The sequence below is a fragment of the Dysidea avara genome, chromosome 3, assembly GCF_963678975.1.
Source record: "Dysidea avara chromosome 3, odDysAvar1.4, whole genome shotgun sequence".
NCBI classification, from domain to species: Eukaryota; Metazoa; Porifera; class Demospongiae; order Dictyoceratida; family Dysideidae; genus Dysidea; species Dysidea avara.
Genome location: NC_089274.1, coordinates 24643247 through 24787425, shown reverse-complemented (window position 1 = coordinate 24787425; position 144179 = coordinate 24643247). Strand labels below are relative to the sequence as shown.

At 38.2% G+C, this 144179-nt stretch overlaps 8 protein-coding genes and 1 long non-coding RNA gene across 11 annotated transcripts in view; 4 read left to right on the top strand and 5 right to left on the bottom strand.

Moving 5' to 3' along the window:
• The window catches only part of LOC136250426 (uncharacterized), a 21415-nt gene extending 20883 nt beyond the window's left edge, over positions 1-532 (bottom strand). Inside the window, exon 1 of the mRNA XM_066042637.1 lies at positions 140-532. Within this exon, the coding sequence (XP_065898709.1) occupies positions 140-227 (88 nt within the window). The 5' untranslated portion in view covers positions 228-532. The remainder of the gene's footprint in view (positions 1-139) is intronic.
• Positions 533-8789: 8257 nt separating this feature from the next.
• LOC136250423 (dynein axonemal heavy chain 3-like) lies at positions 8790-45287 on the top strand. The gene is made up of 82 exons (XM_066042629.1): positions 8790-8910; positions 8994-9059; positions 9889-10066; positions 10288-10511; positions 10729-10918; positions 11499-11574; positions 11628-11747; positions 11949-12074; positions 12436-12631; positions 12684-12737; positions 12972-13097; positions 13272-13408; positions 13541-13646; positions 13985-14163; positions 14897-15081; positions 15251-15374; positions 15437-15503; positions 15608-15697; positions 17567-17711; positions 18193-18404; positions 20285-20376; positions 20423-20537; positions 20698-20868; positions 21212-21337; positions 21398-21534; positions 21627-21828; positions 21933-22064; positions 22115-22304; positions 22351-22549; positions 22731-22839; positions 23001-23291; positions 23376-23467; positions 24223-24424; positions 24657-24809; positions 25190-25267; positions 25327-25471; positions 25737-25867; positions 26157-26546; positions 26800-26961; positions 27043-27162; positions 27525-27682; positions 28787-28988; positions 29081-29143; positions 29440-29625; positions 30972-31198; positions 32830-33039; positions 33342-33469; positions 33530-33654; positions 33803-33988; positions 34282-34449; positions 34504-34637; positions 34687-34849; positions 34898-35020; positions 35136-35303; positions 35590-35807; positions 36069-36180; positions 36256-36351; positions 36402-36580; positions 36636-36717; positions 36768-36969; positions 37219-37421; positions 37488-37592; positions 37681-37818; positions 37953-38081; positions 38312-38473; positions 38523-38683; positions 38744-38901; positions 38948-39096; positions 39369-39575; positions 39897-40013; positions 40070-40160; positions 40211-40317; positions 42226-42369; positions 42462-42625; positions 43477-43630; positions 43862-43990; positions 44043-44171; positions 44330-44466; positions 44513-44601; positions 44659-44780; positions 44830-44919; positions 45005-45287. The coding sequence occupies exons 1-82, from the start codon at positions 8896-8898 to the stop codon at positions 45209-45211; spliced, it is 12075 nt and encodes a 4024-aa protein (XP_065898701.1). The 5' UTR covers positions 8790-8895; the 3' UTR covers positions 45212-45287.
• A 17369-nt stretch (positions 45288-62656) lies between these two features.
• On the bottom strand, positions 62657-66946 carry LOC136251861 (glutathione S-transferase GstA-like). The gene is made up of 4 exons (XM_066044261.1): positions 66789-66946; positions 66025-66197; positions 64453-64623; positions 62657-63116 (listed from the first exon to the last, which is right to left on the bottom strand). The coding sequence occupies exons 1-4, from the start codon at positions 66903-66905 to the stop codon at positions 62750-62752; spliced, it is 828 nt and encodes a 275-aa protein (XP_065900333.1). The 5' UTR covers positions 66906-66946; the 3' UTR covers positions 62657-62749.
• Positions 66947-78910: 11964 nt separating this feature from the next.
• Positions 78911-93933, bottom strand: LOC136250420 (dual specificity mitogen-activated protein kinase kinase 6-like). 2 transcript variants are annotated; one of them, XM_066042627.1, is made up of 11 exons: positions 93821-93933; positions 93646-93703; positions 93534-93588; positions 93363-93476; positions 89762-89881; positions 88686-88805; positions 81900-81951; positions 80666-80793; positions 80227-80298; positions 79780-79919; positions 78911-79217 (listed from the first exon to the last, which is right to left on the bottom strand). In XM_066042627.1, exons 1-11 carry the CDS (start codon positions 93828-93830, stop codon positions 79067-79069), a joined length of 1020 nt encoding a protein of 339 aa, XP_065898699.1. In that variant the 5' UTR covers positions 93831-93933; the 3' UTR covers positions 78911-79066. The 2 variants fall into 2 exon arrangements, with proteins under 2 accessions (XP_065898699.1, XP_065898698.1); XM_066042626.1 differs by lacking the exons at positions 78911-79217; positions 79780-79919; positions 80227-80298; positions 80666-80793; positions 81900-81951 and adding exons at positions 82340-82569; positions 82804-82943; positions 83148-83228; positions 86147-86277; positions 86331-86382.
• LOC136250422 (uncharacterized) lies at positions 91008-93119 on the bottom strand. Its single transcript, XR_010698530.1, has 2 exons — positions 91096-93119; positions 91008-91041 (listed from the first exon to the last, which is right to left on the bottom strand). It is a non-coding gene; the product is annotated as an uncharacterized lncRNA (long non-coding RNA).
• Positions 93926-99751, top strand: LOC136250421 (proline rich transmembrane protein 1B-like). The gene is made up of 4 exons (XM_066042628.1): positions 93926-94041; positions 94710-94885; positions 99268-99399; positions 99470-99751. Exons 1-4 carry the CDS (start codon positions 94011-94013, stop codon positions 99617-99619), a joined length of 489 nt encoding a protein of 162 aa, XP_065898700.1. The 5' UTR covers positions 93926-94010; the 3' UTR covers positions 99620-99751.
• Positions 99752-99774: 23 nt separating this feature from the next.
• Positions 99775-104631, bottom strand: LOC136250419 (galactokinase-like). The gene is made up of 5 exons (XM_066042625.1): positions 104436-104631; positions 103926-104383; positions 100786-100970; positions 100523-100673; positions 99775-100168 (listed from the first exon to the last, which is right to left on the bottom strand). The coding sequence occupies exons 1-5, from the start codon at positions 104583-104585 to the stop codon at positions 99922-99924; spliced, it is 1191 nt and encodes a 396-aa protein (XP_065898697.1). The 5' UTR covers positions 104586-104631; the 3' UTR covers positions 99775-99921.
• Positions 104632-104633: 2 nt separating this feature from the next.
• LOC136250418 (inactive rhomboid protein 1-like) lies at positions 104634-135682 on the top strand. Of its 2 annotated transcripts, none has more exons than XM_066042624.1 (21): positions 104634-104726; positions 104775-104860; positions 116680-116783; positions 117055-117116; positions 119865-119936; positions 119985-120055; positions 120105-120177; positions 121376-121427; positions 123990-124036; positions 124609-124857; positions 125636-125673; positions 125726-125872; positions 125923-126034; positions 127032-127106; positions 127245-127409; positions 128314-128387; positions 129676-129739; positions 131062-131235; positions 132764-132864; positions 134295-134448; positions 135087-135682. In XM_066042624.1, the coding sequence occupies exons 1-21, from the start codon at positions 104712-104714 to the stop codon at positions 135546-135548; spliced, it is 2397 nt and encodes a 798-aa protein (XP_065898696.1). In that variant the 5' UTR covers positions 104634-104711; the 3' UTR covers positions 135549-135682. The 2 variants fall into 2 exon arrangements, with proteins under 2 accessions (XP_065898696.1, XP_065898695.1); XM_066042623.1 differs by having other exon boundaries at positions 104772-104860.
• Positions 135683-138360: 2678 nt separating this feature from the next.
• The window catches only part of LOC136250417 (inactive rhomboid protein 1-like), a 19129-nt gene continuing 13310 nt past the window's right edge, over positions 138361-144179 (top strand). The window contains exons 1-2 of the mRNA XM_066042622.1: positions 138361-138595; positions 141668-141891. Coding sequence (XP_065898694.1) covers positions 138477-138595; positions 141668-141891 — 343 coding nt within the window. The 5' untranslated portion in view covers positions 138361-138476. The remainder of the gene's footprint in view (positions 138596-141667; positions 141892-144179) is intronic.

Genomic DNA, 144179 nt, shown 5'->3' with positions numbered 1-144179 from the left:
AAAATATGTTCTAGTCAGTCCTGCCGCCGACTCATGATCACTCATCTGCCATTCATGTGACACGTCCATGACGATGCACAAAAAAAGTGAGGTCACGGTGCGTGTATGCATGTGTAGTGGTTTACAATGACTAGCTCACTTCTTCCAGCTGAAAACACAGTCTTTACAGCAGCCAGACAAAACAGAAACCACACGAGAAAAAGACGAGTAAGTTTCTTCCCTGACATGGCTGAGTTAACAATTAAATACGCCCACTCAAGTTGCGTCCACTTGCTGCACAGCCCACGTGCACGTGCACGTTAGCCCTGCAACCTTAAAGAACCATGCACGTGACCATTTACATTCTACTCACATTGTGCATTGGGATTCAAGCTTTGAGCCATTAACTATTCAAAATAAATTTTTAGATATTGTCACCCTGGAGGAAGCTTGCAATTGTCCTTTGTGGAAGAGATTGATGTTTGGCCTCCCTGAGAAACAACCGTCGTTCTTGCAACGTGCTGGTTGTGATACTCTTCCAAATCCTATGAACCTGTCCAGGTGGAATATAATTACTAATCCAAAGTGTGCTCTTTGTCAAACTCCCCAACCTATACCATGAATTACATCTTGACCAGATGTTCTGTTGCTCTCGTTCAGGATAGGTATACCTGGAGGTAGTCTCTCGTGCCAGACGTTTATTTGCCGCCTCCACACAAACCGTCTGGCACGCGAGACTAACCTGGAGGCATGACTGATTCAGTCTTGCAGGTTTTTGTCCATGGGCTTCAAAAATATTTACCAGAATTTTTTTAACTTTATGCTGATCTTCCAGGTTATCTTGCCAGTGTCAACCCTTCTAGTACTATCCCCACCAAACTTTCTACCTCCCTTAGCAGACCTGACTTGGTCTTGGTTTCAGTCTAAGGATTCCATCTACCTGTTTGAGCTGACCATTCCCACTAACACCCAGCAACACTTATTGGCGACAAGAGCTTGGAAGGAAGATAGATATGGGTCTTTATCGTATGATCTTCAACGTACTGGGTTAGTTGTTGATCTCATTTCTATTGAGATAGGATGTCTGGGTCACTTTATGCCAGAAACACTTGCTCAAGTGGCTACTGCTTGTTGTGTGTCAAAGATAACTGTACGGTCACTGTTTGAGCAGACTGCTCATATTGCCATCTCCTGCTCTTACAGAATTTTCAATTCTAGAGTTTCCCTGGAGTGGGCCTCTTGACCTGAACTTTGTTACTGTGTAATTAATTTTTTACTGTAAGTTAAGTAATGTAAGTCTTGTCAGGGCTCCTGTACTGATCACTCTTTGGCTATCAGTGTATGGTAGCCCTAAGTCTAGGCCCCTGTTTGTATACTGTATATTGTCTTAATAATCAATAAGACGTTTATCATCACTAGTATCCCCAGCGGATAGATTTAAAGTTTGAAAACTTTCAGATTTCCAGACCCCACAAGTACACCATATTGGTATGCAGTCTAACATACAGCAGTTGCTAGTGCTGTAGTTACAGCTATATCTACACCGGTCTGATTTATTATAAATGTTTTTGCTTGTGTTGTTGTAGCTAGTTGTTCTCTATTGTAATAAAGTGTAGCTATATCAGTATTGTTTTTGTATATTGTGGATTGTAAACATGTACGTATGTATTTATACCTCTGGCAGGGAAGAACAGCTATTGCCAACTGTTTGGAGTTTAAATCATAAAAAAGAGACAATTCAGTACATAAAATCAATCATTATATAACTAGTATATCATCATACACATTATTTGCTAATCACAAATATAAACTGATCAGGAGACAGTGAATTTACAACAGTTGTTTCATTGATTTTGGTATGGTGTGAGGGAAGAAGTTCTGGAATATGCTTTTGTAGCAGAGAAATTATTACCGTTAGTTCCTCTTGCCAGAAGTAAACTGGCAAAATAATATTTTGGAGGCATAACTTAAAAGTTTTCGTCAGTAATTTAATATTTTTAATTGCTTGGTCAATGGTATTGCCTGATCGATTTCATCAGTGCTGCTGTGCATGTTTAGTGTATGCGGAGTGGCACTGCTACACTACTTTGCATCAGTGCATATAATCACACAACATTCGCCTCATGGCTACCACAAATTATCAGATTCCTTATGATAGTCAAAGATTTTCCCAGTACCAACCAAGGGCACAGAAAAATTAATTAGCAAATAACTACGTAGCTAGCTTCTATAAGGAAGAATAAATATATTACCTGTTTCTCTTTAAATTTACCCAAATAGCATGAATATCACTTAGTAATGCAATAGCTACATAGTACCCTCCAGCACACAGGTTGCCACCCCACAGGTACTCCAAATTATAGTAATGATGTAATACTGAGGGAAACCATATATTAGATCTTTAAGTATAGCCACTGCATTCAGCTGCATGTATGACCAGACTTAACCACTATCTCTTCATGGTACAGTGCTATCTTCAGGCCCTGATAGCAAACTTATTGGATTAGTGTCTTATTCAAAACAGCAGTACAATTAAGCAGTTTTTTGTAAACAATATATACAGACATTATGGTCTATAGAAAGAACTGTCCAACATCAGGAATCTTCCCAACTTGACTATTTCTTTGATGAACATCAAGTAACAAGAGGGAACCCATACTTTAAAAAGAGTTATAAGTCATTATGTTACATAACAAAAAAAATATGACAAACTTGAACAGTAGATAACCAATATCAGAGGATAATTAACCTCCACTGAGTTCAGAACTATTCAGTTGACAGTTCCACTAAATCGTGGTCTGTAGTCAGTGTAAATATAAAATAGAAAACATACTCTACCTGTTAGGAGTTGAACAAGATGGCTGTAGCTAGTATTTACTACTGGACATTTGTCATCACTAGATGAACTGAAGTTTCTAGCAAGGTATACTAATGGTGCCATTTGGCACCTGCATGCTAGTATACGAGGTTTAGACACCTGAGAGGAAAGAAGACATGATGTATGCAGTCTGTAGCAACATTAACATGTTTAACAAGGCTACTAACAGTTGAATGGTCATACTGGTAGCACAAATACCCACCAGCAAGACAAGCTGTAGTTAGCGTAGCTTACAGCATAATGGATGCCTATCTTTTACTACAGCATGCAGCTATGCTCTTATTGCCAAACATGTCTGTACACACATTCACACATCACAAGATGACATCACTTTCTGTTATCATGACATTATTTCCCATAAGAATATGTGCCCACTGATGATAAAGAGGATGAGGGTCTCTTACTCGAGTGCCTTGAGATTTGTGATACAGAAACAGTGTATAAAAGTGTACTGTGCCAAGTTTGATACTAATGCAATAAATACTTACAGTAGTAAAAGGAAAAATAAGGAATTTTAAGTTTGTGCATACATCATGCATAGCTGACTGCATGGTACGTATCAGTGTACACTGCATGCCCTTGCAAATTTTTTTTGTCATATAGTATAGCATATATACAGTGGTCATGTTGGTTAACACTACTGGTCTTAAATTTTGTTGACTCAAATGGGTTTGCCACCAAACTGTGGTCCACAACAGCTTGAACCTCTCCTGACTGCCTTTTATTATGCTATACACCTATGTATAAATAAACCCACCCATCCTTCATTATAGTACAAACTAATCAAATTAGCTCATCTGATATATAATTATAATTTTATTGTACTCCTTGTTGTATTTTCCTTGCCATGCCTGCTTTAGTTTAGGCCTTATGCAGTTGCATGTGACCAAGGTGTTGTAATTGTTTTGTTTTTATCACTACATCAATGTTGATGGTTTCAAAAAAAAAAGTTAAAACTCAAATTTAGTTTAAAATAGTAATGCCATCAAAAATAAAATTAAAAAGTATAAAGTATACATACGTAGTAATTGCATAAAATTGTAATGTCACACACATATACGCATTCAATTTATAATTATTACTCATATATAATACATACACTAACTACATATCAAAAGTAAGTACAAAATCCATGCACATGCTGTGGTTAATCAAGTCTTTTCACTGACAATAGTTGATTTTGACACTTGAGTGTACGTATGTAGAGAGGATTGCCCATACTCTTGCTTGTAGCAGAATTGTCCCCTGACTTAACAATAGAAACACTGGAAGACTCCAAGGGAGGTGTAGGTAGTTTGTTAACTACTTTCTCGCTATTATTGGTTGCATTGTTATTTCTAAATGTAATACTGGGATAGTCATATTTCACTACATCGGTGTTCTCCACTGATTCTAAACATTACCACATAATTTGGACAACAGCACATACGTATTAAGCTTACAAAATTTAAAACTTAAAATACTAGTTGCTTATAATGGACAGTTGATATAGCCAATATACTCTAGCTCAAGCGTTAGTTAGTATAGGCATACATAAGATCATTAAATTAAACTGGCTCAGAGAGATAAAAAATATATATACTATATATATATATATACACATAGCATATAGTCAACAGAACATACTAAAATTAGTGTATATTGTATGAAAGTACATTAACTTATTACGTATCAGACATACATACATACATACATACAAAAACACACACACCACACACATACATAAAATAGTATGCCATGCAACACTAAAGTTTGATATGAAGCAAAACACTCTCCCAAGCAATTTTAGTACACTTTTTAGAAATAGTATACAAATGACTCTATAATTATATAGAACAATATCTTGTCACTGATGTTTAAATGTAGTTGAGATCTAAAAGTTCTGAACTTCTTGGCTGCATGAAAGCAAAATGAAATACCTATCATACAGTATGGTGGTACAAACCTCCAAAAATTACACATTACCACTATTCTGCCCATAATAACTATCATATAGGCATCTCACATGACAAAAAGCATCTTTACAGAAGAATCTTAGTTTACAGCTGGGTATACAGTATGTAGCATTAAAACCACTAAAACATCTACAAAAGAACAGGTACTGATTTTTTTTTTTTAAAACTGCCCAAACCAGATTTTTAGTCCTTCCATACTACAGTCACAAATCTAGAGGCTAAATGACAACCACCATATTATTATGCCACAACAACAAACTCACCAGTGGCATGCACTTTTTGAGATTCCGATGAGTGTCCACCCTCTGCCTTTCCTTTCATCTTCAATCATGCTGGTCATCATCTTCTCAATGCACATGCTAGCTACCATATAACAGGAATTTTGACAGAAGAAAAAGTTGAAGACAAATCCACACTTCATCAGCTTTGATCAGCTAAATGTCGATGAAAATCAAGGAACCATCTAAAACACATATTTTTAGGGGCATGTATGGACATTTGACCAATTAAAAGTCAACAAATTTAACTTATTCATCAAGTCTGTCAACTTTTTCTGTTGTCAAAACTTTTTGTCTAAACTTCCTGTCGTATGTTAGTAGGCACTGTACTTGTAGCTGTGCATTAGGTTTCAAGCATGCCCCTTTATTTTGGTGCCATCTAGCAGCACCAATGATGTGAGCACCACAGCACACCCCTTAATGATCTAGTTATACGTACTTATTGTCATATCAATCACACCTTCACCAGTGTGTAAGAATATTTGACTCTATTCCTGGGTGAAATCCTTTTAATGAACAAGAATATTGCAATCCATAAGGCTGATTTGCTTTATACACAGTGAAGGGAGACCTCAAGGGAAGCGTAAGTGCTCAAAGAGACATTCATTTTCCTAGCATTTCTTCCTATGTGTAGCTTTGTCGCGTCTTGAGCCTTTCATTTGACCATGTGCGCTTATCAGCCATGGTTAACCGTTAATCACAAGAAATGTGTATGCGTTTAACCCACATACCGATCGTCCATCAACATTGGAATATAGTGACCTCCGGTGTATTCACATAGTAATAAGAATAATCTCTGACCTAGTATATGCTCATCCCTCGTGTTGTGGCATACAGTGGTTCTGTGAATGTCTGGTATCTGTCCCATCAGCACACCACATTTCTCAAACATCTCGCTGGTTGCCAGCTATCGGACCATAATCATTTGAAACTTCTATAATCTGGTAGTAGAGCACGATCATCACCAAGATTGCTAACTACTGGATATTTTGCAATGAAAGATATTACTAACAAACTGTATGAGAAAGGGACTATCTATTACCCACTGTGAAGACACAAAATTGTAGCTATTCTGTAAGCTCAAAATTCACTACCAATAAAAGTTTAATATATTAACATCATAAGTGATGTAAAAGCAGACAAGTAGTAAACACAGCTATATACTGTACAAGCACAAGGAAAAGGTATATATAGGAATTTTAGTGAAACAAGGGAGATCCCATAGGGAATAAATGTTCACTATTATATCTTCAGGTATAGGCGACTTCCCTTGTTTCCCTGCTTTTTGATCAGTTAGACTGAAGTAGGGATTAAGTATATCTGCAGGTATAGACGACCTTCTTGTTCATTATTTTTAAAGGGCTGTGATCCCTAACTAAAATCTTACGTAAAAGTCATAAATCATTGCTGTGTGCTAATTGTCAGAAATGCTGGGTGATCAATTGCTGTAGAAATATCTACTGCACCCAATCAAGTTATATCATGGTGAATTTTACAATAAAACTTTATCACTTAAGAATTAAGTGATGATTTCATTTTCAGATACCTGTGTAATTGTAAGCTGTATTCTTGGTCATTTGTAGCATGCACAGTCAGCTATGGCATCTCCAGTGATACAAGGAGCTTGCCACATTAGTATTGCATAATCATACATACAGTATGATAGTACTGTATAATAGGGACCACAAAGGTTTGGGTGTGGCCAATGAAAAAATCACCCAAAAACCAGCCTCTCCATTGCGAAGCTGAGGTTAGGTAAAACTAAACCCAAATAACCCTTCAAATGCTTTTCAGAAGTTGCTACATTAAATGGAATATTCCACTGACTGACTGAGTAACTGATTGATGCCTTCAGACAAGTGTAATTCGATAACAGCTAAGGCTATGGGCATGATTTTTTCACTTCACTTCAGCCAGACAAGTGCCTTTTGACATACCACAGTATGTACAATGCATTCTTCATAGACTTACTAGTGTCCTCCTTTGTGTCCCATTCATCTTTGCTGACAGTGGAAGGTGTCGATTTGGTGGTAGCGTGTAATGGCTTTCCTTCGTAACAGAAATCGTCCACATTTTTCATAGTGACTACTTTGATTGCAGAGGTGTTTTTCAAGCACTTCTTCATTCATAATGCTGTGTAACGGGTTGAACAAAGCTGACAACAAGCATAATTCACATTCAGACGATAATTGGTAGCTGGGGTACACAGTGCCATTTCTTTCTTTTGATGTGGTATACATGGGTTCACCAGTCATAACAATTTTATTTTTGGAATTTTCAACTAGAGTATATATAGAGACCAACCTTTGCACAAGCAACAGCTAATAAATGGATAATAATCACTATACAACACAATATCTGGAAGTAGAGACTGGAATACAAAACAGTGAGGGTGAAGCTAACTATATATATTATAATAATTATGTATTTTGAAAATGTCTGTACATGACCATATCCATGCTGCCTGCCTTTTCCAACTATCCTGCCAGCTGGACTATGTTAACACATTCTATTATTATATCTGAAGCCTACAAATACATGAGATATATAGCCTACATAGCTGGAACAAACCATTGTGTTCGAATTTTCATCAATGGCATCAAAAAAGCTGCATGTCTGCACCAGCATATTCCACAGCATAAACTGAAAAGTATTTGCCATTGTTACTAGCTCGTACTAGCTGCAATTTCAATTGTCTCTACCACAGTTTCAACACCAAAGTCTATCATCAGCATTGAACCAGAAACACTTTCACCACACATTCACGATAAACTGACTGAGCATCATCCACTATTTGACATCCTAACATCTCATGGTGAGTAGTAGCCTTGTGCTGAGGTATAGTAGCTGTTATCCAATTATCATTGCGTACCAGATTGTAAAAGCCACTGAGAAGCTCTATTCTGTTGACACGTGAACCTTTGGAGTAATAGCTAGCATATAGCCTGCTCAATACATGTACAGCTTGACAATATAATTTAAATTTACTGAATTCAATTTACTGAATTAATACTGAGTAGTTACTCCAGTAGCTCATGATACAGCACTGATAGCTAAAGTTTTGAGTAGAGTTTAACATACACTGCATTCGGGGGCGGATACAGAGTTTGGAAAGGGGGTCGCACTTTGCTGAAAAAAGTTGAAGACAAAAAAAAGGTCACAGCAATAATGGCTGTCCTTTACCAAATGTATATACTATAAAGTATATAAACTGAATCCTTACTCATAACTTCATAGTTAAGCTACACTGCCTCATGAACACCGTGGCTGCTTTATTAGAGTGATTGACTGCTCTATTAGAGCATCTCGATTTTTTTTTAGGAATGAAGGGGTTGGGGGGGGAGGGTAGGCACGTACCGGCCCCCGTGCCCCACCGGATCCGCCACTGGCATTAAACCATATAAAACTTAATTGAATGCATATAGCTATAACTAAATACGACTACAGTCAGCATTGAAGAGCTCGCCACTAATACCTTTCTATTAGCTCGGCATTCTCAGTCTGCACATGGATGCAACTTGCAGGCAGATACGTAGCTACCTGCAACAGCTGATGAAATGCATCCAAAAACGTCCAAATTAAAGGGACTTGATTACACGATGAAGTCTTGCACATCCTTCCAGCCCACTCTTTTTGTTCGTGACAAGGGTGGTGGTAGGCTGATGCGCACGCAACACACTAATTTACGGGATAGTTTACGTTTACAAACACAAATTTTCTTAAATTCTACGGTTACTATGGAAACCTTTCCATTGCCGTGTCAAAAGCATCCGCAGTTGTGCGAGTGTATAAAGTAGACTTACAAATGGACGAATATAAGGTAGGAATAGTAAATGCTGTGTATTTCTGATTCTCTGTACGCTTGTCAGTATTGCTTCTTATTGATGCGCACTGTCACTTTAGAGTACGACTAAACTACCATTACTCACTCAGCGCTCCCCAGTACATGAACCATCCGAGTTGTATCAGGTGAGTAAGTTAGCATTGGTCTTAGCGTGAGTTGTGTAGTGTGTTGTTCATATTGCAAAAATAATCAGTCTGTGGTGTCTCAGCAATTGTGGGTACCTTTTACAGGCCCTGCATATTTACCGTACTGGTAAAGTTAATAACCTTAAAGACCATCACAGTTTTCCAAATGTTTAAGGAGTGGTTTAATGCAATGCGAGTGGCTAACTGGTATAGATATGTAGAATAGTGATGTAGAATAATTAAGTCACAGTCTGTGCATGTTTTCAAGTCCAAAGTTTTATATTCTGTATATATATTCTATATGGCTGTACTAATTATGTTTGTTAACATTTATTCAAGAGCTTATGTTTGCCTTTGACAGGCTTTACAGTATGTATTCCTTTTGAACTTCTCACTTTTTGATGAATTTGGTGATGCTTGCTATAAATGGTCTAGTCCTATGCTAAATAGTCTAGTCCTATGCTAAATAGTCTAGTCCTATGCTGGATGGTCTTGTCACAATTGTGTAGTTGGAATGTTTGGACTTTGTCATGATGGTATCATAGGAATTATGGCTTTGAGTTTCGTGAGCCAACTATAAGAACAAGTTTCTGCACTCACAACAGTGGATTTTATTCTTCTACAAAGCAAACAGCCACCTCTGCTCATCACTGATTTCACTGTAGTGGCAGTGTTTATATGTCAAGTATATGTTTCTGACCAAACCCTTTTACAGTGAGTGTGGCGAAACTAATCAAACAAAATGTCTGTACATCACCAGACTAGTATTAGCCCTTAAAATTTCAGAGTACAGTAGAGGTGCTGTTGATACAGTATTGAATATTGACAGGTGTTTCTGAAGAGTAGCCAGTATCCTCCCCTATTGAAAGCAGGATCATGGACCAGGGCTGCCCCATACAAGGAAGAAAGACATCATCGTTCACCCTCAGAGTCCATAGCTAACAACTACACTCCAACCAGTAATGATCTCAAGATTAAGAACCTGCGAAAAAGGACTAAGTCACTGAGTATCCTCTAATAGTGTATGCTTATCCGATTATAGTATTAGGAAGCTCAATACATTAATGCAGTTTTGGGACTTTTTTCTCTTCAAATACATATACCAATTATAATTATCTTGGTATTTTATATGCTTACTTTATGGTACTATGAAAACCTTTTTTTGTGCATGTATGGTAGTTTATGTGAATTGCAGAATGTATTTTCTTTGACTGTTACACTACAACAGCTGCCACAAGCCTACCGATGTCTCGGCATGCACCACTTCCAAAATCACCAGCCCCACCCCCTCCCCTTCCCCCAGGTTATCACAAGAGGCAGAGGTGTGGTCCATCAGGTGTAGACCCCTCCCCTTCTCGTCCATTGTCCCCCATGGAACAGTTTGACACAACGGTAGAGTACCATGTGTGGGAGAAAGAAGCATCAGGTGAACCAACTAAAGAAGATCTAGAGGTGAGAATAATAGTATTCTGTGTACAGAGCCTTGGTAGTATCTGAAGTATCCTTATTAAAAAAAGAGGTGCCAGAAGCTAATTGCATGTTAAATGGGACCATGGACTAGTGTTATTATTAACATGTCCTTTGATGATGTTCCAATGTGATGTGTTTATTTTTGACATGAATAAAAAGTGTAGATTTATTTATAAATATGTTCTTTCTATATGTCTAGCGTTACTACCACTACATTGCTAAAGAGATATCAGCAGATGCTCTGTGTCCAATGCCTGGTGATTTCATGCCCAATGTTAAGAGGCACATCATGCCTCACTTATTGTCTAACCCTGACTATGAACCTCTAAGAGCTGACCTGTCAGAGGAGGTTGGTGAAGATTATCAATTTAGTATGAGGAAAGCAATTGGTAAGTTGTGTGTATGCTGTATTGTGTGCACGTGCGTGCGTGTGTGTGTGTGTGTGCAGGTTCTTGAGACATCACAGCCAAGTGGTAACTAGAACACCAGCTTAATAATCACAAACTCCAGGCTCAATGCTTAGTGATGTTACTATTGTTGTTTCCTAGTGCAGGAAACTCTACTTGTACTGTTTCAGTCTACCTAGCTATATTATGGGTTCCTGGTACCTGGTATTAACTGGGGAAACAAATGCCAATTGTCCACGTCTTGCTTAGTGGTGTTGGGACCATTGTGGAACTTTAGGTTTTATCTGTAAGGTTTGCCTACAAAGGCTCTAGTAACCTTGACAATGTTTCACATAGCTACCGGAAGCTTTTGCTGTGTTTATTTTGTATATGTGCACACTTGATCAGTTCTTCATTTATAAGTTTCTGTGGTTGCAGTAGAAATCTGTGCAATCATTTCAATAGTGTAAAATTTGGTCAGTGATGACAGATCATTAAACACTCTGCACTCAACTGCATAAATTGATGATACAGTATAATGGTTATGCCATAATTTCATGTGTCACCACTTCCTCTCATGCAGTTGATTATGTACTGAAGGATCCAGCAGAACTAACAAGGCTGAAAATCAACTCAGTACCACAGCCATTTCCTCGAAAGTTAGCCACTGTGATAATACTTGTTAACCACTGTAAGTTGTGTTGTTGTATAGGACCATCAGGGCACCAGTTCCATGGCATGATAGCTTTACTAGTGCTTGGGAGGCACAAAACACACAACTATTCATCACTAATGCTGTAATGAAAGAGCTGAGGAATCTCTGGGACACCAAGTAAGTGATGATATACCTTGGTGGGTATTAATATAGTTGTTAGAATGTGGGTGTGTTATCACATCTACAGTAGTGGTGATTCGTAGAATCGAGTACATGTTTTAGTTGTGTAAATTGAATGAAGGATGGCAGTAATAGTGTTAGTTTCAATAGAAAACATGAATGCTGACATTTATTTATTTTAACTATTCACGCATGTAGGTATTGTCAAGTGCGTATGGTGGACATTGTAAAACTGAGAGAGTCCCAATTGCCAGTGGACCCCAGTGAGTTTGAGAGCTTGGTGAGGAAACATTGTGATGAGGCTAGAGAAGCTCTTGAGAAGAGGTAAGGATCACACAGGCTTTACACATTTGTTGCATACGTATGGCAAACACATAATATGATTTCTTCATGTGTGTCATATACATATTAACACTGACATACCACCTTAAGGAAAATGAAAGTGTATATATCACATTTCAAATAGACATTGTACCATGAGTGTGTGTGTGGGTAGTGCATATCTTACCATAATTGTATACCAGTATGTGGGAGCTGTAACTGCATTGAAAATTGGCTATTACAAGAATTAACCAAATGTGGTTAGCAGTGGTGCCATAGTGGTCACTTTTGACACCTCATATATATGCCTACATACAATTGTGTGTGAAACCTTGATCATGATTCTTATTATTATTATGCTCAGCTGGGTTCACGATTGTGGGGAGCTGTTCCGTATGCACAAGTCATCTTGGGGCCACCTGGTACCCACTAACTCATTCCAGAGTGCATCACTAGTTGAACACTTCTTCAACTGTGCCTGCAGTTTGATGGCTATACAGATCAGGGAGGCTGTCCAGAACTCACTGAGTGACTTTGTGAGGTTCTTCCAGCTATATGAGGTAAGATATATTGCTATTCAAATATACTGTGTAACAAGTTTTGTTACATTAGGAAGGGAGTGATTATGATGGTGAATACAGTGATATGAAATATGTGTACCAACCAGTAAGTTACTACTACCTATTGTTGATAAGTGTGCTTGCAGTGTACCAAGTAGTGTTTTTCGGGGGAAACCCTCCAGACTTTTTTCCTTACTTTAGATGTTGTAACGTAGCCAATCCTATTCATTACCAAACCTAAAGTTGATCCTGCTACACATATATTCACAAGTACTCTAATAGAGCAGTCAGTTGATACACTGTATTCACCTGCCATTGTTTATTCAATGCTGTTTTTTAGGTGTTCCAGTTAGAGGTGGTGTTGAAAGGAACTGATCTGCAGTTTAGTCCACCGATGAGTGAGCTGGAGGCAATCATTAATAGACTAATTGTGTGTATAGTAGAGACCACCCACCAGCTACCAAGGGTATGAGACTGTATGTAGCTACCATGATAGTAATGTATCCTTTACTGTGAAGTGTGAACATACCAAATTCTTACATTGATGTGTTTTTACACCTGTTTAATAGAGTACAAGCATATTCATGTACACATTCTTAGCATAGGATAAAGATTACATAATGTGATACATTGTGTGTAGGTGGAGCATGTACTGTTCCCAGATCTTAAGGGACATGAGATGGTAATCCCAGCTGTTCCTCTGGATGATAACATTGTCTCTGCTGCAAGGGAAGAAGCTCTTGACTTGCTGAGATGTAACTTCCCTGGCCCCAAAAAGTGTGTTATTTCACTGTTGGCATGTACGCGCATGTGTGTTTGTGTATGTGTAGCATGTGATGTACATACATACGTTGCATACACATATACTTATACAGTATACACACATACTATACCACTGTCACACTACAGGTACCTTGCCCTCTACTCCAAATACAATCCATTACTGGATGGGTCAGCCAGTGCTCAAGTTGACAGTTTCTTGGCAGAAGACAATGAACTAGATATAAGTGGGAAGGTGTGGTAGTATGTGCATTACCTCTGTTTGTGCACACATGTAATTTGATGACTTTGTATAGATACACATTTCAGAATTCCAATGTAACTTAATTTAGCTAGATAGTCATACATATGAGTCTGAAACCTCATAGAAAAAAATTAGACCTTAGCAATATGATGGCTATATTATCGAGGCCATGAAGTACACCTTAGCTATGTGCCTATGTTTGGGAAACATGTCCACTCAAGACAATGTGGTCTTATTAAAGAGGTGGCTGCTAATGAAATTTCACTGTAATGAAATTATGCAATGAATGCAACACCACAAACAACAGCTCTATATTTCTCATTATCCAGAGGATTATGAAGTTCCAGGCACAACATGAAGAGTTGCTCACACTACGCAGTACTGTACCCCTCAATATGATACAGTTAAACTGTGCTGAAATTAATGCCCTACTGGCCAAGAGGCCTCTAGCTCTTGCTGACAAGATTGTTATTTCCTTGGTTAACAAGAACAGGGAAATGAACCGAGAGTAAGTGTGTTTGTGTAATACCCAGTTGCTGTTGTTTCCTTGAATAAGAAAACTTTACCATACTTTGACTGGTTAATAGCCATAACTACTATAACTTTAATTTCAACAAGAAAAACAATGCAGCTTCTGTGCGAAGGTAACTACCTGTACTGGCTACTAGCAGTAGTCCACAACATTTACACAAATTCACGAATCACTGATCATCCTTCAATACTATTATTCTGGCTTAAAACAACTCCTTTGCGTGGTTTTTACTTCAAACATGTCTTATCAACACTTGCATCAGTATATTTGGATACAAGCTGTGGCTCTTATGACAATAATTCTAGACTGTGGTGCTGCTACTATCCGAGTGGCGGCTATTATACAAGTCATGGCTATTAACCACTCAAATACGGTACTCACATTGATCCAGACTACCCAGTTTCATAATAATAATCTGATGACCTGGGAAGCAAATATCCCGCTGTCATATGTTGGTATTGGACTTCAAGGTACTGTGACTTCTCTCTGTGAGGCATTGCACAATCCTCCTGTGTGTTACTAGTCCTATCCTGGTAGAATTTGACTCTAGTATCTGAGTGGAGTGGTACACAGGAACCCCATGACCAGTGCTGGCTGGCCTAGTGTTTTCTTTTACTGGGTAGGCATGACTGTGCACATCAGTTCTTGTGCTTACATCTATGCATCACTCCATCAAGTTGATGCTATAGTGGTACTTACACACCCACAGGTTATGTCATCGATACGATGAGGTATCCACTAAGGTGTATGGTTCACCAGCAAACACACAGGAGCTAGTGGAACTAGTAGAATATGTGAAGGAGGTCAGCACAGTGACCTTTTATCAGATGAACGATGAGGTGAAGGCTGCTGCCAAGAGACTGCTAACTTTACTGGACTATGCTAACTTCTCTGGTATGTAATGCACATTATGAGTTAGTTTATCCAGTAATTGCACTTTATACCTGTCAGGCAAGAGAATCATTGCTGCTACTTAATATAAGCAAATGCTGTAGTAGAACGTACTTACCAATGTACTTACCAATACTGTACGTGTAGTACTAACTGATTCATTTGTATACAGATGAGGACCTCAGGCTGAACAATGAATTGTTTGGATGGCCAGCTAAGATAGAGCCGATGTTTGAAGTCAGCCAGTTGAAGTTGGCAAGCAAAAGGGAAGAAGCTGAATTAGCACTGAAGAACAGGTAGACCTTCTGTCTAGTATGATGATGATATATACTGTCATATGTATGTATGTGTGTCCTAGGACTAAAGAGTTTATGGATTTGCTACAAGTTTATCAAGAAGAGATTGATACATTTAGAGAGAAAGAGGTCCGATTATATAGTTAATAACTGTTCATATGTTTATAAAAAATTTCTCAAATACATATGTCTTGTATTTATGCAGATTTTTGAATCTGTGTCTGTTACCATAGATACCCCGAGGTGTTGATGACATCAGGAAAGTGGTAGAGCAAATAAATGACCTCACTCAAAGGATTGAGGGAGCCAAGGAAGTTGCAATGGTATGACTAACAACAGTGGTGGATCTAGCATTTTTTCTGAAAGTTGTTATAGCTGAAAAAATAAGGCATCTGAAAACATTTCTTTAGAAATTTTTGAGACTTTAGAAGCTCTGGGATCAGATTTTAGGCTACTTTTAGTAAACAATTACAATAAATTCAATGTTTTAAATGCTATGTAAAGTTAACTATAGGGCAAAAGTTATGACTAAGCTGTATAATGTGATTGCTCTATTAGAGTAGTTACTACTCTATTAGAGTATCTCTATCGTTTTTAATGCAGTGGGAGGTGAAAAGTGAAGTGTTGCTGACGGTTTAATAGCTGTAAATGGTGTTAGTTAAGTGCAATTGCATGCATGCTACTGAAATACAGTGGTATATAGTTGTTTGCTTATTGTTGTATTGACAATTTGTCATAGCAAAGTTTGCAATGACAAATTGTCAACAAAACAATAATGAAGCTAATTAGACTGCTACTGAGCTAAATTTAAATGGAGTTTCTGTCAGAACCACAGAAACCCATCTAGATCCGCCACTGAACAATCAAACTGTATGCATGCATTCATAAGACTATGAAGCTATCCAGTGCTATTTTTGTGACCATGTGCCTGTAAGAAAAAGGGTATCCATTTGATGTCACACTAAGCAGTTTCTGGATAAAAGTTATCTTCGTTGACACATGAGAACAAAGAACTAGCTGCCCTATCCAATGACCAGTAATTTTTGTGGTTTAGCAATATCACATTACAGTTGAAAAATGAACAGGGCCATTACGCTCAAACCCAATTTTTATTCTGCCTGCCTGACTGTCTGACCACAGTTGCAAAGCTAGAGGGTAAATAACACATAGTATGACCACCAAATAACAAACTCACCAGTGGCATGTACCATTTGGGGTTCCGACAAGTGTCTGCTTTTTGTTCCTTTTATCTTCAATGATGTTGGTCGTCATCTTCATGTAACAAAATCATATCAATTAAAGCATTAATTTTCTGTAATCCATATTGACACTTTCTGTATTTGCTATAAGTGGTGTTACTAGCTAGTAGACACTGTACTCATAGCTACATGTTAGGATTGATCATGCCCCTTTTACTATATAGCAACACCAGTAATGATTACTGTGTTACACCTCTTAATGATCTGGCTGTACTTATTGTGATTGATCATATTAACCATGCCTCTTAGCACGGTGAAAAGGAGGCATGGAAAGACCACATGCCTTGAAAAAATTACATGCGTAAGCCAGTTGTCTGAGGCCCACTTGAGAAATACAATGTTCTTTATTCTAATAAATCTGTCACATGTGTGTATCATAGCTATGTGCTATAACTAAAAAAGCTAATTTTAAAATGAAGTAGAGATCCAAGGAGTAATAAAAACCAGTGGAACAAGAGATGAATGATGGTATTACAACATCACTCTGTGGGAAAATCCCTATTTTGGCTTAATTGTTGACATGGAATTTTTCCACAGGACTATGTGTAATACTATCATTCACATCTCTGGTTTCACTAGTTTTTATCACTTGGATCCTGATTTATTACTACACTAATATAAGTAACTCACTCAATCTTTCTTGCAATTACATAGTCACATGGGAGCCATTGAGTTTGCCTCAAAAATATGGAATCTAGTAACTGTTACTGGCTTAGAATGATGTAAACAGATACTCTTATAGTGTCTAGTAATACTAAATTTTAGTATCTAAATCTGAATGCTTTATTAGAGTACATTTGTAGTGGTTGATTTGTATATTAAAGTTGCTTAGTTCTTCAATTATACACCATTAGTCTCTTGGAATTTGAGATCAATTATTGAAACCTTCAGTTAATTGTGTGTGTTTATATGTGTGGTTGTGTCTATTAATAGTCAATCAATAATGAGGAGGAACTGTTTGAATGGGAGGTAACCCCATTCCCTCAAGTACAAGTGCTCACATCAAGCAAGGAGCCATTTGAGAGACTGTGGAATACAGCATTGGAGTTTCATGAGAAACATGATATATGGATGAATGGTAATGTCTAAATTACATGTAGTAGATATGGTCTTGTAAAACTGTACATGTGGTGCACACACATGCATGCACATGCACTCAAGTGATCGCATGACCCATTGTTAGCTCACGTGGTGTACATATTTGTCATCACACTAGAGAGTACTCGAATACTAAATGTCCATGATTGTTTTATCCCTACCTGACATACAATAGGAAGTTTCTATGAAAAAATTCAAGAAACAATAATTTGTTCATCAGCTCTAATGAATTAAGTGTTGATAAAGTTGTGTATAGATAAATGCTATTCCACTTCACTTGACACCAGATTTAAAGTTGTTTATTCCAATTTGATGAATTGGGAGAATTCACAATAATTTGTCAAAATTTATTAACACCTTCTGTCAAAGTTTCCTGTTGTACAGTATTTGCACAGATGTACATTCTCTTAATCAATATAAACACATTCAATACCCTAAATGAGAAATCCATAATTCCACAGGTCCATTCCTGAAGTTGGATGCAGAGAAAGTTGAGGAGGAACAGGACAACATGTGGAGGACAATGCACAAACTGTCCAAAGGATTTGGTGACCTACCCAACCCCAAGAGGTCAGCGGAAAGCATCAAGATGAGACTGCAGAAGTTCAAGGAGAACTTGCCACTCATCCAAGTCTTCTGCAACCCTGGAATAAGGGACAGGCACTGGCAAAGTGTAAGTCACTGTGGCTATTACATATGTAGTGTGCGTGCATGTGTGCGTAAAACTTTTAACATCTGCATCAAAGGATAGATAGAATGGTGCCAGACATATGAGGCTATAATTGTACAACACACGTGTCTTTATACTAAACAATGTAGACATTTTGCACAGTTTTTGATTATGTTCTGCCTGTTACACTGCCCGTTACACTGCCCAACACAGAGAGAACAAACCAGTCTGCTTGCTTCAACTATTTGAGACATGATGTTGTATTCTTATGTGATAGGACACACATGAAGTTATGATTGAATTGGCACCTTGCACTGTCAGTGAAACTAAGTGGGACACATGATACGTACATTATATGTACTGCAGATGCCAAAAGGCACCTGTCAGGCTGAAACAATGTCTAACAGCAAAAAATTATACCCGTAGCCATAGCCATTAGTAAGTTACACTAGTCTAAGGCATCAGCAAGTAAGTCAGTTAGTAGACAATAGGGTTGGGTGATGATGAATTTGTGACATGTGATTATTGCAATATTGCACGTGAAAACTGAAACACAACCAGATAGTTTGAAAAGTCCAATGTTAACTATGTCATTTGGTTAACAAGTTAACCAATTGACATAGTTAGCAATAATATGCACAAACTGTATCAAATATGAGGTCTAGATTATGAGGTCTAGAATAGACACAAAATAGATGATAAATGCGATATTTATTGCATAAATATTGTGTATGTAATAATATTGTGAAGGCATGCGATAATGGTATAGTGAAAACTTGCTTAGGTAATATTGGCGATTTATTGAAATATTTTTCAGCCCTAGTAGACAATTGCACTAATGTTAAAGTTGTAAACTGTCATGGCTAGGTCATGGCTAGGTCATGGCTAGGTCATGGCTAGGTCACATGAAGGCACTTTTGGGCCTAACCGATACTTGTTTCTGGTCACATGAGAAAGTGCAAACTTTCATGATCCCTACTATGCAGTACTACCATACTGGGTAGTATTGTTACACTGGAACCTGGTCTTGTGGACACTTGAAAATGAGACCACCTCAAAACATTTAGTTAAAAGAGTAGTACTTTTAGAGAATCAGGACACCTTGATAATTGGGACACTTTTGGTTGGTCTAAAGCGTCCATGTTACACAGATGTCACTGTACATTATATGTGACCGGATTTCACATAACAAGGCTTCCACACACACAAAATCAAACTAGAAATGGATTGCTGGCCTAATACACTATCATATTCCACACTGTACTTCCTTCAGGACTGGCAAGTCTGATTTCTGTGGCAGCTTTCTTCCGACCCTGTCAAAGCCACGAGTGGGAGATTGGTGCCATTGAATGGCCATGGCTTTGTGATAATGGTGTGTAGTGAGCTGGGACTTCACAGAGAGCTCGCCAATAGTTTTCTCAATCAATTTGGAGTGATTTGAGGGCCATGGAGGGCCATGGAGAGCCCAAACTTGGCTTCTGGATTCCAATCGTCTTCTTGCTTCATTTTATACCCCTATATTAAGCCCATCCACCGCCCCCCACCCTCCCACCCTATTACTACCACCTGTGATATTATTACCCGTTCGAGAAAAGCTGCCCAAAACAGGACTAATTTTGGGTATCAGAAATGTATACACCCACTCAGTGATAGCTAGTTAATAGATGCATACTTGGTGCAAATTTTGTTCGCACAGCTGTAGGCACTGGGAAGTTATTACACAATGATTACTTAAAATCGCCATATTTCCTAACGAAGCTTTGTGCATCAAAGCCGGGTTTTGTCAAATTCAGTCACATATGTACTTTATAGATTCAGCATAACACTGTATATTTTATTAGAGTGTATTCATAGATGATGGGGAAATGTATATTTTTCTGTAGATGAGTGATATTGTTGGGTTTAACCTGAAACCAGAAGAAAGCACTCCACTTAACAAAATGTTGGAGTTTGGCCTGACCAAATACCTTGAGAAGTTAGTAATAAGCATAACATAAGGTCTAGGTTAACTCCCACTGTAGATTAGAGGACATTGGTGCTGCTGCTAGCAAGGAGTATGGACTGGAGAAGGCTATGGATAAGATGATGACCGAGTGGAAGGATATCTGCTTTAATTTTGTTCCTTACAGAGACACAGTATGTATGAAATAATGCACATGCACACATACATGCACACGTATTACAGCTACACACTACAGGCATGATATGTGTGCACACCCGCGTGCACGCACGAACGTGCGTACACGCACGCACACATACACACCCCACTATTTAATTCACTTGTTCTCCATCACAGGGAGTTTCCATCCTATCAGCGGTGGATGACATTCAAGTGTTACTGGATGATCACATTGTAAAGACCCAGACCATGAGGGGATCCCCCTTCATCAAACCATTTGAGAAGGAGATTAAGGGCTGGGAAGAGAAACTAGTGCTAGTCCAAGACATTATGGACGAGTGGCTGAAGGTGAGGTTATATAATATGTACGTATGTGTGGGTGCATTGCACACTATGAAAAGTATTTGTTCTGGTATCCCATAAATATTTTTGGAAGCCGGTGAAGCAATCAAAGTGTATTATGAAAAGTTGCATGATTTTGTGCATGCAAGCATATCCCTGCACCAAAACAAATGAAATTTTCACAATCATGGTGTTGAATTTGGGTGGTCCACATACCAAATTTGTGCCAGGTTGTCTAGATGGTAGATACTTATGATTCTAAGATGTGTACTTAGTTTACAGAGCAGATGCTCATAGTGTTCATGTACGTATGCATACAAGACTTACAAGTTACAGAATATTTTTATAGTGTCAAGCCACTTGGCTCTACCTGGAGCCAATCTTCTCCTCACCAGACATCATGGCTCAGATGCCAGAGGAGGGTAGAAAGTTTGGCATTGTGGACAATTACTGGAAAGAGATCATGACAGAAGCTGTAAGCTATAGCTTTTCATCTTAGTATACTACATGCATCTACTCCTGCCTGTGGTGTTAGGTCAAAGATGATCATGCATTGGTGGTTGTGTCACAAGAAAACATGTTAGACAAGCTTCAAGAATCCAATCGGCTCTTGGAAGAAATCCAGAAAGGATTGAATGACTACCTGGAAAAGAAACGACTTTACTTTGCAAGGTAATATTATATGGTTATACTTGTAAATTTGCTGAAACTCTCTAATAAAACAGTCACTATAGTAATATGGTTTTTTTTGTAATTGTTTGCAGATTTTTCTTTCTGTCCAATGATGAGTTGCTTGAGATTCTTTCAGAGACAAAGGACCCACTTAGAGTGCAACCTCATTTGAAGAAGTGTTTTGAGGGTATAGCCAAGTTGAACTTCACTGATAACCAGGAGATCAGGGGTATGATTAGTAGTGAGAAGGAACAAGTAAAGTTTTCTGAAGTCATCGTCCCAGCTGATGCTAAGGTGTGTAGTGTACGTGCGCGTGTGTGTGTGTGTGTACGTCATGTGCTGATATGAAGGTATGTTGTATACACTGTCTTATATACTGTAAATCAAATACTGTTCAGGGGATGGTTGAGAAGTGGTTGTTACGAGTACAAGAAGTAATGATCCTCAGTCTAAAGGATGTGATGAAGGAGTCATTTGATGCTTATGCCCAGACTTTGAGAGAGAGCTGGGTACTTGACTGGCCAGGACAGGTCAGTGAATGATTCTTTTATACTATATCATTAATAAGTACCTTCTATAGATTGTAATAGCAGTCAGTTCATCGTACTGGACAACAGAGGTTGAGGAGGCCCTCACAGTACAAGGAGGGCTGGCCTCCTACCTGGAAAAGAGCAACAAACAGATAGATAAGATCGTTGAACTGGTTAGGGGCAAATTATCCTCAATGAATAGGATCACTCTGGGAGCACTCACTGTTATAGATGTCCATGGTAAGGACAAACCAAAAGAAAATTTTTAAATAGTCTCTTTCAACAGCTCGGGACGTGGTAGCTAAGATGCTGGAGAATCAGGTATCTTCCCCAAATGATTTTGAATGGATCAGCCAGTTGAGGTACTACCTTGATGGAGACATCATGTTAGTCAAGATGATCACCACTGAGGTACCATATGGATATGAGTACCTTGGTAATACCGGCCGTCTGGTGATCACTCCTTTAACTGATCGATGCTACAGGTAATATGGGACATTAAATGCTATGTGATGCACAGTGAGTCCAGTCTATTCTGGACACCAGGGGACCATATCAAAGTATAGATGTGTCCTGATTTTAGGCATACAAATGCATACATATTATTGCAAGTTGCGTATAGTATACGATGAATGCGTGTGTATGTGCATCTGTGTGTTCCTGTAGAACACTGATGGGAGCTCTTAAACTAAACCTTGGTGGGGCACCGGAAGGCCCTGCTGGTACTGGCAAAACTGAGACGTGCAAAGATCTGGCTAAGGCAGTTGCCAAACAGGTACCCTGCTTATACGTACATAGTACTACATACATAGAGAATCCTCATCAGTTAATAAAATTGACTAGAATGTTTTTGTTGGCCTAGTTTGCTTTTTTCATCTTAAGGACCAACTATAGTATACATCACTTCCCTTCAACAGCTATCTGTATTGTTGATAGTGTGTGGTATTCAACTGTTCTGATGGACTGGACTACAAGGCAATGGGGAAGTTCTTTAAAGGATTGGCCCAGGCTGGAGCATGGGCCTGTTTTGATGAGTTCAACAGAATTGAGCTAGAAGTATTATCAGTGATAGCTCAGCAAGTACACAGCATCCAGCAAGCCGTCGTTATGAAATTGGAACGGTTTGTATTTGAAGGCACTGAGATTGCCCTAGATCCTTCCTGTACTGTCTTTATCACTATGAATCCTGGATATGCTGGTAGGCAAGAATTGCCTGATAACTTGAAGGTATGTGGATCTTGTCTGTCTATGTGCATAATAAATTTGTATTCTACAATCCATGCAATACTACATATGTGTATTGTATTATAGGTGTTGTTCCGTACTGTTGCTATGATGGTACCAGACTATGCTCTTATTGGAGAGATCATGTTGTACTCAATGGGATTTGTGGACTCCAGGAGGTCAGCACTCTAGTGTATAACACACATTGGAATGCTCAAATGCAACTTCATCTCACAAGAGTGTGGGTGATTAGAATACTTTCTAATTAAAAGGCGTGACACCCATTTTACTCATGAGGATGAATACTCACAAGCAAAATAAGTGTCATGCCCTTTATTAGCAAGTTTTATACAAAATGGGTGCCATACCCTTTAATTAGCAAGGTTTCTAATCACCTGCGAGACAACATTGCATTTGAGTGGTACCGTATGTCATCCTGTACATTGTGAGGTGTCCTGGTTTCAAAATTCAAAGGGCATGTATATTATTACAAATGGGACCATGGACAATGGAAACAGGGGAGGGGGCGAGGGGAGAGCAGGACCATTGGACAGTGCTTGCAAGAAAAGATGAAGATACTCTAATAGAGCAGTCAGCTACTCTGCAACTACTCTACTAGAACAGTCACTTTTACATTTCCTAGTTTATTAGGCTCTCAGGGCTTCTATGATATTCTGCCCCCAGACCCAAAGAATAACAACCATGTTTGTTATACATATGCTAGAAATTACACTGTGTAAATTTCACTGTCAGAAAAAGGTTGGCTTCCTTACTGTGTGACCTGCTCCCCCACTCTGAATGAGACCATGGATAAGTGTCCTGATTGATCTGTCCACATTTCAGGGTGTACTTATTAAGGGGTTCCACCAGCGCTGAGCTGTGTACTTTTTTGTATGTGCATATACGTTTATGGTGTTGTGAAATTCTCCTTCAGTCTTGCTCACAAGATTGTTGCCACATACAAGTTGTGCTCAGAACAATTATCTTCTCAACACCATTATGATTATGGTATGAGAGCTGTCAAATCGGTGTTGACAGCAGCCGGCAACCTCAAGTTGAAATACCCTGATGAAGATGAGAGTGTTCTACTACTAAGAGCTATCAATGATGTTAACTTGCCCAAGTTTTTAGCACAGGTACAGCTGTATATACTGAGTTACATGTACTGTGCATGGTTTCTGTGTATGCAAATAATGGAATGTTTTATAGCGCACACTGTCACTGTAGTATTGGGACCAAGCAAATTCTAATTACTATACATCTGAAACTGAGTCCTTAATGTGGAGGTTTTCAGGGTATCCTTTAGGCAGAGGTTCCACTTTATGGTGTACAGCCCAGTATGTGTTATTATATGTTGTTTCATTCCAGGATGTTCCACTATTCAATGGTATAGTCAGTGACCTGTTCCCTGGTGTGAAGCTACCAGAACCAGACTATGACAACCTTACCGATAGTCTAGTACACAGTATAGAGACTATGGACCTACGACCAGTGGACTGGTTTATCACTAAGATCATACAGGTATTATGTGTATTATATGTAAGTAGTTGGTGGCTTCTGTACATTATCTACTATGCACATGCAAAGCTCTGCATGTATACGTCTGATCTATGTATGTATTGTGTTCCGTTTAGAAAAATTTGTTATTACCAAAGAGTAACATGCACTATAACAATAATACTGGCTTTGAACTGTACATGTAACTATACTGACTCTGATGTGAAGTTGAGTACATCTGTAATGGCACACACTACAATAAGCTAATCCAATTAGGCCTCATACTACACACGTACAAGGTAGTACAATATGTTTATACATATATACTTGTACATACCAAGCTTGAGGCATCAAGAGGTACATATGTACACAAAGGCATCACATGTGCATTGTAACACACTCAGATATATGAGATGATGTTGGTCAGACATGGCTTCATGATTGTTGGTGACCACATGGGAGGGAAGACCAGTGCAGCTAAGGTCAGCTCAGATACAATCACCTCTAAACCAGGCCACAATAATCAGCTGTCTCCTACTAGGTGTTAGCTGCCTCCCTAGCTGACCTCAGTACTAGTGGACTAATGGAGGAGTATAGGGTGGAGTATAAGATCATCAACCCTAAGTCTATCACTATGGGTCAACTGTATGGATCCTTTGATCCTATATCTCATGAGTGGTCTGATGGTTAGTGTGTATTGTTGTAGTGTACCATACATATAGTGTACTGTACGTATTGTGTACTGTATGTATAGTGTACTGTATGTATAGTGTACTGTACTGTATGTATAGTGTACTGTACTGTATGTATAGTGTACTGTATGCATTGCCAGTAAAAGTACAGAGAGTCATGAACATTTGCCATCTACATGCATACACAGGCACACATGTCACGTTACTACATATACATGGTACACATGTTTAGTAAACCTTATCTGGTGTGTTTGTGTAGGTGTCTTAGCTAATTCATTCAGAGAACAGGCTTCATCACAGAATGAGGACCGCAAGTGGATCATCTTTGATGGACCAGTAGATGCTGTTTGGATTGAGAACATGAACACTGTACTAGATGATAACAAGAAGGTAATGTGTGTGTACTGTACTGTACTGGGTACCGTAACATACCCTGCCTTCACTGGCATTGGCTATACAGTGCCTATACAGTGCATAAATGGCTTACGCATATGTGGACACTGTAGCGATAATGTAAATTTCATGCTGAACCATTCAGATCACTTTTCCATTGTCCCATGTATTAGTGTACAATCCCCGAAACCAGACACCTCTCCATTAACAGTATTTCAGGTCCCAAGGTGTATAGGGGTTCCACTATACACAGAACTGTTTACACTTTTCCGTTTGTATCCAACAGCTGTGTTTAATGAGTGGAGAGATTATACAGATGAGTGCTAAACAGAATCTGATATTTGAGCCAGAAGATCTGGAGCAGGCTTCTCCAGCTACAGTGTCTCGTTGTGGTATGATATACATGGAGCCTCATCAACTAGGGTGGAAGCCATTGTTTGAGTCCTACTTGAGAACTTTACCGCAACAAATCAATGAAGAAAATCAGACATTAATAAAGGATTTATTTGGCTGGCTTGTTCAGCCATGTCTGGACTTTGTGCGACATGAGTGCAAGTTTTTTGTCTACACCTCTCCTAATCATCTAGCCTACTCACTGATGAGGTTGTATAGTGGACTGATGGATGAGATTAGAGCATCAGGTGTGAATGATGGTCCCAAGATGCCATCTGCGCAGGTGAGATAATGAAACTTTTTATTTGTATTTGTGCGTGTGTGCACGTGCGCGTGTGTGTAGGTTTGCATATATGTCAGTGAATGAATGTATTGTATAGCACGTGAGCGTATGTGCATGCATTATGTGCACATGGCCTACTCTACATTGATTGTGTAATGTTTTTGTTGTTGTTTTTGTGCTAAAATATCCATGTCATTGTTATGAATCAGTTGTATATAGTAACATCACTAGTTCACATGTACATGTTCTTCAGATCACACTACAGTTACAAGGTCTCTTCTTGTTCTCACTGGTGTGGAGTATAGCGGGAACCATCACTGGTGACTCCAGGAAGAAGTTTGATGTGTTCTTTAGAACCCTCATCTCTGGCACTGATGCTGCACATCCCAAACCTAAAACAGTCAAACTTACTAAGGTGTGTGCATGTGTGTGCGTTAGTTTACGTGTATGCAATCTGGTGAGGCAGTCACTATTATTTTCTACCCTTATTTATTAGAGCAACGTGTTCCCTGAGAGAGGTACAGTGTTTGACTACTTCTTCCAGAAGGCCGGCAGTACATGGAGCCAATGGGAGGATCTTATTGAGAGAGGAAGCACCATACCTGCTAATGCCAAGGTAACAGACTAGACATTTATCTTGACCATTAGTCCGGCTATTATATAGATAGTATACCGATTCTTTAACACAGCAAGACTGATACTGTGTGCTAGTGAATAGAACCTCAAGAGTACTTTGCTCTGGAAAGCACGTACAGTAGAATTTAACCCTATTGCTTTCAGGCAAATCCAAGTGTTCATTTTGTATACAGTACTCCATTCAACTGCTCTAATAGAATATACACCTCATAATTCATCAATCATTTCAATTTCACATTAAGAGATATTAAATTGAAATTCTAGCGTGGTTCGTTTAAAATGTTGTGTGGTCTATATTGCTGCTGAAGTGTCATCACTTGTAATGATGCCATGTCCTATTAGGTCAGTGACCTGATCATCCCTACAGCAGATACTGTGAGGCAGAGATTCTTCCTTGATGTGTACATCAGTCATGAGATACCACTGTTGTTTGTGGGGCCTACTGGAACTGGAAAGTCAGCCATCACCAATAACTACCTTGTGAAACTTCCCAAAGAAAAGTAAGTGTGCCTCTGTAAATGTGTGTTTGTTTGTGTGCATAAGCATATGTTTTTGTGGAAACAAGTGTATATCTCACATGTGAGGTTTAGGTGGGATTTCAGAGCACATGCATGCACTATGCACACGCACACACACACACACACACACACACACACACACACACACACACACACACACACACACACACACACACACACACATACACACACACATGCACACACAAAATCCCTAGCAAATAAACCTCCATCAGCTGTGTGCTGCCCAGTGAACCAGCACCAGGATGCCTGTATACCACTCAGGCACTTGAGTCTTGTGAAGGAAAATCCTCCTAGAAAAGAAGTAAACTGCAGGAGGACTGCCCAGATCTCATGGAGAGAGTCCTCAGAACCAGTGTTGGGCGTAACGCACTACTTTTGTAATGCGTTACGTAATATTATTACTTAACGCAGTAACGAAGTAATATAACACTCTATATTCCCAAGCTAGTAATATCGAACGGATAGTTACTTTAAATAAGTAATGCGTTATTAAAGTAGCTCATTACTACTCGTTACTATTATTATGTAACAAAGTATCTTTATACATTGTGTAATATGTAATATAACATATTACTAGTTACTTTTAAACTGAAGTAATATACAGCTGTAACACATTTCAACGCAGTGGCAGTAACGAGTAATAAGTAATATATTACTTTTTAATAGTAGCAGCCTAACACTGCTCAGAACCCAAAATTCCACAACAACCTCAACACCATAAAATGAGACTAGGCATTTGCTTCTCCAGTTGACACCAGGCCATCAGATATAGACTGAAGCAATGCCAGTAAAGGTTCTTGTTCAAGGAAACAACGATTGCTATAACTGGGTATTGATCCTGGAGCCTTTGATTACCAGACTGATGTTCTACTCTAGCCATTTGGCTATGCTGCCTCACACGTTGCACACACGAATGAAGCAAAGCCTGTGTGATTACAAAGTCATATTAAGACCACCTGAGCTCTAAATAGGTACCATGCTAAGATTACTACAGGAGGCTATACCATGCCTAACTAGTGACAGTGTGTGAGGACTGCATCTATTTTAATTTTTGCCATTTCTTAGGTACATTCCCAACTTAGTGAACTTCTCAGCCAGGACTTCAGCTAATCAGACACAAGATATTATCATGTCCAAACTTGACAGACGTCGTAAAGGAGTGTATGGTCCTCCAATGGGCAAGAAGGCTGTGGTGTTTGTTGATGACCTTAACATGCCAGCCAAAGAGAAGTATGGTGCTCAGCCCCCCATTGAACTACTCAGACAGGTAATAGAACCTGCTATATGTTTTATATCATTATCCACGATCCATTATTCACTGCTTATAACTCATGTATGCATTATTTGTCGGTGTTGTAGTGGATCGATCATAGTCACTGGTATGACAAAAAGGACACATCGAAGTTGGAACTAACTGATGTGGTAAGATGATTGATATGTGTAGTTAAAAGTATGTATGTAGATAACAAGTGGCATTTTCTTTTTCAATCCTTGTGATCCAAGAGCTTTAAGATCATCGTAAAAGAGTGGCTTCGGTACCCTAACTGCAGGCATGTATGTTTAGAATTAGGATTTCCATTTTTGTAGGCTTTACCCTTTGGTATGAGAAATGATGGTACTAATTGGGAGTTGTGTATCATTTGGCAGGCAGGCATGTGAAACATTTTAGAGGAGGTTGTAGAATTTTTGAAACTTATAATTTTGTTTGTTTTCCACAGTTACTAGTTAGTGGTATGGGCCCACCTGGAGGTGGTCGTAACACCATCACCAATCGATTCACCAGACACTTCAACATCATCAGTATTGACGGTTTTGATGACAGCACTATGACACGGATCTTCTCCTCAATTGTAGACTGGCACTTTGCTAAAGGATTTGATGCTGTCTTCAACAGACTGGGAAAGGTAACCACAACCATGCATTTTTTTTGTATGGTGTATCTTATAATGAAGAGTTTGATCCCAACAGGTCTGATTTGACACATTTACCCACTTTGAAAGTTTTATTGCACCAAAACTGAACTTGTCTTAAAGTCCCAAAGTGTAGTCGTTTGACTTCTATAATCTTTCTGTATGATTATAGCAAACTGGAGACGTTTATTTGGCAGAATAAGTGCCGAAGAAACTTTTGCTGTAGAAATAGTTTCTCTTTATGTAAATCCTGGGGGTTGTAGCACACCTCTCTTGGCCACATATTATGAAGGGAATGCACAATGACATCACAAACACAAATATGGCCATGATATTTGAGGACTAATGTACAGGCACTTATGGAGAAATTAATCATATTTTAGTTGTGAAGCAAGATATCAACCACCAACCAATAGGTGGGTATAAAGTAACTAAAATCATTGCACATGAGCATTATCTCGAAACTTTTCTAACATGCAATATAGTTTGCTTATTGTATCCCATATATGTTGCTTAGAGTTCAATATCTCCTTCCTTGATTAATCAAAAAAATTTCTTCATAGGTGTCTGCATGTTAGTCCGCCAAATAATGCAGCCATCTTGTACTTGAGATGTCATTGCAGATAAAATTGTAAAATGGCAAATATGCATAATTGTATTAAAATTAAAACCCACAATCAACTATTTTGTGAGTTGTTATATAAGGAGTACTTTGGTCATCTATTGATTATCACTGACAGCAAGAGTTCATGATATATATACTAAGGAGAGTATCCTACTCTCATATACCCCTGTAGAAAGGCGTATCGTGAAGTTATGATGTAACACTTCTGAGTTCGCCCGTTTTTCTTTGTATAATTAATGATGTCATTAGTTGAACATGGTATCGATTGAGCGCGTGCCTAACAACGTCGCTAGCAACCAAATCATCTCCAGCTCTAAGCGTTTCTCACCGAACTACAATCGTTCCCTCATGGCTTAAGACCGCTTAGTAGGTGTTTCTTGCTTGGCCATTCGCGAATACGGCTATTCTGAGCGTCGCGAGTGTGAAATGGTGCTAACGATACTTTCACTTTTACGGCTGCTCGTACGTCACAAACCACAACATCTTGTCGTTACGTCATAACTTCACGATACGCCCTTCTACAGGGGTATATGAGAGTAGGATACTCTCCTTAGTATATATATTATGAACTCTTGCCGACAGTAACATAACATTAGAGAATGAAATTTTTGCAAAGGTCCTCCATTATAGGGATCTTACTGCACAAATACAAGTGGCTTGTAAGATTGCATTGCAGGAATATAATACATAAAACCTTTCATCGTATAATATATAGGTTATGGTGCAAGCTACCATGGATGTTTACAAAGCTGCTGTGAGCAATTTTCTACCCACCCCATCAAAATCTCACTATGTGTTCAACCTGAGAGATTTCTCACGTGTGGTACAAGGAGTGCTGCTGGTGCCAAAGACGCACATGATTGAAGGAGACAAGCTGATCAGATTGTTTATACATGAGGTGTACAGGGTGTTTTATGATAGACTGGTGGATGATAGTGATAGGTAAATATGCACATACACGCATGCACGCACTACACTCACTAGACACATGCACATACAACACACATGTGCGCACACACACAGCACACACACATACATATACCATACAACACGCGCACACACATACACACACTCTACACCACATGCACACACACACATGCACATACACACTGCACCACACACATGTACACTACAAGTGTTTGCATGCACGCCCGCATACACACGCACACATCATTGAAGTCATCCACTGGATGATGTGCCCCATTATTGGTAGTGGATCAAACCGTGGCTACCTTTTCCTCCCTTGTTGTGGACGTGTCGTTTGGCACTTGTGTCTAGTGTTGTCCTGTCTTTTTCGAAATTCGCAGTGAAAAGTTCCACAAGTAAACTGCAGAAGGTGCAGTGTTCTGCAAACACTGCTCCCTCTTCAACCCTTCCTGGCACAACACATGCATGTATGCACACACACACAATGCCCGTGCATTCACACACATAGCAAAAGAGAAAGCAAAGCCTTCAGTTACCTTGCTAGCATAGTTACGCTTATCCAGTGTGAACCAGCACTGGGACACCTACGTGCTACTCAGGTGCTAGGAGTCAAGGTAGGCAAATCCTCCTGAGGCAGGAAAAGTAACCCACAGGGGGCTGTACCATGTCCCACAGGTTAAGGTGTGTGTGCCCAAAGTCCCACCTGGACCCTATCCCGCTGTGTAACACCCTGTTCACACTACCCTCTAACCTAGGTAGAGCACAGAACGGCTCAAAACAAATTACAGTGTGAATCAATCAAGCCATGCTGAACCTGGTCCAGCAACTTGCTTCTGTTGGCCACATAGCAAGTATATTCTATGTTCTAAAACTGTTCTTCAAAATGGCTACGATGTACCATTGTTCTAGTAGACTTCATAACAATTACACTCGAATGACACGTTAATAATCTAGGAGAAGGAGAATCCACTAGCTTAAACATGGTGTCTCTAACATTGTATGGCTTATTTTAGCTGGTTCTACACTTCCTTGCTACAATTCTAGTACCTTTTTATTAAGTCCCTAAATAATCATAAGTTCGTGCGCTTGTCTTAGCTAATTATTATTCAGCGCTTGCACTATCAAGCTCATGTCAAATCATGGTCAGATACAGTAGTGTGAACAAGTGCCAACCCGAGTTCAATAACCCGAGTTGAAAGCATTCTGGCTAACCCGGGATAGTGTGAATGGGGTGTAATACATGGCCAGTTGGTATTTGTTTTCCCAGTTAATACCAGGTACCCGTTGGTGTTATAGCTGGGTGAGCTGCTTCTCCAATTGACACCAAGTCACCGCTCTTCATTTAAACAGCTGGGTAGACTGGAGCAGTGTGAGTAAAGTTTCTTGCTCAAGGAAACAACAACAACAACACCAATTTGGCATAACCATGCGTTGAACCTGGAACCTTTTGATTACCAGGCTGATGCTCTAGCCACTTGGCTATGCTGTCTCACACATGCACACACACACACACACACACACACACACATACACACACACACACACACACACACACACACACACACACACACACACACACATACACACACACACACACACACACATACACACACACAACAGATTCACAATGGTGATGTTACTTTTAGGGAAATGTTTTTCAAAATCCTCAATGAAATAGTTCAGAATCATTTCAAGACTAGTTTTGATAAGCTACTACGACATTTAGCTGCTGGTCCTAAACTAAAAGATGATGACATTCGTGGCTTGTTCTTTGGGGACTACCTTGGTAGTAGTTCTGATGGTAAAGTGTATGATGAGGTGACTGACTTCAAACAGTTGACTGAAACAATGGAAAGGTGAGTGTGTATTGTGCACTCACGTGGGTCATGAGCAATGCGATAGTTATTTGGGAGAAGAAAATCTGTACTCAATCAATAAATAGTTCTTTCTTAGTTCTTTTTTATTATTTCACAATTTGTTACAGTATATTTGCAATGTGTTTTTCCATACAGAGTATATTATAAGTAATGTATGACTGATAGTCACTCTATAAGTGTGTATATGTACATTAGTAGGTAGTTATTATATATTGTAGCTAGTTTCATGGCTTGAAAGAGGCTGTGTAGTTATGCTATAAAATCTCTGGTGTTATTTTCAGTTTTCTGGATGACTACAATCAAATGAGCAAGGCACCGATGGCACTGGTGATGTTTAAATTTATTATTGAACATGTTTCTCGTATCAGTCGAGTGTTGAAACAGGATAATGGTCATGTGTTACTAATTGGTCAGTAATTCACACCATGGATAAGACACATGGTGGTTTATAATGTGCACCACAATGTAGGAGTGGGTGGTAGTGGACGTCAGAGTTCCTGCAAGTTAGCGACCTTCATGGCTGACTATGAACTGTTCCAGATTGAGATCACTAAGAACTACACCACTGTGGAGTGGAGAGATGATCTGAAGAAGGTATAGAGTAGAGGTGTACCGATAATCAGTTTGGCTATCACCTCTAGTATAGAGAATGATCACTCAATATATCAAATGTGTGCTATTCTGTGTGCGTGCATGCATGAACAGATGTATACATATGTGTATGTTTGGTTTCACCATTCAGATGTTACTCAAGGCTGGTGTGGAGGGCAAGCAGACAGTGTTCCTGTTCAGTGATAATCAGATCAAGGATGAGTCATTTGTAGAGGATATCAACATGATATTGAACACAGGGGATGTCCCCAACATCTACCCTGCTGATGAGAAGGCTGACATCATTGAGAAAATGCAAGCTGTAGCTAGAGCCCTGGTAATGAACTTAGAACATCTCTGTAACTATTCCATTCTAGATAATGGAGATTATTTTGGGAGTTTAAAAAATAGCAGACCTTTTGTTTGTCCAATTTTCCCATGTTTCTAGCTACTGTATTGAAAGCGAAACCTAAGGTCATGACCTTAATAAGCAGTAGAGGTCACTCTGTACAAAATGATATGTTTGGAGGTTTTTATGTAGGCTAGTTTGGACAGGTGATCTTTTTATACAGTGACCACTACATACAAGTTAGCTATGTACATGTTATTATGTTTTGTATAACCCACTAGGGACGTAAAATAGAAGCTACTCCAGTTTCCATGTACAACTTGTTTATTGAGAGAGTGAAGGAGAACCTTCATGTGGTTCTGGCCATGAGTCCTATTGGTGATGCTTTTAGGAATAGATTGAGAATGTTTCCCTCTCTGATTAACTGTTGTACCATTGACTGGTTTCAGGTATGTAAATGTGTGTGCTGCTACTGCTGTGTGGTGAATTTCTGTTATTGGTAGGCATGGCCACAAGATGCACTGGAGATGGTGGCTAACAAATTCCTGGAGGATGTTGAGCTGGAGGGAGAGTCTCACAAACAGTGTGTCACAATGTGTCAGTACTTCCATCAGAGTGTCCGAGCTCTCTCTGAAAAGTATGTCATGTGCCCCCAGGACTGCTAGCCATGTTTACATTAACCTCAGGTTCTATGCTATCCTACGTCGTCACAACTATGTTACACCAACCTCGTATCTTGAACTGATTTTAACATTTAAGAATCTCATATCAAAGAAACGTAATGAGATCATGATGTTGAAGCAACGTTATGAAACAGGTCTAGAGAAACTGGCATTTGCTGCCTCACAGGTCAACAATCAGTTACTGAAGGAAACATTGTTTATGTGACCCCACCAGGTGTCTGAGATGCAGCAACAATTGCAAGATCTTCAGCCTGAGCTGATACAAACCTCAGAAGAGACAAAAAAATTGATGGTGAAGATTGAAAAGGATACAGTTGAGGCAGAAGCTAAAAAAGAAGTGTGTTTATAATTTTAACTCTAAACCATGATTTGTAGCTGCATGCTCTTTATAGTGTGCAAGTCTTTATTCCCTTGTAACTAAAAGACATTTTCTCTTTTCTTTGTTACTCCAGGTGGTTGCGGCTGATGAAGCTGTAGCTAATGAGGCAGCTGCTAAGGCTCAAAGCATCAAGGATGATTGTGAGAGTGACTTGGCTGAAGCTATCCCAGCCCTGGAGAGTGCTCTTTCTGCCCTGGACACTCTTAAACCATCAGATATCACCCTTGTGAAAACCATGAAGGTTGATTATTAACTACGGTCTCATCTGTTTAAAGCTCTAAGTACTATAATAGAACTGTAATTGAACTGTTACTTTTAGTCAGTTTATAGTTAACAAAATCCATTGTGCATGTTTAACATAGATGTCTAGACCTGTTTTACACAGACACACTTAGTCTAAATCTATTAATAACACTTTAATGGGTCCTACGTTTGTAGTTTTCTTTTGAATTATGCGCACACAAAACAAAGGCACGGTACATTGTATTTGCTTGTTTGTTAAAGTTTTTATTCTCTCCCTCTCATAGAATCCGCCTTCAGCAGTTAAGATAGTTATGGAGGCTGTATGTATCATGAAGTCCATTAAAGCTGAGAGGAAGCCAGATCCATCTGGATCAGGAAAGATGATTGAGGATTTCTGGGGTCCCTCACAGAAGCTACTGGGAGACCTGAAGTTCCTGGAGTCACTAAAGAGTTATGACAGGGACAACATCCCTCAAGCAGTGATGAAGAAAATCAGAGACAAGTATGTAGTGATGTTAATATAACATTACAAAGTGGACCCTCTCTTTTAATGGGCGATGTAATATGCTTTGGTCCAAGGTTTATGCTTTTTGTCCTCTGAAAGATGACCTCGGTCTATATTGTAGTCAAACATTTTTGGCCTTAAAGTTTCCACTGAGAGGCTCACTCCATACTGTATAGTTACATTAAGCACAAATAAACCACATGTATTTCTTTACATATAATCTATGTACATGCATGTACATATCTTGTGTGTATCTAGGTATATGAATCATCCCGAATTTGATCCAACTGTGGTGAAGAATGCCTCCACAGCTTGTGAGGGATTGTGCAAGTGGGTGAGAGCAATGGAAGTGTACGAGAGAGTGGCTAAGGTCAGTACAGTATTTAGCAGGCACCCATACTCCTTCTCACATTACACATTTGTATGCTGGTCTCCTTCTGTGTAGGTTGTGGCCCCAAAGAAACTGAAGTTGGCAGAAGCTGAAGGTGAGCTGGCTGTTCAGATGAGCAAGTTGAATGCCAAGAGAGCTGAACTACAAGCTGTAAGATTGACGGCACCACACTTACCACTATGCATATTCACTTATTATAGGTTTTGGATAAGCTTCAGTTACTCAATGATGAGTTTGAGGCTAACCAGAAGAAGAAGATGGGTCTTGAACAGAACATTGACCTCTGCTCTAAGAAACTGGACAGAGCTGAGAAGCTGATTGGAGGACTGGGAGGAGAGAAAGAACGTTGGGGAGAGGCTGCTAGAGTACTGGGAGAGCGGTAGGAAAAAATACTACTATATAAGGTGCTGTCATTGGTATTGGTATAACTTTAGTTATCTTAACATCACTGGAGATGTACTGCTTTCAGCTGGTGTAGTGGCATACCTTGGAGCATTCACTGTTGACTTCAGAAATGTGAGCAATAGATTCTGTGATACATACATACATAATGCCTTGTTGTATAGGAGTGTATTGCTGACTGGTTGAAGATATGCAAGGACAAAAACATTCTTTGCTCAGCAAACTTCTCCCTCAATGCCACACTTGGGGAGCCGGTCAAGATCAGGGCTTGGCAAATAGCAGGATTACCAGTTGACTCTTTCTCCATTGATAACGGAATAGTTGTGTCCAACTCTAGGAGATGGCCTCTAATGATTGACCCTCAAGGTATGCAGTTATTGTACTTATCCATTAGAACTTGAACACATCTGAACCACACAGTGGTGTTCTCAAACTATGACAGGAGTGTTCATATATGTAAATCTTCTGGACCCATATCAAGACAATCATGTCTACTCAGTAATTACTCTAATAGAACATTCATTTCTTTAGTACACTGACTCGGTATCCAAATACTCATGAGTCTACTGTAATTTTTTAAAACATAATGGAGAGCGCTTGTTTATTTTACTCCAGGTCAGGCTAACAAGTGGGTTAAGAATATGGAGAAGACTAACAAGTTGTCAGTGATCAAACTATCTGATCCTAACTATGCCCGTACACTGGAGAACAGTATACAGTTTGGTACACCAGTACTACTGGAGAATGTGGGGGAAGAGCTGGACCCACTACTAGAACCACTGCTGTTAAAACAAACCTTCAAACAAGGCGGAGTGGAGGTAAGGAAGTATATCTATCTGTCTGCCTGTTATCTCTGTTTGTTACTTTGTGATTATTTTTTTCAGTACATGAGACTTGGTGAGAATGTGATAGAGTACAGTAAGGACTTCAGGTTCTACATCACCACTAGACTGAGGAACCCTCACTACTTGCCAGAAGTGTCAGTTAAAGTAAGCATACCTAAATGGATATTGTAACAAGGCTCCTATCTATCTTACTCTGGTAAGTACTATTGTACATGTTGTACCGCATCCGTAGGTGACTGTACTGAACTTCATGATCACACCATTGGGACTGGAGGATCAGTTGTTGGGTATTGTGGCTGCTAAGGAGAAACCTGAACTGGAGGAGAAGAAAAATGAGCTGATCATTGAGAGTGCCAAGAACCAGAAACAGGTAAATATGTAACTATTACTTTAGGTTTTACATATATGTTGTGTACATAACCATGTGCATACAAACATGATGTGTATTCTACACACAATATGTACACATGAGGCCACATGCTAATCATATTCTGATTCATTTAGCTGAAAGAAATTGAAGACAAGATACTGGAGGTGTTATCAACATCAGAGGGTAACATTCTGGAAGATGAGACAGCTATTAAAGTCCTCTCCTCTTCAAAGACACTGTCAGAGGAAATCACAGCCAAACAGGTGTGTGTGTGTGTGGGGGGGGTGTGAGTGTTAGCGTACGTGTGAGTGAGCGAGTGAGTGAGTGAGTGAGTGAGTGAGTGAGTGAGTGAGTGAGTGAGTGAGTGAGTGAGTGAGTGAGTGAGTGAGTGAGTGAGTGAGTGAGTGAGTGAGTGAGTGAGTGTTAGCATACGTGTGAGTGAGTGAACGAGTGAGTGAGGCATAAGTGTCAGTTGATGTGTTTGTTTGTCTAGGAAATTGCCTCACAAACTGAGAAAGAAATTGATGAGACTCGTAACGGCTACAAGCCAGTAGCTATGCACTCTTCGATCCTATTTTTCTGTATATCAGACTTAGCCAATATTGAACCTATGTACCAATACTCCTTGACTTGGTTCATCAACCTTTTCCTACAGGTACAATGAAATGTAATCCTGCTATTCATATTTAATGTAACCCTTACAGTCTATAGCTAACAGTGAAAAATCTTCAGTACTTCAGGAACGTATACAATCACTGAATGATCATTTCACTTATTCTATTTATTGTAATGTTTGTCGTTCATTGTTTGAAAAGGAAAAGCTGTTGTTTTCCTTTATCCTCTGCATAAGAATATTGGGTGGAAAGTAAGCAAATTTGTGGCTGCTCTATTAGAGTGTTTAGAGAGTGACTTTGTTATCACAAAGGGGTAAAGTTGATGATGAGATGTGGAGGTTTTTGCTAACTGGTGGTGTTGCCCTGGACAATCCACACCCCAATCCATATCCACAATGGTTAACTGACAAATCTTGGTCTGAGATTGTCCGTGCTTCAAACCTGAAGGACCTCAAAGGCTGGATGAATGGTACCGTTACACACCATTCAAACTTGTGCTAATGTTTCTGTTTCAGATTTGTCACCGCAGTGGAAGGAGGTATATGATTCGGTCAATCCTCAAGATGCTAAATACCCAGAGCCATGGCAGTTGAAGTTAACAGGTCTTAGTAGGATGGTTGTATTGAGGTGTATTAGACCTGACAAGATTATACCTGCTATACAAGTGAGTAGTGACTTCTATGAAACCTTACTTGACTTGAAAAAGACCTCTTTATAATGACCAGTAACCTAGGTCCCAAGGCATACCTCATCACCTCAGTAATGAGGCTTTTAGTTTTCTTAATGCCATTAGTGACTTCATTATAATGATTAATGAAGCTTCACTGTAATGTAATAATTGAATTTCTACTACAGTTTTATTATGCTAACAAATTACACGATCTTGCTTTAGTGTATATGTTTCATTGATGCAATGTAATTATTTTTGTGTTTCAGAATTTTATAGTTGAAGAGATGGGTCGTACTTACATTGAGCCCCCCACGTTTAACCTTGCTGGCAGTTATGCTGATTCTAACTGTTGTTCCCCATTGATATTTGTGTTATCCCCGGGAGCTGATCCCATGAATGGTCTATTGAAGTTTGCTGAAGACATGGGGTTTGGTGGACTGAGGTGTCAGACTATATCACTTGGACAAGGCCAAGTAAGAATGACTGTTGTGATTGCACTATGCACGTGTGTGTGTGTGCGTGTGCGTGTGTGCGTGTGCGTGTGCGTGCATGTATGCATCTGTTCATAAAAACAGAGTTTGTGTCTTAGTATTGTGTATGTACGTACAGTTGGACATATAATCATGCGTGAGACGTGGGTCACCAGACAACCCTCTTTCAGAGTACTAGTTTTGATGATTTATTACCTGTTTTTATACTGGTGTCCCATTTACTCTGTGAACAGCATACACATTTGTATTGCAAAATGAATGTCTCAGAATACTTCATTAAGCACTTGTATGTAATTCACAAAGGGTCCCATTGCTACTAAGATGATTGACAATGCCATCAAGGAAGGAACTTGGGTAGTGTTACAGAATTGTCATCTGGCTACAAGCTGGATGCCAAAGCTGGAGAAGATTTGTGAAGAGGTATGTACTACACTTATAGCAGAAGTGTGAAGTATTTACTAACTGTATTAACACAGGTCATTGTACCTGACAATACCCACAAGGACTTCAGACTATGGTTGACCAGTTATCCTTCTGAGGATTTCCCAGTCTCCATCTTACAGAATGGTCAGTACTAATGTACACTGTTGTATGTTATGTGTACTGTGTTATTGTAGGTGTTAAGATGACTAATGAACCTCCTAAAGGAATGAGGGCTAATCTGTTACGTTCTTACCTCAATGATCCTATTTCTGATCAACAATTCTTTGAAGGCTGTAACAAGGTAGGAAGAGGAATCACTGATTATAAACTTAACAGTTTGTCATAAAACTCAGTTTGCTTATATATACGTAAGAGATAGGGCTGTGCAAAAAACTTGGATTTCGATAAGTAAGCCATTTTATCATTATCACGACATAGATATCGTAATGATCACTCATGTTATCGTTATTATCGTACATCCCTAGTATGAGATCACTTTTTTTTGCCCTCTATAATATGTAGCACTGCCTATTTTGAAACATTTCTATTTCCTATTCATGGTGCTACTTATACAGCTCAGTGGCTTAGTGTGTCAGCATGGCCAGCTTTTCGATGTTCTTTTTTTTTTGTGCTGTATTTATGGTTTTCTTTCCATACAAGGGTAAAGGTGTAGGAATACCAGCTGCATGATCGTGGAGTGTGATCCTGAGACTTGATTTAAAAATCCTAACTAGTTGGCCTGGTCTTAGACTTGAGTTTGTCTACTTTTGATCCTACCACTGTATGGTGTAACCAATCACTGTTAACCCTTAAGGCTGCACGCAATTATTAATATAAGTGCACTGAAAACGCATAGGCCGATATTTCAGTTGTAATGCATGTCTATAAACAAACGCTGTAACTTCCATACAGTAAGCGCTAAGGCTACACATTTTGTACCATTCTATCTGTAATGTAATAAGGAATTAAACAGTACCTAGGGGTTTACCCTTTGGCGAAAGCATAAGGCCAAAACTTGCCATGAATATAAAACACGAAAACAATTCATTACATACCTTCAGAAAACGGTTGATAACTTCTTCACAATGTGTCCTATGGAGTTCTGGTAAAGACCATTTAATTCTCCATTCAATGACAAATCACGCCATATAAAGCTCATGTGAGTCAAACATTGTTAAAAATGGCTACTGACGCAATGCGTGCAAAGTAATAGGACATGCAATCGCCATTCTTCATGGCGTCATAACTAAAGGTGGACCGATACCAGTATCGGATCGGTATCGGTAATACAAGGTACAGATACCACAGTAGACACTCACCACTTTTATTAAACCATCTCTAGCTAAGTTTCCAGTAGCTAATAACTTAGTTGAGCTAATCAGTAACTAACAAAGTAGCGAAACAAAGCCTTTGTTACTCTTTTCCAAGTATTGCTGCAATTGCTCCGTGTGTATTCTAATATGTTAGAGCACGTGAATCCTTTGTAATTAAATGGTAGTGCAGTTGTTCCTCAAGAAATAAGTTTGACTAACTTGGCTTGGTTTTCATGAAAAGGTTTAGTTGAAAAGCTGTAACAAACACTGTACAATTATCGGCCTCCCACGCAATTAATTGCTTTATCAATAAGCATACAAGAAAACTACCTCAAATCAAGAAATTAGTAATCCATCATGATGTTTATCATGTTTAGCTGTTACACAATGAATAGTTTAAAACTTGAAATCAATAGCTAGCTATGTATCACAACAATGAAATTTCTATAATAAACTTGTCTAGGCTTCAATGTATAGTATCGGTATCGGCAAATAATTTCAGTACAAATACTCGTATCGGAAATATTGGTAAAAAGTGGTATCGGTCCATCTCTAGTCATGACTTAAGTGAGCAATTGTTGTTACAATACTTATTTTACTCGTCTAAGTAGCCCATTGAATAAACCTTCCATTGATATAAGGTTTTCAGTTAATAACATTAGACAAGCTTGTCTGTGCTGGCTGTTTAAGGCCATTCTTTAAGCATGCGTTACTTGTATTATTTATACGTTTTATGTGCCTTTAGAAAAACGGACGATATATCGGCCTATGCGGCTTTAAGGGTTAACAGTAGTGCCTGTCCTATATACAGGTTGCACTTCTTTAGTTTCTACATACATTGTAGTGTATCATAGTATAATAATATAGTCCATGTGTTAAACTTGTGTGTTTCTTAGCCAAAACGTTGGAGGAAGCTATTGTTTGGTTTGTGTTTCTTCCATGCAATGGTACAAGAGAGACGCAAGTTTGGAGCTTTGGGATGGAATATTCCCTATGAATTTAATGAGTCTGACCTTCGTATTAGTCTAAGACAACAACAGGTATTATGTTATTATTTTCATTGTATATAGTATGTTGCCATGAATGTAGAATTATGCATGTGTTTGTATCTATTAAATCCTCCTCCTACCAGATGTTCCTTAATGACTATGAGGAGTTACCCCTGGCAGCACTGTCATACCTTACTGGTCAATGTAACTATGGTGGTAGAGTAACTGATGATTGGGACCGACGTCTACTGGTCTCCCTACTATCCATATTTTACAACCATGAGATAGAAAATGATGATGAGTACAGGTGTGTGTGTGTGTATAGTGTCTAGAATGTGCTATGGGTCCTTCAGTTGTATGATCACCACTATAGTAATAGTACAGTGGAACCTGTGTTACGGTCACCTGGATTAAGCGGTCACCTCTGCATAACGGCCATGGACACGAGGTCCCAAATATTTTCCCATACAAATGTATACATTGTTGTCTGCATTAAGCGGTCACCTGTCTAACGCGTATAACGGCCAACCAAGAATTCGCCTATGAATCACTGTATACATAACTTTCTCCTTCATATAGCGGTCGCTACCTTTTATGGTGGCCTGTTAAGCCAACTGTCTGGCACTACGGCACCGTTTCAATTAATGCACAATTATCACACTTCCTGCCTTTCAATGAATACTATATAATCTATCAGGCTTCATTGCTTAAACGTATTCAATAGCTATAACCAACATTCATAACAAGCTCACCTTGTCCTTTCTGTACTAAAATATTACTGCATTGCAGTTGGCGCGAGCCTCTTAATAATAATCACTCATTTATAACGGCCATAGCCACTAAAATGCTGCTGACCACCTTATACAGGTTTTCTCTATAACAGCCACCTGTATATAAAGGCCAGATATATCTGGTCCCAAGGTGACCATTATAGACAGGTTCCACTGTAGTAAGATATTAATGGACTTGTTGTTCAGTTAAGTTTAGCAGATGATATTACTCCAATAATGCAAACAAAACAGTCAAATTGAACAGTCATTCTAGGAGCTGAGTCTGACTTATAAGCTGTTGTTAATCATTAGAGAGGTTTTCCACTTTTCCTGGGGACACTTATTTGTAGCACAGATAATTCTGTGTAGTCTTAACTTTTCCTTGCAGGTTCTCACCCAGTGGCCAGTACTATGCCCCACCCCACAGTGACTATCAGAGCTACATTGATTATATCAGGGAATTACCCCTAATACCTCACCCTGAGGTGTTTGGACTACATGAGAATGCTGACATCACAAAGGACAACCAGGAAACACAACAGGTATGATAAACCTAGCTACACCCACAAACTTTTCCAAAACATCTCTGGCTGGATGTATACCATGCTAATTACTCACAGTCTACCCAGTAGTTTGTGCAAAGAAGAGCTTGTTTGTTTGGCATGTTTGGCAGTGAACCTTTAGGAAACAGAAAATGCCTTGAGCACAAGTTTTAAATATTCACATTTTTGTGTCTATTTCTAAGAGTCATTTTGTGTCTCCACCCTATGTAGCTATTTGATGGAATATTACTAACACTACCTCGTCAGAGTGGTGGGGGTGGTAAGTCATCACAGGAAGTAGTTGATGAACTGGCCACTGATATCCTCTCCAAGTTACCACCTGACTATGACATTGAGAAGGTGTGGTAACAAGTCTTGTGTATACAATGTCTCCCATCCCTCACATCTCTAGGTTATGGAGCTGTACCCAGTGGTATACGATGAGTCAATGAACACTGTACTACGTCAGGAACTGATCAGGTTTAACAGACTGACTAAGGTAGTACGATCCACCTTACAGAATATTCAGAAAGCTATAAAGGTCAGTCAATAAAGAACAGTAGTAGACCTAGACACACAGAAATAATAGAGTTGCAATGACAAAATTCTTTTGTTTAATCAAAGTCTGCCTGTCTGAGTTAGAATTTGGACAAGTATTAGGTTTCCATGAGTCCCCTAATGATCCTACTCTCTGTGCAGGGCTTGGTGGTAATGTCATCAGAACTAGAGGATGTATTCACTAGTATGATAATGGGTAAGGTGCCTGCAGTGTGGGCAGCCAAGTCCTACCCATCACTAAAGCCACTGGGTAGCTATATCACTGACCTACTGACCAGGTATGTACAAATAATGTACTGATAATTATCATTTTTGGTCTTGCAGACTAAAATTCTTCCAGGATTGGATCGACAGTGGTTCCCCCAATGTATTCTGGATATCAGGCTTCTATTTTACTCAGTCATTTTTAACAGGTGATTTAAGCTATGGTATAGATATTACCATCCACTTCATACAATATTGGTCACTAGGTGTATCACAGAACTATGCTCGTAAGTACACAATACCTATCGATCACCTGGGATTTGAGTTTGAGATGTTGGGAGATGAAAGTGAAATGACACAGAAACCAGATGATGGGGCATATGTCAAGGTGTATTCATTAAAGGTTCAAATTATGGTCATCTTTTTGATTTGTTTAGGGACTGTTTTTGGAAGGAGCACGATGGGACCGCAATGCTAAAGTAGTTGGAGAATCACTACCAAAAATTCTCTATGACTCACTACCAATTGTATCCTTACAATTATAAACACTGCAGGAGAATTTTTTAGATGGTATTCTATATCTTCACATATCTTCTTAACTACATACTTCAGATCTGGGTAAAACCAGGAGACAGATCCAAGTTTAAAAAGAAGTCAACTTACACTTGTCCTGTTTACAAGACCAGTGCTAGGAGGGGTACCCTCTCCACAACAGGCCACTCCACTAACTATGTACTACCAATTGAACTTCCTTCAGATAAGCCATCCAGTCACTGGATTAATCGTGGAGTAGCTTCCCTATGCCAATTGGATGACTAATATTTGTACATGACCCGGTCACTTAATATTATTGTATTATTGTTTATTGAAATTAACATATTAAATTCCTATCAAACGAAGTAAATCATGTTGATTCATGCATTGTCTAATGTTAATTTATTTCGTCAGTCTGAGAGGTAGCTGTTGTAATAGACATAGATGTTGCAATGGATGGCTACAAGTATTGGAAAAGGATATTCTATATGATTATGACAGGGATTATTAATTTGTTGAAAGAATTATTGCACATGTATTGTCAACTTGTTTAAACAAGATCCTTTATGGATAGTATTTCTATATGTAAGGTTTACTGATGCAATTAAAAAATAGATATATAGTTTAGACAAAAATTAAAATATTTTCCATCTAGCTGTAAATACATGTACATACTATAGCATGCAGGTTGTAGGACCAGAGACCTTCAGCACTTGTAAAATGTATGGAAGAACAGATGCTGGTAGTTTGTGTTTCCTGGTAACATGTTTGATGACACCTCAGTGGATATATTTTTGTTGACAGCAGCCTAAAATTACCACAGTACATGTGCGTAATATATATATATATATATACACAGTGGGGATTGACTACAAGTGTTTTACTGAATAACAGTATATTATATCAGTATAATGCTGTAACTGAAAAATTTGAACAAACACGGTGCATGGAACATAATTATTGTGCCTTGAAGAGGAGTCTATGATACTGAATTTTAGTAATACCTAACTTGAAACATCAGTCAAATGCATACCAGTGGTGTATCTAGGGGTGGGTCAGCTGTGCCCTACCAAAGAGTTCTGGTGCCCTGCCAAAAGTGAGATCGAGATACTCTAATAGAGAAGTCAATCATTCTAATAAAGCAGTCACAGTATTCAGAGAAACAATGTAGCAAACTATATAGCTGTAAATAAGGTACTTTATCAATAAATTTAGTGGAGGGCAGCCATTGTCAGCTGGTAGTTACCATTTTTTGCTCTTCAGTGCCCTACCAAGCCAAGATACGCCACTGATGCATACCTTGCATGCACCCTCATGCTACATACACTATCAGCCCTCACACTGAGGATGGTATATACTACATTATGGAGCATTGTAGAGTCTCCTGATTCGTGGTAGGTCCCAAACATAATTAGCTTGTTAGGTTAATTTGATGAACTTGTTAGCCTTTTTAATTTGCTGATGATGTTTGAGAACACAAGTCATAATAAGAATGTACTTATCCAAGTGTTTGAGGACTGTCTTCCCATCTATTGATAAGTACTACACATCTTAAAATAATTATTTTATGAATATAACCAACAGCTCATATTATGGGCTTTGTTTTGGTAATTGTGCACAGCTGGTAATATAACTATAATATTGTTATTATACCACTTTAGTGTGGGCATTCAAAGGTGCAGTGTCACTTGGGATTTAACTCACATAATTTTTTTTATAGCCTGTCACATAATTTTTTATTGCCCAGGCAATATCATGACCAGTGAATGACAAATGTGACCGGATTTCATGTGACCGGATTTCATGTGACCGGATTTCATATAACCTGGCTTCCACACACACAAAATCAAACTTATGTTTTTACCAGAAATGGATTGCTGGTCTAATACACTATCATATTCCACTCTGTATTTCCTTCAGAACTGGCAAGTCTGGTTTCTGCAGCAGCTTTCTTCCGACCCTGTCAAAGCCACGAGTGGAAGATTGGCGCCATTAAATGGCCATGGCTTTGCTGTAATGGTGTGTAGTGAGCTGGGACTTCACAGAGAGCTCGCCAATAGTGTTCTCAATCAATTTGGAGTGGTTTGAGGGCCACGGGGGGCCATGGAGGGCCCAAACTTGGCCTCTGGATTCCATTTGTCTTCTTGCTCCATTTTATACTCCTATATTAAGCCCCCCCACCCCCTATTACTACCACCTGTGATAATTATTACCCGCTCGAAAAAAGCTGCCTAAAACAGGGCATATTTTGGGTATCAGAAACTTATACACCCACACAGCGATAGCTAGTAAATAGATAAATAATTGGTGCAAATTTTGTTTGCACAGCTGTAGGCACTGGGAAGTTACTACACAATGATTACTTAAAATCACCATATCTCCTAACAAAGCTTTGTGCATTGAAGCCGGGTTTTGTCAAATTCAGTCACAAATAGATTTGAATAGTAAGTATAGTTCTAAGTATTTAACTGAATTATTAACTTACTTACTGTCCCAATAGCAAAGTTAGTAGGCTTAATGTCATTCTCCATCATTTAGTACTTAGTAAGTATATTACCTGAACACAAATTTGTTAATGATTTCACAAAGTACACTGCAAGCAAATATGACAATTACTTTTGGTCACTTTTTACAATTTTGAAAGGTTGATAAGATGGGTTAGGTTCAAGCCCAACTTTTGCAAAACCAATATATGATGGGTTAGGTGTGAGCGGTACACCACTAGCAACTGGAGTACTAACTTCATCATAGATGGGGTTGCACTTGGTAGTTTCTGTTCTCCTTCACTTTCAAACACTGTCAAATAGTAAGCATCTCCATGTCCATCATTCAAAAGATTTCTACATGTAATGCACACAAAACTAAAGTACATAATATGCATCATTCACTACTATGCACACTGACTAGAGAGGAAAGCAGTTGAAATAAGTCAGGGGCAGATCCAGGGTTTCGCAAGAAGGGTAGTATATAGCTATAAAGCAGGGGGATCTGGGAAGCTGTTCCCTCCAGAAGCTTTAGGTATTTTACAAGTTTCAGGAGTTGCATGTGTAGGGATCAGTGACAGTTATGAGCTTGTGTAGGGATCAGTGACAGTTATGAGCTTGTACAGGGATCAGTGACAGTTATGAGCTTGGTCATAAGCCTACAGTAAATTGGCATAAGAATGACATACAATGTAGCAAGCGAACTTAATTTGCAAAAAAATAAAAATAAATTCCTAGCAGGCCACAAAACTAAATGTGCCTATCCATGGGTTGGTGCTGCAGATGAAAGTTTTCATACTCAGTGGAGGATTCTTAATAATTATTGGGTTACATATGGTGACTGTTCTATTAGAATATTTGATTGACTGCTCTATTAGAGTATCTCAATCTTGTGTATATAATTTTTTTTGGGGGGGGGGGGGGGGAGGAGGAGCATGCGCCCCCCTCTGAATCCACTACTGTAAGTGCAAACAGTAGCATAGTACAAGTTTAAAATAACTTGACACATGGCGTATGTCCAGTAGTGCTTACAGTAGCTTGTATACATTAGGTGCCCACCAACTAAACTTGAATGTTTGATTTACATTCTAATTCTCTTAAATAAATGAACCTTTGAATTTCAGTACATTTGTTTATGTACTACTATTTACCACTACTATATAGCTATTAAGTATTTTTTCAGTAAAACAGTTTTGGTTTATCACACAGCAGGATCTCCTCATGCAAAATTGTGCCCTCCAAATTGCTGCCATCATAAAAGCATAGAATAATCTTGTGCAACAAAAATCACTTTTATGGAAGAATCATTTTTTGTGGCATTTGTATAAGTTCCTGTAAGGAAATGTTGGTATGGAAATTTAATGCCTCAATATGGTTTCCTTATTGCAATAGGGACAGCTGTAATTATAATAATAGGTTAACTAGCAAAAACAGAACACAGTGACCACACCTCTTAGGGATTGATCACATGTGGCATACCTGTAGCAAAAGCTTACTCAGGTTCAGCCACAAGATTGAGACATTCTAATTAAACAATCATCCTAATACAACAGTCATGTGTGATATTCTATCAGTCACACGTGTCACATAGCTATGCTATAAATATTACTTTCAAAAATGAAGTAGGGATCAAGTGATAAAAAGTAGTGAAACAAGGTATATATGAATGTTAGCTATGTGGGAAAATCCCTACTTTCACATTGAACAAAATTAATTGTAATAGCATCCAACGTGGAGATATTCCTGTCATCTATATCTTATATTGCTCAGATCCCTACTTGATTAATGCACTAGCATAGCATTATGGCTTTGTTAACTACCTGGTATATTGCAGAGCTCTACATGCACGTTATAACAGTAAAAATTATACAAATAGTCTTGCACAGAAGTCATAAAAATCTGTGACTGTGGCTAAAAATGCAAGCAACAAATTAATGTCTGCATCTTGCAAATATACCTACTACAGGTGATCTCATAAATTGTGTACATGCTCTCATTAAAGTTTATTAAACATACTTGCTCACCTGCTTAGATCATCTTCAGTATGTGGGTTTCTAACACAGATATTAAAATTTCCATGGTATCGTAATTTCAGTATGACCAAAATGACAACTATCACAGCAATCACACTAATTCCTAACATTACAGGAATACAGATAACCACAGCATTACAACTGTTATCACCACTGTTGTTGTCATTACGAGATTGTGTGACCAGCATTGTATGTGATGATGAAGTAACAGTGACAGTTATACTGACAAATGATGTACTGGTAACAGAGATTACATCAACTGAATTTGTACAAACTGAACTTCTCCTTGCACTACTTGATACTACAACTGTTCTGTTAGATACTGTTCTGCTCAGGGGCAGTGAAGCGGCCAAAGAGTGAGGGGGCCAGGACAGGTTGTACGTTGAAGACCAAAAAAAAAAAAAGGTCACAGCCTGCCTGCTGACAATAGCTGCTCTCCACCAATTATATCTCTTTATTTATAACTACACATACGTAGCTAAGTAGCTTGCTACACTGCTTCTCTGAATACTGTGAATGTTCTATTAGAGTATCCAGATCCTGACTTTTCTATTAGAGTATCTCGATCTTTTCTTGCAAACAGTGTCCCATAAAAGTGTGGGGGGGGGGGGGGGGGGGGGGGGCATGGCCCCCCTGGCCCCCCGTCTCCACCGCCTATGGTTCTGCTGGTTGATATATTAGAGTAGAATGAATTTGTACAAATTGCTGAACTTCTCATCTCACTACTTGATGCTACAACTGTTCTGTTAGATAGTACTGTACTGTTAGTTGATAATTCAGTAGAGTGATCAATGACTAAAGAAAGATCATCCACATGTGCAACAATAAAGTTCACAAGTATAACAAAGAAGCAGTAATACAACAGACTTTGCAAACACATTTTAAATTGCACATAGAACAATAAACTAACTAACTATATACGAGATATTATACTCAAAAACAGCCAAGCTTTTTAAAAGGGTGCAGTCCTCCAAAATGGCCTGGGTGAAACAGTTATGAAATCAAAGGTGCAATGATGTTTACCTTCATTACAAAAATGATTGGGATTAACATCATTGCAGCCAATTCTTGGCTGCCACCTTTGGTTTCATAACTTTTTTTTTTCACCCAGGCCTTTTCAGTGAGCTGCACCTTTTTTCACAGCTTGGCTGTTTTAGTAAGGATATCTCTTCTTTTGTAATTGCAAAGTCCTAAAGCCAACCTATGGTTGGTTTTGAACATTCCTTTTAACTTGTTTTTCTTTACTACAGGAATCATCGAAGACTGCTGTTTGTTTGTGAATCTGTGTATTTATTGTAAATCTGAAACTGAATAAAATGATTATCATGTAGCAGTTAGGGTGACTTGTTACACAACTTAACCATGTACAGGTTGATATGTATAGCTGAACAATCTACAGCAAGATCTACAGGGTGATGTTACAAGGCTGAATGCTCTACAGGGTGAATTGTTTGTAGCTGAATTGACTCTCTACATGGTGACTTCATTGAAAAAGAAGATCACGAAGAAAAATTTGAAGAAAATAAGATGAACTTTGAAAATGCATATCTCAATGATGGATAGGAAGATTCGACTCAAATTTGAAATAGGAGGTGCACTGCCCCACCACAGCAAAACTGGCTATTTCCTGTTCAGGCACTATTGAGCTACAGATGTGTGAAACAGTGTTATCTTGGTTCCTGTAAAATACACACTTGTCTGCTGCATGTCTGCACTAGCCGCATGTACTTGGCCACACAACATACTATTGTGTGTTCTGATCAAACTAGAATAGAATGACATACCTAAATCATCAAGTGTACATCCATAGAAGTGAATTTCAATGCATGGATATGTTGTTGAAACTTGGTTTGCAATAAACCCCAGCCTCCTTGTGGTAATTGGTTTCCATAGGAGATAAGTTTCATAATCACTTGCATTAGGTAGAGTGAAAGACTATTACAGGAATTTTATATAATGTTACATAATTATGTGTTAGCTGTTAAACATGCTTACTTGTAAACCATCCACATTTGAATATGTTATTATGTCACCAGTTTGGTTTTCATATGTAAGCTTCTGATATAGTCAACACCATCTCCATTTGCTGTAACATATAGTAAATGAACTGGTTGAGTAAAGGACAAATTAAAATGTGGTGAAGGATCAGAAGACCTTCTACACCAATTAGTTAAAATGTCACGATAGCTGGTCAGGGCTGATGATAGAGCAATATTATCAGTTGGTAGTAATGTTCTGTTATCCCTGACAGCCTGTATATTTGTACACTCTATTAATAAAAGACATTATCACATTAAGTGAGTGAATATTGAATGACACTGAATGACAGAAAAAGTACACATATATTAAGAGGTTCAGTAACTGATAGTACCTAACCATGCACATGCATGAAGTGTTTTGACTAATCTGTGTACAGCAGAATTTTTTTATTATGCAAATAACTCAGAGTTAGAATGTTGGCAGTAGTAAAAGCCATCTGTTAGGGACTGTAACACTTAATTGTGAAAAAGCTTGCTTTAGCAAGTTGGAGAAATTCTTTTGATATTATCATTATTGTATTGCATATAGATATTCAGCGACTTGGAAACTTACAGTATTAAAGATACATATTGATAAGTCTGATACCATGTTTATTGGCATTCCAATACCAAATGCCAAACTAAACTTACCTATCAATGCCAAGCTTTAAAGCTTACAATGCATGTACAAGCAAGCTATTAACACTGACACTATATATTGCCATAAACGTACATTGAAGAGGATACATACACACTAATTTATCTTAATACATGCACAGCAACTGTCAGCAAGTATAGCAATAATTGCCAGTGCCATTTATTTGTGTTGTATTAGAGGTCTTTATTAGAGAACTAATTTAATACATATTAATTTAAAAAATGTAGTTGAGTTCCAAGTAGGACTGAAACAATCATTAATATTTATTATTCAAGTACTCGTGATCGAGTACTCACAAATATTAGCTTCTCATAGCCGGAGCGGCATAGCACAAAAAATGGGTATTTCGTGCACTTTGTAATACAATTATGAAACTTTCCATACAAATAGTACTCCTTGTGATAACTATTTTAAATATAGAGCCATCACAGATTTGACCTCTGGTGACCTTTACAGCCATTTTTAAATTGAAAATTTGTCATTTTTGTCTTTATCTCCCTGAGGCATTATTTTACACTGTTTAAACATGGTTACAAATTAAAAGTCTTGCTGACAGAAACTACTTGGTTTTTATTTGAAGTCAATAGGTGGTTTTATCCCAAAGTTATGATAATTTATATTAGCCATGGGATTCTATGAAATTTACTGCCCATCAGGTAATTTACACCCTAAGGGCAGCAAATTTTACGACTGCTTAAAGTAATCATAACTTTGTGGTGGAATGAGCTATTCACTTCAAACAAAAGTCGTATTGTTTCTTAGATCAACACCTTTAATTTGAAACCATGTTTTAATAGTGTTATTTAATGCTTCAGGGAGATAAAGACAAAAATGATAAATTTTCAATGCAAAAAATAGCTATAAAAGTTGCCTAAGGCCAAATATGCAGTGGCTCTATATCAAAAATAAATGTCACAAGGATTACTCTTTATGTGGAAAGTTTCATAATTGTATCAAAAAGTGCACGAAATGCGCACTATGCCACTCTACTATACACTGTGTATGTGGACACTCAAAGAGATTCTTACAAATATCAGCAAGAATTAATACTTTTTTTTCCATTATAAACTAAGGAACTCTTTACCAGAAGATGTTGTAATCATTTCAGACTTTGATCAATTTAAACACAGAATAACTGGACTGTTTTAAATATTGCTTGTAAAGTAATTCACTTTGTGTATACATGCTCCCCTGTGAGGCCTGCACAGTAATAAATACCCAACTTACATTTTAACTTACAAAAGAGGTGTATATGCATACAGTATGTTTGTCTTACAAATGTTAAGTTAGTTCTATATCATGATATAAGTTCATATCATGACATAAACCTTGTTGATATATGATATAGAATTTTTCTATATCGTGGCAGCACTGCACACCCATAGAGGTCCAATTTCTGGGATAACTGTATCCTTCCCGGTTAGTGCATGATTGTTATGTAATTGTGGTTGAGTGATTGTTATTAGAATAGGCGGATTGCATTGTTCCTTAATCCTTAAGTTGAAAACTGTTGTACTACCAAGAAGACACTACTATACATTGATTGAGATGGGTGGAGACAACCCTTGATCCGACGAGACATGGTGCACATGAGTACATATACACATGAGCAACAATACAGGCTTACATTGTGGAATTTTCTACAATGAAATGCAAACAAGGTAAATTCCATGAGCTCAAACAAGCTCTCTTGAAGAACTACAAGGCAGAGCCTATTAATTGTTGGTACATGGTCTTCCTATTTGCCTACAGATATCCTATATAGTCTGGTGACCTGCCCCTCTGGTGAAGTACAAATCCCATATCAGTTCTAAAGAATTCAATTGGACAGCATATGTAACTGCTGGTTATGTAAGATAATTGCACTACAATAAAAGCATTGAGCTTCCAAATAAACATACTGGCTGAACGCATTGGCATGAATTATTTGGCTAGTGTAGAATTTCTGCATGTACTAAAACTGATATGGGATCTGTATTTCACCAGATCCTTACTTTTAGCAAAGGGGTAGGCGGAACCAGACTACAGATATCTGTATGGGAAGAAAGCAATGTGGGTAGATAAGTTTATGCATATATTATAGTAGAAGCAACATTTTAAAGTATGAAACAGTATGTTCAGTTTACCCGAGACTAGTACAATGGTGGATCTAGGATGGGGCATTTGGGGCAAATCCCCCCCAACTTGTGGAGGAGCCAGTCATACTTCTGATTACAATACTAAACTTTGTCAGTCCAAGATCAGTTTATAAAACTCATCAATATGCACATTTTACTAGTATTTATTACAAATTCACCTGAAAGCAAAGCAAACCAAAGTCAAACTAGCTGTGAAATTGTCACCTGCTCAGCACCTCCATGCATACTAAGTGCCTCTAAAAATAATTATCATGATGCTGTTGTTTAAGACATTCAGGGCCTTTTAAACAGCTTTTAAGACTTTGCAACCATCTGCAAAGGCCAAAATAGCAAAAATCAACAGTGAGATACTACTAAGAGGTGATTATTTGCTGCTTCAAAATGCATCAACTAACAAGATAATTTTAATGGTCTACTACAGGGGGTGATCCAGGAGCTGGCAAGAGAAGGGGCACAAACAGGCTAAGCTGTAGGTGGTTGGGGAGAGCCAGATTCTTAATTTTAATGCTCTGGCTTTAACAATACTCAGAATATGTACATGTACAATACTTACATGCAGGAGACAACCAAAATATGAGAAGTATTAAGCTACATAGGAAACTAAAAATAGCTAAACAAACCTCTAAGAAAGGATCCATACAATTCCATCTTGAAGCATACCATAGGTCCAACCCATTCCAGTGGAACAACACGAATGTACCGTGCAATTACAGGAGTGTACAACTCCCTTTGCTGATTACAAGGACTGTTACCATCAACAACCTGCACATAGAAACATATTAAAGTACACAATGCATCCACAAATATATTATGGACCAGCAGTGTACACAATATTGCAGATATTGCACTGTACCATATACATAAGAGCATTAATTGTCACAGGAATTGAATGAAATAAATACAGTAGTACAGAATTAAAGAGGAAATAAAATTTTAATGTTTTGCATACAAAGGAGATCAACCACATACTTTAGGAATAAAAGACATGCATATTAAAAAAGGAGTCTCACATGTATGGGTCTTCAAACTCAATATACATTTCTAACATACCATAATCAAACACTATAGTAGTATTGCCCTCCACAATTAAGATCTGCCTGAAGATGTCATCTCATCCACATGCAAGTTTGAATCAGTTTAATAGAAAACTATCTGGACTACACTACCTTGTAAAATTTTACCTGTGCTTTTTGTACTCTACTTGGAGGTATTGCACAGAAATAAATATAATATTGTTTAGTAGGGTTCCAAACCCCCCCACCCCCCCCCCTTCTAAAATGAATGATTAGTAGATCTAGCATCAAATTCTGAATACTTTTTTTAAAATTCTACAAAACTCCAATTCATTCCATAATTATATTGATGGTTCAGTATATATGTCAACTTCTACTGTGAAGTTACCAATGGATAGTTAGTTCTTATTGTATCAAACAGTATGTTAGTACTGTTTAAGTAGGGATCCACCCCAAAAGTGATGCGCACTGTCTAAAAGCTGCCTTTACAAATCATTCTAGAGACATCTTATGCAATGAAAATCACAATAGTATTAGCCTACTTACAGGTGGTTGGATACAGAATTTTTTTTTAAATCACCCAAACTCGAATTTTCGTCTGCCCTGACCACAGTTGCAAGGTTGGAGGCCAAACGAAGTAGTGCACTGCCACCATTTTACACCACAATAATAAACTCACCAGTGGCTTTTGGGATTCCGACGACTCTGTTTCCTGTTATCTTCAGGTCTGTCATCTTCTTCATCTAATACTGTTTGTTAAATTGCTACAATTTCCTGAAACCCAATTTCCTGAACCAATTTCCTAACACTTTCTGGGGGGATACTCCCAGACCCCCTAGATGGAGCATGCTATGTAGCATGGAGCTTGTAGCATGGAGCTTGTAGCATGGAGTATGCTACATAGATGGGTTGGAATTTTACAAAAATCACTGCAATGCAGAGTGACTTGCAATGTAGCTGAAATCAGTGTATGGTGACTTGTAACATAGCTGAACTCTACATGGTGGCTTTCAATGTACAGTAGCTAAATTCTCTACAGGGTGACTTACTCTCTACAGGAGTGACTGTGAGTATCAGTCTAGATCGCACATTTGCTACACATACGCAGTTGGTTTTTGCAATATATATAACTCAGTGGTTTTACACCTAAAGGCCCTTCTATGACTACTTGTCTGCTGGTAAGTAATCACTTTTTTATTAGCAAAACCCAATTGTATGATTGTTTCACACTGTTGATTTTCGTGCTGTATCTTCATGGCCTTTACTGTCTATCTCTTACAAACCACAAACAATATAAGGTTTGATAGTTAATCTAGCTTTCCATTTTCCCATAAGTGATTTACCCTGTAAGCGTGACAGTAGGCATTATTTTATGTAAATAAGCGTTAATAACTCTGTTATCGTTTACTGCATTTGGTACTAAGATTTGTCTTTAAACCCATTGACAAAGTGTCAAGGCAATCAGATATTGCATTTGCATTTCATGGCAGTCATATATAAGTGCACAAAAAAGAAGAAAAGCAAACTAAGAAAGTAAGTCAATTTTTGAAGGCTCATATCTTGGGAATACCTGGAGTGATTTTGCTTAAATTTCATATGTGGACTGCTGAATTTCCATAGCAATATGAAGCTATATACGTATGTATGAATACTGCATTATTGTTTTTCCTGTGGTGTGACATGTCAACTTCTTGGTCTGCATGACACACTACTGTGTGTCTTGATAACAGGTTATGATATAATAACGCTTGCAGGAAGGCTTCGTGTTCTTTAAAAGTAACATCATGCATGCTACATAGCTATATGAATGGTGCTGATGGATCTAATTCCATTACTTTATGAATTTTAGTTAATGTAAAGGTAGTCCTGCATGTAGGGAAGGTATCAATGCTAGTATCTAATAAATCAGTCACAGCCACACACATGTACGTATATCATAGCTATGCTATAACAAAAGAGTCAGTAGTGCAATGATAGAAATTATTGATGCAATAAGGTTCCAGTGATAACAAGTACTGAAACAAATAATACGAACAGTGGTAACTATAGTACAACAAAACTATGTTGGAAAATCTCTTAAACAGATGGTGGTGAGGGATTTTCCCACATACATAGCTATGTCATAATAGCTATCATCATTCATATCTCTTATTTCACTACTTTTTAAATGCTGGGACCCTACTTCATTTTTAAATAAACTGCACTAGTATATACATACGTAGGATCAACAATAGCCATCATTGAACAGAGCACACAACCAAGTATTACAAGCATTTTGAAAAACTTTCACATATCAAGTGTAAGAAAAAATGAGACATTTTACATTTGAGTAGGCATAGAAAATGAAAAGCAATGGAACAAGGGAGGTCATATATATATATATATATATATATATATAATTATACACACAAGTACACAAAAATTTGAAATTTTCAACTAGAGTAGGGACCAAAGCACATCGGAGTAGTGCACGATGTTAAAACAATAAGAAGTGTTATATCCCTGCTGTGCTCAAGATGCCATAATAAGTAGGAATATAACATTTCTCATTGTTTTACTGTGATTTAATATCGTGCACTACTCCAACTTGTTTCAGTACTTTTCTATGGTCCCTAGTCTCCCTACTCTAGTCGAAAATTCAAAATTTTTTGTGTGTACTCGTTTGTTAACTATTTTTGTAAATAATTATTATGACTGGTGAACCCATGCATACCGCATCTGAAATTGCACCGTGCACCCCAGCTATATCAATTATCATCTGAAAAGTGAAGTATCCATTACACTTCGTTGTCAGCTATGTTTAACCCGTTACACAGCATTATGAATCAAGAACTGTTCGAAAAGCACCTCTGCAATCCACGGATACCAAAAGAAATAAAAGGCACCATGCACCCCAGTTATATCAATTATTGCCTGAAAAGTGAAGTATCCATTACGTTTTGTTGTCAGCTATGTTCAGCCCATTACATAGCAGTATGAATCAAGTACTTTTTGAAAGCACCTCTGCAATTAAAATAGCCATATGAAAAAAAACGGATGATTTCCATTTCGAAGGGAAGCCATCACGTGCTACTGCAAAATCAACACTTTTCGCTGTCAGCAAAGATGAATGGGACACAAGGAGGACACTGGTAAGTCTATGAAGAATGCACACTTAATTCCTAATTCAGCCATATACAGCCTGTCAATAGTGTAGCCATAACTTAAACAGGGATTAGTAGTATCAAATAGTATATAGCTGGCAATTTACAGCATTCTTTTGGAATTTGAACTGCCCTGAACGGAATATAACTCAAGACATAACAGCTGTATGTAATCACTTTACATTACATGCCAGACCATAAAGTCATCATCTTCACCACACTATGCCATGCCACGCCATGCCACACACACATGCACACATACACATACGCACACACACACGTGCACGCGCATACACCTGTACCACCATTCACTATTTTCGCAAGAACATAGCAAGGATGTATATAGAGTTACTACAGTCAAAACAAACCATTGTGTTTGAGTTTTGGTCAATAACATCAGAGAACAGCATATCTGATCTTGCATACTCCACATAATAGCTCAATAAATAGCTGTCATTATCACTAGCCGCAGTTACAATTGCCTCTACCACAGCTTCAGCACCAAAGTCAGCTATCACATACTGTACAGAAACACCTTCACCACACACTGATGATAAACTGACTGAGCACCATCCGCTATTTGACATCCTAACATCTTGTGGTGAATAACTTTGGGCTGAGGTGGTAGCTGTAATCCAGTACCAGATTGTAGAATCTGCTGAGAAGCTCTACTCTGTTGACACATGAACCTGTGGAAGCAAATCACACTATACCACCTTATCATCTGATACACTGAGGCCTGCATGCCACCTCTCAAGGTTTTAACTTTGATGAGTAATTTTTTTTAAATTGATACCCCTCCAGGTATTACAGTTGGGTCCCACATATTATGAAGGGTTTTGCAAACAAGATTGAGATACTTTAATGAACAGTCAAAACCTCTAATAAGAAAGCAGTCACATGACTGTAAAATAATATGTCAGAATATACTTTATGTAGCAAAATGGCTACAGCCCACCAGACCACAGCTTCCAGTTATACCAAACTTCCCCAAATGAATTCAATGAATTCCCTTTGCCTGCACCTGGATCTAATATCTTTGGCCACAAAGGAATCTGTGCTGTAAACTAACCAAATTTAAGCCTTGTCAGATGCAAACCCATGCACAGAAAGTTGGTTTTAGCAGGACACTATGATAAGCAGAAAATTACTAGAGCATTCCAATATACATAGGTTGCATTTTCAATGATTAGCGAAAAATCTGTGACAATATACATCCGTGTTTATATCCATTGTTAACCACTGCTTTCAATGTGTAGACAGTATACAAAGTCATGACATTTAGTCGTCAAGTAAAATTAAGTTTATAGCAAAGTAAGCTAGAGCAATGGCAGGCTTATTTCCTAGGCTACATGGACTGCCCTTGCCACCACTGGCTGTCAAGTGCTGGACAGCTGGAAAATACCAGCTACTGAACAATTCACTTAAACTTAAAGCAACCCTTGAAGTAGGCCAGATTGACGCCATATGGTACCAGATGACAAGTCAATGACCAATGACCCTGTTAACACATTGTACAGCAGACCTTCATGATCAGTTAACAAAGAAAGACACAACCTATGCCATAGCCACATCAAACAGCAACTGCATGCATTTCACATTCCACTTCTCAGCCAACATGGAAGGAAAGGTATAGTAATTGAAGTGAGACTCAACTGACTTAACATCTCAAGGTTTTTAAAAACTGGGGGGTTGGCACTCAGGCCAGCTAGTAGCTATACAGTCAGTTGCACATACGTTTATGTTGCGTTTTGCTGGTGTGGATTGCAATTTGACTTGCCTTAGGCTTAAAATGCTCAAAAGCGAGGATGGCAAGTATTCCTTTATGAAATATTCAAAGGTATATGCAATCAACTATACAGCTGTACGAGGGTGGATTTAGAGAGGTGCATGGGGGCTGAAGCACCCCTCCAAAATTTTACTATGTGCTATATCTAGAAAAATAGTATAAACTACAGTACAAGTGTAAAGCACACACGAAAACATGGAAAGATTGAGAAGAGCTAATCTCTTCTAGGAATCAAAAAGAGGGGTAAAACTGTTCACAAAAAGCTGCTAAACATCAATATACTCTAATAGAACAGTCAACTACTCTAATAGAACATCCATCATTAAAATTCTTTAAACTATATTATAGTCTAAAGAACAACGACTAACTCCTAAACTTTAACTTTCTCCTCTCAAACCATACTGCAGCATTTATGCTGTGCTCTTTAATATGAAAGCTAGTTATCACTGCTAGAAAAATAATGATTTTACTGGCTCACAATGTGCACAACCCATGGCAGAGACCATCACCACAATCCTAAATTAGCCAACTCTACAAGATAGACATAGAAATATTATTTTATTCAAATTAGTAAACTTCTCTAGCCTACCCTGATCTACATGAAATCGACATAGAAACGTTTAAATCACAGCTTTATCGATTTGAATGAATTTGTACTATCACGATTGTACAAATCAATGGTTCGACCAATATTAGAATACGGAAATGTAATTTGGGGACCCCATTATGTATTAGATCAACGTAAACTTGAGGGTGTGCAACGGCGTGCTACAAAACTAGTACCATCTTTAAGAGACAAGTCTTACATAGATCAACTGACATCAATGAATTTACCATCTCTTTTGTATAGGCACAGACGTGGTGACTTAATATTTCTTTTCAAGATGTTGAATGATTACTTCAATCTGGATCACTCCAACTTTTTTACTTTCTCCCACAATACACAAACTAGAGGTCATGCATATAAATTACTTAAGCCCCCTGCCCACCATTCATGTCGGGTCAACTATTTTGGTACTAGAGTAATTAATGACTGGAACAATCTTACAAGTGATATTGTAGGTAATTCTTCATTAAATAATTTTAAATCAGCTATAGATAATTACTTTTATGACTATAGGTTTATGTTAATGTAATAATTATATTCATAGTTAATTTTTGTTTATTGCATCTAATTTATGTATGTGTATGTATGTAATTGAATGGGTGTACAGGCTTCTAAGCCTCAACCCAAATCACATCATAATCATAATCATACTTATTTACATGATCATTATCATTGTATTTGTAATAGTATGTTACCCCTATGGATTTTGCCGGGGGGGTCCGCAACTCAAAAAAATCCTGTACGAGATTTCAAATATTTCAAGCAATTTATGGCAAGATTTCAAGATTTCAGAGCATTAGAAATCGATGTCAGGAATAATAGCATCACATGACACGTAGTATACGGAAATATGCCGAATCCTTTCTTGAGTTCTCTGCAAACCTGTGGGGATGCTGGACTTCGCATACGTAACACTGCAAATATGGAAGTATAGCTAGCTACAGGAAATTTATAACAATTTTCAGAGATTTCAACAAGATTTCAAAGAGGGCTGTACGAGGTTTCAATAAGGTAAATGCTTATTCAATAAAGTTCAGTAAATATTATTGTCAAAGTCAGCTAAATTTGCAAAAATTTTCCTGTGAGGACATGCCCCCAGACTCTCTAGATAAGGCATGTTGAGTGTGCTCACACTGCACTACTAGTTGTATCAGTTTTAGCCCCCACTATGGATGAATCGTGCCCCTATAGTTTACCACCCCAGGCAGGGGGGGTTCAAAGGGTTCCATGGAAGCCCCCTTTTGAGAGAGCCTCTCTTACTTGAGAAAAGTCTGGATCCGCCCTGCACCCCCCTTGAGAAATCCTGGATCCAACCCTGCAGCTACGTGATCCCGGCCTATGTGGTAAATCATAGACACTGACATACCTGCAACAGCTGATGAAATGCATCCAAAAACGAAGCAGAGTGTCCAGGTTAAAGCAAGTTGATTATGCGACGAAGTCTTGACCACTTTCAAAAACACTTTCTTCATCCTGGGCCTACTGTGCTAGTGTGCACAGTATCAAGAGGTCATGTGACAAAAAGATGTTGGTTTATGATGTACGAGCAGCCCTAAAAGTGTGACTACCGTACCACCGCGATCACGAGCCCGACTCTCAGGACGTGAATGGGTCTAACGCAGTTCGAAGGTATGCTTGTGGCTTAATACAGTAGTCTATTTCTAGCATAGACCTATCTATGGTGCATGGTGCTGCTAGCATTGCTAGGAACGTGCTCAATCGTATGTGCTAGGAGGGGTACCCTCTCTACACTGAACAGGTCACTCCACGACGTGCTAACAACTGAACTTCCTTCAGATAAGCCACCCATCTACGTCAATTGGATGATTAATATCTGTAAACTGACCCGATCACTCCACTATATTTCTTTTTTTATTGCCAGTATGTTTTACTGTCTAAATAAACACATTAAATTCCTATATTCATGCACAGTCCATTTCATTACAAGCTGCCTCCACTTGGTTTTACTGGCTTTACTCCTTTAAATGTCTCCTGGAATGTTGTCCTCTCTTTCAGCCTATCCACGTACCCTTCTAAGGCTGGGTACTTCTTCAGCAGTTCTCCTCCCTGAATCACACTGGCCCACCACATGTTGTAGCCTAGTACACAATCAGCTGTAGTGATACGATCACCACATATGAACTGGTGGTAGCTGAGTCGGTCTGACAGGTGAGTAGCTAAAATGTCAAACTGTTCCATCTTCTTTTTCACCAATTCATTGTCACGTTGTTTCTCTGGTGTGTGGGTGAGTTGCATATAAAGTGGCTCCAGTACCTGATCCACTGTAGCTATTGCATATGATATGTAACTGTAGGGATAAGAGAGTTCAGTAATCATGGTGTGGAATGTTTACAACAATTTACTATTTTAACACATCAATCTGGGATATCTGTACTAAATAAATTGTGCAAGCAAATAAAGTATTCATTATAGATGACTGTGTGGGGTACCCAAAGTCCACCTGGGTCACACTTGCTACCACACAGTCCTGAGAGGCAATATTTTTGAGGTTGAGCAATGTAACTAAAAATAATTTTTTTGTAGATTTGCAAACAATCTCAAAATGGATTAGACTATAGTATATTAAAATTATTATTTTAAAAATGAAGTAGGGATCCAAGTGATAAAAAGTAGTGAAACAAGAGATGAATGGTGGTATTACAGCATAGCTCGGTGGGAAATCCCTACTTTGGCAGTGAACAAAAAGTTTGTTATAACATGCCAATGTAGAGATTTTCCCACTGAGGTATACTGTAATACCATTTTGTTTCACTAATTTTTATTGTTTGGATCCTTACTTCATTTCTAATTAATAATTTTTAATATACTAGTTTGTTTGATTTTTTGTTATAGCCTACAGCTATACATGTGTGACTAGCATAATTGTATAAATAAGTTTGCAGCATCTAAATATGCTGCTCAAGGAAAGTGTGTTGATAGGAAAAATTAATACCTCAATATGGATTCATTGCAACAACAAGAAGACAATCAGCCTGATAGAAGATAAAAGGAAAGACAAGACACAGAGGGCACAGACTTGTCAGAATCCAAAAGGCACATCCCATTGGTGGGTTTGTTATTGTAGTGTAAAATGGGATGGCCGTGCACTGCTTTGTTTGGCCTCTAGGCTTGCGACTGTGGTTAGTCAGGCAGGCAGGTACAGGCTGGCAAGCAGTCCGACTAAAATCCGAATTTAGTAATATTTTTTTTAAATTCTGTATCTGGCCACCTATTAGTGTTTTCTTGTTTTCAATACAATATTTGATGTTAGATGGACTATATTATTCCATAAAGGTGATTTTCGTCGCACAAGGGTCACTAGCAATAGGATGATTTTTGAAGGTGGCATTTTATTTAGGCAGCGCATGTATTGATATGGAGGCCTAAATATTTCAAGGATAAAATTTTTGCAGATACCCTCCAAAACCTAGAAATCAGCGAAAATATTCTTCCTCAAAATATTAAGGCTATACAGTATGTGAAACAGACTGTTGGCAATAACACCAGGTCCTCATTTAAAGAGCTAGGTAATACTAATGTGAGCAAATGTTGTGCACAAGTAGATAGCAACTTAGCATCAAACCTGATTACCAAATTGATGCTCCGACCATGTGGCTATGTTGCCTTACTACACTACACCATACTTGTAGTAGTTTGCTGTTTCCTTGTCCCCTTCTGGTAACATGTTCACTGTCGACACGTCAGAAAACACCTCAGCAAGGTACAAACAAATGGCTCCAGATTCCAACAATGTTGTACCATCCTCCAGTGCAAGGGCTGGCAGTGTAGCATGAGGATGGACGTCTTCTTGATACCTAACATGACACAAGGTATATCACAATCACTATGGCTCTGTACTGATACAGTATTAGTACTGATATTTCATGTAACAACGGTATTGGTCACTTTAAAATCTGACTAATATTTGAAGCTCATTAATAGGGCCATCTCTGGGACCAAACAATTTGGACTCAATTACAAGGTGGCTTTATATGACTCAATTACAAGGTGGCTTTATATGACTCAATTATAAGGTGGCTTTATAAAGGGGTGGCTACTAAGTAAGCATCACAATTCTTCAGGTGACTTAGCAGCACAATGGTTACATGTCAGGATTAAAGAGCTGGCGGATCAAATCCCACTAAAGTATTGTACCTGTACAGTGGATTAAATGTGAGAGGTCCAAATTTTTGCAAAATATGTGAATCGAAGTTTAAATCACAAAATTTTCTGCTGGCAGACTGAGATTCTTATATTTCCAAGTGGGCAGAGTTTGCTGTATTCTTAAGATTTCCATTGGCATAGCATCCAAAGAGATGTGTAGAATCACGGAGAAACTGTTTGCATCTCACAGACTTAGCAATTGCAAATACTTATGCTAGAGGCTATATTCTTGCAGCTTCACAAAAATTTTGACCTTGCCTGATGTATGGTACTTGTCTTCAGCACAAAGGTTTAACCACAGCTATACTTATTGGTAGTCTCTTATTCTATAAAATATTAGTTCCCATTTATAGCCGTTTTAATGTTTCTATAACGAGAAATTCCAGATATAAACAAAAGAAAATATTTAGTCTTACAAGCTTTTAAACAAAATTTTAATGATAAAGAACGTTCAAAGCTTCATTAATTTATAGTCAAAGTGTTTGGTTGCCAAAAATCAAAGTTTGTCCCAGCTGGAAACAGTCACAATTTATCGACTACTAAAAATATTGACATCAGAATCAGTAATTTTCTATCAGATAACAATATACAAGCAAATTTCCATATCAGAATTGCCTTAACCATCAAGCAGTCAACTTGTTTTACTACTTGAAGTATTGTTATGAGGCTGTATGGAAACAAAGAATGAGTGGGCGTGATCAAGAGACTAATACAGAGCTGGAGACCTTACTTTTTTCGTACAACTGAATACATGCACTCGACTGCTTTCTGCCATCACATCAGTACTAAGTATACAAACTGCTTCTATTTGTAGAACAAACTGCTAGTATTAACTTAACTATTATAGTTTTAATGATTTAAAGTGTACCACAAATGTAATCAAGGGAGCTATAATAAATTAGCATACATTTTATAACATTGTCATAAATATTTTGAACTACCATTTTCCATAAAGAGCCCTTGTTACTTCATAGAAAATAAAGCACAATTGCACTTTGATCCTCCCACATGAAGCACAATATTTACTAGGATATGGTTTAGGTTAGACTAACCTCTGTAAGTCAGCAGGGTTAGATCCATGTAGAGCGATGGGGATGAACTCCACTTCATCCTTCACTTGTAGTTCATGTACCAGCCATGCACACCGACATGATCGGAATGGAAAACTGTGGTACAACTTTAACTTGCGTTTGTTAGTGTCACGACTTGGTTGGGTGCCATCAAGCTACAACAGAAATGACATACTATATATAAACCCTGCTTGGGGCTGAGTTTGCTAATTCATTTCATGTGTTAATAATAATAGGCCAACTCTAGTATGATACTTACCATAACATTACTAACAAGAGTGGATGACTAGCTTATTTTGACCAGAGGAATCTGACACCAGCTGGTATCAAAATCCTACACAAAAACCCTCTCAGAATCTTCAACAAAATGTTACACTTTGCTCAAACCAATAACCCATACTTTATTTCAATACGGGTTGGAAACTTTTACCTTTGACCATTGACTTTGCACGAATTTGGTGGCCTTGAACCTTTGACTTGGGGGCTTTGACCAGTCACAGATCTACCTACAGTGAGTACCTGTGTGTCACTCCCTTGCTTCTGTCATTCTTGTTTTGGCTAAGCACACCTCCACCCAAATCTTTACTACTAGTGATTATCCCACCCACCTAGTGGGCTAGGTAACGTGCCATAAAATGTTTTCAACCTCGTCTTCAACAAATCACAAGGTTGGTGTTAATAAACTGTGACGAATGGCTATAGTTGGGCTCCGAGGATCTCCCTGTGGCTTGACTGTTTATACATACCTTGATCGAATATCGTCTCCTTCCCCATTTCCACAGCTCATAGGCCACAATACCAATCGTTGCTCCTACCGCAACTGGTACCAGTCCTAACTTCAACTCGTGCTTAACCGTGAACATTATACGCGCTAAATAACAAAAATAAATTGTGATGCGCGAAGTCGAGTCAAAACTCTTTGACTTGATTCCCGGCGACATGCAGTCTAGGTACGCGCCAAAGGAACCTGCATTGATTTAACCTGCACTTAGACATCGACTTCTCGCCAGAAAATGTTTTATTCTGTGAGTGCTATCCCACTAGGGACCTGTGAGAAGACTTAAAGCCTGTGATGCAGGGAGTCAAGGTGTCACGTTAGGTGTGATTCTGAAAAACGGAGCTACAGGTATATGAAGCGCCATGCGGTAAGCCTAACCATAGATAATAGCATAGATTTAGAGGCGCGCGCATCTAAATCTAGATAAGTGGAGGTTAGCACAAAAAGAATCACGCACGCCTCCAGCCAGTTACGCACGTGATGCAGAAGGCGCCATTTGTTGGCTCGTGTGATCGAACTTCAACTCGTCGTGCGTAAAAGTGCCCCACCACTCCCAACCCCGTTCTACGAATTCCACCACATACTCAATAAACAAGGAATAAGGTGAAAGGTCAGATCCTTCACAGCACGGGCTATGGAACTCTCGTCCAGATAGGCTCGAGTTAGGCCACTTCAACTAAATCTTTTGTTTCTCGGGCGAAATTCAGCCAAATAAAAGTCGGTAGGTCGGTAAAATAAAAATAATAATAGGCTATTTTGCTAGCTGAAGAGTGATATTGCGAGTCAAACGATGGCTAAGCTACATTACGGTTGCTGTATCACTTGTGAGTAGGCAGCTATATGTTGAGATATTTACTTTTTGAGAGCTTAAAGATAAATTTGCAACTCCTTCGTGGTGTTATCACTCTTTGCAAGGTGATCACGTGATTAACATAATTATTTTATGCTGAAAAATACAGGGTCGAGAAACAAAAGATTTAGTTGAAGTGGCCTTAGCTGCAGGGGCCAAAAATCCTACATCGAGCCATACAAACCAACACTCCTACCTTGGTGTTATATTGGACAACAAACTATCATGGTCTCCACATATTAGTAATATAGCTGCTAAGGCCAATAGAACATTAAACTTCTTGAAACGCAATCTGAGTTGCTGCTCGTCTAACATCAAAGCAACAGCCTACCTTACGATAGTAAGACCATCAATGGAATACGCTGCAGTCATCTGGGACCCATACCACCATAACAATATTCAACAGCTAGAGAAAGTACAGCGTAGGGCAGCTAGATGGGTCCTAAATGATTTCAATCGATTCAGCTCAGTCACAGCTATGTTACAGCATCTTTCTTGGCCAAGCCTTCAGCTGAGACGTAAAATATCCAGATTACAAGCACTTTTTAAAATTATACATCAAGATTATTCACTGTCAATTCCTCCTCATTTTATTTCAATGACAAGATCCACCAGACTATATCACCCACATCGTTTTATTCTACCAAATTCATCTACCTATTCATACCAACAGAGCTTTTTCTCCAGATCAATTAAGGATTGGAACAACTTACCATCTTCCATCATTGAGAGCAACAATATTGACTCTTTTTCGGCGGAACTGCAAACATTGTATGGAACTCAATAACTGTAATCTTTTTAACTACGTAGCTAAATTCATTTTATGATTGCTTTTTTTCCTGAGCATATCAGCTGTGCTGTCTGCTCAGTAACAATAATAACAATAATAACAATAACAATACAGATTACAACAAAGGCTCGAAAACGCAATAGCAGCTACGTGCTTGTCACCGACCTGCGTTGAGATGGGATCACGTGCACCTGATTAAACAACCTGACCACCTGTCAAAAAATATAGTAAATAGTGATACTACCAGCATCTACTAAATGTAATTCGATGAATACTTAATACCACCAACAACCACAATACGTGATTCGATAAATATGTGCTCAGTAATACTGAGACACTATAATTTGTAATCTTAAAATACGAAGTGGATATTTAGCCGGTCACCGGTCACCGGTCACGGTTCAAATATTTATTTAGCCGGTCGTTTGTTGGGAAGTGTCAACTATAACTCTAGTATCAAACACACTAGTTGTATGAAGGTAAGTTTTTGGGTGAGTTCGAGGCGGGCTAGGGTTGGCCCGGCTTCGCCGAGCTAGGGTTGGAGGGGTATCACTCTTTTCACCCTATTTCATAACCCTACAGAACTTAGACAAAAAACGGTGAACCAAAAAGGCGAAAAAAAAAGTGCAGTATTGAAGGGGGATCGAACCCAGGATCCCAGTGTGATGGTCCAGTGTGATGGTCCAGTGTGCTACCGATTGCTAGCTCCCTTGATTCCCTTCTTTTTGTATCTTATAAATCATTAAGAAGAACCCAACCCTAAAGGTGAAGAAGAAACCAAAGCTGAACTCTAACCCTAACCCTAATGCTAACACTACTAGACGCTTCCCCTAAAGTCTACTACTCGTGGCAACTACTGGACGCTTCCCCTAAAGTCTACTACTCGCGGCAACTACTGGACGCATCCCCTAAAGTCGACTACTCGCGGCAACTACTAGATGCGTACCCTAAAGTCGAAGAGAGAGAGCAACAACTACAGTAGGAAGTCTGGATGCTTTTGAGCTTAATATTACGTAAGGGTTATGAAAGGTGGTGAAAAGAGTAAAACCCAGGGTTGGAGCAAGCGAAGCGAGCGTCCCGGCGAAGCTGGGCCAACCCTAGCCCGCCTCGAACTCACCCAAAAACTTACCTTCATACAGGCAGTGAAAGTCATCATTACGGTTAACAGGCAAACGTCTTTTTTTTTTAATTGCAATGACCGAACAGCCCTTAAAATAAAGGATTGTGAGTGTACAACCAATCAGGAGGTAGTAAATTCCATAGCCGGATGGTTGAGGGTAGGTAGGAATGGAGGTATGCGTCAATTCTGGTAGGGACTTGCCTGCATCTTAAGTTGTGACCACGTGTACTGGATGTATTAGGATGTAAATAGTTTAGACTAACACGACCAGTTACTCGACCAGTTAGCACCTCTAGATCAGAGGAAGTATGACTCACTAGTCATGTTAGCTTATACTGCAGTGAGGAGCGTTTCATTGAAACTTACTGAGATGCCAATTGAAAGCTTGGAGGTGTCTATTATCTATGGCCTAACAATCCTTGTTAAGGTATTTACAAAATTAATACAATTAAGTAAAGGTAAGTCTTCAGTTGCCTTGCTCAAACTGTGGGCAGAGAAGCAAACTCTGCTTAATCCTGTGACAATGGAATTGTTACCATTATAGTACATTGAACAATCAATAGCAGCCTCCTGAATTAAAAGTGGGTGGCCCTATACTATTTCCAGACTGCTTCAGTGGAGTTAGCTGGGTGCTCTATTAGAGGTATATATCTTGATTTTTTATTAATCATATAAAAATAAGAAGTGAAAGGATTAAAGTCCCTTCTCCTGACATAATATCAAGGGCGGATCTATAGGATTTCCCAAGGTGGGGGAGGGGGATGTTAAGCTACAAGCATCTATAGTAGGGGTTATAAAGAAAAGTGGCAACTACTGCACCAGCAGCGGAGGAAGTAGTTGATATGAGGGGGGGCTGGGCTAACCCAGACTTATTTCTATAGTTTGGTAAGGTGCATGAGACCAAAAAAAAAGAAATAATAAAAAAAAAAGGTCACAACCAACTGACAAGAGCTTTCCACCTCACCAGCTACCATTTCTAGCTGATAAACTACATAAAAATCCTTACATATAGCTTGGGTGACCTGCAGTTCGAATCCTGGGGTTGGAGGGATTTTTTTCCTTACTTTGGCCCCTTTTCTGTTACACCTTTCCAGCTATAAGTCATTAAGTCTAAGTCCTTGAAATTAGGTTAGGTAATCCTAAGGCTGCAGCACATGTTGCTGTAGACCTTCAGTGCTGGTCACTGTAAAGTGTTAATAATAATAAAAGCTCGCTACACACTGACTACTTTATTAGAGTGACTGCTCTATTAGAGTATCTCGATCTTTACCACGGTTTTCAGCCCCACTCCAAGAAAGATAATTTCGTTGTGATATCATTCTGAGGGGGGGCTAAGCCCCCCCTTAGCAGACCGAGGGGGGGCTTTAGCCCCCTAGCCCCCCCCCTTTCCGCCGCCTATGACTGCAGCTGATTTGTTTTTCATTTTATCTGCTTTACCAGTTATTTGAACAACTAGTAACTAGCTAGCTATAACTATAGCGTGTGAAGCATGTTATATCTAGCGGGGTATATGGGGACATGCCCCCACAGAAAATGTTTACAAATTTATATTTAATGTGGTAATATTTTTTAATAAGCATAGGCATTGTGAACCACTTCACTGAAATGTAAGTGAAATTATTATTCTTTAGCAGTTGTAATACTATAGCCGCCATACAAAGGGCACAGCATAAATGCTGCAGTATATATGGTTTGTAGAATTTTAAGGGGTCAGTCTATAGGGGTGCAACCAGGGGCAGATCTAGGATTTCAGAAGAGGGGGTGCTAACATGGACATTTATATATGTAGCAAGATAGTTGATACAACTAGTGTGAGAAGCACACTCAGCATGCAGAGCATGCTCTATCTAGAGGGGGATCTGGGGGCATGCCCCCACAGGAAAATTTTGCAAATTTGGCCTATTGAGATTGAATTTGGTAGTAATTTTGAGTGAAAAATGATGTCACTGTTTATGTGATACCATTATTCCCCTACAACTTGTCAATATAACTAATGGGTGCAGCCATATTAGCTAAAATTCAATCTTAGACTAACATCTTAAAGAACTAGTAGTGGAAACATATGGGTATCAGCAGCTGCACATGATCAAATTTAGTGTTGTGAAGTATAGCATAATTTACAGTCTCATGGCTCAAACTACACTAGCTGTCCAAACAGTAGAGAGGGTAAGTGGGAGTGGAGAGGGAAAGTAGACGACTCACCAGTGTATGGAGTGTATGTGCACTCATAATTTTCCAGCTAGAGGGGCTCTAGATCTGGTAGCATATATACTCCCGGACCCCCTGAAAACTTTTGGAAAATGGCTATCACAAGATTGAATCTAGAAGCTATTTTTAACCAAATGTGGGTACAAGATAAATGAGTTCAGGTGGAAGTAATTTTAATTTGAATAAGTTCAGTTGGAAGTAATTTTAATTAAAAATCAGAACTATACACTGTTTCTTGTTACTGGATTTTAAAATGTATAGTAGTGGCTTGTCAAAGAGAACAAAGAGTGTATAGACATTATAGTTAATTGAATGTAAGGTCAAGGAGAATATTTAAAACACAGGATTGGATCTACTTCATATGTAGCTACTGTTCTGAAGTGCAGGTTGCTATTTCAATCTAATTTTTAAAATGATGGATCCATCCATCATTATAATTGTTTTACAACTATAGTCTACAAATACAACTAGTTTTTGGCCACAACTAACCCCTTTTTAGCACACAATGATCTTGACAACATAAATGCTGCAGTGTCATTTAAGCTTAAAATTGAGCTTCAAGGGATTTGATAGTGCAAACTCCAGAAGCTGCTAGATTTATACAAATGTAGCATGGGATTTGATCAAGCAAGGGAAACAAAACCGAACAGTTCTCAGATGTTGTGGCCTTGTGAACTTTATAAAAGCTAAGAAATTCACTATTATATAAGACTACTGTTTTACTTGCAAGAGAAGCATTTCAACCCAAGAATCAAGTTTGTAGCAGAGCCTAAAAAACTTAAACTATTTGACAGAAAAGGTTATTTTTAGAATAGATTTTCAATTAATGATGTTTTATACAATTTATAGTACTTTTACCTGAAGTGATTGGTATATGGCAGGATGTTTGGTACAATGGTGAGAGTAGCAGTGCACAGGTCTAGAAGAATAGGTTTAATTTCAGCTTACACTCTGGTAACTTCTTGAAAATTATAGTTTTAATGTTGGATGTTCTATTAGAGTAGTTGACTGTTCTATTAGAGTATTTCGGATTTAGCAACTTCTAAGGTAAGACTTACTCCAAAAGTATAATTTTGAACCCCTTTTAGTAATTTTTGGATAAGATTAGCTAATCCCCTTCCTCTTTCCATCTTTTCATTGCCCATACATGTGTATAAAATTCAGCTGCACCTGTAAAAGCTTCCTAGCTTGCTCATTGTAAAATTTTGGAGGGGGTGCTTCAGCACCCCAAGCACCCCCCTAAATCCGCCCTTGTGCAACTGCAACATCCAGAAACTGTAAGATAACATTAAAAGATGAAAGCAATGTAGCTAACTGAATCTACATATGCATGTTGTAGCTGCTTTCAAAATCTTTCTATTTATTCTCAAGGAGTATCTCCTTTGGCAAGTTGGATTTAAAAGATGGTATACTTTTATGCTGATAAAAAACTTTATGTATAGCTATATCTCCTATATATGCACTTTGATATGCAATACATATGTAGAAGAGATATGTAAAATTGTGAAGCTTGATCATGTAAAGGCACAACCCCCAGATGCTAAATGTAATAGTTATACCATGGCTGCGAGCAAGAGTACATAATAAAATAGTACTCTTGCTGCAAGGGATTTTGCTGATATATACACCCAAAGCCCGAGGGCCGCAGGCCCGAGGGCTGCAGCTGTATATGTCAGCAAAATCGTGGTGTAAGTGATATATATCACTTGGGGTACACTCACCTAATAGGTGAAAGAGCTAACGAGAACTCATCCCACTTGTTTTATACAGTAGCATCTGAAGATCGATCGTGGTTTTAATAGCCTGGGTTAATAGCCATCAAAACATTGTCCATATGTTAAAACGCCAACACACAATGTTAGAAAACTTGCGATTGTGAGATGGAGTTTATATTATCATTTTTGTACTAAGTTACTTCGCTATTGGAACAGTAAGTAAGTTATTATATTAAGTTAAGTATTTAGGACTGTAAGTTACTAACCTATTTCAACGTAGCAGTAGTAGCTTTGCTGTTCCGTGGTCTGTTCAAAGGCTGATACGCGGTGGGTAGAAATATGCATCCACGATTGCCCAAACAATTATTTTGTGCCTTCATTATCCTTTAGTAACAATCAACTAGTCTATCTTAACAAATGTACTAAGCTTAGCAACCACTACAAAAATGAGTCCCACAATACAAAGCTCTATGTCACTCAATATAACGAGTCAAAGCGCATCGATTCTTTGAACTGGCTGGGTGAAGTCATTGGCAAACCGCTTTCCCATGATATTGCCCAGGAAATATCTTGATATTGCCCAGGCAATATGCGAGTTAAACACCCATGCTAAAGTGGTATATATGTAGCTAGCCCTGTTAACTTTATAGATGCTTACAATCTAATAGTTACAAAAGGAAGTACTTCAACCCAATCAAGTATCAAGTTGGTGGCAACAAAAAAGAATATGATGACTTATAGTTCATGGTCCATAAAAATGTATAGAATTTTAATAAACATCTGACATATATAGGAGAATGTTTGGCACCATGGTGAGATAGTAGTGTACAGGTGAAGAATTAAAAGGTTCAGTTTCAGCATATACCTTGGTGCAAAGGTGTACACAGGATTTTGAAAGGGGGTTACTACTGCAGCTAAGCTACTGCAGCTAAGCTACTGCAGCTAAGCTACTGCAGCTAAGCTACTGCAGCTAAGCTACTGTTATATTAGAGTAGTTTATATTGCCCTGATTGCTTCTTGATCTTTTCACCAAAATTGTAATTCAGAACAATGCTATAAGTGTTGCTATCATGTGAGAAACTATTATTTAACTAAGATGTGTCCTGTTCCATGATTCCAGATTCTGAAACCTAAAGTTCAATTTCTTAATTTTTCAAGTATACTGTATAAATACAAAGAGGTTTCCTGAAACCCCTGGGTATGCCCCTGTGGTCTTTGCTCCTTATAGTTTAAAAGAGTTTTAATGATGAATATTCTATTAGAGTATTTCAATTTTTAGCAGCTTAATTAAAACACTTTTACTCTTCAAATATAATTTTGACCCCGTCTTGATTTCTAGAAGATATTAGATTAGCATGCTAAGCATTCCCCCTCCTGGAAGTGCTTTGCACACTAAGGTATATATCTTTCCTGTATTACTGACTTGCTATAAATATATAGCTACCAGGCTTGTTGTAATTACTTACCAGATTTAATCATTACAATTACCCAAATTAGTAATTAATTACCTGTTTAATTACAATTTTTAACAGTAATTACTTGAAAAAATGGTAATGATTAGTAATTAATTACCATTACAATTACAACAAGCCTGATAGCTACGCCTGCCAATATATAGGGACCCGCCGATTATGCTAGCATAATTTTGAGCATAATAGTACCTAAAAGCATTGAGCATAATGCCAGCATAATAGGTTAAATATTTGTACGATAGTGTAAACTCTTGCTGGGAAAATGACAATTGCAAAATAAGATCGATATACTCTAATAGAGCAGTCAGTAACTCTAATAGAACAATCATCAAACTGACTGTTCTATTAGAGTATATCGATCTTGTCTCTTACATGCAGGCATGCAGCAAGAATTTATTATTTGTGTTCCAGCCACTCATTTTTTTCTTGTTAAACTAGTAGCAAAGAATATGAACTAAGGCATGAACATTGAGCATAATCGAGCATAATAGGTAAATATTGAGCATTAATTTAAGCATAATAGGTGAATTTTTGAGCAGTGCAGCATAGCATAATAGGTAAAATTATGAGCATAATCGGCGGGTCCCTACCAATATAGGTCGCTTCAAACTCAACAAAACTTACCTGTATACAGTCTCCAGTTCTTGTTAGGTTAGGTAATCCTAAGGCTGCAGCACATGTTGCTGTCAGACCTTCAGTGCTGGTCACTGTAAAGTACTACTAATAATAATAATAATAATAATAATAATAACTAGGGTGTGAATTTCTGGGTGACTGCACCATGACTTTATCAGCAAAATGTCCAGTCACAGTGCCATGACTCTAGGCACAGCGTATTTTAAAACAAGCTGAAGGTGTTAGTGTAATAGTCACTTACAGGGGGGCGAGTATGAGATTTTAGAGGAAACACTGATTCCTTTGCCCGAGATTTTCCCTGCTAGAATTGATAGGTCTTACTGTCCAAGTTACTTTCTTCGACCATCATTATCCTTCCCTGGTCAGTGGAGCAACTCATAGACTAGATCGTTGCTCATGGCACTCGCCTCATGATGAGACTCATGATACCAGCACTGAGAATATTTCATATTTCAGTTTAAGGATGCACTCCAATCTTTGTAGCTGGTCGAAAGAATGGTTATTGTGCTTTAATGCCAGTACTGTGCTACAATGTGATAAAGCCTCTGCACTACGAAAAGCAATGCAGTTCCTTGGTCTAATTAAGAGAACCTTTAATCACTTGACCAGTGAGTCCGGCTTCTTGCTTCTATACAAAACTTATATCTGCCCACATTTATGGTACTGTGTGTCAATTTGTAGTCCATATCTGGCCAGAGACATTATATTCATTGTACTGTCGTAGACAGAGAGGTAATTGATGTTTACAAGCTGGTGAACAATCTTAGCAGAGTCACACCACAACCATTTTTTTGTTTTTACAAATAGCGTAACTAGAGGTCACAATCAACAAATTTTCAAACAACAATGTAGCTAGACTCACATCCAGGCTCAACTTCTTTGCCAACAGTGTGATTAAACAGTGGAACTCCCTACCTGATAATGTCATTGGGTCACTGAATTAATCTCAACAACTTTAAGAATAATTTAGACCATTTCTGGTCAATAACAAGATTATGGACAGACTAAAAGGCCTCTGGCCTATAACAATTATTTTTGTCTGTTTTGTATACATGTCCATAATTTAATACTACATAATACCATAGATCCTTTACACAAGGATCTATGGTAATACTAAGGTGCGCAATCAAAGTGCTAGGGAATTCCCCACTGATGTCCATACAGCACATATGGCTAGTACTCGTATTTAACATGCACTGCCAGTATCCTAGAGTATTCGTTATAATTAGGCCATACCAAACAAATCTTATGTTTCATGGATTATTTTCCCCTCAAAGGTGACCCCGGCAGGTCGAAAAATAAAAAAAAAGGAAAAAAGAATGGTGCCTGTCAAGTTTATAAACTAACGGAATTAGAGTTTATGTATAATATTGATTTTATGATTTTATCATATGCTGTAGCCTCAAGTGGATCATGAGCACATGGAGTAAATAATAAGGCTATAGGGATGACAAGTACAATGATGGCATCAAGAAAACAGTTCAGATTACATTGTATAGCTAGAAACATAATTATACTGTTTATCGAATATAATATTATGTAAGTTATGTGTGGAATTAAAGGTATTAACAAATTCAAGTTTAATATAAGTTAACGTCACATGTCAGAACACATCATGTACAAAAAGTCAGCATGCATCATGTACAAAAAACATCAAAGCACATCATGTACAAATGTCAGAAAACAACAGTCCACCCAACATTCAAAGTTTCCAGAAGGCCTGTACCACGAAAGATGAAATATGAAACAACAGGCAATAAACTTTACCTATCAAATCATTTTCCAAACGCTGGTCACTCCTCAACTGCTTTCCTTCAGGGAGAACTAGTATAGAAGGTAGGTGGAGTTTTCTAGCGTTTTCCATTAGTAATGAAAAGGCATTCTTTTTTGGGACTTGGACAACGCTTTTGCCTGACGTGGAATCAGCACTTTCGAAGTATATACAGCAAAGTTTACAATTAAATAACCTACAAACACTGATAGGTGCCTCCATAGCTACTTCGTGGACGTCAACAAACTTTTCATCTGCAGAAATCACCACCCTTTTTACTCTTTCCTCTTCCAATTCCGGTGCGACTTTTCTAACAAGAGCTCCAAACGTTTATTCGCAGGAACATTGTACTATCACTCTATTCTTAATAATTACTAAGCCTCGCTTTAATACAACACTCAACCACTCATTTAAGGACGAGTTTATCGACAAAGAACATTCACCAGCCATGTTGAAATGGTCACGTGATTTACATTTATTTTTGGAAACCGGAAATTGTGACCCGCCGCATCCGTGAAACATAAAATTTGTTTGTCATGGCCTTATAACGAAATAAGGATCGATTCCAGGAAATGCGCCAAGTTCCTTTGCGCAGAAAATACTGTGACCAAAAACATTTGGGGTGGTTCCAAAGATATTTAGCTACCATATTATATGTTAACCATCTGCTTCAGCTGATAATCAGTCTCGTTGTGAATTTGAGTGAATTAGACAACTATAGTAGCTGTTAGTTCAGTGCCGGTGTCCATCTATTCAACTGCTTTGCATCTGGAGGCCCGCTCCCATTCCGTATGAGTATGGCATCGGAATCACCCATGAATTGGTTTGATTATTTGAAAGATGATTTTGTAGCATACCTTAACATCAATGAACTTGTACCATAGTCTCGCGTGGCCAGACCGCTTTTTCTCCGTCACGGCGCTTATCGATTAGAGGTTATAAGCGCCTACTCCGAAACCTATTTCGGAGTAGGCGCTTATAATCTCTAATCGATAAGCGCCGTGACGGAGAAAAAGCGGTCTGGCTACGCGAGACTACTTGTACCATACCTACGCCAAGAAGGATTACTTACCGATGAGGAGTTTGAATGGATCGTGACGTCATTGGCAGTGAAGTCGCGGGATGAAAGAGTAGAATACATTATCTCTACGCTAAAACGCAAAGGACCACTGGTGATGGTGAAATTTATGTCTGCTTTTCGAAGATCAGTAGAAACGACAACATCGTGCGATATGGGGAACGAGTACCTGTTGAATGAAGTGCTGGCGAAAGTTCAAGTCCCAGTTATGGTACCACCATAGATAATACACGAACATTATCTATGGTACCACTTAATAAGCTACCAGATGTGACCAAGATTTGTCTGAAGGAAGAATTTAGCAGCAACATTGATGACGTCATCACTATGGTTAAAACGTTGGAGGAAAAAGTGAAACAGTTGGAGGAAAATCTAACAGCCCCACCCCCTACTTTGCAGAAATGCGTAATAATGTAAAAAAAAAAAAAAGGAAACAGTATTCAACTCCAATTGATTTCTGTATGCATATTATTGTACTGTATACTACTACAACAACTGGGATGTACAATTAAACTTGTGCCTGAAGTTATTATCACTATACTATTATACACATATTTTTGTACAGCATTTGAGTGTATGTAGAATTTATATATGATCATTATACATTCATTGTTGGTCTAAACCAAGCCCCTTTGCCTCCTCCATTACTACCCGATACCACACCCCAATATCAGTATCTTCTGCTTCTGATGTTAGTATAAATGGCTGTTTTAGCAAATCATCATACTTCGGTCTCTTGTTAACATCCTTCTCTAAACTGTAGAATGGTGTATATAATAAAGTATGTATAGTAGCATGAATATTATGCATACAGGTAATAGAAGGTATTCCTCATGGTTCCTAATTGAATAGTTTTTAAAAAATTCAACCTATACTGTGTAGTCACAATAGAGAATATGCACACTTGAACAAAATTAGACGTGGTGCAACAGCACTTAAACTGTTAAAATTGCAAAATTCCATGCAAAAGTATAGGTAGAGAATGCAGCTTGGTCTGTAGCTTGTCACTAAAATTATGGGCAGGGCTTAATTCTCTCATCAGTTGCACTATTTCATTAGATAGAAGAATTTGTTGCTCTGGAAGAAATGCTCATAATTGGTCTACCGTCCATGCCATGCACAATACATTTGCTCATTAGTCATGACATGTTAAAAGATCACATGCATTTTCGGTATCTCTATGCATGTATCCTCTACCACAGTACACACTTTTGGCTGTATCGTGACACCTTTTTTGTGTGTGTGTAAGTACACTTCAGAGTGTTATCATACATGAAACAAATGGGTGAACATGTGAATGTTATTTTTAACCAACTGACCACAAATGAGTAAACATTTTGCACTCATCAGATAACTCAGTGTCATCTAGTCTTGGTGGTGGTCCATCTACCACTAGCTCCAAGTGACGAAATACTGTCCCCCATGGTGGATAGGGTGCCTTGCCTGTGGCTAACTCAAACTAGGAATAATACCATCAGTATAACAACCAGAATATTATGTTACAGATGCAGGGCAATGCTTGCAGAACCAATTAAAATTTAAATCCAAATATTTCTGAGGTCCATTGTTAAAACTATAGTTTAAGCACTACTTCTAGTGCTCTATAAACCAAGACCATTCTCTTTAGTTTAAGTGCTTGCCTATGCATGTATACATAATAAGGGAGTTACTAAAACTTATTAATATTAACCCTTGACCCATTATAATTATAAATATGTAACTTAGTGCAGACTTTCTCCATGTAAATCTACACAAAACATACTTACTAAAGTGCATCCAAAACTCCACACATCTGATCTGATGTCATATCCCCTTTTCCGGTTTGACACTCTCTCAGGCTGCAATTAAAAATGTCATATGATGTGTTAAACCATGTTCTGTTGTTAAGATGTATGCATAGATACAGCACAGACAGCTTATTCAGTGGTATAGCCATGGGTGGGACTGGGTGGGAACATACCTACCAAAAAATTTCCCCAGGAGGCCAGGATGGCCACTGCTGTAATAGAAAGAGATAATGCATACCTTAGCATTATTTACATTGATCAGTAGAGATTGAATCATAGCTAGCTACAGTAGATGCACTTTAAAACATTTTTTACACAAATGTATATTATTTGAGTCCACTACCACTAAAGACAAGACTTTCACTTTGTGCTGGTCAATTCTGATCTGGCTACATCACTGAGTCTATTAGCTACTTACTGCCATATATACTGCAGATCCAATGCCTGTATAGCATTTATTTGATGCAGTAAATGCTCCTGCTATACCAAAGTCACACAACTTAATTTGTCCATCATTACTGATGAGAACATTGGATGGTTTCACATCTAATTGATGAAAATACACAATACTTAACACTAAGTCACACTATTGCATGGTCATACAGAATCAGAGGAGGGTGGAGGTAGTTTAAGCACCAATTAAAATGAGTCATGCAAAGCCCTCGGATTGGGATGAACTAAATGCGTGGATTAAGTTTGGCATCATCAATATGTTAAGAAAATATACATACCTACCTGTCTAGTGCTAGAATCACTACTATACATGCGAAAGTGTTTCATCAGATTTTGTCTAGAAAACTAAGTGCTTTTGTAAAACAAGTACATCATCCTCACATGAAGCGTAATCAAAAGAGCTAACAATTTCCAGTGATCCCCACCATTATTGGTTATGTATTGCAACTATTAGTGTTCATATGATATTCCAAACAAAAACTATGCAATTAATGTAATATTTTCAAGTAGCGCCTAAAACGCTTCCACCTCCTCTGATACAGAATATAGTTGAATGAATGTTGTGGCTGTAATGTCAAAAACTGCTGCAGCTTATTCAAGGGTATATACCCATTGCTCGAGGATTACATTTATAGCATAAGCAGCTCTTCAGTGCGGTGACTATCCAGGATATCAATAATAAGATTATTACTTCATATTTAGTAGGTCTCAATGTGTACTATATAAAAGGAACAACAAATGCCAAGACAGACACACGATGTAGCACTGTTGCTCTTTTCCCCATAACTAAATAATACTGGAGGATAGTCTACTTCACCTACCTAACTCAAGGATAATGCATGAACTCTACCAAGCACAATGGATTCAAACAGGAGCTCATAGGATTCGATGCAATCCTAATAGCCGCGGTGTTTATGTGTGGCCACTACTAATTTAAATTCAAGTTGAACTACTATTTATGATGTATGATGCAGCATTTTAACCAAGTAAATACAGTATGACATTTAGCAGAGAGACATGCGCAATTATGCGCAATCAACACTAGACAGTGTAATCCCACAGTTAATACAGTTTTAGTGCATCGAAATAGGATACCTTATAATTAAGGATGCTGTGGTACAACAATCAGTATGTGGCTATACACATGTTTACAATGATGCACACTAGCAAAACATGCAGTGATCCTGGTGGTTACTCACCTCGATGCATAACATGCAAATCTTCCTCTAGGAATAGCAGCGCCTTAAGGATCTATAATCAATAGAATACACAAAACAGTAACCGACAGCACACTTCAGGGTAACATATTATGCAGTTTAGATGAGAAAGTACAATGAGTTAGGAGCCCATAAAGGTAGTTAGTTGCACCTTGTGGCACTTAACGACCAGAGCACTATAAAAATATTTTAATGAACCACCAACACTTTGAATTCGTCAACATTTTCACCTGTAACTAGTTACAATTACGAAAACACTGCATGCAATCAAATATACTTCAAGAGTGTCAATTTTATTACACTTGACATTCCACAATCTATTCAATCAACTTTCCTTACTGCAAATATAGTGTACTACAACCCTGGGCACATGTACAATATTACACATTGCATGCGTAACAAACTAAATTGTATCCTCATAATGACTAAAATAATGACTTTTTTTTGCACTGCATATTTATACAAAAAGTAACACAATTAAAATTAAATTAGATACATAATTTAATGTTAGTTTAAACCAAGTGTTTTTGCCTCCTCCCTAACTGAATGATACCATGTCCCCACATCTGTGTCTTCAGCATCTGATGTCAGTATAAACTGATGTTTCAACAGCTCAACATAGTTTGGCCTGACATTGACATCCTTTTCTAGACTATAGTAAACAGACAATATAAATACTAACTTTCCATTGGTTCACTAGAATCAAACCACATGCTTAAATGGTGTGTATTTATTGACAGCAAGGATAAGCAACTTCATCAAAAATGTTAGCACAAACAAAGTAGAGTATAATAAAAATATCTAACCACAAGATTATCCCTACTAAATCATCCATTTCTACATACACAGGCACAAGGTAAAACCTGTAGTACATGGGTGAACTTACCACAAGTGAGTAAACTCTTTGCACTCATTAGACAAATCAGTATCATTTATATTGGGTGGTGGTCCCTCTACTACTGACTTTAACTGATCAAACACAGTCTGCCATGGTGGATATGGTGCCTTGCCTGTTGCCAGTTCGAACTAGACAACAATAGCATATAAGAGACTGCATGGCATGGACAAATTACTGAGCACAAGCTGGTCATTCACATGTGTAAATGCACGCACACACACACACACATACACACACACACACACACACACACACACACACACACACACACACACACACACACACACACACACACACACACAAGGTGTGAAAGGTAGGTTATAGCTGCTTACCAAAGTACAACCAAAACTCCACACATCTGATCTGCTATCATATCCCTTTTTCTGATTCGGTGGTGGCAATACTCTCTCAGGCTGTATATGATTTAAAAACCACGTCATAAAAGTGACATTTGTTTTAAAAAATCAAAGACAAACACTTTGAATTGACTTCTAAATTATCTATGAGTGCATATGAAATTGCCAATCACCTACATTAAGTAAGAAGAATCCCAAAGCAAAATAGTGTCCCCAAAATTGTCGTCATTAAAAGTAGTCTAACGTGACAAAAAAAATCTTTCACAGAAGAGTCTTGGTGAATCAATATATTAAATCCAGCATTAGAAATGTTATTCACAGAAGTATCAATTTGTGATTTTTGGTCTGCCTGTGCACATCAAAAGTCTAGACACAACAATGCATTACACAACCTTCATTTTAGATACTGAGTCATGCATGGTATATGCCCTTTTGGGTTCCAATGAACATCTATGTGGTGCTTTGTACACTGCCACTTTTATCTTATCATCACCTTCTTCATGTGAGAATGCCATATTGAGACTTTAATTTTTCATACCTTCCTTAAGAGCACGTACATTGACACTGTGAAATTTACGCTTACACTACTTTAAAAGGGAGTGGATGGATAGGTTCTCATCTATCAAACAGAAAAGAAAGCATGGTGATCGCACCCTTTAATACACGAGCCTATTCACTTGTTACATAGTCTAATAAAGCAGTCACCTAGAAATGTATGGTATTTGAATAGAACAGTCACATACGTATCAGCGTTGAAACCGGGTCGGGTCATCCGGGTCACATTTTCTCCGGGTCATCCGGGTCTGACCCGGTTTACAATTTATCCGGGTCTGACCCGGTTTACAATTTATCCGGGTCTGACCCGGTTTACAATTTATCCGGGTCTGACCCGGATTGAATCACGTGAGAAACGAAATTGTTCGTTTGACGACGTGGAAACTTATAAACGCTATCGCGTAGCTCTTTCGTGAGCCACGCCCACTTATCACATTACCAACATATGCGAGGGTAGCTATTGTCAGTAGGTGAAGACCTTTTTTTTTTTTTTGGTCTTCAACCTACAGCTAGGCTGAAGTTGCAATATTTACTCAACACGAATCGAACGCTCAAAATGTTGACTCGTTCGCTCGCTCGAGACTATTTAATTAATCCAGGTCAATCCGGGTCACATCCGGGTCAAATCCGGGTCTGACCCAGATTGCTATCCGGGTCAGTGGGTCATCCGGGTCAGCAGTAGTGACCCGGTTTCAACGTTGATACGTATGTAACATAGTAAACACGTATGTAACATAGTAAACAAAACAAGTGAATTACTGATTTAAAATGAAATAGGAATTTAGTTTAAAGCAAGAGATGCAAAGGTATTACAACATAACTATGTGGAAAAATCCCTACTTTGTCATTGTAGGGATTTTCCAGCATACAGTATCTATGTTGTAATACCATTCTTGCTTCGCTACTTCTTAGCACATGGATCTTTACTTTAATAATTGTTAAACACAGGTTTTTATTGCAGACAAAGTTATGTGCAAAAATTAAATCATGCTGCACGTGAGATGACAAACTCACAACATTAAATTCCTTGCATGAGTTTATCACTTAACAAGAGTTCACATACAAGATGAAAAACAATAAAATTTAGTCTGAATAGACATGTTTCCTTGTATCCACGAAGAATTTATGCAGGTGCCTGTTATAAATATTGAGCAAGCTGTTATGTACACTAGTATTTTTTCTTAAATTGTTGATTTAAAAATGAAGTAGGCATCTATGCAATAAAAAGTAGTGAAACAAGAGATGAATGATGGTATTACAGCATAGGAAGTCCCTATTTTGGCATTGAACAAAATAATTGTTATAACTAATGTGCCAAAGTAGGGACTTCCCACCAAACTATGCTGCAATACCATTATTCATTTCACTACTTTTTATTGCATAGATCCCTAAAATTAGTAATTTTTAGTTTGTTTAGTTTTTTTTGTAGGACAGCTAGCTACAACGTAACTTGTGGCTGCACGTTCTATTAGAATATCATACATAACTGTTGTATTAGAGTGACTGTTATATTACGAGTCAGCTAAGGGGTGTGCAGCTAGCTAGACCAATAAGGGGTGAGGTAATCTTGTTTACTGTTAAGTGAATAGTTAAGAGGTGTGGTCTCCATACTCTACCACCTAGATCTTTATTTGATGGGTGTGGTCGCAAACTTGGGATCACAATCATGAAGTTATAGATATCTAGCTAGTATAACCTCTTATAGTAACGCCAGGACTGAAGCACTTCTGAAATCCAGCTCTAAAATAATTCTGTGGTATCTAAATATGCTGCTGAAAGAAAGTGTTGATATGGAAAATTAACACCTCTATATGGTTTCGTTGGATGAAGAGGACAAGCAGCCTGATTGAAGGTGAAAGAAAAGACAAGGTGCAGAGGGCTTACACTCGTTGGATCGCACATCCCACTGGTGAGATTGTTATTGTGGCATAAAATAGTGGCCATGCACTGCTTCATTTGGCTTCTAGCCTTGCGACTGTGGTCAGGCAGTGACACTAAAATTCAAATTTCGGCAATTTTTTTAGAAAATTCAATATCCGGCCACCTGTAAGTGTTTTGCTATATTTAATGCTGTAGTATATATATTTTATAGACTAGTACTATTCCATAAAGGTGATTTTTGTCATGTAAGATGTCACTAAGATGATTTTTAAAGGCAGAATTTTGAGTGGCGAGCAAGAATTTTGGGGCGATCCCTAAGAGTTTTGTTTGTCACAAAGCTTTTAGTGCCTGTATAACTCTTGTGTTGAAATATTCATAATAAAGTGCTTGTTTATCAAATGATACGGTAGTACCTAGTACCTACCTCATAGAAAGTCATGAATTTTATTATTCAAAGTACCTAAATGCGAGATTGAAGCCCTCGTAATAAAAACCTGCTATACAGTACTATATACCTAATGACAAACTATTCCACTTACCGGCATATACACCTTACATCCTATGCCTCTTGTATAGCATTTATTAGAATCAGTAGTGACTCCTGCTATGCCAAAGTCACACATCTTAATCTGTCCCTCATTACTGATTAGAACATTGGATGGTTTCACATCTGATAAACAGAAAAAAAGAATAAGTGATGATGCTCACAATCTAGTCACTTACCTCGATGCATTACATGTAGTACTTCCACCAGAAAATGAAGTGCCTTAAGAATCTGTAAAACACATGAATTCACCAACTGTAAGTTAGCTGATAAGGTTGCTATTCTAAAAAAAAAAGAAAAAAAGAAATTTACTGAAAAATTTTGGTGCACCCAGTTATATCTATCTAACTTGCAATAATCATCAATATTTCCCCTGTGAAAGGCTTAGCAGAGATATACTCGACTTGATATTAACCACCGTTGCACACATAAGAATGTATGCAGGAGCTTATTAGCTCCTGATGTATGGTACCTCCCTGTTATAGAAATTAAGTATGTGCGTGTGTATACAATGCATACAACATACAATCTACATTTGCTACTATAACTGTATGAGAGAGACTCAGACTATAAGCACATGTCAAAATAATTTGAAAAGTACTCTTGAGTGTAGTAAAATACAAACACAGAAACAAAAAAATTCTGCATGCCAAAGCGGCTAACCCTGACCAAAACGCCTGCCCTTCAAGCACCTATGAGTATAAAACGTCTATCATTTCTCTATTTCCTAACAACCTCACACCGCCTGTCATAAAACCACTCCCACTTTCAGATATATCTCATGACCTGTCCGTTATTATCTGCACTAAGGTGAATACTGGTTGGGTCATTTCTCTAAAGAATATAAGATGAAGATGTCAAAATACAACAATTCTACAAAATCACTTGTTTTAGACACACTACATGTATACGAGTCATTTTTGGAGTGTATTTTGCAATTTCTATTTCTGTAACTGCAAACCTTTTGTTGATACAAATGTAATGATTTCTGCAAAAGGCTTTGACATGTTCACACACTTTTAATCTAAAAATGAAATGTTTCAGAGTCTTGCCCAACCATTTTCCCATAAACAGGTAAATCCATTAAAGAAGGAACAATAATGCATACTTCCAATGCTCTATATATGTATGACAGCAGGTTTAATTTTTCACCGGACACAAAACTAAAATCAACCAGAGTAAAGTGGTCTCCTTTTACTGGCTGCTTTTCCCCATCCTAGATGAGTCATCTGAGGCCTTGATGGAGCTCTGGATGTGGCTGCACAGTTTCATGCTGTTGGATACGGATCTGAGTTATAAATTTCATCTTGCTTGAGCCCTCTCAACACTTCCGAATGGGCAGTATACCAGTGTTTTGACAGACAGCAAACACTCATGTCCACTACAGTATAAAAATGAATGAAACTATTCACAATCTTATTGAGGCAGCAACACAAGAATTTATACCCCCTCTAGGCATCCCAAAAGTTCTTTCTCTATTAATGATATGGATCGCAACATTGCTTCTACACACACACACACATACGCACGCACGCACACACACACACACACACACACACACACACACACACAGAGTATGATATCAAGAGTAAATAATAAAGTTACTCTTGATGATATGTGCCCAATTTTGGTCAGCTCTGGCATGTAATAAGTGTAGTATGGGGTAGTGGTGTAGTATGGGGTAGTGGTGTAGTATGGGGTAGTGGTGTAGTATGGGGTAGTGGTGTAGTATGGGGTAGTGGTGTAGTATGGGGTAGTGGTGTAGTATGGGGTAGTGGTGTAGTATGGGGTAGTGGTGTAGTATGGGGTAGTGGTGTAGTATGGGGTGGTAGTAAAGAGAGCAAAGGCTACAATACAGTATTATCAAATGATATTTCCACTAAAAGAATCCATACAATTTAAAACAATTTAACCGTCCACACAACTGCACAATCACAAAGTGTGTTACATAGTTTATAGACACAACACACAAGTCATGCAGTTTCATGCACATGGTACAAAACAGCACGGTTCTTTACTCACTTCACTGCATCAAGCTGAGAACTATTCCTGCAGAAATAGAGCATCCTGCACAAGCTATCAAATGTTCACAGTGTAGAGCTCTGATAGTGAACAACAACCAGCAACAAATCTGACGGATAACTTGACCACCAGCTTACTCAGTAAAACCTCCAGATATCAATTTGTAACTCGCAACGTAAAGTATTTACAAACCAGAATGGTACAAAATGCAGATGCATCAAATAGAAAAATGACCATTTCAACAGAAATTACTAATACATTTGCAAGCAACAAAGAAGCTCAGCGTTATGAAAATCCAAACAAAAGTACGTAACGTGCACCAGCGCACTACAGTTTTAACAGGGAAAATATTGACGAATTACAGTCAGATAACTTTAAATGGTGGTTAAATAATTCTAATTAAGTTACTCTCTTCCCTTCATTATATATTGGACCAATGACCCATACAGCTTGCTACAGATACCAATAGCCTTGTTTCATGTAGTACACAACATATTGTATCATTCACTTACAGCAACAGCCATTTTTCCTATTATCTTTTCAGGAAAGGATTTCTTCATGTCATGATAGACCAACTTGTAAACTTTGTCCAATGAATTATCCATCAATTCCATACAAATCCACAAATCACCCTATGTTGAAAATAGAAAAATTAAAGCAGGCTGACAATAATGTATAATACCCTGGGAATTTCCCAGAAAACAGCAAAGTTCACAATATAGTAAAAAGTCTAGTATTAATATTAACAATAAATAGACTTTGTGGTCTTCACAGCTAACAAGGTTAGGATTCCTTACACTAACACAATTAATGAATAGTCCACAACTAAACAGAAGCCATACCAACTAAACAGAATTGATGAGGTGCACATTACATGACTGAGGCACAACCCACTAACTTTTTGGTATATCAATATAATAGACTGCACACAATACACCACACACATGTACAAATGCATGCACACCCCCCCACACACACACACACACATACTGAAAAGCCTCCAGCACCTGAAACACAGCTATTGCCACCCAGCAAACCAGTACTGGGATGCCTGTGCACCACTCAGACACTTGAGTCCGGTGCAAACAAATCCTCCTGGGACAGGACTACCCACAGTAGAACAGTCTAGACCTCATGGAGAGGTCATGGAACTCAAAGTTCCACAATGACTCCAACACTGCTAAGCAAGACAAAGGCTGTTGGGCATTTGCTCCCCAGGTACCCATTGATGTTACAGCTGGGTGGGCTGCTTCCCCAGTTGACACCAGGCCACCAGGTCCCCAATATACAGCTGGGTAGACTGGAACAATGTGAGTAAAGTTTCTTGCTCAAGGAAACAACACCACTTTGGCATGACCGGGTATCAATCCTGGAACCTTTTGATTACCAGGCCAATGCAGTAACCATTTGGCCATGTTGCCTCACACACACACACACACAAACATACACACACTACACTAAACACTTCACATAAACACCACTAAAATACATTTATAAGTATCTATTTGACCCTAATAAAATTACAGTATGGAATGATCATCACATTTCACACTAAGGGATTCAACATACTACAAACACTACAACTCACATCCTTCAACAAAACTCCATAAAATGTAACAATATATGGACATCCTTTGCTCTTCTCAATGATATTTAAATCTCTCATGAGGTATTTCCTCTCATTGCCATCAGCAGTAGCTCTAATTCTCTGTATAAAATATAAACATATAACACAGGATATGGGCGCCATTCCATAAGGGACTTACATTCATACATAAGACATACTATATCAGGCACCGGGTATAATTCCTTTGTACTATATACTACATAATCAAAACTGTAATCACAAACACACATACAAATGTTTTCAGCACTCTATCTGTGCCACTAGCAGTACACCTATCTAAATTGCTGACATTGTAGCTGAAGTAATTAGATGTGGATAAACGAGTCCACACCTTCTGAGGGGTTCAGCATGCTCCATCTTTGCTAAACGTTTCCTAACAAAATAGTAAACTGTAGGCACTAGACCAACTATGCATCTCAATGCTAGTGACATCTGTCTTGTACCAAAAAGCAATGGAGCGAATTGCAGCGCTTAAGAGTTCCTGCAGAAAGTAAAGGTGTATAGGGGTTTTTTGAGTTAGGGTTTTTTTTTGTTGATTTTTAATTGATTAATAGGTCTTTACTTAGATAGTGACCTCATTAGTCTGCAGAGAACAAAGGAAATTTTGCATGATTATGTCACATGTTACAGGACACACTCGCTAGAAATGTATTTACACTTACTGTACAGTGTATTTCCAGCAATTATATGATTTTTCATATGGATATAGCCAAGTCATCGGTTACTTTGTCATGAAAACCGCTCATGAATAACTACAACCAAAATACCATGGTACTTATGGCAGTTGATAGCAGAGGTAAAGGACGATTGGCATCGTACCTAAAGTAAATGATAGTCATTAGAGCCGTTATCCCTCACAGTGCAAAAACACTTCAACAAAAAATGACAAGCCACTATATGTGCTTCAGAATCCCAGTGGACAGTAGATGTCTAGTCAATTTCCTTCCTATCAACTTGTGTATAAAAGTAAGCTTAGAATCAGAATAATATCCAACTACAAAGCATTTACATCCTTCCCTCACGCCTTAACGGGTTTCTTCAGTGGCCTCTACTGATACTGTAGCAGCATTTTCCCTGCTATCAATTGCCATAGCTCCAGTTTAGTTGTAGTGATTTGCAAGTGGGTTTCATAGCTAATAATTTGGCTATAACCATCTACATGTGGTAGAAAACAGTTGAAATGACTCTGGAAGTGTCCCTGTAGTAATTTTCTTTTACACGATACCATAAATAGGCACGTCCTGTAATAAGTGAAGTAATCATGCAACTTTGCTTTGGCAGTATTGACAGGCTACCTTATCATACAGTGACCTTATTTGACAGGTACCAACTGTATCAAAGTACTGGGTAATTCAGAAAAGCTTTATGGATGGAGGCCTTGACTGTGGTCTCATTCTAGGGTGCCCCTGTATCCGGGACTCTGTGGGTATGAGGACTTTAGGGTAGATGCACTGCATTTTAAAACACACAAACAAGGTAAAAATTGTACTCAGCATGTACAGGTGTAAGCTAATAGATCAATCTGCCATATAGTGGTTGTGACAGTTAGAGGACTAATCATATAACACCTCAGTATAAAAGCGATAGAAAGAAACAAACACCTTTATATATAAACAAAGTACAGCAATACAGTTCAATTCTTTAAAAAGAACCTGTATATCATTATAGGCCATTCTCTTTGTATTGTATACATAGCAACATGTTTTGTTGTTTTCACTCGGTATTTCTACATTAATACAAGCCCATTCAACTCAATGACACACTATACAAATGGCAGTTTCTGTACATCAACAGAGGAACGTAATAGCCTTTTTATTTGCTGTACGCAGTTCACAGTTCAAATTAACACAAAAATAGCATCTGTGAGTGCATAGTAGAGATGGGGTTGAATAGTTAGAATGTTCTTACTATTCGCATTCCCAAAACCACTACTTGAGCATTTGTTTTTCTTGTAGTAAGTACTTAACTAGTGAAATTAACCAAGTAATCTTATTACCACCTTGTTTTTTCGACTGTTATAATGGTTTTCTTTGACCAGAAATTCTAGAGTTCCAATTTCAGTCATTCTTTTTGCAACTTTTTAGTTATAATTTTAAAGGTAAAGTATGTTTGAAGTTTTCATTCGTTTACAGTCAAAATATTCGGTTATCAAAAGTCTATGTTCATCCCAGTCCTTATGCAAAGTGACATCAAAACTACAATTCCTACAATTACTCACGTGTAAGGAGGTGGGAGCTAATACTTGCATTCTAATGGTAACAAGTTTATCATTCCACAAATGTTCAGTACAGGCAATAGGGATTGCAGAATAAAATAATACAAGTGGCTTCTTTTATGAACAACCCACAATGTACTGGTTTGTTTAGTACATGGCCCCAGCCCATTAACCATGGCTTTTTAATGGTAGACTGATGAAAACAGAAACTTCCCCAAATAAACTGTCTCTAATGGCTTTAATGATAATTTATTAACATCTAACAGTGACTGGCATTATATAGTCCCTGCAAAGAGAATTTCCATTCGTAAATGCCTGTACCCATATCAACCACCATTAATGTCAAACAATTACCAAACTACACAAAACAGTTTGTCTAAGCTACAAGTTGCAAGTTTGCAAATTACACAGGGAATGATTTGTAGGACTTCGATGTTACAAGCAATTCACAAGTAATATGCTACTCCTGGTTACACTTATGTTCACCAACCAACAACACTAAACACCACTCATTATTGATTAACAAGATACCACTCCTACTCTATCTATAACATGGGCAGGAATCTTAAAGGAAGATCTCAAAATTCACTCATAATCCTGTAACATTCTACCAATATACTATACCTCAGACACCTGGTCTCAATAATGAGGTGATTTTATTATTAATGAGGTCACGAAGTTAACCTTAGCTACATTTGGGACCTACTTGATATGGTCACTATAAGGAAGTGGCTTGATTATTGAGCAATGAAATTCACCTTTCAAGGTCACTATACAAAGACTTAGCCAGTAGGTTGGTCACAAATCATCAATTTAATTTCAAAAAAATGTCAACATCAACAGCTGAGATCAAACTTTCAAACACATGCCGCTATGCTTGGTTACAGAACCTTAAGTTATCAACCTCCTTTGGCCAGTAAACAAGGTTCACTATACCAAAACTTAATCCCTTCAAATAGGGAAAATTGAATACTACCAATTATGGTAAATATCTTGGGAGCTCAAGATACACAATTATCATTATAAATACTAGCTTCTAAATATGGAAAAATGTTGTCCTAAGTGGTACAAAAAGAAACCACTTCAAGCTTAAAATGCTCTTAATCAAGAATTAAGAATGAAGCCTAAAAAGGTAGTAACCCTGATTTAGACTAACACAGTGTATAAAAATGTTTTAATGTCAAATCTCTTGTTCATGAAAATACCCTTGCCAAAGCAGGCTCTTTGCTTTGAGGAAATGAAAAACCTCAAAACTACCCCTCACAGTACTACACAAATTGCAAGGTGGGAGTTGCCATAGAAATTGAGAACAACAAAACACAAGAAACTTCACACAAACGTACATACCTTAACAGCCATTATAGTACCCGAGTCACGATGCTGCATTTCATACACAACGCCAAATGCTCCTCTGCCACGTTCTTTTAACTGAAGTAAATCAGTTGCCTTCACTTCAAATTTCTAGTAACACAAAAGCATACAAATATCTTGACTAGTACTGTATCAACAGATAACTACCTTTTCCTCTATGATAAATGTACCAGTGGATGTGATTGGGTGGTCATTGTGCTCACTAGAATCGAATAGCAAAACGATAAGCAGTGCATGTGTACATGTGATAAAAACTCACAGCTCTTTCTTGGGCTCTTCTTCTTTCGGCTTAGCGTTAAAATTAAACTTTGGACGAGCTGCAAAGACACAGAAAAGTGTTCACAATTTATGTTTGTGGCGTCTGAAAGATCGCCAAGGAAAACACGAAAAATTCTCGCCCATACGAGTCTGTAATACTAGAACATTATACTTACCACCCGCCATAGCGGAGAAACCTCCTGGATTTTCTGAGAGAATGTGTTTCTAAAACGATAACCTTGACTATAACTGAATAGTAAACTCTCCGTATATTTTATTATATTTATCACGTGAGGCGAATATTCCCTTATTTTAATGCGTTCTTTGATGTGTAATCGGGTGTGATCGTTCTATTTCGCTGCGAGTATGAGTCAAGAAACAGAAAATTTAATACCAGGTATGAACCGTATTACTGTATAATAGGTCAATACTTTAATCCGATATTTGTGTTGCCCATCACCCAAATCTTCTTATGTCAAAAGTTCACATGATAACGTGACTTGTCTTATTTTACTAAAGAGGTAGATATTTAGTTTTTGACTTGTCTTACTTTTAATAAAGAAGTAGATATTTAGTTTTGACATGGGTAGTCTACGTGGTCGTTTTACCACGTATGCTTGTCGGTTTTGAATCAGTGAGCAAATGTGAACTGCCATTAATATGATTATATCACTGGAGAGGAAGCCTTTGAGTTCTAAATTCCTTGCTTATGGGCTCACTTTATTTATTGTTAGTTCTGGTGTGTCACCCAAACAAAACTGAGTTCACCAAAAACTGATGGGCACTGTCCTGCAACCTTACAGTGGGCATGATGTAGTCAACTGTACAAGTCCCTAAAACACTGTATGTCTTCACCATTTGGTGTAGTGTATTTTGTAAGCAGTGTCATCATCTTACAAACTGATCTAAAGTAGTGATTACCCTTTATAGTTGTAACCAATAAAGCCATATACAATGTGATGATTACACAGATAAGGTTAAGTCCTGGTTGTAAATAGTACCACCTTTTGCACCACTTACTTCAGTGTACATGTGATATTTGTCATTAAATTTGTGCATTTATAGAAGAAGCTCCACCCCCTTACGCTCCACCTGATAAGCCCGAGGAGCCTCCTCCCGCATACTTCCCTGAGGAAGATGATAGCAGGGCACGACAAGCAGCATTACGTGCACAACGTCAGATTATCCCACCTAATGTACAAGCTGACATTCTTGTTGGTCCACGAAGCAATGTGATTGTGGTAAGTGCTGAGTTATAGAATACTTGAAGTAATCGTCCTTACCATCCATGAAATATTAGAACACTTTTTGTCTTTAGAAACAGGTTCTCCATTACCAAAATTCATTTTGGGTCAAATTACTTTCTAAATAGAAAAGCCGTTTATGGACAACAGAAACTATCTCATTACAAAATACAAGGAAAAAAATAGGAATTTTAAGTTCCATTAGGGAAAAGTTCAATTAGGGATCACAGAAATAGTGGAGGTCATCTACACCTGCAGATATATTAATGGACATTTAATTAGTCTTGGCTATAGACCAAATTAAATGTCCACGTGTAGATCTGTAGGTGTAGGTGACCTCCTTTGGTTCACTATATAGTATAATATCTACGTTAAATTTGTTTGTTTACTTTCTTGTACTATAATTTTGGCTGGTGAACCTGCACTTACCACTCAAAGTTGCCCTACACACTATAAATTTCTTTTAATTTGCATCTGAACACATACCCTAACTATCTATTGCTGATAAGTGAAGTGGCCATTACATCTTGTTTCCAGTCCGTTACACAATGTTCCAAACGAAGAATAGTATGAGAAGTGTCTCTGCAAGCAATACAGAAAATACAGTTATAAACATGATAGTTAGCTACAGGGAAGTCACAAGAAACTACACAAATTAACGTCTTGTGCTGTCAGCAAAAGGAAATGAGACAGACACAAAAGAGGACAAATTTAAGGTTAGTTGTGCATCATACATTCTGCAGTATGCCAATAGGCACAGGTAATGTCTAATATCAAGTAAATTATTGTAAGTCAATCCACTTCCCTATAATCTAGAGGTTCCCGTCCATGTGAGGTAAAAGTAATAATATGGAGCCAGTCATTTTGGCACTAAAAGTTTTACTTTGAATTGTTATGTGAGCTTTTTATAGCTTCTTAAAGTGTATTTTTTTTAAAGTTCTCTTACAGTATGTAGAGGTTGGTCATGTATTATAATCCATTTCGGAATCCCAAGAAATGTCAAATGTTGGAAATCAATTCTTGTGCTAATTGTACATCTACGAGATATGTGTCCCCCCAAAATCACAACACACAATGTGTTCTGATCACAGTCCCCATGTCAACACTGGGTCTCATGTTTGGTAACACAGTCTTACACATGAGAACATGATTGTGATATGTGGCCAAGTTATGGTAGTCAAAAGGGCATTTTCTATTAGGCATTGTCTGCAAGTTTTGTTTGTTATATATATATGGAGATAAAATTCCAGGAACTTTTCCTTTTAAAAATGCCTGTACTTCTTTCCAATAATGCAGTGCACTGTCCAACTTTCATGATACGCATGTGTGCTTTGCTTGCACACAAATGTATTCTAGTGTTTCAAGATTTATTAGCATGTGTGTTCAAATGTTCTGCACAAAAGCAAAAGTTTCCAAAAGCTTTATGCTATCATTTTTTTTGTCTGGTGGAGTTCATGACCACTACATTATCCAGTGTATTGTACTTTTGTTTGAATGTTGACGAAACTGCACAATAATAAATCACATTGATTTGTGTATTAACTACATGGTCAGTATGGCTCCTAATCAGTTACAAAGAGGCCATCATATCATGTGGCTTGTCTTTTGAAACTTTGTTTGGTAGATGATAATGGGCTACCTTTGTAGCTGTAATGATGATAATGTATTACTCTGAGTATCTGCACTTATCATTTTGTGTTTGGTATACAGTAGAACAGATGTTCACATGTTGTATTAGTATATGTAATAGGATGGATGGCTGTTGTATTCGGGATTAATAGTGTGAGCATTGTAAACAGGAAGGAGTAAAATAGTGCTCGGCTTCGCCTCGCACTATTTCCTTCCTGTTTACAATGCGAGAACTATTAATCCCGAATACCACAGCCATCCGTCCTATTGCAAATTAATCCGACAACCATAGCAACTGTTACTAGGCAACAGAAATTCAAAAATAACCACTGCAAAAGACCAATCACACTTAGCAACCGTTGCCTGGCAACCGTTGCTATGGTCTCAAAATTACTTTTACCTTAGCAACCGTTGTTACGCAACCGTATTTTGTCATACCTTGGGGACATCTATCACTATGGTAACAATAGTTGTCGAATCGGACATTTACTTCTAATATAAATACACCACACTATTTTAGCCAATCAAATTAGTATTATAGATTTTTGTCATGGGACCTTGACAAACAAGTGTAATACTAATTCTATTGGCTAATCGCTTGACGTATTTCAATATAATACGTCAAGCTGCTATTGAGAGTATTATACAGTAACACATTCAGTTGTTGGATTATTTCCTAGTATCATAGTATGTACCGTATATGACCGTATTAAAGCCGGGCTCAAACACACGCAGGGGCTCAAATATACGCCGGTACAGCTAGGGGACTGTCATAATAAACGCCGGGGCTCATTTAAACGCCGGGGTGCTAATTATTAATTATATTTTGTGCATAAAATAAAGGACGCATATTTACAAGCACATGAAACAAATATAAAGTTAGTCAGGTGAAGCTGAGTCCAGCCTGCCTTCTGCATAAGCAAGGTCAATGACAGCTGTCTCGCCCGATCCACAGCGGTGGTAAGAGGACCTTGAACCTCTTAAACATTGAACAGCTGAACGGAGCAATGAAAATCCCAGCCTACATCGTAACCAGTACAATGTTTTGCTATATGATTGTCCATGCTTCTCAGCGAGTAGTGTGGCAATTCGTTTGTAAACAACGGTGGCCAAAGGTCCCATACCTCCAGTACATGAAAAAATCAATGGTGAAAATGACCCATGCTCAACTTCCCGGATTCTCTCCTCATATTTTCTCTTCTTCTCTAGCTCCGCACGCCTGTAGCACTGTGATAAAGAAATTGAACAGTGCGTAGGAGCAAAAGGATTGAAGACTTTAACATCAAAATAAGCATTCTGCCCGCGTTCCCAGAAGCCATTAGCAACAACATCAAGACGTGCCCCATCTTCAGTATTGGCCGATCGCAACCAAAATGATTCCCCCGAAAGTGGTTGCAGGGATGGTTCAACTTCAACACCATGACACAGTTCGGTTAGCAATCCAGCAGTAATATCCCGAAGCTCATTATGACTGATAGTTGGGAGGCCGCCACACGGACAGCTGGAAGCATGTTCAACCGAAAACTGTTTTCCGCACACACAACTGGAAGGCAGCAGCGGTGGTCGCCATCCGCTAATGATATGCACTGAAAGGGGTTCTAAACTTGTGTCAGCTGCTAACTATACAGTGATGTCTCATCATGATGTCTTGTCTTGTTTGACTATGCCTTCTCTTCTGGTGATGGCCATAGCGTATTTATCGTGGTCATTGTCATCTTTCCACCCGACTTCCAATGTTTCACCCAGCAGAGGAGTCCAAATACGTGATGGGCTATGGATTTCGTATTTCGTAGGTACTTGTACTGGCACCTGTCATTCTCATCGAGTGGCTAGTAAGAAATAAACTCCCGGGTCCAAATTAACGCCGGTCTCATTTAAACGCCGGGTCAAAAATGATTTATAGGAAATAAACGCCCGGGCTTCTATACGGTCATACACAGTACTGTACTATTTAAATGCTCATTTTTCTTGTACTTTGGTACTGATTGGATGAATTATGTAAACTGACCATGAGGTAACTAGCAGTTAAATATTCCGCTATTGATCGTTCAGTGGCTGTAGTATGTAGTGGATAATTTAAAATCAGGATGATCCTGTGATTTTATTGAGTTTCACAGGAAAGCCAACAGTTTTGTAGGAATTCCAAATGCAGTATATGGTATGAAAAGGTTGAAGTGTCAGTTACAAGGAAATTGAAATGTCTTGCATGTCATCGTGTAGGTATTAACAACACACCTACAGTAATCCTGTAGTTGTTGTTTATAATAATAATATTGTGTGAATGTATGGGGACAAGTACTTTCATGTGACCAGGTCTAAACAGCTGTTTGTATTATAGCCCAAGTTGTGACTTCCAATGCACACTGCAGAACTGAAATAGTTTGTGAAAAAAAATTAATAGCATTGCTGTTTTATGACCCTAACATACTGCTATTTGTATGCACAAAGAGTTTGTTTTATCTTTACCATTTGAAGAGTACACTGACATGTTAGTCAGTGCTTGGCATATGGTAAGGACACAAGCCAACTTAAAGAATGAATATCAAGAAACACATTTTTGGCTGTGAAAGGGTAGAGAAGCTCCATTACATTAAAACCTACCTGCCAAGACTAGAAATGGTGGCCTCAATAACAAGGTGGCCTTTTCCTGCTGTGCCATGAAACCTACTAAATAAAGTTTTGACTTGACTGTACTCTGTTACATGTTGTTGGTCAATAGTTGTTACATGTACTGTTCATCGTTACTACAGGTCAGAAATATATCAGGTTGTGCATATCGTCAAGTGTCAGTTCCCCCACCTCCTGATTACACTTGCATGGCTGTCATTGCCACCATCTTCTTCTTTCCTGTTGGAGTGTTCGCCATTGCTTATGCCATGAAAGTATGTTACATATATGCTGTCAGCAATGTGTAGGTGTAGCGGACATAACATGCTTAACTCATTGTATTAGGCTCGTGAAGCAGTTGGCAACGGTGAGATTGTGCAGGCGTGGAAGCATGCCCGAACTGCAAGAATCCTCTCCAGACTGTCTTTCATATTCTGGACACTACTGATCACTGCCGTGATTGTTACAATTGTCGTGTCAGCAAATGGGGAATAGCAGCAACACCAAATGCAGCAGTGACGTACATAGGACTTACACAGTCATGCAATCAAAGCTAATATACCTTTTGTAAGTGCACAATGCTTTTAATGTTTTTGTATATGATCCTTATGTAATGTGTGTGTGTGTGTGTGTAAAAACATTGTATGTGATTTGTATTATTAAAAATAATCATCATTTCAAAGAGTGCACCCACAAGTAAAATAGTTAAGTACATATGTATTATATCCCCAAAGGCAGGGCCTACAAAATTTGCGGCTTACGTAAGTGCAGTTACTTAACCAGCCAGTGTTTTGGGGTTATACTCCTAGCGTTGTGAGATCGATGACCTTGGCACCATCTCCAGGTGATGATACAAAGAACTCTGCATTGGGATATCCTGACAAGATCTTGTCCATGGTACGCTGAAGGAAGCTTTTCTCCACCAGGGTGACTGAACATCCACCAAATCCTCCACCAGTCATACGAGAGCCATACACTCCTTGTATCTGTAGTGCAAGCTCAACAACTTTATCCAGCTCAGCACAAGAGACTTGGTAGTCATCCCTAGAACGACAAAAATGTTCAGCTAATTGAGACCACAACAAATAGTCAAGAAATGCTCTATAAAAACAAAAAGAACATTTCAGTATGCATACGTTCATAACTCGATCCATACAATTTTCCCTGAAAAGTTACATATTATGTTGTATATACAAAACCATTTGAATAGTAGTCACAAAACACCACTTGACAAAACCCACACATACAGCAAGATAAATTAACTTTTACATACAGATGGTTAGGGTTTACAGACTTAGAAACGTATTTCCTTAAACCTGCACAAAGTCACACAAAAAATTCCCTGGGGAGCCAGTGAAATGAGATAAGAATACGGAGATCACATGGTAGGTGACATACTTTAGTGAGGTGTGACTCTGTTTCATCAGTTGACCAAACTTCTTATAGTCTCCCACTTGAATAGACTGGATGGAGACAATGACTCGATTGCCCTCAGTGATGACGTGCCTTGCACGACAATACTCATCTGGGGCCAGCACCGACTTCTTCACTATAAGAATATGTAAACTGAATAGTGAGTAACACAGACACAAAGAGCACTACACACATGCACACACACACCCACGCAATCACTATATGTACATACAAACATACACACACACTTTCAAGATCATGAATACTGGCATCTCTTAGTGATGGCTTCGCCATTTTTTCAGCTGCAGCTTTACAAGTTTCCCTCCTCTTGTTGTACTCTCCACTGGCCAGCTCATGACGTACCTTTGTGTTACAGATCAAGAAGACGACATTAGGATTATCCAGTTTGATCAACCGGGGACTGTAGGGTGGTCTAAATAGCAAAACATGTGATAGAGTCTTTATCATTAAGTCATTTAGTATATGTGACTGGATCTGCAAGAACCTCATAATTATGTTAGCGCATTTGTGACCGACCGTCTCAGCAAAAACCCGACTTGTTTGCACAAGCATGCGTATTGAGAAAAATGAAATTTAAAAATTATTCGTAAAATTATGTATGCTATAAAGAAAAAATAAGCAAGTTTTTATTGGGCCAGTTGTGACTTGAAAAAGGAATACTCAAATCGATTAAAACTATATACCATCTTATTCGCTCACGGAGAGTTTGAAAGTCTTTGTTTTGTTTCTATAGCTCCAACGGAATGCATGTCACGTGCGTTTGTTTACGATGCAGTAAACGTAAACAAGATCATCATCATTTCTTCTACCAAACCTTCATATCCATATGCACAAGTGACTACAGGGCTAACACTATACCTTCGTTGATGTGCTAATCCATGGTGAACATTTTAAACCAAATTGTAACATTGTAGACTAATCCAAACGGAAGTTATGCCTGCAAATGTAAGTGCCTGTAGTTTATTTTCAGTATAGTCACTGCACAAATCGATTATCTTGCTCTTCCCACTGTCTAGCGCTATACTTCCAAAACTACTTACCACAGAAGGCTGAAACTTTGGTGATCTATTCCTTGGACACTGCAGATAATGCTGAGAAAAATTTTAAAAATCTGAAATTGTGCAAACAAGTCGGGTTTTTGCTGAGACGGTCACATACTTTGAATTCTATTTTTTTACATTTTCTTTATCTAGATAGCCAAAGGAATGGTCAACCAAAGTTTCAGCTCTAGAAGCATTGAACTTTTGAAGATACAGGGCTACAATGTGGCAACAACGGGAAAATCGATTTGTACAGTGACATTACGGAAAATAAACTACAGGCACTTAATCAAACAGCAATAACTTACAAATATAGTCCTTTACCGAGATGCAACTTACACCATCGGATTCTACATGAACAGGCAAATCCATTGTTGGATAAGTTTTGTCTTCCAGCCCTTTCCTACAGCCAGGACAAGGGCAAAAACACGAGGTAACCACTTGTCCAACACAAGTTAGACTAACATTCATATCTTCTGTCCCCTTGGGAGCACTGACACAAAACAAAGATTTCCAAACTCCTCTTGCTTTTCGGATCACGATGCTACCAAGGTATTTGCCGTTACCACCTTCCTTCAAGTGCTCAAAAAATTTACAGAACTTTTTTGATTTCATAAATATTTCACCCATAGCGTTTATTGCATTCTACTGTAAAATTAGGCTTGCGCTAACATATGGGATTCTCGCAGATCTGGTCACATATTAAGTACCCTTTGGGCCAACTTGACATGATTACTATTATGAGGTGGTCTTATTAATAGAGACACAAATACTATGCATACATTTGGCAACTTGTTGAGAGCCAAACTAAACTACACTATCACTTGATGATGCATGAAAAATAAAATCAACTAAACAAACAACACACTAAACCCACAATCACAACTCCATATATATACTAGCACATGTATCGTGCTTTAAGTACTTTATCACAATTAACACCATGTACCAACTGAGCTGTTAGCACAGTGTATGTATGTGTTTATATTCTGATCATCAGCATACTGTGCTAAGTGCCACAACTAGGTGTAAGCCAGTCACAATGCTTTTGCCCTTTCTATACAGGTAGCTACATTAGCAAGACAACAAAGTCCCTAAGCGGCTGGTTATAGAAAGGTTCCATCATACATGGTGTTCCAAGCTACTTTCCTCTCAGTACAGACAAAAGTGAGTTTACTGAATCATGTTTGCGATCTGCATTTGCTCAAAACAGCAAATGGGACCATCTCACTCTCAATGCTGGTTTGAAAATTATGAATGGGAACTTTTTTAAGTGCCAAAGGCATACCCTTCAGGTCCTGATATGACACACAGCACTAATGGTTTAACTCTTACAAAAGAAAGGGACTCGGAACTGGAAGGCACTATTTTTGCTAAGACAAAATTTATGTACACCATCATGCGTTTTGGAATGAGATAGGAAAGAGAATGCCATGTCTACAAGCATTCGTGTCACTAGACCAGTGAACATGTGGCACTACACGTGATAAGACGGTATCGTGTGTTTGAAAGTTCCTTAGCAACCACTTATAGTCTCACAATGTGGCTATCAAGCCATCATCTACCATATTATTAAGATAACTAATGGAGCATGGTATTGAAAGTAAGTGACTATATAGCTGATGCTATGTGTATGCAAAACAGGAAGCAGAAACAATCCCCATTGTTAAACATACTGCTACGTATAACAGTAACTACTATCTCTTGCATAAGTGCCACGATTAGCTCTAAGCATTCTTTTAACTGTGCTAGATATTTAATTTTTCTTGCTGTCAATAGTATTGAGTCAGTCGCTTACACTTACAGAGTAGTAAATAGTTCAACCACTTGGCACTGTGTTCTCTTGAGTCAACACCATGCACAAGTCTCATTGGCATTACTGATAAGGCCACAAATGTAAGTCTACTTGGTGATGGACAGCACAATACAGGAAGTACAATAAAACAACATTCTTTTGTATAAATGTAAATCTAATCCTCTTGGGTACCTCACTAAGAACCTAAGCTCTACCTACTATGTGAGTCAAGGGCACTTGGTTTCCCCAGATAACACGAAATCCTAAAGATGTGTCATACCAACTCAAATGCCTCAGCACTCCTCCAGAACTAGCTCCCCAAGTAACCTATGCTACGCTCTAGTGGCTTATAAAGTCCAGCTGGACTTTACCCACTGCAAAGCATTTTGTAACATCGCCATTAAGTTTTTAAAAATCATCAGCAACGTACTAAGCAGTGAAACTGGGATGGATGGATGGACGGACAGACGGACGGATGGACACACACACACACACACACACTGCACCCACACACACTACAGACATACCATACCTACAGTCCAACAAGAGTCCCTGGCCAGCCTTTCCCATTACAGATATAAACTGATCCATGATACCACACTTGACTCCAGCAAACTTGTGCTCTGCCTGTTGGCACAGCAGAGCCCTCTCAGACTCCGTCCTTTCTTCAGCATCTGGGCATAACTGCTCAATAAAAAATAGTGTCGCTACCTCCAAGGAAGCTGAACTAGATAACCCACTGCCAAGGGGAACATTTGACATAACTACAGCATTAAATCCAGGTACAATTCCCTTTCCATTGTCAAATTGATCTATTACTCCTTTGACATAGTTGGCCCATTTTGGCTCCCCTGGCTCTAACGGTTTGTCATCCTTGGGAGCATCAAATTCTGCTAAATTTGGCTCATCTCCAACATCAGCACATGTTAACACTGCACATTTGCCAGTATCATTACGTAATCCAACTATCACTGTTCCATATTCAATAGCCTGTGTGGGAAATTTTCCGATTGTGGGTCTGTATTTTATAATTCTCCCTTACCATGGGAAAAACAAATCCATCATTATAGTCGGTATGTTCTCCTATAAGATTAACCCTTCCTGGTGCAAACGCTGCTATATTTGCTGGTTTATCGCCCCCGAATTGAGCTGCAAATCTTTTAAGAGCTTCTTTGCAAAGATCCTCGGCCATCTTCAGATAACTTAAATACGAGAGTGTGATCACGTTCCAGTACGTATAGCGGAAGAAAACCGAAGATTGATCTGGATTTTTTTGATTTTTTATTTTTAGAAAGAGGAAATCGTGGAACTGACATCGATGACAGATACTCAGGTGAATGAAAGGCTGCAGGGTGGATGCGACGCTAATTCTTCACAGCAGGATGATTTTTGCCGACAGTACTGGGAAGCAATATGCAAAGGGCACCTGCGAGACAGCCTACGCCTCACTGGAAAAGCAGCGAAGAGGTAATAGTTATTAGCAAATAGTATACGACCTTCATACTATTGTTACTCAGCGTTATAAGTAGGTGGCAGGTGTGTGGCTCATAACTGAATTTCCCGTTTGACTCTGCAAGACTTAAGCGCCCTTCTATGCGCAAACACGACGTCTTGTTATGCTAAGGGTCGTGTTTTGGTGTCATCCCAGAACCACAGTGTATGCAGCTGTGTAGACCATGGTGTATTGTGCATAGTTGTGGTATAGGCATACCTAGGGTCCGTAATCCGAAAAATCAACTTCTACAAATCAATCCCCCTACCATTGTGGGATGTTCATTGTAGTATCCCATTGCTAGATCCACCATGAAACCGGATAATGTATCCAATATTGAATCCAATATTGTTTTCAGTATCTTGCAAGATGCAAAATTTATTTTTAAAATTTCATGCTCCACGAAAAGGACTGGATGAAGCTACGTAGCCAGATCATATCCAGAGTTGTTGTAGTTAAAAAGTATGCACAGAACTAAGGCTGGGTTCCCAGCACAGGGTTGCTTTCTTTGAAAAAACAAGTTGATGTTGTGCTACTTCTAAAAACCAGGCGCCATGCAGCTAGCTAACTTATCATAGACAGTATATACTACTATGAATTAACCAACTATGTATTACTACTTTACAATAGGGTAGTTTTGGGTTGTGCAATAATATTATTAGCTAATTCTCGTAATTCATGAAATATTCATAATTTGTTCAATTACATTGCTATGCACTGCTAAGGAAGACAAACCACTTTTACCAACATATTACGCACAAAACTATCTTCTAAACTGTTTTATAGTGTGGCTAATGTGTTTTTCCCACAAATTCTCTCGACAAATCCTCAAAGCTGCTCTTCATTTTCGTTCGTGTACGTAAGGGATACGCCCCCTTTCAACTCGAAGCGATAGGCTATTCCTGGTAGTGTACAAGGCCTGCACCATTGTTTTTCAGTTGCTAAATGCCTGAAAACCTCACGGGGAAGGTAGTCTGAGGAAAGTCACCACACCCGTATTTCAGTCCGCCAAAAGAAACCACCTCAGAGCAAAGTTCACATGTGCAGAAGTTTAATACAGACTTCATTTCACTTTTACTTCTTACGTAAGAGCTGCTTTTACCGTTATTAAACAATTTTGCTCACGTGGGTGCGTACGGACAAACAGATAGGTACACACACACACACTTTCACGAAAACAATTTCAGTAAACCAGGCGCACGCCCACAGCTCCCAGGGGCAAGAGAAGCCAACTCTTCCTCATAGCGTTTCGATACGGTTGGGTGCATAGTCTGTCTATACTGTTAGTTTGGAAAAGATCTGAGATTTCTCACCATCTGGGTGACGAGCGTCAAATTTTTCTGCAGCATCAAAGAATTGTGTCGCGCTTTCTAGCCATTTCCAGCGCCCCTGCAGCCACAACAATCAGACTAAAACTATGGCAAAAGATGTCACTGAACATTTGGCAGCAGCGGTTGTCCATTATTATTTCATCCACAGCTTCCAAGCCTCGCTCTAAGCTATGCATCAAGGGAAGCAGCAAAATCGTCCAAATTTGACTTCACCTCTCACACTCCACAGCAGCTTCAAATCTTCATTAAATCACCCTACATCACCATTATGCTGCAAAATGTCCCAAAACAAACCAAAAAAAGCACGAAATCTTTCATTTTTGATTCAAGCTGGGTGGAGCTGCTGGTATACTGCATCATATGAAATCACAGAAACACCAACTGCCACTACTACCAAACGTTTTGAACCATCATTTATCATCATTCTAAACAAAATTAAGTGACCAGTGTGGTATCAGAAGTACTGGAAAGCACTTTGGTACCATTGAGAGAATCCCTTGAAACGACGCATGAAAATTTTGACGTTCTTCACCCAGATGGTGAGAAGTCTCAGATCCTTTCCAAATTAACAGCATAGACAGACTATGCATCCAACCGTATCATATCACTATGAGGGAGAGTTGGCTTTTCTTGTCTTGGCTGGTAGGGCAGTTTGAATTCGAAAATTCGTGTTTCAATTTCTGCTTTTTGAGAGAAAGCAACCCTGTGCCGGAAACTCAGTGAATCTTTTGCTTATTACTGTGCGTACTTATTAACTCTAGATAATATCTAGCTAAGCAGCAAGTTTTATCCTGTTCTTTGTGTGGAGTACGAAATTTAAAAAATATTTTTTGCATCTCATGAAATACTAAAATTAATATTTCTGTGATGACAACAATCATGCCTCCGGTTTCATGGTGGATCTAGCAATGAGGTACTACAATGAACATCCCGTAATGGTAGGGGGATCGATTTGTAAAAGTTGATTTTTCGGATTGCGGACCCTAGCATACTTTATACTAGCTAGTAATACTGTATACGACAGGAAATTATGGCAAAAGAAATTTGACGAATCCATACTTCATCAGCATTTATGAATTAAATTATAGATCTAAACACATACTCGTACAGCTGGAGTGCTGTAGTCTGGTGCTGCCTACCCTTTTGCAAAGTCTGGTGAAATACAGATACATATTAAATCATTTCTACCGCCCAGATTTGGCGGTAGCCAATTAATGCATGTCAATGACGTTCACACACAAATCGCCTTGGCAACGCAATGCTTTAGTTCAAATCACCTGACGTAACAAGAAGTTGTGTGCAGTGTCTAATTGAACTCCTTTTGAAATAATATGGTATTTGTATTTCACCAAACCCTTACTTTTTGCGAAGTGGTGGACAGCAGTGCTTATGGCCATTCATTTGACAAATTAAATTTTACCTATTCATCAAAATTTCCTGTAGCTTCTCAGCCAAACCTTGCATAGCTATTCCAAAGACTAACTAAGCTTGTGGGCCAGAACAATTAGCTAAACCTCATTAACTGATGTACTTCACTTTGATTGGGTCAGTGTTAGTATCGTGTACTTTTTAAGAAAGGCAATAAACATCTTGTCTAACTGTTTCCCAATCAATTTGACCTTGTTGGAGACAATCATACGGTACAGTAGTACTGTATAGTAGGGATCATGCAGAACTGGGCTTTTCCAGCCAACCCCTAAACCCAGCCTCAATTTCCCTTCATGACAACTTGGCAGTATTGGTTAGGCTCAGCCAAGCCCCAAAATGTCTTCAGATCAATCCCAAACCCTTCCAAAAAGTTTCTAAAAGTTTTCTATTTTATTCTGACTAACTGATGCCTTCAGCCAAGCATAACTAAACAATGGATATAGCTACGGGCTTGATTTCTTCACTGTTTGATGTCACTTCGTCACAAGATGTACCTTTTCATCAACTGATACACACATTGTGGACTTTCCTTTGTCCCCAGTTCTTTTCGCTGACAACACAAGGTGTTCATTTATTCACGATAGCACATTAGTGGCTTCCTGCTAATTATTCATTTAGTACATGCTGCCACTCGGCTTTCTGTGCTGACCGGTACGTTTGTTTCTTGTGTGTTTGGGTTCAACTGACTGTTCCAGACGGGGGGGGGGGGGGGGGGGGGGGGGGTATAGGATAAGAACTCGTTTTTAGCAAAGTAGAACAGGCACATGCTGAGTACTTGGCGGTTTAATCGCTTGCATTTCTTAGCGCACTGTAAGTTGTACTAAGGTATATGATTTCATTCTGTTTATTGTTTGTTTCTCGCGTGTTTGAGTTCAACTGACTTTTCCATATGACAGGTGGATAAGAACTCGTTCTTAGCAAAGTAGAGCAGGCATGTACTGATTAGTCTCGTGTGTCTGAGTTCAACTGACTGTTCCAGATGACGGGTGGATCTAGAGCTGTGAACCGGTTTTAAAAAAACCAGTTACTGACCGGTTAATAAAAATATTACAGTTAATCAGTTAATGAAATAGTTTAACCGGTTTTTCTTTGGTGCACGTGCATGGTATTGCATGTGGCAGAATTAAAATGGCGGTGGACCACTCAAACTATAGCAGTGCAGTAGCACTGGACTTAGCTGTTTACTCTTCCTGACAAAAGTCAGCAGTGTGGAAATATTTCGGTGTCGAAAAGAACAGGAGTGGGGCCGCTGAGAGAAATAATCGTGTTACCTGTAAACTCTGTGCTCAAAAAGTTGCTCACGGTGGCAGCACGACAAACTTGAAGAACCATTTACGAACTAACCACAGAAAAGAGTACGACGAGTTATATGAAAGTGATTTAAACAATCTCTACAACCATGGATAGTTTCGTTCGATCGTCAGGTGTGAAAAGGTTACCACAGAATTCGGCTCGAGCACTAGAACTTACCAATGCTGTTGTGGAATTTATTTCGAGAGATTTGAGACCGGTGAGTGTTGTTGATGGGGCTGGGTTTTTAAACCTTATGGATGTAGCGGAGCCTCGTTTCGTCGTCCCATGTAGAAGAACTGTAATGAATCATATTGACCGGAAGTACTGTGAAATGAAGCGTGCAGTACAAGGATCATTAAGTGGACAACAGTGCGTTACACTTACCACTGACATGTGGACGTCAAGGGCTGGTGATGGCTACTTTTCACTCACAGTGCATTATGTTACTGAGGAGTTTGAAATGGTCAGTAATCAGCTACAGTGCCAACATTTACCTGGTGAACATGACTACACCCACATTAGTGAAGCAATCACTGCTGCACTGTCTGAGTGGTGCATCCAACTGGATGTAGCTTTTGTAACAGATAATGGCAGTAACTTTAAGAAGTCCTTGAAAGATGACCTCAAGATACTTACCTTACCTTGATCTGGCCACACATTGAACTTCTCTGTGCAAAGAGCTTTTGCTTTACCAGTAGTGCACACAGCTGTAGCCAGAGCTAGAAAGGTAGTGGAGCATTTTAACAAATCTCGTCTTGATTTTGAGAAATTGGAAGAAAAGCAGCAGCTATTAGGCTTACCTCATCACAAGTTAATTCAGGCAGTTCCGCATTGATGGAATTCAGTTTACGACATGATTGAAAGGTTATGTGAGCAACAAGCTGCCGTTGCTGCTGTGCTTCATAACCACAGAGACTTATTACATTTGGAACACTCCCCTACAGAATGGAGGCTACTGGAAGATTTGTGCAAACTTTTAGAACCATTTAAAGATGCAACTGTTTACCTTAGCGCTAGCAGGTACCCTACCTTATCTGTTCTAGGGCCTATTTTGGATAAAATACGGAAGAATTTGGAGGAAGGCGGAGACTCTCCAGTAATTTCCAGAGTGAAAAGAGCTATCAATGATGACTTGAAAACCAGGTACCAAGACAATGAAATCTGTGAGTTGATGAATAAAGCATCCCTCCTTGACCCTCGTTTAAAGTCATTAATACATTTAACTGGTCAATGAAATTGGTCAGTCTGGTCAATGAAATTGTAAGTACTCCACCAGCCCCAACTTCTGATGGCAGTGAAGAACCTGAACTCATGGTATTAGATGAACATGAACAACCACCAGATGGTGATCATAGTAGTGGTGAGTCAGTGAGAAAGAAGTGCATGCTTGAAAAATTATTGGGAACCTCCTTTTCTGAAAACACAGACACCTCTGTGACAGGTTCCTACAATGAACTGGTGATAGCCAAGTTAAGCCGTTACAAGTCTGAACCAATATTGGAATTGAAAGGGAAGCCACTGGAGTGGTGGAAGGATCATCAGCACTCTTATCCAAACTTATCATGCATGGCAAAAAAATATTTAGGAATAGTGGCAACATCAGTTCCTTCTGAAAGACTCTTTAGTACGGCAGGTAATGTTGTGACAGCGAAGAGATGTGCTTTAGAACCAGAGAATATGGAGAAGTTGGTTTTCTTACATGATAACCTACCACCAGTGAAGTTGCCTTATCAGCGACTAAAGTGACAGTCAGTTGGATTAGTAGATATTACATTGTAAAACAGTTGTAAGTCAGTATTTCACTTTTTTGTAAAAGAAATTTACAAACATAATGAAACATTTATCATAAAACTTGATTCCATAATGCCGAGGGTGGTCTTCACAACACCTGCAAAAGCATGTATTGATTAGTAAAGGCTTTACGTATATATTCTAAATTACATTTGTATAACACCACTACACAGAAACCAGTTAACCGGTAACTGCCAGTTATTGGTAGCCATGTTAACCAGTTTTGAATTTGTTATCAGGTTCACAGCTGTAGGTGGATCGAGGGGTGGATAATTAGCAAAGTAAAACAGGGACATGCTGATTAGTTAGCACGGTTTAATTGCTTTTGTTTCTTAACGTACTGCTCTGCTATGTAAGTTCTTTGTACTAAGGTGTTTCATTCTATGAACACTGATATACTGGCCTGTATGCCTAGCTTGTTACAATTAAGATTGGTTGCTTAGGGCACTTTACACCTGCGACGCTAACCAACAAATCTTGTGTGTGCAAGTTACCATCCAGCCTTTGTTTGATCAAGTTGCAATATCCTGCTCATACAGAATTTTCAATGCTCGCTCCTCAGAACTGTGGGATCTGTAAACTAATTGATTTAACTATTAATTGATGTGTGCGTTTTGTTTCTCTGTGTGTGTGTTTGCCTTGCCAGGGCTCCAGTTGCTTTAAAGCTTCTTGGTACCCCTGCGTCTAGGCCCCTTATTTATTTCCTGTACACTTGTCTTAAACCATAAGACGTATAAATCAATCAATTAAATCAATTGTTGTAGAATATCAGTACACCAATCTATGTGCAAAATTACAGTTTATGTTCAATGTAACAATTGATGGCGTCTTCTTTGATTGACTTCCCATAGCTACATCAATTCATCTTTGTGAAACAAACTAGTTACAAAGATTGATCACCAATTCTAACTTGAGTTTGTATATTATGACAGCAAATTACTGTAGCACAAAAAGAAGTGGATATCCCTACTGTGCATTTCAATTATGGAAACTCCACAGCCAGTGTAGGCTTTAGCCTTCTCACAGGTCCCTATAGTAGGATAACACCCCCTGCTGGTGAGAAGTCAATGATTAAGTAGAGGGTGAATGCAGAGAAGATCACAGTTGTGGCTCCTCTGGTGCATGCCTAGACTGCTTGTTGCAGGGGATCAAGTTACCACTGGTGTTTCTGCATTCTTCAACGTTTCAGCTACTTGTTTCTGACTCCCTGTATTCACAGGCTTTAGCCTTCTCACAGATCCCTAGTGGGATAGCATTTAATAATAATAATAAATAAGTATGGATATTCACTTCATTTTATATTGCAGTAATTTGCTGTCCTAATAACTCAAGCTTGTTTCAGTACTTTTTATTGGTACACTATATTCTATTTGATCCCTACTCTAGTTTACTGTTTTCTTATACTGTTAAAACAAGTTCTCAGTAATGCTCAATTCAGCTAAAAATGTCATTACTTTTTGTCTGCTGTTAACAATTGGACATCAAATCTAAATAACCAGATAGTACTCATGGTATTTCTGGACTTTGATTCTGTGCCTCACCAACATGTACTGTTGAAGCTAAAGGCGTATGGTACTCATGATCAATGCTTACATTTGCTGTCATAAATGGTTGCTCCTCTGATTAGTATACTTTCAGGGATCCCACAAGGTTGGACCCTTGGTATCATCAAGACACACGGTAGTGTGTCGTGCGGCCCAAGAAGCCGGCGCGCAACACCTGTGAGTATATTGACAGGAAGAAAGAAAACGCAATTTTCGCACCTCCGTAGCTCTGTGCTGCCTTGACGAAACAAGACGATTTTTGCTGTGGACACTCCCTTCAACTTCAGTACTCCACATTCCAAATTTGAGCGAAATCGCTTCACGCATTCCCGAGATATGCGACTTCAAAAATTGGCTTAGTTTCTTTGTTTTTTTCTTCTTATTTTTCTTCCTCTTGTCGCACACTTACAAAAACTGCTATAAAATGCGAACACCATATCCGATTGCCTTGAGATTTGGCACACAGAAAGGGGGTATGAAGGCGCATCTCAGTACTAACTTTGGCTGGAATACAATAAACAGGCAAAGAGTTATGAACGATTATTCACGAAAAATAACACCAATATGTTGTCATGCCTACAGGGTAAACCGCATATGGGAAGAAGCTGAAAATCGGTGGGTGAATAGGTTAACTATTTAATCTCAAACCTTTTGTGGTTTGAAAGAAATCGAGCTAAAAACCAGGAAGATACAACGAAAAAACCAACAGTGTGTAACAATTATGCAATTGAGATTAGCTAATAAAAAAATAACTGCTTTCCACGCCTACCAGATAAACCGCTTGGGGTAATGCTTTGAAAATCGTTGTACAGATGGAGTAATCATCTTAGAAAGGCTCATCAATGGTGTAGAAGAATCAGACTTAAAGCCACGTAGTTATAACACGAAATCCAACTTGATGCAGCAAGTGCGAGATCGAGATACTCTAATAGAGCAGTCATCCTAATAGAGCATTCACCCTGAAGAGAATTCAAGAGATAAGCTAGAAACAAGTAACCTGTATAGAGATCAGCTACAAACAAGTCGCCCTGTAGAGATCAGCTACAAACAATTCACCCTGTAGAGAGATCAGCTAGAAGAAGTTACCTTGTAGGGAGTTCATGCAACTATGGAAAGAGATAGTTTAGCTAGAAGAAATCGCCTTGTAGAGTTCAGCTACAAAGAAACCACCATGTATAGAGTTCAGCTACAAACAAATCGCCCTGTAGAGAGATCAATAGAAGAAGTTACCTTGCAGAGAGTTCAGCTACAAAGAAACCATCATGTAGAGAGTTCAGCTACAACAAATCTCCCTGTAGAGAGATCAGCTAGAAGAAATTATCTTGTAGAAAGTTCAACTACAAAGAAACCACCATATAGAGAGTTCAGCTGCAAAGAAATCAACCTGTAGAAAATTCAGCTACAAACAAATCGCCCTGTAGAAAGATCAGTTAGAAGAAGTTACCTTGTAGAGAGTTTAGCTACAAAGAAACCATTCTGTAAAGAGCTCAGCTACAAATAAATCACCTGTACAGAATTCAGCTACAAACAAATCACCCTGTAGAGAGATCAGCTAGAAGAAGTTACCTTGTAGATTTTTCAGCTACAAACAAATCGCCCTGTAGAGAGATCAGCTAGAAGAAGTTACCTTGTAGAGAGTTTAGCTACAAAGAAACCACCATGTAGAGAGTTCAGCTGCAAACAAATCACCCTGTAGAAAATTCAGCCACAAACAAATTGCCCTGTAGAAAGATAAGTTACCTTGTAGAGAGTTCAGCTACAAAGAAACCATTCTGTAAAGAGCTCAGCTGCAAACAAATCACCTGTACAGAATTCAGCTACAAACAAATCACCTTGTAGAGAGATCAGCTAGAAGAAGTTACCTTGTAGATCGTTCAGCTACAAACAATTCACCCTGTAGAGATAGCATCTAGAAGAAGTCACCTTGTAGAGTGTTCAGTTACAAAGAACCACCATGGAGATTTCTGTAATCAATATTATATTATGTATTATATATATAATTTGTACATTTACTGATAAAATATTTAAAGTACATCTACTTCATCTTTTCTTCTTCCTGTAGTAAAGAAAAAAGATAGGTTAAAAAAGTCCCAAAGTCGGCCATAGGCCAGCTTTGGGGTATACAAATACAAAAAGAAATGAAATCTAATCCAAAACAGCCAAGCTGTAAAAAAAGAGTACAAAATTCACCTGAATTGTCATTATTACAAGTTTTACCATTAACCTACCATCACAGCCATTTCTTGGCCGCCACCTTGGATTTCACATCTTTTTTCACCATAGCCTTTTTGAGGGCCGCACTCTTTTTTACAGCTTAGCTGTTTTGGATTAGATAATAAGATATGTCAATAGTTTTCCATTCACTGTCTGCTATCTTGCAAATGTTGTATGAAATCCCTATACCCGGAAGCAGGCTTTATTCATACCCAGGTATGAAGTCTATCTATGTTTCTGCACTTTAAAGAATACAAAATTGTTGGATTAGTGGAACTTTATTGCTTTCAAATTGTCAGGGGAATGTTATGAAGGATTGCATTGGCTACCACTGTTTACCTGCCAGAAATATCTTTTGTTTACCACTATTTGTGATATTCTCCATCAACATATATCCTTTAAATTACTGTCCCCACTGCAACAATTAGATCCCTCACTTTTTTTTGTCTTTCTTTCTCACGTAAATATTCCTTTTTTATAAATATTATTGGAACTGTACCTGATTTAATATTTAGTCTATTCCCACTGTGCATGCTTACATGATACTGTATAGTTTTCTAGCTGTTTTAGTTAGCTATATTGTTATAATTATTATTTGTAGCTAAGCTACATAACTTTTTGTGCTATGCTATGTATTCACAAGCATTTCAACATGTTATTGGATACGGACCACACCCACATTACTGAAAGCACCAGGTAACCACTCTACTTTCCACTTCAGGCCTTTAGTATACATTGTAAGCAGTCTATAAACAAATGCATTAGCATTAAAACACTTGCAAATTCCCTGAGGTTCACCCAACTTGACTTTTCCCGTGGTATCCTTAGGACTCATCCATTCATTGTAACAAACGTAGTTATGTTTTGTGCTAGTTGAATCTTTCAGGCGTGCATATAGAATGAATCCAGTGGTTACGCCTGTATTGGTATGAGTGATTACTCACCCAGCACAAACTATCAGCCTGAACGGAAGTACTACATATTAATTGTAACATGGGCGCTTGGGATTTGCCTGTATGTATTCCCACAGCCCTCGGGCTTTGGACATACATATACTATAAAGGTTAGCTGAAGCCTTCTTTAAGCTAATTCTTACATATGTTGAGCAGCGCTCAGTGATAAAATTCTCAACGTGAAGTTCAACATCAAAATAAAGACACACATGATTGATCATGGAATTTTAGATAGTGGGGTGAGAAAAATGTGTGGGGGTGAATGTGAAACAATTTTTCAACTATGCTTAGCCTAATGGTATCAATATTTCACTTCTTGTGCAACTGCATTTAAGTATTTGGTGTTTATCATTTTTGGTGTTGCTGTGCAACTACTCACATTGAAGTGGAATGCATGTGGGGCAATGCAGTGTAGAAATAGAAGACCAAAAGGTGTGAAGCCATAAAAGGCTACCAGGAGCCACGAAGGTAAAGAAACACTTGTTCACAAATGCCTTTGGTTACTTATCACCTGACCCAGCCTTTGGATCATTCACATCCCCAAAGCACATTTTGTATATGTGATCAGATCTGCAAAACCTGGCATAATGGTGCAAGTCTAAATTTACAGTATAAATTACAATGTGTAAAATACTTGTGTATTTCAAAAATTCTGTAAATTTTTTTATAAACAGTTTTTTGTGAAGAAAAGTTCTAAAAGTAAAATTTTGGATATCATCTTATTTGCCTGGAGTTCAAAAATCTTTGTTTCATTGCAGTAGACGTGAGTTATGGGCATTTGTTTGTCACATTGAGGGAATCGTATACGATTAATCTTTTTTCAGTGATATCCTCTCTCTGTATGTAGTGAAGAAAATTGATACAAGGAAAAGTGTACCCAGCAATTCCATGGCAAACACGACGGTACAAATTGCAACTCTGTATATCATTGCATTCATAAGTTACAACTGTTATTGTAAGCACCTGTAATTTATTTTCCCAATACTTGCTGTACAAATCAATCTTTCTGTTGTTGCTACTTCGTAGGGCTGTAACTCCAAAAGTTATTGGCATTGGAGGCTGAAACTTTGCTAGACCATACATTTGACTACAAAGATTATTAATATTCAATAATCAAGAATTCACCATTATGCCAGGTTTTCGCAGATCCAGTCAAATATAGCAACACAATTGAAGTGTGAATTATATATCAGACGAGTATGTGTATGTTTGAGCACTCATCTGTTGACTATCCCAACAGGTTTGCAATGTGGCTGTTTGGGTTTGAACCAGGTGATGGAGAGGACAAGTGGAGAAAGTGGCAGGCTCGTCAAAAAGTACTTCGTGCTAATGAAGATCGACCAGGTGTGGTCACTCTTAATATTAGTATGAAGTCATGCAGTATATGGCCAAGGAGTGTATGTAGGACTTAGAAAGGAAATTTCAACTGATTGTTCTATTAGAGCAATGAATATTGCCTGACTGCTTCATTAGAGTTCTCTATTATGAATTCACAAATGTGTCCCACTATGCTTGTTGTCATGTGAGAAACCTTTTGCCTTAAAATGTTGTCCCATTGCGTATTATTGCTGTTATCACTTGTACTATTTTATGGATATTTTGTTTTCTTTAATAGCACCATGTAGAGTTGAAGAAGATGATACGACTAGAAATGCTGATGAATCAGACAATGAGGAAGTATGTATAGTGATGCCAAACTTAGTATTGCATGTGAGCAAATGCGTGCATTCAGTATTCAACCAAACGTCATTTGACATTCTACTAAAATATTAATTCTGTAGTACATGAGTGTCAAGTGGTAAAGACAATTAAGAGTTTTGGGGGTAAGGTAGTGATCAGCTAAGAAAATGGGTTTATGATGTACTTGGTTTGAGGCTCACGAATAACTATTTTATCAAACATTTCCTGTACTTTTGTTTCCAAAGATATATACTAACAAAAGTTCATAGAACAGTACAGTAGTACTGTATATTAGGGATTGTGAAAGTTTGTACTTTCTCACAAAAAATATAATGACCAGACACTAGCCTTCATATTCATAGCATCTTTGCAGTGCAGTGGAACCTCAGTTATCTGAACCCCTTGGGACCAGGGGTAGTCCATAAGTCTGAAAAGTCTGTCTTAAACTGTGTATAAATAACTTAGAATAGGCCATGCAAAGTTAATTATATGTTTCTGGTCCTACCAATTCCCCAAAATTGACCAGGTGACCAAGCTTTTTTTTTTTTTTGCTGCAACTTATGGATATGGTACACTACATTTGACATAGCAGTACATGGAATTATATGGGAAAACAAAGTTGTTGTATAAAGTTAGTGCATTTTATAAGGAAGAGTGTTTACAAGACATGAAAATCTTTCAATGGAGATAAAATATTACAGATTATTGTATGGTGATCGTGCAATTCGTTCAGACCAGGAAGGGAACCAGAAACATATAATTAACTTTTCATGGCCATATCATAAGATTTTTTTTAATTGTCAACCACCCTAATAGAACAGTCGCTACTCTAATAGAGTAGTCATATCCGTAGTTCAGTTAAGGTGGCACTGAAGTAATCAAATGAAGCCTTACAAGGCCAATGGAACATCATGTTTGTGGCCATGTGCGAAAAAACACAGAAAACTAATAGAACAATGCGAAGCGCTTCGAAATATTGAAAGAACCAGCTCTATCAGACTGTCAGGCTACTATTGCTAATACAAGTAACGATATTCACGTACTAACTTCATCACCTTGTCAAAACTTAGGTAACTTTGCAGCGAACAACACCAGCTGTCATCGCGTGATTACTGCTTTACGGAACACACCCTGGCCAGTTACACTGTCTCACAATTCATGAAATAACTCCATATTTACCGTATAGCGGGTTATTTTCAAAACAGAAATTTTCGCAAAAGAAGCAAAATCTGAATTTCAAAAGATTTTAATTTCGAAGAGTGCATATTTCGAAGTCCGGATGGATTTCAAATAAATGGAAATTCGTGTCACAAATTATGAAGATGCGTGAATGTTTGCTGAAAACTGACTTACTGATAGAATAATCACCATTCCTGTGCACTGGAGAGAAGACTGAGGGAGTCTCAGGTGGAGTGAATTCACTGGCACGATCACGCTCAATCATATCTACGGCCTAAAAACCTTTCGAAAATTACCAGCTATATGGTATGTACCATAGACCCTCAAAATTTGGCAGAGGCACTGGTGAAGCGGTTCTTTACAGGGCTATGGAACGATTTTTCGCGATTCGTTGTTGACAGGTGTGATATCACATGTTGAAAAATGCGGGTTTGCGTTTTAACCAGTTTCCACGTTTTCATCGTTAAAAAGGATTCCATAGAGTTGTTCTACAAGGTGAGAAACCATAAGAGCCAAGGCGGCTTAGAGTTAGGTTGTTTCTGGGGTGAGTTATTTTTAAAATCGGCTTGTAAGTTCAGAGTTTAATAACCACGAAATTAAAGTGGTTGGTTTCATGAAACTTGGCATGCTAGGCTACAACATTACAGGCTATCATAAGAACCCTTTAAACATAGACTACATGGTTCACAAGCGGAGTTCTCCACCACCCTAAAATAGCTATTTAAGCGCATGGGCTAACTTTAATTGTGACAAATGGGAATTGTACGGCTTCACATTATTATTTCAGCACCACCTTAACCAAGAATCCGGATAAGTGGGGTCCAGATAACTGTGGTTCCACTGTATGTTGGATTTAATTTAAACCCAAAAATGCTTTCAGTACATCCTGAAATGCTTTCAATAGGTTGCGGCAATTTTTTATTCAGTTATGGCTATGAGCTTGATTGTGTCACTCTTAGATGTTGTTTCAGCCGGACAGGTGCATTTTGGCATACTGCAGTACATACAATGCATGCATCATTTGTATTTCACTAACATGCAGTGAAAGGTGTCAATTTGCAGTAGTGTATTACACTACTTCCCTCTCCAAAAATCATGCTTTTAATGGGTATTTTTCATATTGATTACCAGAGGCATTTTTTCATGCTGATCTTCATTTGTAAAAGGTTGAAATAGCTGAAAACAAAGCTAATTACCACTTCGCTTTTTAGTAATTTATGATTGGAGTGTGCTTACACATTTTTTTTTCTTGTGTGTGCGTTTACCAATTATTAATAATTATGTTACAATAACAAAATTTAAGGGTTAGGAATCATAGAAATAGAAAGTAGTGAAACAAGGGTGGTTGCCGACATACTAGTGAACTTTTAATCTACTTCAATCAATAGCCATGACTGATGTAGAGATTCATGTCCATTAGTATATCTTCAGGTGTAAACAACCTCTCTTGTTTCACTACTCTTAATTTTTACAATCCCTTAAAATTCCTTGTGCTAGTAATATTCCATGAATTTATATGACACAATTTTCATTACAAATATTATGGCAATGTCTTACTTCTTAAAGCAAAATCGTGGACATTTGATTGGAGTACAGCAGCAGCAACAGGAAGTGATGAAAACTACAGCTCCAATACAGGTGAGCAAGACTGCCTTGGACACACACTAACTGTCACTGTCTCCACAGGAGCAGCAAACAACTAAAGCTACTATAACTCCAGTGGCTGTCTCAACTGCCACTGTATCATACATTGATAGGTTTGTGGCTTGTATATGTGATGTTCTTGGTGAAACTACTGTTATACAGCCAAAATGTGTCGACAGCCAAAAGGGAGGTGCAGCAAAAGAAGGAAGCTACTAAATCTGGTGGTTCGTTAATGGTCAGTATAGTACACGATTTGTTATGTGTATGTGTGCTGCCGCTGTATACCATGAATCTGGAAATTTTGTTAATGCCAAGTGCCTTGATACAAGGCAAGTGACTTTGTAGTTTTGAACTTTCTGGTTACTTACTGTATAGCTGTGTTTGTCTGTGGAAAAGGTTGCCTACACTTGAGGATATACTACTGGACATTTAATACCTACTTCAATCTCTATATCCATGACTGAATTAGGGATTAAGTATATCTTTAGGTGCCCCCTTGTTTCATTACATTTATTTCTTTAATTTTGTTTGTATACTCTTTTGTAACATTAATTGTATGACTGCATGCTGTAGTGTACAATCGGTTTTTGTGTGTGTGTGTGTGTGTGTGTGTGTGTTTGTGTGTGTGTGTGTGCTGAAATGTTACGGATTCGGTTGCTGGTTGCTTTCATAGTTGAACCGGTTCAGATTTGACCCGCTTTAAAGAATATCCAGGTGCTTCTGCAGCCCAATTTGTTTCGTGGGCTATGCCCACTTATCAGGATCATTTGCTGTCTGTAAGCATACGTAGAATTTCACCCATTTATCAATGGCTGCTCACGAAAATTGAAGTCTGTTGCTATTTGCAAGCTTACATGAAGCCACACCTATTAATCAAGATTAGTGTATGAGTTCTAGTCTAGTCAATAAGCCACACCCATTTACATCCGTGGAACCACACTAGTTTGCCAATAAGGTATATTAAAGTAGTTGGTATGTCGAAACCTGTTTCAAAAGCTTGGACGCAAGTTATGAAAATTATATTGACAAAAAAATTTTAATTTGGCAGTTTAGTGACAAATCGCCAATTCACCAAATTTAGTTCACCACCAAATTTAATTGATATACAGTATGCTATGACACTACTTTTGGTCCTTGCTTCATGTGATAAGTGTAGTGAAGCATCTGAGTAAACAAGACAATATGAATGAACGTTGCCGGTATGTTGTGGTTTTTCATTGCATTCAGTAAGTTGTCTATAGATGTGTTTTGCAAAATTGATGAGTCATTAGTATTCAGTGGTTCTGGTTATATATTATTTTCAAAACAATCTATGTATATTTATAATACGCAATATGCACATGTATCCCTCAGTTGTATGATTATTGTGTATATGTACACATTGTAACTATAAGTGGCAAATGTTAGGTGTACTCTTCTTAATTATCAAACAGCCTAGACCTGCAAGTCCACTCATAACAAATGAGGCATTCATCTACAGTGATGGTAGGTGGAGTACAGCTACTACTAGATACAATGATATTATGTGTAGCTAAGTGTCACTATGTGTAAGTGTCACTATCGTAAGGAGCATGAAATGTATGGCAAATTCCTTCAGTTTGGTTTCCTTGCCTACAAAAGATTTGTTTTTTTTCAAACAATACTTTTATGAAAGAATTAGTTTGTGAATAGTTGACCTGTCTTGAACAGTTGGGCTGTTCTTGTTTATGTGCATAATTCTTGGCAATGCCCACCCATGAAAGTTACATAGAGTACCTGCTTATTTATTTTTCTGTATGCATGATGGAAGTGTATACAAGGCGGATTGGAAGTCATCAGTAATAGCACTATATACTCATTTATCTTCTCTGCAGTGGAGAGCGACTCAAAGACATTGGGTGACCTGCAGTTCAAATCCTGGGGTTGGAGGGATTTTTTTTCCTTACTTTGGCCCCTTTTCTGTTACACCTTATCAGTCAGTAAGTGAAGTCACTAGGTCTAAGTCCTTGAATTAGGTTAGGTAATCCTAAGGCTGCAGCACATGTTACTGTCAGACCTTCAGTGCTGGTCACTGTAAAGCGTTAATTATACAACCAAGTACTAAAGATAATACGAAATGCGGTTAAAATTATGTCATAAATAAATAATAAATAATAATTAATGTTCTAAAAATTACGAGGCCTAGAGACATGAACTAACTGGGGATAGATTCGCCTGTGAATGAAGGCGCAAACGTATAATCGTTGTGCCTGTTCATACTGATGACTTTACCATACGTGTAATTCTATATAACACCCAGTACCACACCCTTGCTTAATTATTTACAGATTGCAGGAGAGCCAGCGGCCACTTTAAGTGTAAACAAGAAGATTACAAGTAAGTTTTTATGTTTGTAACATCTCAAGTCGATCTCCATGCCAGCTACCAGTGGATTCATTCACATAAATAAACAATACAAGAAAACATTAAAACATATGCCACGCTCTTTACAATACAGCTACATATAAAATACAAGTAAACAATTTTGTCTTGTGTAGCTGGCATGGCGAACTTCCTTTCTGTTGGTGTCAGGCAATTCAATACGTGCTTAATCTTTTTTGCCTTCACCTGGCTTAGCTACTAGGCTCTGGCTGGCTTGGCTGTCTTCCTTTATCTGGTTCATCTGGCTTGCATACTCCTACAGTATTGTGTAGCTGTCTCCTGCAAGTTGTGTATGCATAATTTTAGTGTGTCACCCATCACTGTGCCACTGCTACACCACTGATGAACCCTATGTAGCTCTAGTTGATGTTGATAAATTGTGCTGTATATTGGCTAATAATTTTTATCTGGTGATGTTTCCTATAATGTATTGCTGCATACAATACTGCAATAATGTATAGTTCTCTCCTGTATGTTTTGTATACATATACTGTGTACACATCACTGTGCCATTACCACGCCAATGATGTACTGGCACTTAGCTACTGGTGGCCTTTAGTTACGATGCCACTATTGTGTTATATCTGTCACTACTGTGACATATTGAGATGATTTGGGGATCGTGCCTTCACCACCTAATAGCCTCACCAGGGGGCTGTCACATCGGTGTATGTACTTGGTTGTATGTGACGCGGTCCTAATAATAATAATAATAATAATAAAAGGTGTTTACAAAATTCCTCTTATTCACCACAATATTACTAAAGAATTTTTAAAGCATCAAGATCGGAAATTTTCCAGGATAATATAGCTCTGTATTCCTGCCCCAAATGGATAATATAATTATTTTGTATGCTATACAAAACCATACCCACAATCTGATCAGCTAAAATTTGGCATGAGCAAAAGTAGTCCTAAGGTGAAGTTTATGCATTGACATGACTTTCCTACTTGACCAAAAGCCGTCCTCATTATACATTCATGGTCCTCTATCAGTCATGCATACCAAGCCCAAAAGTGCCTTCAGTACAACCTGAAACACTTTCAATAAAGTTGCTACATTTTAAAAAATTATTTAGTGGAATAGTTTCTACTGACTGACTTCTTCACACAAGAGTAACTTAGTTTAACAGTAAAGACTATGGGCTTGATTGTTACTAGATATTGCTTCAGACTGACTGGTGCTTTTTGGCATACTGCTGTATGTATACATATAATGCATGCATCATGGACTTTTTGTAACCACTGGAGGCATGGGTAGAGGCACAGTAGTTTTTTGTCATCATCTTGCTTACCATCTGTCTTGCCGTAGCTCTACTAGCTGCTAAACTCTGGCTTGGATTTGTTGCACATTGTCTTTTTCTCTACTCCGGTCAGCTACAATGTGCATACGTGGAAGCCAGTCCATCTTGCATCACTCTAACAATGCCTCTCCTGAGATGGGCCAGCACAGGGACTTTTAGTTACATTATATGTACCTACGTAACAATAGTATTACTTAGTTGTCCAGCATGTACCACTTTTGTGCTGGGGGTGAAATAGCCTAGGGAAATATAGACTGTCACAACTGTTAGACCTAGTGTATGATAAAATTCATATGGATTGCTGGCATGTTATTTTATTAATACATTTTTATGTATTTTATAGTACCCAAGTCAAATGGAGCTACATTTACTAATGAATTATTCACAGAGGTATGTACTTATGTATTACTACATGTGTGTTGTGTTTAAAATGTCAATTAATTGATTCAGACACAACTAGAGTGATTTGACAAAAGTAGCACAGAAATGCAGACATTATATACATAGTTTGGGAGTTTGAAGTGGTTAAACTTGTAACCTACTGGTATCGATTTTCACAAAACACATGGTTCACTTTAAGAAAGATGTAGTGAATGCTTACAGAAATTTACTTCTATGTCAACATGTAGCCGTTGTGACTCCCCCCCCCCCCCCCCCCCCATCATGTTTTCATAGCATCTCCAGCTATAACAGTATGGTAGCTATAGTATAGTAACACTGGCCTTGATAAACCCCATGAAATATGGCAGCACTTTGTGCAATTGTTTTTATGATTTTTGATACTCTTAGTTCTATTATCTCTCCAAGAAATTCTTGTTTAAACAGAGAATCCTTTGTGATTTAAGAGTAATCATATCTGTACCATTCTTTTGTATGGATTTGTCTTGGATACATGTCAAATATGTATCTTATTGTTGTTAATACTAAAATACCAGCTGTAAATCATGTCATTTCATATGAAGGCGGCAACACAACTTGATAATTACTCCACTGCGAGTCCTCAGTATGATTCAGTGAGCAGTGATGAGTCATCAGTACACAATGCCACCTCCTTGGAGTGTCCTCGTGAAGACGAGATCAAACTAACTACTGTCGTTAGAAAAAGTGCAAGTATATCATTTTCTGAGAAGACAAATTCTCCTGAAATGGAAGTTAAAACTGTAAGTGAGGAGACCACTGATGATGATGGAGCTACTGTGTTACCAGACAGAGTAAGTGTATACAATAAGTTATGGTTTTTCCACTGTTACTATTGGATATGGTTGATGATGATGTACCATAGGAGGAAACTGATAGTTTAGTTAGTGTGATCAGTGTAGTGTCAGTGGTCCTGTATATATGCTAGTGTATTTTAAAATTGCACTCTAAGAAATGATGGTAGTGAAAAAAGAGACAAGATAGCATAACTTTTCAGTAGCTATTCAGAAAAATCCCTACTAATAGTATACTACTCACATGCCATGCCAAAGTGGGGATTTTCCCACATAGCTAACTATGTGTACTGCATTTTAGTGCATAGATCCCTACTTAAGCAGTTTGCCCTTAATGGTTTTAATATGGAGGAATTTTACCCAAGACTTCTTGCAAGCAGTGAAGTCGGTATACCCTAATAATCTTAATATATAATAAGGTAATATTTGCACACGTATCTGTTATTTATTTCCTGTGGTGAACCAATGCTATCGTTAATACTTTAATAATTTAGTGGCATCTACACCCTGTATATACAAGCATGTAAAAAATGTCCTTAGGCAATCTTGCTCAAATTTGGTATGTGGGGTACTGAAGGCAGACGTTTGCAATATAAAAACAATTCCAATTCAAGAAGGGAGTATGGAGCTACGTATGCATGAAAATCGTGTTTTGTTTAATATACTCACAGTGTGGTGCACCAACTTTCTTGGCCACATGACACACTGCCGTGTAGCTTGATAAAGTGGCTTTACTGATTTGTTAACTGTTTGACCACTATGTATGTGTATTTCATAGCCTAAAGGAAGTCAAGAACATAGACCTTCACTCAACGTGTTAGTGTTATTAATAAGTATATGGCTGTTAGTTTAATGATCATATTTTTAGGATTCAGAAAGTGATCATATGCAGCAGAAAACATCTTCGTATAAAAGGAACACTACTTCACTTTAAGTACAGATGCCCAAAGGAGGATAAGAATCAGGGAACTGGCACTGGCAGTAAAGATTTTTATGAGCACCTATTCCTATTCACGTAAAGTACTATAGCTGTACAGTGCATATTAGAAGCTGCTCTCCTTACAGACCGTGGTTTACTATATGGATCAGTTTCATACACATCCTTGTCATGATTGTTGTCACCTCCATATATGGACTTGCTCCCTATGGGTGTGATTTTAAGACAGAAACTGACCTGGTTAGATAGTATGTTGTTGTGTTATATAGAGCTGTACCAATGCTTTATCGGTATCAGCATAGCCGCCACCGAGGCCCAGGCCCAGGCATCAATAATTGTACACTAAGTCAAAAACTCTAATAGAACATATGCAGTTACAATCAGGCAAATATTCAGTGATAGTAGCTACTCTAATACACTGAAAAATAAATCTCTCATTTAAATTTAGAAGGTAAAATGTCTAAAATGAAGATCAAAATACCCTATTAGAGCAATCACCCTAGTGATAAACTATGGCTTAGTATACAGGTGGGGAAACTAGTATGTCCTCTGTGTTGGGTTCAATTTCTGGTTTGGTCATTTGTTTTTCTTTGCTAAAGGTTTTTGTACCTACATTTTTGTGTACTGTTGATTGCACTGACAAAATCAAACATGCAGTCATTGGTACTGTAAAGCATTTTGAATTATCTTTATAATTTATATGTTTACTCTTGTATGTCAAAATAATGAACATCAATTACACTTTTAAAATGTCAACTGTTTCTGTAATATTACGTAGTTCATCAGACAACCTGTATCAGTACTAAATAAGAATACTAGGACTGGGAGATAATTTAAATAATCTAGATGTCTAAATCACCTGTCATAAATATAATAACAAATTTGCCAAGATGATAGTGAAATTAGCCACAGTTAGATGAAAAACTTGTGGAAAGGTATCGTGTAATACGTCTTATTTGAAATGTCTATATTTAGTGCTGCTGAATTGGTGTTAGGCAAAATTTCTGTGTTCAGGAGCACATGCTGCAATAGGACAAAAAATTTTACTTGTATAAATCTTCAAGATAGGATGATTTCTGTAACCACCCAATGTGTTAAATGTTAATTTTAGATGTTACTTGACTTTGATTCTGTTTGGTATATTTAATCAGCAATATGACTTCTTTATGTTTGTTGTATAATTTTTATACTTGAGAAATATTCCCTAGCAAAAAAAAATTAATTTCTTTCATTGCAGATACAACGTGGCAATCTTGGACGTGAACGTGTCCAACGAACTATCAGCACTAGTGTGTGGGGTGGCCTGTCACAGGTAAGCAATGACAGCAACATGTATATGCTCTATGATGGTAAATAGTACACCTGTATTGTAGTGCCAAACAATCTTAAGTTACGTGGCTCTAAAAAGTGTAAAATTCTTTTGCCCATACACATATTCTCTTCTATGTAGGAAGATCTGATATTGTTGGGTGCACGGTATGCTCCATGTATGCGTAGAGACAGAGAACTATTTGACCTCATAGAAGAAGATCGTATTACAGAAAGCCAGTCAGGATGTTGTATTAGGAACGATAGACCTGTTTGTATTCAAGTTAACAACCAATCAGAATGTAATGTGAGTTTGCACAACATCATGTTGTACATGTAATAGTTGTAACACGGGAATGAGGGCATACATATCAGGCAAAGCCCGAATGCCCCATGTTACAACTAATATGTAACACTTATTAGGCTGATAGCCTGTGCAGGGCGATCAATCACCCAAGCCAATACAAGTGCAGCCACTGGATGTATTATATATGCATACCTAAAATTTTCGATTATGTGTCAGCAGCTAGTACGTTCTGGTTATGTTTGGTTATGATAAATGGACATATCCTAGAGATATCACGGAGAATTTCCATTACACGAGTTAATGTTTTAATCAGTGCTATTGAATCGTTTATGGGAAAACTACGCAATTCACTAAAGGCCTAGACAGGTAAGCTTGCTTGTAGAGTGGTTACTCCGTGCAGAGTGGTAGCTTCATGATGGGGGTGTGTCCGTATTCGTTTATGTGCGGAAACAATCGAATGAATAAGCTGTAGTACTAGTTTTCACCTTAGCCCAATGTTTTTCAACTCATAGGATGGCGAGGATAACAAAACGCTCTCCATCTGTGTGGTTTTCATGGCGGAATTCAAGTCGTGTATCCTAATCACGTGAGTATTATTCCATCCCCACAATCGATTTCGGCATCTACGTCAATATAATCAGTGCCCAGTTGTAGCCCGGCTACATTTCGTATGTAGCCGGGTTAGCTGGGCTACATACGAAATGTAGCCCAGGCGGTTCCTTTGATCTGAGGTGTGAAAGTGTTACATATAGTGATTAAAAGACTATTAGTTTTGTGTTTTGGTCATTTTAAATTATGTATGGATGACTAACAGGCTTATTACTTATGTATCTGTATTTACCAAGTCTAGGTATAAAGAATAAATTAATTTGGTTGACTCATTTTTGGACACTTTTTTTTTCAGAGTATATTTTTGAGATTTCTACAAAATGATACTACTGCTAATCCAAGTGGAGTTGTGTGTGGCCAGTCACCCAGGTGAGTAATCTGTGTACTTCTCTAGTGCTCAGCATTAAAGGTGTTTTGTTTCTGTATACATCATTATAAGTTATAGAATTACAAGTACTTATATCCTAATTATACACTAACTATAACAAAGCTGGCAAAGCTAGCAAAACATACATATTTTATAAGTTTATACGCATGCATACTCCAAATGCTGTAGTTACATCATACAGTACAATAGTACTTACTGTATTTATCGTACTGTATAGTACGGATGGCAAAGGCCTGTCACCAAAACCTGCCTTGTTTTCCTCTCATGACAACGTAACAGTATTGCATGGTTGGGTAAAATCAAGGCCTTGGATCCACTCAAAAAGTTTTTGTCAAGTTGCTACAGAATTAATTATTCAATGGAATTTTCTACTGCCCGCCTAACTGATGTAGTATATCGCAATACAGCTATAGCACTACAGCTACAGCACTACTCCTTTCACAGAAACACTTTAAATTCACTTAAGAAGAAACCTTTGGTATATTGATAGCAATACAATACATGCACTATTATCTTACTTTTATCCTTCCATACCCAAGCCATCAGTCAAGCACAGCATAACTTCCATATAAGAGTGCATACAATGTTACACAGTATTGTTGCACCAACATATTGGAATACATTAGCTGTAGATGAAATACCGCCGGCCACCAGTAAATGGACTGCTTGTATAATACTATGCGCAAAGAGTGTGACAAAGTAGAATACTGTCAACTTGGATGCTTCAACCTCTTGTGTACAGGTAGATGAATTACTCCACCAGACCCTGGTCTGTATTAATAGTTGGTACAGCTGGAATGTAAGTGGACAGCCCTTGTGCTCTGCGAATCACGACATCCTTGTGAATATGATTAAAAGTAGAATTGTGACAAGACCACAAGGGAGGGTAGCTATTAGTGGTCATGGTTTTACAAAAAAAAAGGGTTCACAAACAAGTACAAGTAAATGGAGTAGGGACAATGTAGCACCTCAATAAAAAGGCTGAAACAAGCAGAATCAGAGTAGTGCAATTACTGTAAAACAATAAGAAACAATTATTCTTACTGTGCATTTCAATTCAAGTATAGAATCTTCACAACACAGTAGTGATATTTGCTTTTTAGCATTGGACACTTGCTTTTATTGGGGCGCTAAATTGTTCCTACTCTAGTTGCAGTGCCTTTTATCCTACAGTTTCAGTTGCATGGGCATCCTGCAATTCATTGTCTAAAGTACACACTTTCATGCATACATTCTTTGCTGCTATTGATTTTGCTTTTTACAATTTAGGACATGTGCAAGTCCTATATCACAGGAGCCACGTGTATGGAATAATGACATCACAAGATGGCCGGTAAGAGTACACATAATGACAAGTTAAAATTAGTTTGTATAATTCTAAGGTGCATGAACTTAACAATTAAGTAACAATCAATGAGCCTTATCCGAAATTACGTCACAGACATAAAATGGCTGCTGTAGTGTGGGGACGTTCGTAAAATTTGTATGGGCAACTATGGGAAGAAAATTTTTGAACGGAGATATCTCAGCCAAGAAGGAAGATATCAAACTCTAACTAGTGGGTATGGCTATAAAACAATACAGTAAGTGCGTAAAAGCAATTTTCGGTTGATTTTCAAAACAACGCTAGATTCCTATTTTTTCAGCTAATTTATACCACATCTGCTGGTTAGAGGTCATTGTCTTCCATCTTGACTGAGATATTCCCATTCAAAAATTTTCTCCCCATAGTCGCCCATACAAATTTTACGAATGTCCCCACACTACAGCGGCCATTTTTATTTCTGTGACGTAATTTCGGATAAGGCTCATAGAGAGAAGTTCAAAACCTATCAAATTTCATATTATGTAGGTAACCACAATTTGAAATACCATTTTAAATTACACAAGTCACTTAGTAATTATGCTGTCTCATCTGGTGTTTCAAGTCTTGATAATCCTTAAATTAAACTTTTAAGGACAGCTGTTTCTGAGACAGTCAAGGGGGTTGCAATGTTTCTGCTGAAAATGCCTTCGAAAATAGTGCATGCGTCCCAATTGTTTTTATGATGATAAAACCACCAACAGTTATACTTAGTGTATTATATTGGGACTTTCTACTGGCCAAATTTCGTACATTTGCCTTTGAAATCACTGAAAATACCATTACGACATTTAAGTGTGTTAAGCACCTCTAAGGGTACAAGTGCTGTTTTGCTTCAAAACGAATGGTAAGATTCGACCATGAAGCAATGATTTTTACTGATTCATTGCCAGCAAGTTTAAGCTATAGATCTATGTAGTTATATGCGGCTCACTGGCCACTGCGCTATCAAGACTGAGTTAACATTCAGCATAACAGCCCCAGCTGGACTATATATACACACTTCTCAGACTAGCTAGGATCACAGTTATTGAAAGCTTCCTGAACCTGAAACTCCCTCTGAAAATTTCTAGATCCACCACTTAGATTTATGATGACATTGGATTGTGGCTTCTGTAGTAGGCAGAAGATAATGGTGATTGAGTGATATTCTTACACATCTGGCCAAACATTTCTCTATTAATTGTGTTGAAATTTATACTACCAATTTTTGTGATGTAGATTTCATGTTCATGTTATGGGAAGATAGTGGGTTTTAAAATAGCACATTTTCACATATTCACTTCTTACAGAGGTGTCGTAATTCTAATCCACCTACTACCAGTCTACAAGATGCTCATCTTAGTTGTGATATTATTGGGAGGCCATGTTGTATTGGTATCTTAGCAAAGTGTGTGATAGCCTCTTTGGAATACTGTAACTACATGAAGGGAAGATATCATGAAGAGGCTTTTTTGTGTTCCCAGGTAAGAAGGTATATATTGTGTTTCATGTTCAGCTGATCCATACCTCACAAAAAAGAATTGCTTAACTTCCAGACACTTTATAATGTGTACATATTGTTACGTAACTGACCTGCTAATTAGTGAACTTTACATACTAGGCGAGCTACTCAACATACAAGGCAAATAAATGCTAACCAAAGACTTGTTGAGCTGCAATTACTAACAATACAACATTTACAATAGTTTTCCTTCAATAGTTTTTATTAGTAAAGGGCTCCAAAGGCTCTAGTGGCACGAAGCAAACAAAACCACAGTTATTTTAACAAGCACCTATAATTTCTCACCACAACAATGTGCATACTTCCGGTCTGGACCATTCAATAGAGGAGACATTGCTCTCCTTGAGTCCCAAGTTTTAAGTAAATTGGATCAGCAGGCCTCAAGTTATGAGCGAAACAGTATTATCTGTAACAACCATAGTTTCGGTCTAACCTGAATAACTTGTGAATGGTATATTCAATCTCCGTAAAATTTCTGTCACAGGTTGTTATCCACCTCAAAGTGACAGGGTAATTCCCTAGTAAGTTATTCATTGGAATGTGCAAAATGTTCAAAAAATTGATCATTGAGTGAAGTACTGCTGTTTGATAATATGTACCAGTGTTTGGTACTGTTTTGTGTAAAAAAACTTGCAATGTGCTGGTGTGATTACTTACAACTTGGTACTCATGCAGAGAGACATAAGGCTGCTCAGTTGAACTAAACCAGAAGTCCATTGATTATAAGCACTTGTTGTTAAAATGTGTTTGATAAATGGTGACTTACGCTATAAGAATTAAGTGTGCACTAGTAAGATGGCCTCCCTTGTTTCAAAGCTTTCTATTTCTATGATCCCTACTCAGACCTAAAATTTCTGATTTTCCTTATACTTGTGTAAGGAGCATACTGCAAAGTTTCAGCTAGTGATAAAGTCGAATAGTCTTTGAGTTATAGTGCAGCAGCTGGAATAACAAGAAATTCAATTTGTACAGTAACTATAGTGTATACAGCAAAGGTGCTTATTAATCAATCATGATTCATGACAGTTTGTTCCCTATTAGTAACAGACAGTAAGTGCTTTCCCAATGCTATTCCATGTGTACAAAGAACTCGGAGGCCATTCCTATAAAGCAGTGACGATGGCTTTATTTCTACTGCATCATAAACAAGCGCCTGTAACTCAGGTGCCTTTTGATTTAACAAAGATCCATGAACCGTGGTGTATAAGTTTTATTGATTTGAGCCTTGTGAGATTGAAACTTGCATAGATTGTTTTATGTGGCACATTTAAAATGCTAATTTTAAAGTCTGTGGGAGGAGGAGGGGCAAATTTCAGAGTGTGCTTCACACACTATGCAGTGACTCCTAGCAATCTGTCTCTTCCTAGATCTCTGCCCCCATTAGAGCCAAACCAGCTTCATATGCCCTGAAGGCTCAATGTAAACAATGCATATAACATGCTTTGAGTCATGCCTGTGGTGATAGGTTTGGTTGATCATTTTTCCTATAGGTAGATTGTTTGCGGGACACTTGTGGGTTGATCTCATTTGTCAATGAACATGAACCAGACCAGTTCTACAGGGTGTGGATATCATTATTTCTACATGGAGGGTGAGATTTAATAGCTACTCATGTTTTTACCTTCACATTATCTTATTTAACTACTCTATTACTCAAATTTTAGTGGTCATTGTTTTCATGAATATCAAAGTGCTACTTTGTCACAAAACTTTTGTTAAAGCTATTTTTAACAATGTACTGAGGTATCATGACCATATATGTGACCATCTCAGCGAAAACCTGTCTAGTTCACATAACTTCCAAATTTCTTTTTTTTTCCTCAGCATTATCTGCATAGTTCAAGGAATAGCTCACCAAAATTTTAGTCAATTATGATGAGTAGTTTTGGATTACAGTGCTAGACAGTAGGAAGAGCAAGGTATACATTTGTACAGTGACTATACTAAAAATACACTACAGGCGCTTACATTCGCAGCCATAACTTCCGTTTGGATCAACGTTGAAACCGGGTCACTACTGCTGACCCGGATGACCCACTGACCCGGATGTGACCCGGATTAATTAAAGCCGAGACGTGTCTCGGGTGAGCGAACGAGTCTACATTTTGAGCGTTCGATTCGTGTTGAGTAAATATTGCAACTTCAGCCTAGCTGTAGGTTGAAGACCAAAAAAAAAAAAAAAAAAAGTCTTTACCTACTGACAATAGCTACCCCTCACCATAGATACCCTCAGTTTCGTGCTACATACTGCACTTACTAACAAATAGGCGTGGCTGAGCATATGTTGGTAATGCGATAAGTGGGCGTGGCTCACGAAAGAGCTACGCGATAGCATTTATAAGTTCCATGTCGTCAAACAAACAATTTCGTTTCTCACGTGATCCAATCCGGGTCAGACCCGGATAAATTGTAAACCGGGTCAGACCCGGATGACCCGGAGAAAATGTGACCCAGATGACCCGGATGACCCGACCCGGTTTCAACGCTGGTTTGGATTAGTTTGCAGGCATGTGCATTTGTTTAAAATGAAGTAAATGTAAACAAAGTCGTTACCATTTCTTCAATAAAACCGCCTTCATATGCCTATCGCAAGTAACTGCTGGGCAAAAACTAAGCCTTGGTAGATGTGCCAATCCTTGGTGAACATCGTAAGCTAAATTCCAACTCTGTAGACCATTGGGGCTACAGAAATTAAACAAAGATTTTCAAACTCCCCATGAGTAGGCCAATAAGATGGTGTGTAAATTTAATTGATTTGAGTCTTTCTTCTCTGAGTAATGGCACAATTAAACCTTGCGCAAGATTTTCTTTGTAATACACATAATTTCACCAATTTTGTTTTACTTAAAATGTATGCCTGTGCAAACTAGATGGGTTTTCACTGAGACAGTCACATATAGTAATTAGGAAGATTGTGGTAATGGCATGAAGATCTAGCGATGATTCTACAATGTTTTCAAGATATAATGTCATGATAGATCACATACAAGAAACGAAGAAAAATAATTTCATTTTTGTTAGATGGATCCACCTATTATTCACATTAATATTCAACATCCTGGTGTTGGGAGATGTTGAAATGCTAATCGGATGGTTTCCAGTTAGTGTCATCTACCTCGGTAGTGGATTTGCTGGTAACATTTTTGGTGCAATAGTAATCCCTTACAGACCTGAGGTAAATCAGCAGTATTTCATGTATAGGGATCCATAGTTCATGCATTTATTTGATAAACTGTACAGCTCTATACTTTTAAAAGCAATAATGCATGCTATGCATATATGCTTGGTATTCACTTAGAACTGCTACCCTGTTAATAGGACCATGTAGATCTAGTAGTCATGTGAAGTTAATACCAACATTGACTCCTAAAAAGCAAAGCTGGACCATTTCCTGTGACCTTGTTATAGAACCACAGGTTTGGATAGAAGAGCCATCATTCAGTTTAGAGGGTTGTTTAATCACCCAAGATACTCTAATAGATTGGTCACTATAACATCCGAGTAATTGTTCTATTGAAGTAACTTGTGTGCATTTTTCTCACAGTCTGGCTGGGCCATCTCAGAAATATCAAAATAATTTGTTTTAACCCTGTCTACAGTAAGCCACTTTTAGAAAGACTCCGACCCGATAGAAGAAACTTCCATAAATTGGCAAAAGGATTTTTGGTGCCAGCATGCAGGCCTGATGTATTTACCTCAGAAGGTGGAAAACCTCTGTATTACAGCAAAAAAATCTGAGTCCCAGTGTTCATTTTAGACAGGTCCCACAGTGTCACTGTAATTATAACATATGGTTTTCATTGTGTGCTACAGGTTGGACCAGCTGGTAGTATCATGGGAGTTATGGCTGCAGTACTAGTGTATGTGGTGTGGGAATGGAAAAAATTCTTATACCCGAAACTTGAGCTATCCAAAGTATTGTTGATCATCGTATTCTTCTTTTGTCTTGGTATGTTCCCTTATGTTGACAACTTTGCTCACCTTGGTGGCCTTATTGGTGGTCTACTCTTGAGTGCCATGGTTGTACCGTTCTATTCCTTGTTTAATGGAGATCTAAGTAGTGGCCACAAACAAGTTGACCAACTCAAGCTGATATTGATAATCATTTGTGCTCCTTTATTTGCCATTTTCTATGGTGCTCTATTCATCATATTCTATGAAGCTCAACCTAACTGTTACATATGCCAGTATCTCACATGTATACCATTCAGTGATACCATCTGCCAAGACCAGAGACCTACACCAGATCATAGAGATGTTGATTTAGTCATATAGACCATGCAGTGTAGTTACTGATTTTATGTAACTGTGTACTGACTGTATAGCATTGCCATTAACTTATTTATCTGTATCCTATGTTGCCATGTATCTGTACAATCTCATTACTCAAGAAATAGTTCAGTGGAGTATTGATGGTGCTGTGGACATGTAGTTTATGGTGCTATAAACATGCACATCTTTAATGCCCTAAACTACTGATTTTTTTAGATTGATTCTATGAATAATCTGCATCAGTGGCGGATCTAGGATTTTTAAAAGGGGGTTTCTGAAAGTAGGTATAGCTGAATAAGGTATCTGATGACATTTCTGCGGAAAATTTTGAGATTTTAGAAGCTCTGAGATCAGATTTTAGGCTATTTTTAGTCACCAATTACAATAAATCCAATGCTTTAAACTGTAAATACTATAGCTAACTACAGGCAAATATGGTGACCACAAGCTGTAGCTTTGATTGCTCTATTAGAGTAACTACATGACTGCTCTATTAGAGTATCTCGATCGTTTTTAATGCTGTGGGAGAAAACAGTGAAATATTGCTGCATAGCTATAAATGATGTCGGTTAAGTGCAACTGCATGCATGAGAAATACAGTAGTATATAGTTGTCTGCTATGACAACTTGTCAGTGCAACAATGTTTATAAACTTAGACTGCCACTGAGCTAAATTTAAAAAGGGGAAACCCCTCTAGATCCGCCACTGTGCATGCATGGCGTATGCATGGATTTCCTTCCAAATTTTGTTGTTACATGCCTCAATGTTCAAGAGATGTGTTTTGTAGTTATATGAATTAAGGAAGCCATGTGACTGACATTTGGAGATTGGTATATACAGCCTTTCACAGTTCATGTCCTGTAACTTTAGTGAAGTGTTTAACCTTGTGAGATGCTAAATATTTATCAACGACTATGATTATAGACCATGCAATTAAAATTGATATTATCATACATAATACGAGTAGTTACACCTCACCACTTTTTGACTGTATAAACAAAAAAAACTTTCAAACTTGGTGAAGCCAAAACAACATGTAATACTTATAGCATTTGTTTATGGCACTTATCTAACCTATCTTTCACTTGGAACAGTTTCATGTTGACTTTGTCCATGTACCTCTAAGAATAATTACCTATTTAGCTTGTTTTTGTTTGTAGTTACTTTGGAACGTCCCTTACAGGTTATCTCTTAAGTAATAAACTTAAATTGTGAGTTTAAGAGTTAAATAGTATTACTGAGGTGCTTTGTGGAGTGTACAGTGTGCAATAGTTTCATTAAACACTTGTAAGTTAGACTAGCACCTTGCACACAGTGCCACAGCCCAAAATTACCTCAATGTGCAAATTCAAAATTTTCCTGGGGGGCGGCATGCCCCCAAACTGAGCCTTACCACTTTCACTTTTACTCTGATGCCCTGATAATAAGGCCACTCCAAATAAATTCTCTGTTTCCCGTCCTGGACTCAAGCATATTTACATGCGGGCGGGCGGTCCATTTCCATTATTTCATTATAAAATTGGCAGCTTTTCAAGCCAGTATTTGCCTGGTACAACCATAAAAAGCTGCACAAAAGCATGCTTAGGCTTGTTCCTTCCTTTTTAAATTGCAAAAATAACACAAACATGAAGTTTGTGCTGACTTGATAGCACTGCTGACACGTGAGCTTTATTGAGCCTGCCAGTATGCAAGAATAACCGGGAAACAATAGAAGAATACGGAAGAATGGAATATTTAGAGCTGACAGTAACCAGATGCGGGCGGTGGACGGGAAACAGAGAATTTATTTGGAGTGGCCTAATAAATACTGTTAAAGGAAGAAAATCCATTCCTCCTAGAGGAGACTGAGTGTAGTGCTCAACTAGACCATATGGATTATAGACTATAACTATAGACATTGGGTGGCCTGGGGGTGGAGAGATTTTTTTCCTTTCTTTGGCCCATTTTCTGTTTCACCTTATTGACTGGTTTAAAGTTGTCTAATAGTCTCCAGTATCTGTTTATTAGGCTGCAGCACAAGTTGCTATAGACCTTCAGTGCTGATCACTGTAATAATAATACTTCAATTTTGAGTACAGGTTCCACAATGCATGCAAAAGTTCTATAGTAAGGGTCGTGAATCGTAAGCTATTGAATAACTTACAAAAATGAACATGCTGATTGTTATTGGAAATTATTGAATTGTTTATGTGACAAAAAGTATAAATAGACTGGAACAAACCACAAGTATACACATGACCTGAGGCAAAGATGCTAGGCCAACCACAACATCCAACTTTGATACCATATACATGCAATGTTTGCCAAATATGTTACCATTGTGTTTGTCTGGACACACAATCATATATATATGGGACTAGTTGAACACCATCATGCAGTGAAAGTCATACATCCTTTAAGGGGGCACTGATGAAACTACCAATGAAAAATTTATGCCAGCTGGGCTACCTAATGGGGTGTAAAGGATCTATGCTAATGATAATAATTTGCAATGGCCTGGTTTCATGTGTATGATATGGTAGCTAGCTAAGAGAGAAACCATCATTAATGGAATGGGAATAATAAAAACATTGTACAAATATATTAACCCAGAATTTATTAAACAAACAAATGTGGGCCAGTGAGTCCTCGAAACACAAGCGCTAGCATGACCTAAAAGGCATCAGGGTGATATTTTTCATGGGATAGCTATTTCAAAGCAAATTAATTATTATATAAAGTTAGTCTATTTAAATTTTAGGATCGGAAATAAAAAACTTAACTTGGGTGATAGTGCCTGTCTGTCCTTTAAAGTTCACCCCTCCCCCTTGGCTTCCTCGGGGTTTACTGATATACCTGATCACGTGCAATGTTTCAAGGGGAGGCAACTACTGGCATTTCAATCATCGAAAGTGCTACTCGGCCACAGAAGTCTTGGTGGTCAGTGGGACATGGCGGACTTACGACAGCAGGGAGTGTGCGAAGATGACTTTTACCAACAGTACTGGAAGGCAATACGCAAAGGAGACCTACGCGATAGCCTACGTCTCACAGGAAAAGGAACGATACGGTACACAATATTGTTAGCGTTGTACGTATTCGGTATCCCTATGCGAGGTTAAAGGCTAGTACAGAAGTGGCCTATACTCAGAAAAACGCACTGGCGTACCGACTTGACCAGTTAGGGTCAACAGCCCGTCAATATGGGATGTCAATGTGTGATGTGGTAATGACTTACAAGCCCACTTATATAAACGCATTGTCATGTTGTTATGTTAAGGATCATGTCTGGGTCATGTTTTGGTGTTGTTTAAACATGATAGTGTACACATACAATACTTGCCACATTTAGTGACCAGCTTTGATCATAGTATTGCTTCCCAGCTTCCATTTGATCCGTAATAATGTTGGCATCGCTTATTGTGAGTAGATCTTTTGTAATTGAGGAAAATAGCAACTTAATTGTAATTGTTGTTACCTTAGAACTATGCTTAGGTTTCAACTAAATTCTTTATTGTAAAATCTGTACCTAAAAGTACGTAGCATTAGACCCTATGCACATTAAGGCGTGGCACTTCATTACACCATCGAAATGGTGCATCCACCATTTTTTGAGGGCAAAACCATATTTGTTCCATCCTAGGAATTTTTTTTTTTAAATGTAACCAAGTAATTGTAGAGGAGTGCTGTTAAAAAGTAAGTTACTAGGTAAAAGTACATAACATATACTTATTGTTGCATGGTGAGCTATCCTGCCTAGGTAAGGTTTTTGCAATAGAACGCTCGATATTTTTGCCTACCTGTTTTTGCCCTCTGAAACTTCCTGTAAATCATCGTGAAATCTGAAGCCGTAGCAACTTTCTAAAGTCAAGTTATGAGCTCACAAGAAGATTGTACATTCACCTTAAAGTCATTGTAACTTTGATTCAGTATATTTTGTATTTTCATAAGATTCCATGCCCAATGCCAACTACACACTCACCTGAATCCTGTTGTTAGTTACTGGGCCAGTCATCTAAACAGTGCTGTGACACTCTTTTACACATCAGAACTTGTGACTTTTCAGAAATGGGCTATGATGATACATGCAAGAACAAGTACATTATGAGGCTTTGAAAATATCACACATTGCTACCATATCTTGTAATTCTTGTTTGCCATAAAGTCCATAATCCTAATTGTGTTAAACAATAATACTTTCCTTTCCTGCTTTTAGTGTGAAATGGTTTTATATTACACTCATTTGAAACTCTATAATATATACAGTAGTTATGATAATACTATTAGCATGTAACCTGATAACATCATTGATGGTTTTATTAGTAGTCATTCCATAGGACTTGTTTTGTGGAAGGTGATAATGTAATGTCATAATGTAATGTCATATATAATAAATACTCCTACATACAGTGGTGTTTTGTAAATATAACTGAGGCACATGTTCTTATACAGTGGATCATATCATAATAAACAGTTCAGAACCAATGGAAAGTTTACTATTAGATGTACTTCTTTTATATTCTAAAACTCAACATGATCTTTTGACACATCACAACAGTGAATGAATGTATCGTGGCTTATGGCAGAAAGTGTGAATCGGTTTGTTCCAGGTGTTTATATCAGTGCAATAGATATAGCTGGTGAGATAAGCAGTATATGTATCTCCAGTGATGAGTAATAGGCTGATTAATTCTTCCTACCCATACTATATTTATGATTAGTGATATCCATTCAACATTAATGGGTTTTTATGATTAAGCGTGCTGCCAAACTACAACTTATTGTTTGAATTATAATAGCCATAAATAATATCTATCTAGTATAGCTGCATGTGCGACGGCACCTCCTTGTTTCGTTACCTTTTAATGTCTATGGCTTGATTTTCAACTATGTCCTTCCTGTTTCACGGTATTGTAGAGAACAGTATGATAAGCTCCTCTGTAATCAATCCACTTCAGGACTAGTAATATGCTGGACTACCATCATTCATTTCTTGTTCTCCTACTTTTTATCACTTGAATCCCTGCTTCGTTTTTAAATTACTTTGTTTGGGATTTTTTTATGACCTGCTACCCACAAACTAACACCTTCACGTTAGTGGATAAAGAAATGAGACACATACAGTTAATAAATTTATTTTAAATTCTGTAGAAACTATCAGAAGCACATTTGCTCTTGGTTGTACCTATCCAATACTCTGAAAGGTGAGGCTAGTTTTCAGTTGATATTGTTTGGCGAAAAAGCACAAACCCTGCTATTACCATACTGTGTGATAGGATAAGTCTGCATTAATCCCAGAAATTGTTCTCTGCAATAAACCTAAAACTATAGAGTCCTTTGATTTTTAGAATGAATTTTAACAGGTTATCAATTTTTGAAATATTGGTCTTGCAACACAAGCAAAAAAATATCCCATGTTGCATGAATACACTGCAGAATAGCACATACTGAATACTGTATTGTTCAGTATTCATGTGATGGTGACATAACATGTGTTATAGCAACAGAGCTGACAGTAACTGGACGCATGCAGGATAATAAGGTATACATTATGAGCAGGAGCCCACAAGGCACAAAGCACAGCAAGCTTGTGGGGCTCCTGTTACTACATATACAGTCATCATCTAATATGGAAGAAAGTGTTAAGGGGCTGGCTGTGGTACATTTGTGGTCTCTTTCAAGAATGCACCATCTCCTAGCAACAAGTGACTGTATTACTTTTATATTAGTAAAAAGTGAACATCCTCAGCTCTAATTTATTTTGTGATTTTTTACTAAATATGTGAGTATATGGGTCATCTATAATCTTTTGGCACAGATGTGAGTCCCTCCCTGTCATAGTATGTGAGTCCCTGTTAACTCAACCCTGTTTACCACATTCACGTAATATAATTTACTTAGCTAGGAAAACCATGTATTGTGCAGGGATTACCAAGGAAAGGGTTATGAAAGCTCATAGCATAGTCATGCATCCTTGGTGTTCAATGTTGCAATTAGGTCTGGGCCGTGGGTTAAGCTTTTGTGATAGTGAAGTATTCAACAACGACAACCTCTTCAGGTGAGGGATCACAGGGTGGTATAATCATAGTAGTCAAGATGGTAGGTGAAGCATCAAATAGTTACAAGTACTGTTGTATTATAGGTTAGTCAAGTGGGTGTTTGGGTTTGAGCCAGAGGATGATGTCGATCACAAGTGGTGGAAGTGGGAGGCTCGTCAAAGAACACTTCGTATACTGAGAACTACTACAAATGAGCAACCAGCTAGAAGAAGTAACACTGAAGATTCTGATCAAGATAATACAGTTGAGAATGAGGGCTATAATGAAGACACTGATTTTATAGATGGCAGCGCAGCTACAACTGATGGTAATGAAAGTGTGATAGTACTCAGTGACAGATATAAAGGGATGTGGATCTTTTTTTCTTTCCTTTAGTTTCCATTTAATCTCATCATGGCTTTAAAGTATAGCTGTAAATTAAGGTCCTTGGCATATTATTTGTCTCTGAAATTTATAGTCCATCATTCAAGTGAACTTTTATTTAAACTTTGTGTACAATAGTACTGTATGGTAGGGATTCCCTACAAACAAATTGACATCCTCCAAAATGTTTCTGTCAAAATTGTCATAGAAATTAAAGAGAGTTTTTGACAACCTTGTTTTGTTGCTATCAGTGTTGAGAGTAACACGTTACATAATATTATTACTTTTGTGGTAACAAAGTAATATAACGAAATACACTATAAAAACAAGTAATATAACTCAAGTTACTTTACTTACTACTGTAAAGCGTTACCTAAGTATTAGACTCTATTTAGGCTGTTTTGGGTGGGTAATAAATCTCATATACTCCACCTTGTTTTCTAATATACTCCACACCTTCTCGCACAATATAACATATGCTCAAAATCTAGGTTTATCCAATCGCTATGCATTGTTCACGTACAGTGATTTAACAAGCGCAATTATTTTGTCACGTGAGGACGCATAGTTGCCATGGTGCTAGTATTATCGCAAGAAAACCAGCTGCTTTTGCCGAGCCTACAGCAGAAACAGCCGTGGATGAGGTAAGTAATCTGAGTGTAATGTGAAATAGAGTCTAAAGCAGTTATACAGGCACAATGTGGAGTCTATGAAATTTATAAACCCTCAGGCCCTTAGTAGCGCCCTCGCTTCACTCGTGCACTATAGCCCGGGCCTTCAGGTTTATAAATTTCAGACTCCACATTGTGCCCGTATAACTATTATATATAGTTACTATAACGAGCCTAATAAAATTATTAGTTAGTAATCCACTGAGTAATGCCTAGCCACTACAAAGTAACGAAGCCTACTGAATGAAGTTTATTTACCAGCTTCTTGCTTATAACCAAGATTTGCACATTGCCCAACAACGCAATCATGTCACGTGATAAGGTGGTAGTTTCACACGTGACAGCTTAGGGCTGTGGACACAAAGTAATATAATATGTAATAATATTATAGTTACTTTAATTTTTTGGGTAATATGTAGCTGTAACTAAATAGTACTGTTGCAAGTAATATGTAAATGTAACTAGTTACTTATAAAAAGTAACTGTCCCAACACTGGTTGCTATATCATTTTCCACTCAAAATATACCTGTACACATATTGGTATATAATAATAGATAATTGTTTAGCGAATTGAGACCAAAATTTATAAAACGTGGCTATTATAAAGTTTTGAAAACTTGTTTGGCTGCCATGTGAGTTATCTGTATTGGTTGTATTCATCAGAATCAGTGTTGAAACAGGGTCACGTTTTGTCCAGGTCTAGATTATCCGGGTCTCACTGGGATTGGATCACCTGTGAAGCAAATTAATTAGTTGGACAATACGGAATTGTATAAATGTGCCATAGTCAAGTCCCAATGCAACCCAGCTTCTTTTGTGAGCCACGCCCACTTATTGGGTTGACTGTCTGCAGCCATACATGCAGCTATGCTCATTTATCGGTGGTATTGTAGTCTGTAGGTATGCACAAATCTGTACCCATAGCTGCCTGCAGGTTTGTGTGGAGCCACACCTACTAATCAATTGTTTTAGTATAAGACATGGTCTAACCTTGTGCAGGCCAGCTTTTTTGTGAGCCACGCCCACTTTAATGTCGGGAATATGTCATACTGTTTTGTAATTAGGTATTCACAAAGCCACACCCACATGCTGTAACATATCTTGCTATCTGCAATCTAACTTGTACTTAACGCACAAGTCGAGCACTCAAAACGTAGCTTTTGGCGCACACCTCAGTTTTGATTAATCCAGATCACATCCGAGTTACATCCAGGTCTGACCCGGATAACTACAGGTCAGCGACTCATCCAGGTCAGCAGTAGTAACCCAGTTTCAACACTGATCACAACACATTCTCATTACTTGGCACACAGTCGATATAGGACAAACTGTACACTAACAGATTTCCATGGAAAACAGTTTGTTTACTTCCTACCTCCATGACCTAATGTATCTCTGTATGTCTTTTCCAGCATGGTCACTGTACTATGTTGTTCCTGCTGTTTAGTTCTTTGTCTCTCTGTGTACCATAATGGAAATATGTAAAACAGATGGTGTGTATTTTGCTCAGCCAATCATATATGGTATGTGTGTGTTTACATCATCTCTGTCATTTGATAG

Bases quoted from the DNA above. Each gene is read 5' to 3' on its own strand.
- LOC136250423 (XM_066042629.1), top strand. The intron at 24,425-24,656 runs GTACAGCTGTAT...GTTTCATTCCAG, and splicing joins TGCCCAAGTTTTTAGCACAG to GATGTTCCACTATTCAATGG. The intron at 33,040-33,341 runs GTGAGTGTGTAT...TGTTATTTTCAG, and splicing joins TTGACTGAAACAATGGAAAG to TTTTCTGGATGACTACAATC.
- LOC136251861 (XM_066044261.1), bottom strand. From the start codon at position 66,905: ATGTTCACGGTTAAGCACGAGTTGAAGTTAGGACTGGTACCAGTTGCG. The intron at 64,624-66,024 runs GTTAGTCTAACC...GTGTCATGTTAG, and splicing joins AACCCTGCTGACTTACAGAG to GTATCAAGAAGACGTCCATC. The intron at 63,117-64,452 runs GTATGGTGTAGT...TTATCCCTACAG, and splicing joins GAAACAGCAAACTACTACAA to TTACATATCATATGCAATAG.
- LOC136250420 (XM_066042626.1), bottom strand. The intron at 86,278-86,330 runs GTAAGTGACTAG...TCTGTTTATCAG, and splicing joins ACTACATGTAATGCATCGAG to ATGTGAAACCATCCAATGTT. The intron at 82,570-82,803 runs GTAAGTTCACCC...TGTTTACTATAG, and splicing joins AAAGAGTTTACTCACTTGTG to TCTAGAAAAGGATGTCAATG.
- LOC136250421 (XM_066042628.1), top strand. From the start codon at position 94,011: ATGAGTCAAGAAACAGAAAATTTAATACCAG. The intron at 94,042-94,709 runs GTATGAACCGTA...GTGCATTTATAG, and splicing joins AACAGAAAATTTAATACCAG to AAGAAGCTCCACCCCCTTAC. The intron at 99,400-99,469 runs GTATGTTACATA...TCATTGTATTAG, and splicing joins CCATTGCTTATGCCATGAAA to GCTCGTGAAGCAGTTGGCAA.
- LOC136250419 (XM_066042625.1), bottom strand. From the start codon at position 104,585: ATGGCCGAGGATCTTTGCAAAGAAGCTCTTAAAAGATTTGCAGCTCAA. The intron at 104,384-104,435 runs GTAAGGGAGAAT...TTTCCCACACAG, and splicing joins ATGGATTTGTTTTTCCCATG to GCTATTGAATATGGAACAGT. The intron at 100,674-100,785 runs GTGTGTGTGTAT...ATATTCTTATAG, and splicing joins CAGTATTCATGATCTTGAAA to TGAAGAAGTCGGTGCTGGCC.
- LOC136250418 (XM_066042623.1), top strand. The intron at 120,056-120,104 runs GTTTGTGGCTTG...ACTGTTATACAG, and splicing joins ACTGTATCATACATTGATAG to CCAAAATGTGTCGACAGCCA. The intron at 131,236-132,763 runs GTAAGAAGGTAT...TTTTTCCTATAG, and splicing joins AGGCTTTTTTGTGTTCCCAG to GTAGATTGTTTGCGGGACAC.